This window comes from Lissotriton helveticus, chromosome 11, assembly GCF_964261635.1.
Source record: "Lissotriton helveticus chromosome 11, aLisHel1.1, whole genome shotgun sequence".
Taxonomy (NCBI): Eukaryota; Metazoa; Chordata; class Amphibia; order Caudata; family Salamandridae; genus Lissotriton; species Lissotriton helveticus.
In genome coordinates, this window is record NC_136072.1 from 418,746,668 (window position 1) to 418,890,846 (window position 144,179).

The window sequence follows — 144,179 nt, forward strand, 5'->3', positions numbered from 1 at the left end:
CCTCTAGGGAGGGCGACAGACCTTTACCGCCTGAAAGTCCTGTAAGTAACTTGTTGCACAGATGGGATGGATGGGGGGAAAGGGTGGGGAGGGGGAGGGCAGGTTTGGGGGTTTTTGCGAAGTTCAGTTGGGAGGGAGTTGGTTGAGGGGAGGGGGAGGCAATCATGTGAATGCAGTCGCACACTTCAGTGTTCTACACTACACTTATACACCGGAGACCGACCACATCGATCGATTTGTACCTCTGAATGGCGGGTGACAACGAAACACAATGTAGAGACCACAGGGGATTTAGTGTCCTGACTTGGAATGTAAATGGCTGGGTAATAAGATCAAGAGAGGGCTGGTTAACTCGTACATTAAAAGACAGAACCCAGATATAACTTTGCTGCAGGAAACCCATCTCAAAAGGACTAACTGCGCCTTTTTAGCCAGGGGTCACCACAAAGTATTAGCACATGCGGGATACACTACTGACTCGAGAGGGGTAGCTATCATTATAAAGAAGACCACCCCGTTCTGTATTACACGCACTTGGATAGACCCACTGGGGATTTATGTGGGGGTCAAAGGGACATGGAATAGACGCACATACATGATCATATCAGTATACGTTCCTCCGATGCTGCAGGCGAACATGCTCAAGAGAGTAGCTGGCATACTACTAGACACTGCTGACACCATTCAAATACTGGAGGGAGACTTCAATGACGTCATGGACATGGGGCAGGACCGGTCAGGAACGGCGTCCAGAGAGGGGGCCCCGGACCCCCCTGTCACAACTGATTGCCAATATAGGGCTTACAGATGTTTGGAGATGGTTGCACCCCAATCAAAAGGCCTACTCCTATTACTCGGGCGCGCATAAGGTATTCTCGAGATTAGACTATTTGTTCATGTCTAGACAATACTTGGCAGTAGACGACACCGTGGACTATAATGCGAGGGGGATTTCCGACCACTCCCCATTGCTGGCAAGAATGGGATTGGAACGGGGTAAGGATGGGGCTTCCTGGCGCCTGGCAGCATGGGACCTGCAAAATGCAAATGTTCTGAGAGGCCAGAGAGCAGATGTGGCAGTCTATATTACGGAGAATGAGGGAACGGTCGACTCGGGGGTGACCTTCTGGGAGGCATTAATGCCAGTAATGCGAGACAGGATACAAAACAGGCTGGCGGGGGAGCGGAGAAAACTCCATTCGGAGGTAGTTGAATTGGAGGCGACTATCCGGGGCCTGGAGAGGGACTACCAGACCTCAAGGAATACTGAGACTCTCAGACGACTAATTGATCGCCAGAAACACTATAGAGAACTAGTGACTGGTGAGGCTAAAACTCAAGCCCTGGCCACCCTCCATCGCCTATATGACGTGGGGGACAAGTCAGGCAAACTACTGGCGTGGCTAAGTAAGAAGGAGTGCGCAGCTAGGTGGGTGGAACACATCAGAGACTCAGATGGGACAATTGTTAGGTCTGACTCTCAAATCGCTGAGGCATTTGCCACACACTATGAACTCTTCTACACAGCCAGAGATATGGGGACACGCGAGGAAGCCCTACAATACATGGAGCAAGCGTACTTGCCAACCCTGTCTCCTGAGGCCTTTAAGACACTAGAGTCTGACATTACCTTAGATGATATCTCTGGAGCCCTAGCCAGATTGCGACCAGGTAAAACACCGGACCCAATGGTTTCCCGGCGGAGTTTTTCAAACGCACGGCGGACCTCCTGGTTCGCCATCTGAAAGGACTCTTCGAAGTGGCCTTTCAGGAAGGGAGACTCCCCCCAGACCTCTCCACGGCGACAATAATCCCAATATATAAGGAGGGAAAACCGCGGGAGGATTGCGAGTCCTATCGCCCCATCTCCCTCCTAAACACAGAGGTGAAACTCCTGGTCACTATCCTGGCACTACGACTACGGTCGGTGATACCGGACCTAATACACTTGGACCAGACGGGATTTCTGCCAGACAGGGCCACCAGATTGAATCTCAGACGTACCCACAACTGGCCACAGGAAGTGCAGGGATGAGAGGAACCACATTGGTTTCTTTCCCTCGATGCCGAGAAAGCCTTCGATGCTGTTCATTGGCCGTTTCTCGAGGGAGTCCTGCAAAGATTCGGATTTGGCCCTAAGTACCAGAAATGGGTCCAGCTCCTGTACACTGAACCTAGGGCCAGAGTAAGAGTGAAGGGGAGGATGTCACGGGAATTCCAGATCCAGAGGGGAACCCGACAGGGATGCCCACTGTCCCCCCTCCTCTTTGCACTCACTATTGAGGTACTGGCAGCTAGAATCCGACAAAATATAGACATCGGAGATTTTAGAAGGGCTGCGATAGACTCTGCACAAGAGAAAATATCCCTATACGCAGATGATATACTGTTGTATATTACAAATCCGGAGACGACTATACCGGAACTGTTCCAAGAACTAGAGCAGTACGGTAGGCACGCGGGATACCGAATCAACTGGCACAAATCGATCCTTTATGATCCCAGGGGGCAGGGCAACTGGGCGGCACTTCCAGGGCAATTACTGACAACAGTGGAGTGTTTCTAGTATCTTGGAGTATATATAACGCTTGATAGAAAACTGTCGTTCCAACGTAACCTAGAACAAATTATATTGAACTCCATCGCGGATATGGACCGCTGGAAGCAGCTCCCACTCACACTTCTAGGTCGAGCGGCAATGTATAAGATGATTATCCTACCCAAGTATTTATATGCCCTACAGAACGAGTACTACCCACTCCCTGAAAAGGTAATATCCAAAATAGACGCGGATCTGAGGTCTTTCCTCTGGTTGGGTAAACAACCTAGAGTGGCGCTGACTACTCTCCAGAGACACCAACACAGCGGGGGGATCTCACTTCCGAATCTGGAAGCCTACTATTGGGCAGAACACATTGCCCCGATCAATGACTGGTTACACGCTCAGGCAGAACATCCCACTTATGCCCTTGAAAGACATAAAATGTCATCACGAAACTCACTATACTATCTCTATGGGGGCGTTAGACGGGAGCAACTTCTCCCAGCAACGGTCATCACCGTACTTTCATGGAATAAAGCTACAAAACGCACGGGATGGGAGAAGAAGCCCACATGGCAGACGCCGATCTGGCACTGCAAGTGGTTAATGGAACTCAACAAACTGAAAGGCTTCCAAAGATGGGATGACAAAGGCATCTCCACCATAGGGGACGTGATCGCCAAGGGGGAACTGAAATCCTTTGTGGCCCTGGGGACGGAATTCAGATTACATCACTCACAGTTCTTCAAATACGCGCAGCTGCGACATGCTTGGCGGGCCCAAAACATCCAATTAAATGGGCTCCCAGAGTATGCACCATTAGAGGGACGGCTCCTACAAGAACAGATTCAGGGGAAAGCAGTCTCACTCACATATAAGACCTTAACAAATAACATGCTAGGCGATCTGGCGAAGCTTAGACGGACGTGGGAAACCGAGGTGGGAGACATGGACGATTTAGACTGGGACCTAGTATTAATGCATCCCAGGGAGGTAGCAATTAAGTCCAGGCTGCGCCTTATCCAATTTAATGTGCTCCACAGAACCTACTATGACAGGGTGCGACTCCATAGAATGGGGAAAACGGGCGACAAGAGATGCCTTAGAGGTAAACTGGAGGACGGAGACTTTTATCACCTTATGTGGACATGCGTTTTGATTCTAAACTACTGGACCCACATCTTTATGGAACTAAGTGAGGTCGTGGGGATCCCTCTCCAGCCAGAACCCAGGCTGGCCCTCCTAGGTATGACTAACAACGTGGACCTAGCGCGACCCCTACTAACCTTCCTGGTATTGGCACTTGTGGTGGCCAAAAGAGACATAGCGAAACACTGGGGATCACCGGAACCACCGGGACTAGAGGAATGGAGGAGAGGGCTGGACCTGTACATGGCCGCAGAGAGAGTGACTTACAAAGCTAGGGGGTGCCCGAAGAAGTTCCGTAGGGTTTGGACTAGATGGAGACACTATCATGGATTGGATGGGGGCTATGAGGGAGGTGGTGTGAGTAACAAATGGCACACCTACGTGAGCACACCCGAGAAGACTCTGCGTGTGATGCTACAAGACATTTGGACAATGATGTTATGGATATCAAGTCGGTTTGTAACGAACTTTGTCAGAAATGTACAACTCTGGGAAGGGTGGGTGGAGGATATGGGTGTGTGTACTGCTAATGACATGATTGTGAGGTTGAGTTCTAATAAAATGCAAATAAAAACATCTAAAAAAAAAAAGAATAGGCCCACATATTGAAAGTCTTAGAGACAAAAGGGGATAATTTAGGTTCAAGACTTATTTGATGGCTTGAATCATCTCTCTTTTCCTCAATTCCAATTCATTTTTAATGCCCTTGGTCATTTTGGTATAATTGTTTGATTCTTATGGAACTTATTTTAGCTATTGTATTGGCTTCCTTCAAATTCCATAACTCCCTTGTCTCGCAATTCGCTTCTAAAAAAATAATTACTCTTACTCCTAAAGCATCCCCTATTTATAGATACTTTTAAAGCCCAAATCCCTTTCACAATAAAACTAAGATAGAACTTTTGTGTGAAGCAAACTTGGGATGTGGCTGGACTATACTATTATGGAACAAAATTTGGTCCAGAATGTTCACAATTCTGAGAACTGCCTCTACAACTCACAACTTATTCTTTTTGTATCATAGGTTAAATCACACAGCTACCACTATAGCCAATTTTTCAAAGGGGACCAATACGTCTGGTTGGTCTTGTGACCATTCACATGGTGATTTATTACATCTCCTTTTTTTATGCCCTCCTACTGTTACTTTTTGTGAAAAAACGTGGTCTCAACTTTCAATAATTCTTAATCTGCATTGTTCTATGTCAACATCTTTGCTTTTTTTTAGGAAGTTTATCAGATGTACTTATGTTAAATCTTCATGATAAAGGTTTATTTGACCTTATGCTGGCCTGGGCATTTCAGAAAATTACAACTAACGGGAAGTATTCCACTAATATACCATTTTCTACTTAGTGGAATAATGTTTGTCACTGTCATGGGTTAGATAATGCTTTTACTTCTTCACTTAGACCACAGTTTAATAGAAATTTATACTGGATGTCATTAACAAATTATTTGAAGATTGATGCTATACAACATGTAAATCATACCAGTTCTGAGACTTTTAAACCTCTGTATAATGTTATCATCTCTGCTTTTGTTCTATTTATATTTTATAATACCTTGTTAGTCATGACTTTAGTTTTTTTTTCATTTTATTGCATGTCTATTCGATCTTCAATTTTGTATTGATATTACCATTTTCCCCCACTCTATCCCTCTTCTGTATTTTTCTCTCATTTCCTTTACAATATACAAAAGTGTAAACAGATTTATTTTATTTCATAATGTTAATATACATATATTCTTGTTAGAATTCTGTTATTATGTATGCTTACTTTCATGCAAATTTACTTTAATAAACCTGATTATTTTTTTTAAAAAAAGTATCAGAGGCAAAAGAGACAAGTTGGCGTGAGGAAGATGAAAATGGGTTAGAGGAGGTTGGGAAATAGATGACTTCTGTTTTCTATTTGAGTTGAGTATGAGGGTTTGTAGAACCATCTAGGGCCAGTACCAGAAAGCCAGTGAGGTCTGAGCATGTAAATTTCTCTTTTGCCTGTGGGAGAGCAGGTGAGGAAGAAGAACTTTAGAGAGTGAGGCTGGAGAATTGTGTTAATTAGGCTGAGGAGGAGAAGCCTGAGTGAGTCTTGACTCTGTCTGGCAATCCAAGGAGAGAGACTGGAGTCAGATCGGTGGTCACCCTGTTTGCTCCTCCTTGTCTTCAGATTGGATTGCTGCTCCTCACAGTTCGACATGTGTTATTCTAGGTCTTTCCATCAGGGAGAGTGCAACCTTGTACTTTTCCTAGTTATGCATAAGCCGTGGCTCAAATGTTGGGCATAAGGATGGTGGACATTGCGCATATGAGCCAGTGTTGTGCTAGTGTTGTTCTTTTTACCTATCGGGTCAGGTTTCACTTTATTTCCTACTTTTCTATTGAATAGATCTAATCAGTTTCACTCATCCCATGCCTGGTGGTTGGCACTTCCCCAAGGCATGCTCTGCCATTGGTCCACTCTCTTGGATCTTTTAGTTATGCGGTAATTTACCTGTAATGGTGAGAGGAAATCATGTTTTGGACATTGTTTCACATAAGCCCGCTGTTGTTGATCCAATGTGATGTGTTTGTGGTTGGAGAATATATTTGCATAAATACCTTATTTTGGTATATGTAATCCTGTGTATGTTGCAGGTGACTTCACTTGCCTTGTCACCCTATCCTTTAAAGCAAGACAATGGCACTTATTTGGTTTGTCAGTGATTATCCATAATACACGGTGTCAGGAATAATATCCATATACTAATCAGAGCACATTTTGCCCCTCGGCTAAAAGACAGGGGTGTCTCATCATTGAGAAGAAGTCCGTACCCCCTCTCCAATCACTAGAAAAGCCTATACAACTACAAGGGGAACGCACAGAGCTGATGTCTCATTCCAAAGCAGATCTCTCTTCCCACCATAAAAATCTAGGTAACTTGTGGATTGTAAAACCTTTTTGACATGTTTCAATTAACTTGAACCTGAGCTATATAGTTTTAGCTCTGTGTAATCCACAATTTTCTGGTTCTGTCTTCATAAAGAAAATTTGGGAGTGTAATGGTGGGGGAGTTGAATAGGAGGGTTGTTGTCAGTAAGGGGAAACGGGGTAGGTGAGGAGGGAGAATGTAAGTATACAAGTAACTTCTTTGTACAGAAAAAAGGAGTAAGGAGGGCTTAAGAATATCTTCAGCTACGTTACTCGTATCACAGATTTCCTTGCAACAGAGAGTTGCAGATACTGGTGAGGGGTCCTGTCAGATCTCGTCAGTTGTTTCAAGAGGTGGGGTCAGAACAACTTTGGATACTAAGCTAGCAGTCTGTGCAAGGACGCGGGAGAGAAAGGTGAGTTGCAGTGGTGTATTCACTCAGCTCTAATCAGCAGATCCTGTAGTGTGGGTGAAAAAGCCTCAATAAACAGCAGAAGCCGGACTGACAATACTGTGGTCTAAAAACATTGTCAAGGGTCACATTGACAACTATGGTCAGCCAACTGTAGTAGTGTATGTCAGACCAAGTGGAAATGTACTTAGTTCAACAGCCTGAGTAGGGCTTTCACTGGGGAGCAAGAAGTGGTTTTGAGAAACCCTTGCCTTCAGAAAAAGGAGTATCAGGCTGTGCCACCTGACCTTTCTATGGAGTGTTTTCCATTAGCTCGTACTGCTTTCGCCCCCAAAATCCTAATAGCACCAGTGGTGTGAAATTCAGATACGGTGCCCCTAAGGGAAGTTGAAAAAGTGAATACATTTTATTGAAAATTTCTGTACTGTACTGAGCTTCATGTTTTATATTAGCTGGACTGGCTCAAGTAACAACACCGTGGTGTCTGGGGAGAGTCAAGGGGGAGGAGCAAGATGGCGGATTGAAGCCGCCACGGAGCACAGCAGAGTGGTGATCCTCCCGTACACATGAAAAGAAACTGAAAAGATAGTGCTTTTTTACTTTTGCTTATTTTTCACTCGTTTAAAACTACTTGCTGATGTGGGTAATCTGACATTAGCGGCGCTGGCGAAACAAAGCTTGCTGCGAAACAGTGACGGGGTGTAGGTCCCAGCCCCAGGTGTGTACGGACGAGGAAGAGGATGTGGTGGGCCGGTAAGCGTTCGGTTGGCCGTGTCTGTTGGCGGTTTCTCCTACTGTGGTCCGGTTGTCATCGGGGGCAGATACTCAGTGCGGAGCTCAGACTGTACGGCGGTCTGCACTACAATATGGAATGCGCCGAAGAACCCGCCAATATCCACTCGCACTGGCAAGAATGCGGCAGTAGGAGAAGCTAGCGGCGAGGCGACGATAGTGCTGGAAAAAACAGGTCAGACCATCAATAAGGCGATAACCCGAATGTCACAATTGGTAAAAATTGCTGAGTTTGCTAGTAACAAAGTGGAGAGAGAGAAAGAGAAAGAAGTTAGCTGCAACAAAGTAACGGTGGTCTCACCTGCAATACCTGCAACAACCACGTACTGCAACATAGTTACTCGAGACAATGGGGGTCTTAGTGCTCTCGATTGTACTGCGGTCTTGGACACAGAAGCAGAAGAGGCAGCCGAGACTTTGGGTGGAGGCCTGGGGGCAATGAATGGTAATGAAATACTAGCACCAGTCATAGCAGGTACAGCAGGTACAGCTGTAGAATCGGTTAAAGAGCCGTTTAGACCTGCTGGCCTTTCTAATATGGCTAATGTATCGAAATGCTTGGGTTACTCTGGACGTGCTAGCTCCTGGGACACACTCTACCAATACTAATGCTGATTCAGTGGCAGATTTAGGGGCTAAGATGTGCGCAGCTATAGAGAGCATGATTAATGATACAGCTGTGTGTGAAGACTCGGGCTCTAATGAATAGTTTGAGGACTTAGAGGAGACAGCAAATAGAACCCCTAAGGACACAGATAAAGGCTCTTGGAGCAGGAAAAGTAGGGGGAAGTTTAAGAATAAAATAAAAAAGCCGCCTGGTGGGTAAAGTACTGTAACTGCCAGAGGGAAATCTAGTTCTGACAATAGTCCTTTGCAGAAGTGGATACAGGCAAAGGGAGGTGTTAAGACGATGGCACTGTGGCTTTCAGGTACTAGCCCCATGGAAGGGGATCTCACGAAGGGTCATATGCCTGCACCACCGGCGCTTGACAATTCCAAGTTGGACTCGCCTGAACAATCTATACTGTCAGTTGCATCACCTGATCCGGTTCCTTGCTCAGCTCATTCAGTGGAAGGCTCTAATCAGATTCAGTCGGCTACTCAGCTAAGACAGGGGACTGGGACCAGTAAGGATGATGCATCCCTTGGTCTGATATTACAGATGCTTAATGAGCAAAGGCATAAGGCACAACAGCACTATGTACAGATGCGGGAAGATAATGGTAGAATGCAACACTCTCTGCATGAGATGGTAGGAAAACTAGGTGGGCTGACGCAGGAGATGTCAGAATTACAACAAAGGGTTCTGGGCACTGAAGAACAGTCTTCTCGCACGGAAGATCTTGCAAACAAACATGAGACTAAGATTATAAATCTGCAGGCCAAGCTAGAAGATATGGAAAACTGGCAGCAGCGACAAAATCTCTGACTTTTTGGTATCCCACAGGTGGCTGAGGGTGGAGATCTAAGAGCGTATGTGTTTCAATTATTACAAAAAGCATTCCCCGATCTCTCGGACTGGGACACGCAGCTACAAAGGGTTCATAGACTGCCGCTAGTACAGAGGAACAAGGGAAGCCATTACCCTTGTCCCTTTCTGATCTATTTGGGAAACTTTTTGCTGAGACAGGCGGTGGCACTGAAGACTCGCCCTAATACTCCAGTTTCAACAGAATCTGTAACTTTTTTTGTTAGGTCGGACTTAAATAAAGTCACTATGGAAAACGCTGGAAAATGCGGCAATATACAGACCCAATCAAGGCTTTTGGAGGACAAGCTTTTCTACAAGAACCAGCACGACTTAAAGTAATTAAAAAGGGTCTTACATACTTCTTTACAGATGAGAAGGAAGCTGAAAAATGCTGGTCAAATGGCAAGGAGAAGCTACAGAAAAATAGCAGAATAAATGGCTCTTATTAGTGTTAGCAATTCTGGACATTGATCAGATATCATAAGATTGATGAGGGTCTGTAGGTGTACTGAGGGGAAGTTATTGAGGATATTTGATTTGAATCTCTTTTTTGTTTGCTGAATTCTTTTCCCTTTTTTTCTTTTCTTGGGCTTTCATCTCTTCTATGAGTGGGTTTAAGGATTACAAGTAGTGCTATCTAATGTATTTAAGTTTTGGGACTGTGTGGTGTGTGATCATCACGGCTGTGGCTCTTTTTGGCTGCCCAGACCAACGGCAGCTGGGTAGACAGAGGAGTCCTCCTCTTTAGAAAAAGGGGAGCAGGGTGGGAATGGGTTTGGGGGAGATAGCTGGGGTTGGGAGGGTGTATAGGGGGAAAACTTGGTAAAATAACATGAGGAAATTGTATCTTGAGAATGTTAATGGCAAGGTTAGTTTTTTTGTTAATGAATAAGGAAGAAGGGGGAAAATAGAAATTATCAGAATGGATCGAATGAGATGTTTAGCTTGGAATGTTGCAGGACTGAACAGTCGAAATAAACGAAGACTGGTTTTTGAAGAATTGAGGATGTATAATCCGCATTTAGTATTACTTTTGGAAACGCACATTTCTTATAAAGATCGGAACCTATTAAGACAGTTAGGCTATGACGTAGTTGTCAGTTCAGAGTTAAATGCTTCAATCCGAGGGGTTGCAATTCTGTAACATAAACTATTTAAAGCTGAGATCAGTAAGACATCCTCAGATAAAAATGGTAGATGGGCTATAGTTCAGATAATGGTCGAAGGTAGTAAATATACGCTGTGTGCCCTGTATGGATCAAATATGGATGATCCTACTGTTATTGATAGAGTTAATATGGAACTGCTGGGTTGGGAGGGTGAGCGGGTGGTAATGGGTAATTTTAATTGTATCATGAGCTCTGATGTTGATACTACCAGACGAGGGGCATTTCAGAGGATGTGTAAAACGCGAGCTGCAGTTAGAGAACTAGGACAAATACATGATATAAAAGATGCTTGGCGGGTATTATATCCTGATGTGGCTGGCTATGCTTTTTACTCAGCTGCGCATAAACTCTGCTCACGTATAGATTTGGCCTGGGTATCAGATAGAATTTTGGAGACAAGCCATATGGAGATCTACCCAAGGGTCACTTGTGACCACAACCCAATTCTTCTCTCTTTTAAAATTAGGACAGGTAAGCCGAGACCTCGGGCTTTCTTGTTTCCTAGAAATTTATTTTCAAATTTGGATTTTATGTCAAAACTTAAGGTACATATAAAGGAATTTCTGGAAATTAATATTGGCTCAGCCTCACATATTGTGGTTTGGGATTCCTGTAAAGCAAGTATTAGGGGCTTCACTCAACAGTTTATATTAAGACAGAATTATGAACGAAAAAAGGAGACAGATAAAACCATTGCATACTTTTAGCAGAAAAACAGTTGGCTGAAGCGCTTCTACAGGATTCAACGGAGGCAGAAGATTTGGGGTACATCATAGTCTTAAATCTGCTTTGAAAAATACACTTAGGGAAAAAAGCATTATCAAACTGAATAAATATAATTTATTCCAGTATGAGGGTGGTCAGAAAATAGGAAAAATATTAGCATACAAAGTGGCAGACGTAATGGCAAAAACTTTAGTTAAGGTCAATTTAGGGCCTAATAATGCGATCTATAAAAGCCCCCAGCAGATACTCGAACAATTTGCTAACTATTATAGGGACTTATATACTCTGGAGAATCGACCATCACCTGATTATATCCACACATACCTGCAAACTAGCCTCATGAATCATATTGAGGATGAACAATTAGATATGCTAACCCGCGATATTACACTGGCTGAAATTAAACTGGCAGTATCTGCCCTACCATCGGGCAGGGCGACCGGAGAGGATTCAATACCTCTGGAGTTGTATAAGAAATGCATTGACGAATTAGGCCCTCTATTTAGCATGGTAGCTGGGCATATAGGATCTGGAGGAAAAGCTCCTAAATCCTGGAATATCAAGCAGATTGTATTTAAAAAAAAAAGTAAACCATCTGATGAGTGTGGGTCATATAGACCCATATCTCTTATAAACACCGACGTGAAAATATTTGCTAAAATACTGGCAACTTGTCTTGCACCAATAATGCCTGGCCTGGTGTCTCCACAATAACATGGGTTCATTTTAGGTAGGGACACCACGACCCATGTAAATACGGCCGTGATAGCATTTGATGTAGCCAGAACTAAGTCAACCCCACTCGGTATGATATTATTCGATGCTGAAAAAGCATTTGACCGAGTGGGGTGGGACTATCTCTGGGCTACATTAAAAATAATTGGGATTAGAGGCCAGTTTCTACAGTGGATACAAGCCTTGTATGACCATCCTAGTGCAAGAATTAGCTATGCAGGATTGCAATCGACGATATTCTCTATACTGCGGGGTACTCGTCAAGGGTGCCCTTTGTCACCTTTCTTATTTGCCTTATCTATGGTGTCATTTTTAGTTTCTTTACAAAATCAATCACAAATAATCCCTTTTGTTTTAGGCATGAATTCTCTTAAAATAATGGTGTGCGTAGATGATATAGCCTTATATTCAGTAGATGTGGGAGAAGCTATGAAGGGGATAATTTTAGAGGCAAAAAGATTCAGGGCCGTTTCAGGCTATAGATTGAATACGAATAAAACCCAAGTAGTGGTGAACCACAAACATTCGACCCCGATACAAGGAGTTTGTAATACTGCTACTTATCTGGGGATTAAAATCTCTGCTAAGTTAGAAGAGATAGTCGCATTAAACTATGAAGTACTACTGAAAGAGACAGTTATTTCGTTAAAAAGATGGCATAAGGTTCCTCTGAGTATAAGTGGACGGATACATTTTATCAAAATGAAGATCCTCCTTAAATTTCTTTATTTGTTTCGGTCCATTCCTATGCGTATTAACAATTCATTTTTTAAACGCGTAGATGGTATATTTCGCAGTTTTATTTGGGGCTATAAAAAAGCACTTCACGCAATTGAATTATTGAAATTTCCATTTAGTCAGGGGTGTCTCAATTTTCCAGATTTCAAATTGTATTTTGAGTCAGCTTTTCTAGGACGTATGTGTAGTTTAGTAAGCCGTAGTAATAGTCTTTTTTATTATGTATTTATGTTGGGAGAATAATCTAATATGTTTTTATACAGAAATAATGATCCAAACTATTACAAACGGGACAAATTCAAAACTGCACAAGATATTGTATGTATCTGACGGGCTATTCTCAATAAACATAAATTATCGATCTACCACCCCAAATTTCCCTTATGGGATAATCCAGCTCTTCCGGGAATTTTCCATGATGGGGGTGGGAAACAATGGGCCAATTTGGGTATTGAAAGTCTAGGGGATCTGTATAATTTCTAAGGGTGGGCGTAGTGGGTGTAGTGGGGCTTTGCGAAGCTTCGTGAAGTGGGCAGGAAACTGCGCCCACCCACGCACTTCGCGTAGCCCCACTACGCGCATGCCGCCTCCCTCCCGCCCCACTCCTGCCCTCTTCTACATCCCTAATTTAGTTTTAAAATAGTATAAAAATAAAATACAAGCACTTACCTGATAAGCGGCGTCCCGGGGCTCCATCTTCTATTTCACGCTGACTTCTTCCAACCAAATGCGCATGCGCGGGCGCCCGCGCATGCGCATTTCTTGCGAGGAATGCGCATGCGCGGGCGCCTGCGCATGCGCATTTGGTTGGAAGAAGTCGGCGTGAAATAAAAGATGGAGCCCCGGGACGCCGCTTATCAGGTAAGTGCTTGTATTTTATTTTTATACTATTTTAAAACTAAATTAGGGATGTAGAAGAGGGCGGGAGGGAGGCGGGTGGCGGGCAACTTCGCTCCGTCCGCGGGTGTGCGTAGTGTTGCCTACTATGCCTACTTTGCGAATCGCGAAGTAGGCAACACTACGTGCACTCCGTGGGCGGAGCGAAGCACTCTGCCCAGGGTTAATAATTTCAACGGGTTCTCAACATTTGATAGACTGAAGCTCATATATAATCTTACAGAGAATATGCGATTAAAGTACTATCATATTCGTGATTATTTTATACGTAATATGAATATTACAGCAGTATTGGATTCTGATATATGGGATTGCATCTATCTGGCTAAAATAAATCATTGATTAGTGCTGGATACAAAAGTTTTAACTCTCATAAGGAAGATGACTGTGGGAGACTAGCAGCACGATGGAGTCAGAAAATGGGGACCAATATCTCTGCTAATATTGTCTCGTCTGCACTTAGTGGTATCTGTAAAGTGGTACATTCCTCCAACTTGAGATTACAGCAGTATAGAAGTATTTGCTCATTATATTATACTCCTGAACCGATAACAAAATGGGCATTAAATACTTTTGCTAGTGACCGGGCAAGGTGTCCAAAATGTGATTTACTTGCAGCTGATCTGCAACATATGTTTTTTCAATGCCCAGCACTAGGGAAGTTCTGGCAAGGGGTCGCTAAAAAATGTTCTCAAAAATTGGGTAGACCTATATTATTTACAGCACTGGATGTAATGTTGGGTGGACAGAATAGAGACTCTAACCAGAAAGATTTAATAAATATTCTATTGGCCTGTGCTAGATTCACTATAGCCCGGGTTTGGATCTCGCGGAGCCCACCGGTGGTGTTGGAGTGGTGGGGTCTTGTTAAAGAAATATATAATATGGAGCTCGCACTTGCAAAAGCCAAGGGGATGAAATCACTCTGTAAAGTGGAAAAAATCTGGGGAACATTTTTGTAAAGATTTGTTTTATTTCGTTATCTTCCTTCTTTTATGTTAAATGATTGTATTTATATTTCTTTTCTTTGTGGGATATTAACCCCTTTGGTGCTGATGATGGCTCCCGGTCGTCATCAGTTTTGGTGGGCGTGTGCTGATGACGGCCGGGAGCCGTCATGACCACGCCCGCGATCGGAATGTGCCGCACAGGCACAGAATTCCGGCAGCAGCCAGGGGGTTAAGATGCTATGTATTTGTTTATTGTTTATTGCTTATTAGTTTATTACTATGACCTCATGTGAATAATAAAAAAAGAGTTAAAATAAACAAATTAAGCACTGAACAAAGGGTGTGTTATCATCAATCAACAGTGGTTATCAGGTGTACAGAATAGGTGGGGACATGCAGTCCTCACCAGGGAGGTATAAGTACCTTTCTTTTTAATGTATGAATAAATTATATAGCCAAGATCAGATGCCTGGTCAATATCAGATTAGAGCCTACCTGGCACCCCATCACTGTAAAAGAGTCATCCTGTAACAACGGGAGATGGTTACTGCACCACTCAGTTGTGAAGACATGGCGACGGCAGTCAAGGACATGCAGAAGGCCAAGCCCCAGGAGGTGATGGTCTGTCAGTAGAATTCTATTAAAACTATACTGGCAACTAACAGAGAAAATGCTTGAGGTTTACAGCGAAGCATATGACAAAGGAGTGCTAGCTGAGTCTGAGGGAGGCACATATAGTCCTTATTCGTAAACTGATGGGGACCTAAAAGAATTGTCTGTGTATTGACTATTATCGACGTTGAACACTGACGCCAAAGTACTTAGCAAAGTATGTTCATTGGTTAACTGAAGTGATTAAGGGTTTGATCCACAACGATCACTGTGCATTTGTGCCACAGAGAAATACACTGCATCATCTCTGTAGTGTGTTGTATATTATGCAGGGGAAACGAAACAAGCTAGATGCAAGTATGCAAGATTTAGAAAAAAAAATCCTCTTCTTTTTCTTTTATCTTTGTCACTTTCTGTTCACATATTCATTTACAGCATGCTGCACAATGCACTCCCCTTTAGCATGCTCGTTGCGTGAACAGCTTTCTAATAGAAACAAAAGGTCTTAATGCATTAAGACTCACATGCAAAGAGACAAACTGCTGGGATGCGTTTCACCACAAAGTATGTTAGTACACAGTTTTTCTTTTGTTTACATATTCTAATTTTAGAATATGGATTTTAACATAGCACTTAAAAAAGCATGCTTCATTTTTTAATCCCTCAAACACATTGAAACTTAGTATCAAGAACGATTTTTGTTTAAACGTTCCTTATTGGATAAACATAATTCTTTCAGGACAAAAAAAATGGACATATGTGGCAGGGTATGCTCAGACGTGAGTCCCTTGCTCACTTTGCCACTGGATTCAAGCAAGCCGGGCTGAAGACTGCTGTAATGCCAGAAACCGGTCCTCGGAAGCTTGTTTCCGGTCCAGGGAAGGCATGGCTTGGCAGTTCGGGCTGGACTGTTCCCATGAGGCACAGGGTCAGACTGATTTGCATATAGCCATGTCTGAACTGGGGTGGCAGAGTGGGCTAAAGAACGGTGATGGATCAAACCCAGATCTTTTGACTGGTTGTGAGTGTTTGATTGGTTCAGATGCTCCGTCCATCACCACCCCCTTTTGTACCGCTTTGGCCGCCATAAGTGTGGCAGGGTATGCTCAGACGTGAGTCCCTTGCTCACTTGGCCACTGGATTCAAGATAGCCTGGCTGATGAGGATTATGAATCCGAAACCGGTCCCAGGATGCTTGTTTCCGGTCCAGGGAAGACATGACTTGGCAGTTCAGGCTGGACTGTTCCCATGAGGCACAGGGTCAGACTGATTTGCATATAGCCATGTCTGAACTGGGGTGGCCGAGTGAGCTAAAGAATGGTGATGGATTAAACCCAGATCAGTTGACTGGGGGTGAGTGTTTTAATTTGCTCAAACGCTCAGTCCATCATCCCCTTTTGTATCGATATGTGTTTATAAACATTGAGAGCGTTTTATTATATGTTCAATACAGAGAAAGTTGAGACGGTTTCCTGAGGAAGGCAACCTGCCGAAACGCGCATAGTTTACATCTACCGACGACCCTCCTTTCTGTCCAGGAACCATCTGGACCGTGTTTTAAATATATGATAAAGTGTTGTATTGCATATAAAACTGTACTGCATTGTATGAACTTTTCAAATATATAATCATGGCGTATATTTGATACATTGTTTGATTTATTGAAGATTTTACGGAAATTGAGAAATATTTTTTACATCAAATAAATGACAAAACATTATGAAAATAAAAAGATTTTTGATAATATTTATGCATAATGTTCTATGATTGATTATATGGTGTCCTGTTAGATTATTAGTTTTCTAAATGTTACATGCTTGCATCTAGCTTGTTTCTTTTCCCCTTCATATTGTTTTCCCTACAGCTAGGAAGTGGATTGGTTGCATGTAGGTGTCCCCATTTTTCCCAAACCGTTTGTTGCTTATTATCCATACATATTGTCCATATGGGGAGTACGGAGGAAGAATATGCATTGGCCTTGCTAGATTTTGGACAAGTGTTCAATTCCATCTGCTTACCTTACATGTGGGAGGTACTGCGAGCTATGGAACTGGGGCAGGGGTGTATTAAATGCTTCAAACTAATGTACATGAGGCCTTTGGCGAGAGTCCACATGGGAGGTCCAGCTTTGGAGTGACTCACAGTTGAGTTGATCACAAGACAAGGCTGTCCTCTGTCGGTGCTGCTATTTGCATTGGTGATGGAGCCGTTGGCCTGCAAGTTACAAGAAGTGCCGACCCTGGGGAATACAGATGGGGGCCATTTAGTTACACGCAGAAGATGCACTGGTTTATCTTAGACAACTACCATATTAAGCCCCAATATTATTACATGCATTATCTGAAGTTGGGGAGGTGTTGGGGCTGCACATTAATTGGAATGAATCCACGCTGTATATGTTGGGGTTCTCCAAGATCTAGCGATTGACTTCTAACCGAGGTTTGGTGTTACATGGATGACCACGGACTTTAGGTACTTGGGCATTCAGATCACACTAAATGAGGACGACAGTTACATGTGAAATATGGGAAGAGTGATAGAGGGGTTTTGATCCTCGATTAGGTTCTGGAACATATTGCACCTGTCAGTCATGGGCAGAAGGGCTCCAGTCAAAATGTTTTTCTGCTGCGGTGCTTATATGTGCTGAGGGAGCTACACATGGTATCCCACAAAGGGTTTTTAAGCACCTAGATAAAGTGCTGGTGAACTTGATATGGGCAAGCAGGAGAAGCTGGGTGAAACCCGCCACCCTGAAATGTGAATGGGAGAATGGAGTGTTGGAGGAGTCAGATATGGAGCAATAGTACAGGGTTGCTCAATTACAGCACACAGTGCATTGGCTGAATGAATGTGAGAACTGGAAAAAAGCCCTCTAGAGGGATGATATGGGGACCAACTTCTGCCAAACTTGCTCATGAAGGGCTAGGTTATACTAACTTATTTGCCCTATGTAATCAGACAGATCTGTATAATCTGTGATAGAGAGGTTAAAATAGTATTGAAGCTCCTGCCATTTGCACCCAACATGTCAATATGGAGTGTTCATGCTTTAAGTTAAATTACTATTTTATGTCAGTAGAGAGTTGGAAGCGGTGAGGTTTTTGGCACTGGCCAACATGTCCCCCGAGACAATGTCTGTGACATTTGAGGGGGAGCAGGCTAGTTTTTCTGTTGGTAGAGAGTCAGTTCCTTCAGAATGCCCGCATAGCCCTCACTGTGAGGGCTATATTTGCCACATTCCTGGAGGCATCTAAGTCCACATAAACAATGATAATGCTGCTAGCCCTGTCACGTTGTAGAAAACTGGTTTCTAATATTTATAGGGCATTTAGAATATATAGACCATCTGAAAGCCTATCAGTGAGGGAGAAATCACAGATGCATCCAGATGAGGAGCTTACTAGCAAGGAATGGTGGCAGCGTGTCAGAGTGTGAAAACCACATCAAGTACCACTCGCTTCAAATTAATTCAGTATAATTATGTCCAAATGATGTATACGACCCCTGAAAACTGAGTGCCATTTATTCGGGCAGGTGCTCTAGAATTCATAGATGTGATGCTGAGGGAGCCCAATAAAACAGGGGGTTTGGGTGGAGGTCACCTGCAGACTTGGAGGATGCGTGCAACTGCTCACAATGAAACAATGCTTGCTGGGAATAATGTCACAAAAGAAAAAGAAAAGATGGACGATGGGGCAAAAAAGTTATATATTGGGTGCACTATTGGCCAAGAGAAGAATTGTTATACATTGGTTGAGCCCTAGGCCGCTGACTATTGATAGCTGGGTTCAGGATATGATGGAATGGACTCTAGCAGAGAAAACTCTCATGAAGAAAGTGAGGAAGACCTGATGGAATGGGCTGAGTTGATCCGCTATTTATCTGACCCATCGGGAGCCAGACCTTCATGAATAAAGTTGGGGGAAATGCTTAAACCAATGGATGGTTAAAGGGAATGTTGGGGGAATATGACTCAGTCAAAGTAGAAGGTATTGAAATGGGGGAGTGCCCTGTTTAAGCGTGGGTGCATAATTACACATGGAACTGGGTCGATGTATATTATCATAAAAATGATGGGACATTACTGTCCAGCATACAAGCTCCAGAACAATAGTCTAAGACAAAGGGGATATGCATTTCCGATTAGGATTACTCAAGTCAGATAAGTTCTAAAGAGTCAGCGGGGAGCTGGACTCGTTAGGAACAAATTCCTTCACACACTTAGATAGGTGTCATGCTTCATCATTGGTCTTTTGCTCCATATCGGGCCGGCTCTGCAATGCCCGTTGGGCACCCTCAATGGGGGCTCTTTACCGGAGATCTTTTAATAATCCAGGAAACAGACCGAACTACCGACTGACCAGGTAGACTCCTGGTACCGCCCGATTACACTATTGTAACGCGCCTCTAACTCATCATGCCCGACTGTGGGCTATGCCACCGTCACTAGGGCACCAATCAATTGCCTGCACCGACCGGTCTAACTACCCCGGCATTTAGAGGCTTAAAAACGTTAAGGCATTTATTAAATGTCCTGATGATGGTCCCCGTGATTAAATAGTGGGACCGAAATGCAGTCGACCTGTCTTGAACCTTATACAAAACTTGATTGATATGTGATGTATATGTAATGGTGCTTTTTTGATATTTCTGTACACCTGAATCTTTAACAGAAAACGTTACTTTTGCCTTAAAAAGCCCTTTCCCTGTTCTCTGTCAACCTTCTGTATTTGATCTGATAGTGTCTGGGTACAGGCTTGTGCCCCACACTGGTGATTTGTTGAAGGTATTCCTTCTGTATGAATTAACTTTTCATTGAGTAAATTTGAAAACCTCTGTCCGGCTGGATATGTCGCTCCAAATATAGATTTGATTCTGTCTATATTTATTGTTTCGCATATAACTTGTATGCATGGGACCGTTGTTGTTCTAAAAATATGCTCCCCGAGGTCCTATGCTGACTGAATTGGGGTCCCTTGTTGTTCCTAATTTAAGATTATTTTAGTCATAAAAAGAATCCAGCAGTGATGAGTGGTGATTGGAGTAACGTTAAGTGAATTTCTCTGTGAACTCCCAATTACATGTGCCTCTCTGGGTCAATTTAAAAGTAGCTCTTGAAATTGACCATATTCTAGTGTGAATACCACTCCTCAAGTCATGCGTAGCGGCAAACCAGATTACATGAATGTCCTGTGTACACTGTCATCAGACTGCCTACCCTCGCCAAGCTGACTCGGATACACACCCCTTTGTCTAAAACTATCAATGTATATTATGACATACTATCAGTTTGATTTGTTGAACCTTGCATAGTCTATTCTGTGATCTGCCCTTAAGGCTGCTTACCATCAGAATAAGATGTTTGCATAGTACACTCTGGATATTATATGAATGGATATGAACAATGTAATTAAGGGAGTGGCTGGGGAGAAAAATGGTAAAGAGGAAACACAAAATGTGTTCTCAGTGCTGTGGGACTAAGGGAGTAATTGTTTTGCTTTATTTGAGACGGCACCTTACATAGTCTTGCGAATTTAGTACAATTGTGCTGTTGCACTATGTACATACTTGTGGGAGGGCAGGTTTGATAAACAGGCGTGGAGGCTGAATTAGGGGTTTAACAGAAAGTGGTTTATTGATAATTGGAAGGGTTGAAAATTGAGGGGAGGAGTGTCCTTGGTGTTCTTCTTCTTCTGACGTCTCTGGTGATGAGCTGGAGGGGGTAGATATGGGCAAAGGTGTGGTCTTGCTCTCTGGATCTTCTGGACCATGGCGGTCTCCCCGGAGGCTCATAGGAGGATAAAAGAAACAAAATAGTGGAACCGTAAGAATGAGGTTCTAGTAGTATGGATTCGTTCTCCCTTCACCACATCATTGTGCTCTATCCAGTACGTGTGTGCCACGTCTAGAAAGGATGGTGAACCAAGAGCCCAAAACGAGTTCCAGGTGAGAGGAAAGAGGGGTTTAAGAATTTAAGTGCCTAGGAGAGGTAATGGAAGGGTGCGCGCGGATCCAGCAGATGTCGATGACAAGTAATGCATGTATATATCCGGACCATAAACTGTCGTAGCTCCAAAAAGGAATCACAATACCAGTAACGCCCCGAGTCACACCCTGGGTTCCCTCCCGCTTCTTTCCCCCCTACTCCCAACAACCCCAGCCGTTAGTACTCACCGGCTCCGCCGAAACCTCCCTGAGTTACGGCCGCTCCCCAGCATCCTCCGGACACCACCAGTCCTCGTACCAGCTTTCCTCTCCTTCTTCTGGATTTCCTGGTGTTCTGGCATCCGGTAAGTTGGGTCCCGCGTCTTCTTCCTCGGGTCCCGCGTCTTCTCCGTTTCTTTCGGGTCCTGCGTCTTCTCCGTGTTCCTCGGGTCCCGCATCTTCTCTTCCGTCCTCTCCACTCCAGCGTTCTCCTGCTCCTTCTCTGATAAGCGTGGCTCAAATCCACCCGAGTGACTTACCACACTCACCTATGATTACCAAGTAATAAGTCAGCCGGACTGTGGAGAAGAATAAACAAGCTATTTTATTAGGCCACAAACTCCCATATGAGAGGGCCCTGTCCGACCTCACCCCTAAGAGTGCACCGAGAGGACTGACCCATCTCACCACAGCAATACATTATAACAGGATACATTGGGATAAAACACGCCCAGTCTGGAAAAGTACTGGACCCCTGAAAGAGCGAACAATGGCCTCACACAAGAGGCATCTGCACCCGCGATGGCAACATTTCTTATCTCGGCCCAAGGCCACGGAGCTAGGGCTCAGCGTCTCCAACACATGAGAACAGCAGTGATTAGAAGTTTGTTATAGTTTCAATCACAGTTAGCCAAGAAACGAAAACTGCTGCGCGTAGGGTTTTTCCTATTCCTACGGGGTGGGTGAGCGAGTGCGACTCGCACGCAGAGAGAAGCACTCCAAAATGGTGGCACTCAAGCTAAGCTAAGAAAACAGAATAATGTCACACGCAAAAATGAATATTGAAATGGAGAATATAAACGTAAATAGATGAATGAATATATCATTGGTTAGACACATTATGCTAACTCATAAGCGTATGTGTAAGTGGGCGGGGCATCGGAAAATGAAACTTATCAGACCCTCCTTTTAGCATGATGTGGCTAACATGAGTGCAGCCTTTATTAGCTAAAAGAAGGGCCTTTACATCAAATGCTAGGGGCGGACATCATATCAATTGAAAATGTCATCATCAATAAGCATTAACCGACGAATATCGTGAAGCTCTACATCATCTGAAACAGGATATAGGCGTGTTGGTCTCCGAGGAACTCGTAAATTGCTGGCACACATGGAGCAACAAGGGGGAAGGCAATAAACGCATAAACAGCAGGTCAGCAAGATACCCACAACTCCCACAACTCCCACAACCCCCATCAAAATCTTCCAACCCCAGGAGGAGAAAACACTCCACAACCATGTCCGTAATGACCAGGTACCCGTATCCTGATGGAGTTCAGCTGCCAATCTATGGAGCTTCTGTACAGCTAAGTTAACAGTCGGGCAGAGTCAGGAATATATACACAAAGAGACGTCCCGATGACGCGGCAGGCTCCACCCCTGTCTGCAAGGATGACGTCAAGCACCATCCTGTTCTGGATCGTGAATAATCTCATAGCCTGCATCTCAATGGACATATTGGCCGCAATATCTGCCTCCGTATTCACTACCTTTTCCATTACCCTTGACAGTCTCCTAATAGCTCTACTGTTAAAGATTGGACCCCAGAACGGCAGCAAACCCTTAGAGAAATCCGTCCATTGTTGCAAAGAAGTGTCAGTCTGATCTACATCCTCAACTTGGAGTGCCCTCCTTTTACGCTGTCCTGGCATTATAGCAAACCGCCGATGGGTCTTACGATAATCTGAGGGTGCTACATAAACAGGGGGAAGTAAATAAGCCAGATAGCAGACCCCACCCCAACCCTCAGGCAACCACAAATAACCATTGCCCCCGCATACAAAGTAAATATTCGGGGGAGTTATTAGAGAAGGACTAAGGGGCAGACGAATTGAAGCAGTCACATTGCAGGAGCTGTCCCCCACCTTAATAGGACCCCTCTCTAAGATACAGAAGAAAGGTGAAGGCCCAACAACTGCCAGGGGCACCAAGGAACGACCACTACTATTTGTCGTAGGAGGATGCCTATAGGCTAAGGAAGAGTTCAACTGAAGAAAACTTTCCCTCACTTTGTCAGTATCGTTGGGTGTCACAAATCGTTCTACCTTCTTCGAGCATGTCTCTAAAAATGTCTGATCAAAACGTCCGTCAGTAAACAACCGTCCAAGGGAGGAGGTGGGCATAGGGCGTACTCGCATTGTCAACGTCGATCCCGTACCAGGTGGTCGGGGGTCCAAAAAATCAGCCAATTTAACCATGCCAATTAGAGTGTACCAACCCACACAACTGTTCACTGGCGTTAAAGGGAGTACCAGCAATCTATCCTTTTTATAGGCAGCAGAGGGAAGCAACCCACAGACCCAACAATCTGTCACATTATACACAGCATGAGCATGATGTAGAGTCTTAATAAAAACATTATCTTGATAGCCCTTCCGCATGCATTGTTCGCCATAATCAACAATAATCATATTGTTTTCAGGCAAAGCAGACGGTGTAGGAACAAACTTATGGACAGGGTAAGCTTCATCAAGAAAAAACAGTATTCCAAGTACTATCAGAAATACGATGATCAATATCACTATGACCACCACCTTCCCTTTCCGTGATAGGGCAAGCCATGGGGAATCTGGTTCTGGTCTACGAGGAGCTGCAAAGGGTTGCTCCTCCTCAGGGATGGGGCGACCAAAGGGATACATATTTCCCTAACTAAAAGTCCAAAGCTAAACTACAAAATACTCAAATAGTCTCAGTCACTCCGAAGCCGGCTAGAGGGGTTCTTCACCCTCAGAAGGGATCTTCTCCCTGTGTCCGTTAAAGCCTCACAGGCAGACTTCTATTGTTCGTTCCCTAATCCCACGACGGAGTCGCACAGTCTTGCAACTCAGGAGCACTAAATCTGGGCCCAGGCGCAATCCTAATGTCTCATTCAACAGTGTCTCGATAGTGCACCAGGGCTCTTACCAACAGTCCATCCCTATCACTGGACTAACATGCAACACAGTCCGCATCTAATCCCTATCTCAGCCCTTCTTCCAGTGCTCAGTACCTTTTCTTCTCTTTTCTGGGCCACAAATTATACTGAGTGCTCCCTCGCACCTCTGGATCTGTGAACAGAATGGGGGGCTCAATGACAGAAGACGTATTCTCTGCTGTTTGCTCGCTGTGATCAGAAGAAGCCTCGTCACTTGCAACCAGAACTGGCCTCTTTGCTCTTTGATCTGGCTCCTCACCCCTCAACGAAGCATCCGAGAAGGGTATATACCGAGGAACCGCCTCACACTCCTGGTCCGCGACGCCGTCTGTCACCCATTCATCATATGGCAGCGGTAGGGGGACGCGTTTAACATGCGAGGCATGCATCCACGCCTTTCGACCCTGGATCCGAAGTGCGGTGCGGGTGGTCAGAAGCACCTGCCTCGGCTCTGACCACCTGGGTTCCAGACAGGACTTCCTCTGGTACTTCTTCACGACAACCCAGTCACCAGGTTGTATGGTATGGCCTGGCCCCTCCGGCAGCGGCTTCAGGGTGTCTGCTACCTGCTGATGAATAGAACGGAGATCTTTAGTCAAGGCATACAGGTAATCTATCAACAAAGGATATTCAATTTCGGAGAAACATTTTGGTCTAGGGACGCCCCACACGTTGGCCGGGCGGCCAAAAATAACCTCATGTGGTGAGACCCCTGTTTTAGAATTGACTGTCACTCTAGTAGAAAGTAAGGCTAGAGGAAGGGCATCTGGCCAACACAACCCCGTACTCTCTTGTATCTTGGCCATCTTCAATTTGAGGGTCCCATTGAACCTCTCTACCAAACCCGCAGCCAGAGGGTGCTGTGCTGCATGAAACTTCTGGGAGATTTGCAACCCCTTACATATCTGTTTCATCAATTCAGCATTAAAAGACGTGCCATTGTCGCTCCAGATCACCCGAGGCAATCCGTAGCGGGAGAAATACTCATTGATCAACATCTTAGCTGTGGAAATAGCTGTACAATCCTTAGTTGGGAAGGCCTCCACCCACCTACTAAAAGAGCATACCACCACAAGAACGTACTTGAGGTTCCTGACCCTCTCCATTTCAACATAATCCATCTGGATTACTACAAAAGGGAAAGAAGGAGGGGCAAAATTACCAACTGGAACAGGTGTTCCCTTTCCTGGATTGTGTTGTAAGCAAACCATACACTGCCGCACCAAATGGGTTGCTACCTTGGAAATGTTCTTATTGCTCCACACTGGGTCTAACAATTTGGATATCCCCTTTGCACTAATATGCGCTGGCCCATGAGCCATTGTCACCACTGGAAGGACATACGCATCCGGGAGTAACCATCGTCTTTTGTCTGTCACATCCGTCCATCACTCATCCGAGTCCAACCGCCCCCCACCATTCTTCCATGTCCTCAACTCATCGTCAGTTGCCTTTTCCTGTATGTTCCGCACACTTTGTACAGTGTTCGCAAACATATTAACATCCGGTACCCATCTAGCTGGCCCTGACACAAACATTTGTGGAAGTTTCACCCTAGCCGTCTCCTTGGCTGTCTGATCTGCAAATGCATTTCCCCATCCTACATCATCCACCACCACTTTGTGTGCACTACATTTGATCACTGCCAATCGTCTGGGAAGCGTCAATGCTGTCAATAGTCGTAGTATCAATGGGCCATTCTGAATCCTTTGTCCGTGTGATGTCAAAAATCCCCTCTCCGCCCACAGTCGCCCGCAACTATGAGCCACGCCAAAAGCGTATTGGCTGTCAGTGTAAATATTCATGTCCAGTCCTTCACTCAACTCGCACGCACGCATCAATGCTATTATTTCTTCAGCTTGAGCTGAGTGGTACGGGATCCTAGAAGTCTCCACCACTGTTTTCAAGGTTGTGACTGCATATGCTGCAGTTGAGGTACCATCCGCAAGTTTAAAACAGGAACCATCAACATACAGCTCCCCATCAGGATTATCAAGGGGGTTGTCTGTCAAATCTATCCTTCCCTTTGTCTCCTCCTCTGTCTGAAACAAACAATCATGGACTTCATCGTCCTTTTCATCTGGAGGGATGGGTATCAACGTGGCCGGGTTCAGAGTGGCACATCTTTTAATCGTCACATGGGGTGCAAATAACGTCATCTCATAACCAGTAAGACGAGCACTTGTTAAATGCTGCGTCTGCGTTCTGTTCAGTAGAATATCCACAGCGTGCGGTACCATCACTGTGAGTTCTGAACCCAACACGAGCCCTGCCGATTGTCTTATTGAGACCGCAGTAGCCGCTGTAGCCCTTAGACAGCTCGGCAACGCTCTCGCCACATTGTCAAGCATCGCAGAAAAGTAAGCGCACGGTCTCTGTTTCCCGCCAAAACATTGAGTTAGGACAGACAACGCGCAACCTTCCACCTCGTGTACATTAAGCACAAAAGGCTTCTGGTAATCAGGAGTTCCCAAAACAGGCGCAGAACACAAAGCAGTTTTTAGTAACTCAAACGCTTCTTGACATGCTGGAGTCCAGGGTAAGGGTTCGCGCACTTCTTTAGTAGTCAAATACAAAAGGGGTTTTGTTAGTAAAGCATAATTAGGTATCCACTGGCGACAATACGACGTTATACCCAGAAATGCGTGCACCTCTCGCTGCGTGTTAGGTACAGCCATGTTAGTTATCGCCTTAATGCGCTCTGGGGTCAACCTCCTCCCCTCCTTCGATAGGAGATGACCTAGGTAGGTAACCTCCTGTCGACAGTATTGGAATTTAGGAAGGGACACTTTATGTCCCTTGTGAGCCAAATGATGCAGTAATTTAACCGTTGTTTCTCGACACCCCTCCTCAGTGTCAGATGCGATAAGAAGATCATCTACATATTGCAAAATAACATTGCCTTTGGGAAGCTCTAAGTCATCTAATTGAGCTTTCAAAGCCTGACTGTAAATGCTGGGACTCTCAGTATAACCTTGGGGAATTCTACAGAATCTGAAACTTCGGCCAGCCAATGAGAATCCGAAAAGGAAACGGCTATCAGGATGCACCGGAATGCTAAAGAAAGCATTTTTTAAGTACAAAACAGAAAAATATTTGGCCGTGGGGGGTATCATTGTCAAAATGGTAGTAATATCAGAGACCACCGGGTATTGAGGCGCAACCACCTAATTAATGTGGCGTAAGTCAATCACAAATCGATAGACATTAGGTGCACCATCGGCAGTATCGGCAGAGTGTCGTTTAAGGATCGGGAGAATAGGACTATTACAACTGTTAGAGTCTGTCTCCTCCACTACACCTGACCATATCACATCCTGTATTAGCTGTAGCAAAGCCTTCTCTCCATCCTTAGATATCTTGTACTGGGGTATTCGTGGCAACCGGGCTCTCGCCTTAACCTTGATGGACACTGGAGCTATATCCATCTTCCCCACATCAGTATCACTACTGGCCCATAAAGTCTCTGGTATTCCCACAAACTCAGCCGGGAGAGGCTCGTCTTTCGAAAAACACTGCTGCGCATGCGCGACAGTAGGACCCAACGTAAGATACACACCGTCTGGAGAACAGTAAATCGTAGCATTCAACCTCTTCAATAAATCTAAACCCAACAAATTCTCGGCACAATTTGAAGTCAGAAAGAAAGGAGAGTCAACAGTAAAGGGACCAATCGTGAGAGCAAGAGGTTTCGAAATGGGGCTAATCACCGGAGTACCTGAGAATCCTACGGAGATATTATTCTTGCCAGACAGAGCCGCCCCTGGGACCTGGGAACGTGCCACAGAACTCTTCATAGCACCCGTATCCACCAAAATTTTCTGAGAAGACCCCAACAAATCCGCAGTCACATAGGGTCCTTGTTGATCAACATCTACAGAAACCGGTCCCATGCTCTGTCCTACGCTGTCCTAATTATGAGAGAACCCAGTCAAGTTGTCCATAGTATATGCGTCATTGTAGTACTGTTTGTCTCTACCGGCGTCACCCTCCGCTTGGAAATGTTGGCGATCCTTCTCTTTGTCAAAGTAATTCCATCCTGGTCTCCTGTCCTCATCAAACTGTCTGTCATCCCGACGAAATTCACCCCAACCTCTACCTCTGCCTGACCCAACATTGGTCCGGAGTTCCGGACAATCTCTCCACCAATGCCCCTCCTTTTTGCAGTTCGTACACTGGTTCTGCCCTAAACGCTCTCTCTTCTCTCCCCTTCCGTAACTACTCCCCCCTCGACCCGCTACCATGGGTGGGGCTCCACGTCCCGACCCTTCGACACCTGCTGCAGCAACACTCTCGTCTTCAAGTCTTTGGCTTTCTTTTCCTGTCTGTCTTTGTTCTCGTTCTCTCTATGCTCATAGTACTGAGCCATACTCAGAATACCAGAGGGGGTGGACGTCATCCACGTACTTTCTGACGCCTGCAACCTAGCCGATATTTCCGGTAACAAATTTGTTATGAATCTATTAACGAAAAGTCGCAAGCCTACATCCTGAGATAGATCCTGACCACTGAAGTCCATGAAAGCCTCCTCGAAACGAGTGAAAAAGTCTGAAACTGCTTCATCCTTTTTCTGCCTACATGCAGTCAACTTATCCCAATCGACTTTCTTTGGAGGAATAAGGGAGTGCATATATTTTATTATTCGTCCTGGTAATGCTAAAATCTCAGCCTTCGGCTTCTCTCTTGGCTTCCGCTCCTTGTCCCAATCCTTAATTTCCTCCCACGTACCGCCTAATTCCTCTGCATGATCCGTCCCCTTCACCTGTCTCCACACGTCCACCGGAACCAGTAACCCAAAGAACAAGTCTATGTCAGCTAAAGTCATAACCGTCGAGGAGGCTGCTTCCGTCAGCTCCTTGTAGTATGCAGTCGGATTCTTTCTTGAATCAGGCAACTGAGCCTTCAGGGCCATAACCTCGCTCCTTTTCCAAGGCGTGTATACCCACTGTTCTTGGAAATGAGCATCCACACGAGCCCTAGTAATATTCCGAGTTACTGGGTCTACCACTTCAGGCACTTCAGGATGGAAAATAGGGTGTACCTCACGCATTGGGTGTATCCCAGGAAAATGGGGCTCTCCTGCCGTCGGCAACTCATTTCTGTATTCTAACAAGGACCGCAGACTCTGCAACACATCCTTTATTCCAGTATTAGCCCTATAGGTTCTGTTCTTAATGTCATAAAGAACCACAGGTGCCGTTCCACCATAGCCCTGTTCCGCGCAACGCTATCAGTGTCGTTGACATATGCCATAAAGCATGTTGCTGCATCAGGGGTTCATAATCTTTCATCGTGGACCAAATGTCTTCAATTGAATAAATATTATTCCTAGCCCACTGACAAGCCTGATTAGCCACTACCGTCTTCTCGTCCAACCCAACAGCGGAACGCGTAAGCAGCTTTCGTACCTGAGTAAGTAGCCCACTTCCCGCACCTCGGGCCGGAGTCACCAGCCCACCCTGAGGGGTAGCGCTGGCAGAAACAGTAGGAAGTGCAGGAGAGGCCACAGATGGGGCCGGTGAGCCCGCCTCCCAAAAGAGAGGTTAGGGGCGCGGTCAATGAAGAAGTGACAGAAGACAAGGCTTGTTCAACATCTCTCAACAAAGTTGGGGCTGAAACAGGGGAGGTGGAGGTACCAGACAAGGGAGGGGCACCCGTTTGTGGAACCGAAACCACTGCGGAGGAAGCAGAACCCGTCAACACAGGGTATAACGGTTGCGGGGCATATGGGTGAGGGGGGCGATCATTTAAAATGTCCTCCATCTCATCTTGTTCTTCCTCTCTTACCACATAACTTTTATTGTCTTGTAACCTGTAAAGTCTGTCTGCGCGCTCAATCCGCTGCTCATTCTCTTTCTTAGTATGTTCTCTCGCCTTCTGCGCCATTGTCTGCGCCACCCTCTTCTGAGCTACCTTCTCCTCTCTTAGCTGTCGCTCCTTTACTTCCTTCTGCCACATCCTCAGGGAATCAAACATGCTCTGGCGACTACGCCTAACAAACAGTCTGTCTTGTAAATAATCTAATTTTGCCACATCGAAAGAACCAGTCAAAGGCCACTGCAAATCCACGTTTCCTTTCGTGTACCTGTGCCACAAAGTGTTAAACAAAATCGGAGTCAGTCCATGCTTGACATACATCTCGAAATTAGGGGAGCCCTCCACTGGGGCGGGTTGGCTCTCGGCCAATCTAGTGTCTGAGGTGCCCCGCAGCTTACTAAAACGCGGCATCTCCACTCACGCAATCTCACACCAACACAAAATTCTCACTCGTCCTCTCATGGACTCCCAGATCACACAATCGCAACAAAACACACACACATACGTAGTCACACTTCTTGTACGTTGAATCAACCCCTACCAAACACGTGTTACCAGAATGGGACAAGGCCCGTCGACCAAGTCCTGGGGAACCTGGACCCTACCGCAGACCGAACAGTGCACACACCGTTCCAAAATTGGGGAACACATCCGCCTCCCGAGCGGCACTACAGATCGCGGCACACTACACCACGTGAGATCCGGGACCCGTGCCCAACGAACCACACACCCTAGGGGTTCGGGTAAGTCCCAGAATCCGTCCGCAGTGAGCCGCACCTCGACCGCAGTACCATCCGGTTGGATGACAAAACAAACGTCCACCCAATCTCCACCAAGTCTGTCAGGGCGCCACTCGCACTCTGAGTTCCCCGGAGCACACTAGCCCCAGGAGCACGCCGGCTCCTCCAATCACCAGAGACGCACCGGTCTCAGAGACACACCGGTCTCATGGAGCATCCCAGCTCCCTCAATCGACAGTCGGACCACTCACCTTCTATATGCGGTACCGACCTCTACTGTTCTCCACCGCTGGCTGCTGGGACCAACACGGTCAGCTCCAAAGTTCCGCCTTCCGGACCCCGGTGCAGGATCACGAACCGGGAAATCCCCCGATCAGCAGGGTGGGGCAGCGCTGTGAGAACCAAGCTCGGCATCAAAGTGGGTACCCAGACCCACCGTGCCGACCAGAGGGTCCCCGGTGTAGGAGAGTAGGGTCTGCTATCCTATGGCACCCCAATTTTTGCTTTTTGCTTCACTGGTTTTCGACTTAATGTGGCTGTGGGCCTGCTAATCAGACCCACAGCCTGCTGTTGTCTCTCTAAATTCACAGACATGTACTATAGGTACATAACCAATTTGGTACTGGACACCTTGTCAGCCCCTATACAGTGCACTATAGGTGCCATGGACATAGGTGCATCCAAGGCCTACCAGGGGCTGCAGCATATCTTTTTCCACCCCTGGCTGGTACTTAAATCGACACAACTGGCTGTTCACACAGCTGGGGCAAGGTGGTGTAATCACCCCTTGCTTAGATATAGTATACCTATGTCTAAACCTATATCTGGACACATATATACCTATAAGTCACTCCTATGGCAGGCCTTAACAATCCTGGAGGCAGAGTGCTTGGTTTTATGTGAGATGGTGCTCTAGCATGAGCTGAGCCTGTCTGCAGCGTTCGGAACCATTTCCTTACTGCTGTTCCAGTGATACTGCCATACCATATAATCTTAAATGCATTATAATCCTCGCGGTTAATGCTAACTTTGGTTTGGCTTTATCAAAACATGTCGTGTTTGGTGTCATACATTTTGGAATACTACCCCCTCGCCAATTCTGGCGATGGGGGTAGCATTCCACCCTTCTAGAGGGAGAAGACATGATACTTACTGCAAATGCGGTTAATCCTAACCAGAGCCCCAGCATCACAAAATGGATGCTGCTGCCACAGACACGAGTCTGGCCTCCTGCTGCTGACCGAAACTCGACAGAGGAGGCTTGATCAAAGGACCTCCAGTCACAGGGAGGCGTTACACCACCCCAGACAGGAGATAGTGGATTGTAGCAGGGAGGGTTGAATGAAACTAGACACTGCCTGGGGCACACAAGGTGTCACTGGGCAGATTCCAGTCAAACCGGTTCTGGGGCACCCCAGCGCCAGTCTTGGTGGCAAACTGGACAAAGGAAAGGGGTGTAACCACCCCCTTCCTGGGTCCCACCCATAGGAGGGACCTAGCAGGTAATCCAGCCCCCAGATTTGGAATATAGGTGGGAGCAGTGCCAATGCACATCAGATTATCCTGACTGAAACTTATGAAACAAAACTCTGAACCCTTCAACATCCCACTCGACGTGGAAGACTGAAGAATCTCCCTTGTGGTCAAGGAGTGACCACCCTGTGCAAACAGGCACCATCCATCACCTCGATGTTTGCTTTGTTGCAGTTCCCGCCGGAACTCGAGCGACAGAGATCAACAAGAGCCAGCTTTCCTGCCTTCCAACAGCCCGATCCACAGTCCATGCAGAGCTGGGACCCGTGGAGGCAACCTGAAGCGTGGAAGCGGCCATCTTGAATAAACCACAAAGCGCTGACCGTGCAGCACCCGAGGCTCCCTCAAAGCTGTGCATTGGAGTCTGAGAAACTCCAGCCCCGAGCAGCTTGTGCACCAAAGCTCACCCCTCCACAATTGATGAGTGCTGTGTGGGGCCCTTTTGCATTTTCCTGCTCGACGCGTTGGTCCGGTTGCTTGCCCCTTGGCTAGTGGCCCCAGAACCGATGACCCTACAGATTTACACAGCTGATCTGTTTGCTCCAGAATGGCACTCGCTCCCCTGAAAAGGAGCACCCGCTCAGACCTTGCTGGTCCGAGTGTTAAGCCTTCTTCGAATACTACGTGGGTTGCCTTTGCCAAGGCTTGTTGATCCGGAAGCCGACACCGCCGACAGCGAGAACCTTTTTGGGACAGCTCGTGATCCACTCCAGGACATCCTCGGTGCCCCAGAGTCCACGTGGCAGCGGAGACAAGGCACCCGACATCAACCTGATTGCGCCCGACATCGCCTGGTTCCTTCCTGGTTCCTTCCTGGTCACTGGCTAGTGACCCAGACTCTGTCCCCTCTGCTTTCAGATACCCTTCAACTTCGATCCACCCTTGGATCGCACCGGACACTTCTCTTCTGGACGCCTGCAGCATCTTCATCCTCAGGCACCATCGAACTGCGTGATGAAACCCGACACAGGTTGGCACCTGTGCACCCGCGTCCTGTGGGTGAGGTAACTTACTAGCGCCGGTGTTCCCACACTGGTACACACCTCTAGTGCCTAAGTCTAAAGTTTGATAGTCCTAGTCCAGTCCGAAGACTCCTTTTGCAATAACATTGTTACTTTTACGCACCATTGACTTTACATTGGTGAAAGCCGTGCTTCCCGCACTGCACCCGAATCCCGCGGGCTACTCCCGCCCTAACTGCTGTTAGTGCATCATAGTCCCAGCGATTCCCAAGGCCCTAGGCCTTACCCCAGATCGATTAGTGATTGTTATACCACTTTTTTGATATATGGTTTGAGTGGCCACCGGCCTCATCCAAAAACGTGCAACTTGTCTATGTTTAACTGTGCTTTTATTTAAACGCTTGTGCTTCATTGCTCATAAAGAGTAGTGGGGATTATTCTAAGAATAAATACATATATTTTGATAATATATAACTTGTGTGGTGTCTTTTCATTTGATATTACAGGATTGTATATGGTAAAACAGCTGGCTTCACATGTCCTTTGGAGTTAAGCCTTTAAGGCTGCTTAGTCCATGCTACCCCTAGGATAGCTTGTCTATAAGGTTGACTTACAACTACCACCATAAGGGATTGTTTGGACTGATACAAGGTGCCCACAGAACTGTGGACATCATATACCAGGCCAACTTCTCACATTGGTGGCAGCGGTACGGATTTGAGCTTGCTGTTGTTTTACCTTTGCAATCTTTTTATCAAATTGAAAGATCACATTAAGTACCATAGGTACATATAAATAAAAGCTTAGCATATTTGAGTTCTACTGAACTTAGTGGTTGTAGGTAGAAGGGCTTAGCACACCCTGACTACAACTCACTAGTAAGGGACGGTAGGAAAACACTTAGTGTAGGTAGGTGCATCACTTACACCACACTAGAGTCATGTCTGGCACAGGTGAACCTACAGGGTCTCTACCTGTGAGGGTTGACCCTCCACAGGCAACCTCCAGCTATGACAAATTCAGCTATAAAGACTTGAGTGCCTTGTGCACTGCAAGGAAGCTGAGAAAGGGTCACAACCCTACTATTCCTATCATGATAGCCATCCTTGAAAAATATGACTTAGAGAGAGCTAAGGTAGTTCCCTCAGGATCAGGAGAAGGAGTAGATCCCCCAGAGACTGAGAACACCTCCCCAGAAGTAGAAAATGTGGAGGCAGACCCAGAATCTAATGGTGAAGATTTAGATTTGGATCAAGGGGATAACCAGGTCCCAGTGGCAAGGCTTAGCCAGGCCAACTTGGATCTACATGGAAATGGAGAGGGCCAGCACCTCCCCAGAGTACATAACAGGATTCTCCCAGGCAATAAGAGGGAGAGAAGCCCTTCCAGGGATTCTCACATTTCTAGTGCCTCAAGGGAATCACAGAGAGGAATGACTTCCCCTCAAAGAAGAGAGCATAAAGCCAGGATGAGAGCAGTTAATCTCCAGATAGAGAGAGAGGAATTAGCCCTGGCCCAAGCTAGACTTGCTCTTGCAAGAGAGCAGAGATTGAGTGGGGAGACTCCCACTGGTGGCAGCATTATCCCAAGAGATAAGGACAGGTCCTATGACAATAGAAACCTGAGTAAGATGGTGCCCCCCTACAAAGATGGGGATGATATCCACAAATGGATAACTGCTCTTGAGAGGGCCTGCATGGTACAGCATGTCCCTGAGGATTAGTGGTCAGCAATCTTGTGGCTCTCCTTTTCTGAGAAAGGGAGAGATACGCTCCTCACAGTTAGACCTGAGGATGCTAAAAACTACTCTGTTTTGAAGAGTGCTCTTATTGATGGGTTTGGCCTAACCACTGAGCAATACAGGTTGTTGTTCAGAGACACCCAAAAAGCACAGACTCAAGACTGGACTGATTTTGTTGATTGTGCCACTAAGGCTCTGGAGAGTTGGTTGCAGGGAAGTAAAGTCTCAGACTATACAGGATTGTACAATCTTATAATGAGAGAGCAGATCCTTAATAACTGTCAAAACCAGCTATTGCATCAACACCTTGTAGACTCTGATCTGACCTCTCCCCAAGAATTGGGAAAGAAGGCAGACAAATGGGTCAGAACAAGGGTTAAGCAGAAACCCCAGAACCAAGGAGGTGATCAGAAGAAAGCAGATCAGAAGGGTGGTAATCAGAAAGATAAAGACCAGAAGTCTTCTACAGGCCCCCAAACTAATAATAAGGAGGGTGGTTCCCAAAATGGAAAGAAGAAGAATGATGGCCCAAAGAAACCTTGGTGCAACTTTTGATTGGGGGAGTGAATGCACTAAGAGAAATCCAGTTGCTACTACTGCAGTCCCTAAGACACCTGCACCCCCTAGTACAGTTAGGCAGTTCTGATCTGTGAGGGGGACATAGCTATGTCCTCTACTGTGAGTCCTAGTAACCTGGGCAAGTACAGGCAGACACCTTTAATTAATGAGAAACTGGCTCAGGCCTACAGGGACACTTGTGCCAGTGTCACTATGGTGACACCTAACTTTGTGGACCCTGAACAGATGATACTAGGTGAGAATTGCCTAGTGACCAATGCTAGCAACACCACTACTACACATAGTGTGGCTGTTGTTAATTTCTACTGGGGAGGGGTAACTGGCCTCAAAAGAGTTGTTGTTAGTGCAGACCTACCAGTTAACTGTTTGTTGGGCAATGATCTGGAGGAATCATTTTGGTCAGAAGTGGAGTACAGGACTCATGTAGAAATGCTAGGGATTTCAGCACATGTGCTGGCTGTAACCAGGTCCAAGGCAAAGAAGTGCCTATCTGAACCTGTGGTGGATCTTGAAACTATAGACCAACCACAACCCAAGAGAAGGAGCAAGAGGGTCACGGCAGAGACTTCCCACTTGCCCCAGGTTGAGGATCAGACCTCACAGGAGGGTGATTCTGTGATCCAAGAGGAGACTGTCTCTGAAGAGCTTGCACCTGAACAGCTTGAGTTTCTGGGGACAGGGGGACCCTCAAGGGCAGACCTGGGGCAGGCTCAGTTGACTTGCTCTTCACTTGAACCCCTCAGACAGCAAGCTGCTGCTGAGGCTGCAGGGAATGCTCAAGGTACCCATTCAGTGTATTGGGATGATGGGCTCCTTTATTCAGAGGCTAGAGACCCCAAGCCTGGTGCAACCAGGAGGTTGGTCACAGCTTTGCAATTTAGGGGCTTCCTTCTAACCTTGGCCCATGATATTCCCCTTGCAGGACACTTAGGCCAGAACAAGACTTGGGACAGGCTTGTCCCTCACTTTCACTGGCCTCATATGTCAGAGGATAACAAGGAGTTTTGTCGCTCCTGTGTCACCTGCCAAGCCAGTGGCAAATCAGGTGGCACAACAAAGGCCCCCCTTATACCACTACCTGTGGTGGGGGTGCCCTTTGAGAGAGTTGGGATTGACATTGTTGGACCAATGGATCCCCAAACAGCATCCGGGCACAGATTTATACTGGTGGTAGTGGATCATGCCACCAGGTACCCAGAGGCAATTCCCCTGAGGACCACAACAGCTCCTGTTGTGGCAAGGGCCCTGCTTGGAGTTTTCTCCAGAGTGGGCTTTCCAAAGGGGGTACTTTCAGACAGAGGTACGAACTTTATGTCTGGATACTTAAAGGCAATGTGGAAGGAGTGTGGAGTGAACTACAAGTTCACCACACCCTATCACCCACAGTGCAATGGGCTTGTTGAAAGGTTCAACAAGACCCTCAAGGGAATGATAAAAGGATTACCTGAAAAGCTCAGGCGTATATGGGATATCCTTTTACCCTGCTTACTCTTTGCTTACAGAGAGGTCCCACAGAAGGGGGTTGGCTACAGCCCTTTTGAACTTTTGTTTGGCCACCCTGTGAGAGGTCCATTGTGTCTTGTGAGGGAAGCCAAAACTTGATATTGTGGACTATGTACTTGGTCTCTGCTCCAGGATGGCTGAGTACATGGAGAAAGCATCCAAAAACCTGGAGGCCAGCCAAGAATTACAGAAAGCTTGGCATGACCAAAAGGCTGTTCTGACTGAGTACCAGCCAGGACAGAAGGTGTGGGTGTTGGAGCCAGTGGCCCCAGCAGCACTCCAGGACAAATGGTCTGGACCCTACACCATAATGGAAAAGAAGGGGGAAGTCACCTACATGGTAAACTTTGAAACCCCTAGGAACCCCCACAGAGTGATCCATGTGAACAGACTGAAAGCATTTGTTGACAGGGAAAGCAAGGGCTTGCTCATGGCTACAGATGGGGAACAGGAGGAAGAGAGTGACCCTCTCCCAGACCTGCTTTCCCAAAACCCTGATGATGGCTCAGTTGATGGAGTAGCCTTGGCAGGCAACCTCACTGACCAGCAACAGATGGACTGCAGACAAGTTTTGCAAGCCCATAGACATATGTTTTCACTCACACCCAGTCAGACTACCTGGTGCACCCATGTGGTGGACACTGGTGATAGTCTACCTGTGAAGAACAACATTTACAGGCAACCTGACCATGTCAGAGATTGTATCAAGGCTGAGGTGCAGAAAATGTTAGAACTTGGAGTCATTGAGCCATCAGAGAGCCCCTGGGCCAGCCCAGTAGTCCTTGTGCCAAAACCTCATACCCAAGATGGAAAGAGAGAAATGAGATTTTGTGTGGACTATAGAGGTCTCAATGCTGTCACTAGGACAGATGCTCATCCCATTCCAAGGGCAGATGAGCTCATTGACAAATTGGCTTCTGCCAAGTTTCTGAGCACATTTGATCTGACAGCTGGCTATTGGCAAATCAGGTTAGCTGAAGAGTCAAAGGCCAAGACAGCATTCTCTACCCCCAGTGGGCATTATCAGTTTGTGGAGATGCCCTTTGGTTTGAAGAATGCACCTGCCACCTTCCAAAGGTTGGTGAATCAAGTCCTTTCTGGGTTGGATGACTTTTGTGCAGCATATCTAGATGATATTGCTGTCTTTAGCTCTACCTGGGAGGATCACCTGATCCACCTGAAGAAGGTTCTGGAGGCCCTGCAAAAGGCAGGCCTGACTATCAAGGCTACCAAGTGCCAGATAGGGCAGAGCAAGGTTGTGTACTTGGGCCACCTAGTAGGTGGGGGTCAAGTTTAACCATTGGAGAGCAAGATCCAGGCCATGCAGGACTGGGCTCCTCCAACTACCCAGACACAAGTCAGAGCCTTCTTGGGCCTGACTGGGTATTACAGAAAATTTGTAAAGAACTATGGGTCCATTGTGACACCATTAAATGACTTGACATCCAAGAAGATGCCCAAAAAGGTTCAGTGTACAGTTAGCTGCCAAAGGGCATTTGATGACCTGAAGAAGGCCATGTGCTCTGCACCAATCCTTAAGAGTCCTGACTACTCCAAACAGTTCATTGTTCAAACAGATGCTTCTGAGTTGGGGGTGGGAGCTGTGCTTTCACAACTTAATATAGATGGTCAAGACCAGCCCATTGCTTTCATTAGCAGAAGGCTGACCCCCAGAGAGAAACGTTGGTCAGCCATTGAGAGGGAGGCCTTTGCTGTGGTTTGGCCCTGAAGAAGCTGAGGCCATACTTGTTTGGTACTCACTTCCTATTTCAGACAGACCATAAGCCCCTCTTGTGGCTTAATCAGATGAAGGGTGAAAACCCCAAACCACTCAGGTGGTCCATTTCCCTACAGGGGATGGACTTTACAGTGGAGCACCGCCCAGGGACTGACCATGATAATGCAGATGGTCTCTCCAGGTACTTCCACTTAGAACATGAAGACATATCTGGTCAAAGTTAAGCTTAATGTCCCTGCGTTTGGGGGGGGGGTTGTGTAGGACAGTAGGGTCTGCTATCCTATGGTCACCCCAATTTTTGCTTTTTGCTTCACTGGTTTTCGACTTAATGTGGCTGTGGGCCTGCTAATCAGACCCACAGCCTGCTGTTCTCTCTCTAAATTCACAGACATGTACTATAGGTACATAACCAATTTGGTACTGGACACCTTGTCAGCCCCTATACAGTGCACTATAGGTGCCATGGACATAGGTGCATCCAAGGCCTACCAGGGGCTGCAGCATATCTTTTTCCACCCCTGGCTGGTACTTAAATCGACACAACTGGCTGTTCACACAGCTGGGGCAAGGTGGTGTAATCACCCCTTGCTTAGATATAGTAAACCTATGTCTAAACCTATATCTGGACACATATATACCTATAAGTCACTCCTATGGCAGGCCTTAACAATCCTGGAGGCAGAGTGCTTGGTTTTATGTGAGATGGTGCTCTAGCATGAGCTGAGCCTGTCTGCAGCGTTCGGAACCATTTCCTTACTGCTGTTCCAGTGAAACTGCCATACCATATACTCTTAAGTGCATTATAATCCTCGCGGTTAATGCTAACTTTGGTTTGGCTTTATCAAAACATGTCGTGTTTGGTGTCATACATTTTGGAATACTACCCCCTCGCCAATTCTGGCGACGGGAGTAGCATTCCACCCTTCTAGAGGGAGAAGACATGTTACTTACTGCAAATGCGGTTAATCCTAACCAGAGACCCAGCATCACAAAATAGATGCTGCTGCCACAGACACGAGTCTGGCCTCCTGCTGCTGACCGAAACTCGACAGAGGAGGCTTGATCAAAGGATCTCCTGTCACAGGGAGGCGTTACACCACCCCAGACAGGAGATAGTGGATTGTAGCAGGGAGGGTTGAATGAAACTAGACACTGCCTGGGGCACACAAGGCGTCACTGGGCAGATTCCAGTCAAACCGTTTCTGGGGCACTCCAGCCCCAGTCTTGGCGGCAAACTGAACAAAGGAAAGGGGTGTAACCACCCCCTTCCTGGGTCCCACCCATAGGAGGGACCTAGCAGGTAATCCAGCCCCTAGATTTGGAATATAGGTGGGAGCAGTGCCAGCAGTCCCTGACCAGGTGCCGCGAGCGTGAGGGGTAGGTGTCCCGCCGTACCAGCGCTTCATTGAAGGTGCATCTTACCTAAGAGCGCTGGCCTCACGGGAGTATGCTGCGAGGCCTTATTTCATTCCCTTCAGGGTCGCCTAAATAGAGCAGGACCCCGTGGCCCTCTTGTCCTCCAACCCAGAGAGGTTGTATTTGCCTTCATCATAGTGCATGAGCATTGAGTCCATATTTGTTTTTTATTTATTTTTTGTGTAGTACTTTATTGAGGTCCTGACGAATCGCCGGTTGGCGAGAAACATGTTGACCTCACTAGGGGGTTGAGTTAGTGTTCTGTATACCCATACGGCCTCTAGCTCCCCTCTCACCCCTTTTAACTAAGGAACCAGCCACGTTAATAAAATTGAGGGTGGACTGTTTACCTTTTTTAACCTTCACTCACATTTGCACTGACTACACTTTTCTTCATACTCACTCACACCCACCATCGGCAAGGAACTAAAAGAACCCCGTCAAAAGAGTACCTTTTGGTTACTCCGTCAGATATTGCAGCGCCGGTCTGACGAGGGGCAGTGAGTCGATGATGACACTGGACACCCTCCAGTAAGGGTGTGTTCCACACCTAATACTCTGGGTGTGTGAGGCTCTCTAAGTTCCGACTAGGGAACCCTTCCAGTCACGGTACTGACTTTACCAACTCCGCGCTCCACGTTGTCACACTCTTCCTGGGGAACTTTGTATTCTGCTGCCAGCAGTGCCAATGCACATCAGATTATCCTGACTGAAACTTATGAAATGAAACTCTGGACCCTTCGACATCCCACTCGACGTGGAAGACTGAAGAATCTCCCTTGTGGTCAAGGAGTGACCACCCTGTGCAAACAGGCACCATCCAGCACCTCGACATTTGCTTTGTTGCAGTTCCCGCCGGAACTCGAGCAACAGAGATCAACAAGAGCCAGCTTTCCTGCTTTCCAACAGCCCGATCCACAGTCCATGGAGAGCTGGGACCCGTGGAGGCAACCTGAAGCGTGGGAGCAGCCATCTTGAATAAACCATGAAGCGCTGACCGTGCAGCACCCGAGGCTCCCTTGAAGCTGTGCATTAGAGTCTGAGAAACTCCAGCCCCGAGCAGCTTGTGCACCGAAGCTCACCCCTCCACACTCGATGAGTGCTGCGTGGGTCCCTTTTGCATTTTCCTGCTTGACGCGTTGGTCCGGTCGCTTGCCTCTTGGCTAGTGGCCCCAGCACCGACGAACCTACAAATTTACACAGCTGATCTGGTTGATCCAGATTGGCACTCACTCCCCTGAAAAGGAGCACCCGCTCAGACCTTGCTGGTCCGAGTGTTAAGCCTTCTTTGAATCCTGCTTGGGTTGCCTTTGCCAAGGCTTGTTGACACCGATCTGGAAGCCGTCACCGCCTACAGCGAGAGCCTTTGTGGGACAGCTCGTGATCCACTCCAGGACATCCTGGGAGCCCCAGAGTCCACGTGGCAGCGGAGACAAGGCACCCAACATCAACCTGATTGCGCCCGACATCGCCTGGTTCCTTCCTGATCACTGGCTAGTGACCCAGACTCTGTCCCCTCTGCTTTCAGGTACCCTTCAACTTCGATCCACCCTTGGATCGCACCGTACACTTCTCTTCTGGACGCCTGCAGCATCTTCATCCTCAGGCACCATCGAACTGCGGGATGAAACCCGACACAGGTTGGCACCTGTGCACCCGCGTCCTGTGGTTGAGGTAACTTACTAGCGCCGGTGTTCCCACACTGGTACACACCTCTAGTGCCTAAGTCTAAAGTTTTATAGTCCTAGTCCAGTCGGAAGACTCCTTTTGCAATAACATTGTAACTTTTACACACCATTGACTTTACATTGGTGAAAGCCGTGCTTCCCGCACTGCACACGAATCCCGCGGGCTATTCCCGCCCTAACTGCTGTTAGTGCATCATAGTCCCAGCGATTCCCAAGGCCCTAGGCCTTACCCCAGATCGATTAGTGATTGTTATAACACTTTTTTGATATATGGTTGGAGTGGCCACCGGCCTCATCCAAAAACGTGCAACTTGTCTATGTTTAACTGTGCTTTTATTTAAACGCTTGTGCTTCATTGCTCATAAAGAGTAGTGGGGATTATTCTAAGAATAAATACGTATATTTTGATAATATATAACTTGTGTGGTGTCCTTTCATTTGATATTACAGGATTGTATATGGTAAAACAGCTGGCTTCACATGTCCTTTGGAGTTAAGCCTTTAAGGCTGCTTAGTCCATGCTACCCCTAGGATAGCTTGTCTATAAGGTTGACTTACAACCACCACCATAAGGGATTGTTTGGACTGATACAAGGTGCCCACAGAAATGTGGACATCATATACCAGGCCAACTTCTCACACCCGGCCTTCTGCTACCCACTTACGGGTGAGAAAGATCCTTATCGCGGGGTCCCTGTATGGGGCGCCATCTGTACCAGTAACGCCCCGAGTCACACCCTGGGTTCCCTCCCGCTTCTTTCCCCCCTACTCCCAACAACCCCAGCCGTTAGTACTCACCGGCTCCGCCGTAACTCTCCTGAGTTACGGCCGCTCCCCAGCATCCTCCGGACACCACCAGTCCTCGTACCAGCTTTCCTCTCCTTCTTCTGGATTTCCTGGTGTTCTGGCATCCGGTAAGTTGGGTCCCGCGTCTTCTTCCTCGGGTCCCGCGTCTTCTCCGTTTCTTTCGGGTCCTGCGTCTTCTCCGTGTTCCTCGGGTCCCGCGTGTTCTCTTCCGTCCTCTCCACTCCAGCGTTCTCCTGCTCCTTTCTCTGATAAGCGTGGCTCAAATCCACCCGAGTGACTTACCACACTCACCTATGATTACCAAGTAATAAGTCAGCCGGACAGTGGAGAAGAATAAACAAGCTATTTTATTAGGCCACAACTCCCATATGAGAGGGCCCAGTCCGACCTCACCCCTAAGAGTGCGCCGAGAGGACTGACCCATCTCACCACAGCAATACATTATAACAGGATACATTGGGATAAAACACGCCCAGTCTGGAAAAGTACTGGACCCCTGAAAGAGCGAACAATGGCCTCACACAAGAGGCATCTGCACCCGCGATGGCAACATTTCTTATCTCGGCCCAAGGCCACGGAGCTAGGGCTCAGCGTCTCCAACACATGAGAACAGCAGTGATTAGAAGTTTGTTATAGTTTCGATCACAGTTAGCCAAGAAACGAAAACTGCTGCGCGTAGGGTTTTTCCTATTCCTACGGGAGGGGTGAGCGAGTGCGACTCGCACGCAGAGAGAAGCACTCCAAAATGGTGGCACACAAGCTGAGCTAAGAAAACAGAATAATGTCACACGCAAAAATGAATATTGAAATGGAGAATATAAACGTAAATACATGAATGAATATATCATTGGTTAGACACATTATGCTAACTCATAAGCGTATGTGTAAGTGGGCGGGGCATCGGAAAATGAAACCTATTATCGCGCTAACACTCTCTGCCCTTCCTCTTTGAACCTGCCCGATTTTCATTGGTCCGTGTCCGTCTCTTCCGGTTTGCGGGGGCGGTACTTCCGGGTCATGCCGCTTGACGTATTCCTGTGGAAACACAGCAGCTGAGCATGGATTTTGTAGTCCATTATGGCGTCGCTGCGTTGACACCCGTGATTGTTGGTTCCCTGCTGGCGCTAATCCGGTAAGTGTCTCTCCCCTCACCGTGTCCTTCTCACAATACTAATGATAAAAATTCTAAGAAAAACATTTTTAAAAACTCACAGTGGTTATCTGATGTCTTCCACATTACGATACTGTCCTGTACTCATGTGATGTATTACCTAAACCCAGGGAAGGGATGTTTGGATATGCTTGTAAGCGTGGTCAATGCAGCATCTTAGACATCTTTAAGCACATATAGACCACCCAGGCCTGGGAAAACCGAAGCAGCATGCAATGGTTGCAGGCTGATGGTGCTGTTACCTCCTAATGAACAATGTGTGTGTTAAAGGCAGAATGAGCTACAGAAGCATGCAAACCATCTCACTTGTCTTTGCTCCATGGTTCAACTAGATCTAACATCAGTGGCCTCCCTGGTCCTAAAATAAAGTGACTGACAGGCAGAGGGCAGAGAGAAAGGGAGGGCTTCATTCCCCAGCTGTCCTTCTCCTGACGAGTCATCTTTTCACAACGCATCAAATAAAGATCAAGAAGGCCCCTGTAATCAGATATACCAGCAAGTTCAGGGGGTAAATACCAGTCAACAAAAACAGAACAAAACCTGCCCGGTAACAAAATCTACAGAATATATTTGATGATCTATATAAATGTGCAAAGCATCACAAAAACAGCCCAAATTACCAACTTATAATAAATCTTTTTTCCCTAGGACAGAGTTTGGCATTTTCTGTTATCATTCATTTTGTTTAGTAACTTAGTAGCCTGTAATCATATATTCGTTTTTATACAATTTACATAGAAAGAGAAACATTAACAAAGTACAATATAATCATTAATGTGCACACAGTTCTCAAGGAACCCACGGGAAGCATAATAACCCCTAAACCAACTCACTCAATCTCACATTCACTAGGAATATACAAGCCTGACCGACCTCACATAACAATCATTCTAACACTTCACACAATTGATAAAAAACCACAATAGTTACTTGCCAATGGACCAGAAAAAGACAATTGAGTGATAAAATATTCTTAGTAATCAAGAGTTGTCAGATAATACATGTCCAATAGTTCCTCCTTCCAATGGTACCCAACATACGACAAATATCCTGGTCCAAATAGTTCTGAATAAAGCGCCGACACGAGTTTCGGTAGAGACCTCTCTCCGAGGTCAACCTTCTTCAGGGCGCAGAGGAGCTAAATGAAACGAAGCCCTACAAAGGGTAAAAGCTTTTTATCCAGGGGTAGCCAGGGGATACAGTGATAAACACCCCTAAATAGTTCAGTCCTAATTCACAGAGTCACAAGCAAAAGCAGACCAAAGGATTTTTTTCAATTCATGAGCAAGGAAAAGACTCTCACAATGCCAATGGCAACTAGTGAATTATCTCCAAATAGTCTCAAAAATTGGGCCGGATCATCATGAAAAAGAGGATGTCTTGCTATGCATCTTGACAAAAAGAGGCACACTCGTGTGTCTGTTTTCGGGAGTGTCCAACTCCGACGCCTTGCAAATCTGTTGATCGGCGTCCTCACCCATCTCCTCTGAATGGTCAACTGCTTCTAAGCCCTTTGATAAAATCTGTCATAGTGCAAGACAATGCAAAAAGCTAGTTTAGTTATAACTTTGGGAGAATGTGTGGTAAACGTTCCTGGTGTGATTCTTGCTTCAATGCAAATCCTGTAATAACCTCGTAGATATTGTCAGTGAATGCACTCCTCTGGTTCCTGCATTGGCTAGCACAACTCCAACATGTTCCTCTCTGTTATAGGCTCTTGTGGACCAGCACAGGTTTCACTTTATTTCTCAGAAGTTCCCCAACAACAAGAAATGACAAAATGGTAACTGAAATATTTGTGAAAATTATCTCATTAACAGTAAACATAGAGTATCCCTTCCTAAGCATAATCACACCCAAGTAGGAAGTTCCACTGCAGTAACACAGCTACTAATGGAATATGTTGCTAATGGTCTAAGTGGCTCAAAAAAGTCTACTACGTAGACTTTACTCCTCTCAAGCCTCTGCTATTTCAAGACTCCCAGTGAGTTTGGAGCTGATTGCTTTGTTTTTTTAATTAATTTTTGGGTCTGGTAAATTCAGAATTCTTTGGATTGTTTTGACCTTTACAATGTTTCTAAACACTGCATCCACATTTTTTTTATCCAAACTTGGAATGTTTTAATTCACACTTTGAAGGATGATCACGCGAGAGATTACAATTAGAAATTCCAATAATCTCAAGAGGTCTGGTCTATCCAAAATTCAATGTAATGAACAGGATAGCTGTCATATATTTTTGCAATGAGCAGTTAAAAAATATATGTTTACTCTGGTCAAGAAATCACATTGTGTGAAATATGTTCTCTCATTGGATCAATTTGGACAGAGTATCATTGGTGGATACTGGATAGACTCATAAACTCAAGGAAAACGTCTTTACATTCCTGAAAATAAAGACAGTAATCATGTGGACACAAAGTAATATCTTAGTATGAGAGCAGTCAATAGGAAGGCTTAAACGTGCATACTAATAACTTTGCATATTCTCTTCTATTCTTTTTCTCTTAATGAATTTTTTTCCGAATGGTAAACAAGTCGGCTAGAGGAGCTTCTAGTCTAAGGTATAGTTGAGGTACCGTTTGATGCCCTCTAGAATGCTAAGGACAGTCTGGAGGATAAGGAATACAGGGACGGACACAATAATGTTTTCATTCTTGGGGTATTGGAGGGCTCTGAACAGTGTCCAGAGATGCAAACCATGGCGTCTTTGCTGAGGAGAATTAGACCATAAATGGTGTACAATGAGTTTTTCATTATTAAGAGCAAATTGAGCACTGGGGACAAAAAGTACTGTCTGGATCAGACCCGCCCGAACTTAGCCCGATTGTAGCCAAAGTCTTAAGTTAGAGGCATAGTGATCCAGTCTTCCGTCCTGCAGGAGGAGTATCAAATATTCTGATTGACAATCATTTTATCAGCTTTGACATTAGTGTTCATTTTAGAGCAGAACCTCGCCTCTTTCAATTCAGGAAAATCTTGAAAAGTGAAATTTTCAGACTTGAGTTTAAATAAAAGCCCCCCTCACCAAGGGATCAATTGAAGACTTCCAGACCATTAGATTTAACTTGCTGCGTCTTGTGTCTGTTTTGTGTCTAGCATATCTAGCTATAAAGTGCCATTGACGATTTTATGTGTTATATAAAATGCTTAAATAAAAAGAAAGGATGAAGTTTTACCAAAATGTTCTACTTTCTTTGGTTGTTATACGTTGTCATTTGGGGGTCCAAAAGTGCTTTGACACGGGATTTGTAGTATGTTTTTTGAAATTTGTTTAGAGCACATTTAAAACAATGAAAATTGGCAAAGAAGCAAGATTGGTCCTTTCCGAACCCCTCTTCATCAGGCTGCGAAATTGTCTCAAGTAGGGTCACTCTGGCATGGCCTACAACCTTGATATGCCAGTTTCAATGTCATCCATTTTGTCCGCTTTTGCCTGTTTCCGGTGAAGTATTCACATCTCCACGGAACGGGATTGCCTGGTTCCTGTCTCGCATCGCACAAAGGCAACATGAGGACATGAACAGGCCTCAGACTGCACACGCCCCATGTGGCAAGGGTTTTGTCTGATTTGTTTTACAGCTTTGTGTTTGTGTTGGAGGATGTTCTGCCCATCAAGACGTATTAGCGAGCGGCGTTATACAGTTAGCAGATGGTCCTTGGAGACAGCGCAGTTAGACCTGCCTGTTGAATCAAAGAGGAAATGATAATAGCAAATAACTGCTTCATTACCAATGGGCCGGCTTTCGGGTCTGCTGATGTACCATGTTCCTTACGTGGTTCTGGGTGTTGGCGCTTTTTTACCTCATCCCATAGTGTTCCAGCGACACCTTTCAGAATTATTTGATAATTATACGACGGAAATTACTCCCGTTTTCACGGGGAAACTGTTCTGCATCAGAAGTATGCTATTTTATAAAGTATGGTGGATACTGAACAGAGGCATTATGTGCTAGAGGGAATGCACAAGGCGAAGAAACAACAGGGCAGACCCTGCGAAGCCATATTCACTAGAAAATGCAATGACAGATCCATCTGGTCAGAGAGAGTCTCGAAATCTTTTTGTAATCATATACGAAAAGCAAAAATAACATAACGCGGAAGATCACGATTACACAGACTACAGCAGAGGCTCAAACCTTTTCTGCAATAAGAGCATGAATTCAATAAAAATCATCCTGAGCTGAGCTGCTACTATTATCAGTGTCATAAAGCAGCCACATAGACAAGAATATATCAGTGATCATGATACACAAGATTACAAGCAATGATTACTGCTGACAACCCTGCACCAAGGCGATGTAAAAAGGATTTGTCACTTTAGAATGCCTCAATGTGGGGAATACATTATCATCCATAGCTGCAGTGCCCTGGCACCAAGGTAATATTACCGGCAATAAGTCACCCCAAATGCTGCATGATTTATTACTCAAATATCAGCTTTAAATGTCTTTTGTAAATTCAATCATTTTTCTCCAAAGTTCAAACCACGAGTTCTGCTAGTACACACGTTTGTGTCTTGAATACATATTTTTCAGTTTTAATATACATACATAATTAAACCAAGCAAAAGATTGTACTTTATGAGAGCTACTTCCAAGAGGCTGGAGAGCTACCAGTAGCTTGCGAGCTACCATTTGGAGAAGCCGGGTCTACAGCAATTCACAGTGGGGACAAAGTACAGGGTAGGTGGATAGAGACATTTGCCTGACTGCATCCTAGTGCCTTAAAATCAATCCTGAAAAAAAACAAAAAACAAAAACAATGGATGCTAGCACCTACTTTACTGAACCATACTTTATTTGGAAGAGCTAAATTGTGTAAAAAGCATGTTTTGCAAGCACGCCCAACCAAAACCCCTCCAAAAAACAACAAACAATTCATTCTGTGAAAATGAATTAATATCCCAGTGCCTAAAAAACAAGAAAATGAAGGTATCCTTGTGTAATGTATTTGTTAAATTGAACAGTACCTTATGTTCGAGTTTGAACTATATAAAACTGCAAACACAACTAGATGATGGACGGAGTGCTGAAACCTTTCAATCACTCATCCCCAGTCATGAGATCTGGGTTTAGCCCATCATTCTTTCCCTCACTATGCCACTCCAGTTTTGATCCAGCCATATGCAAATCAGTCTCTACCCTGCTCAGTCCAGCCCGAACTGCCAGGCCAGGTCCTCCCTGGCCTGACAAAAGCACCATGGGACCGGATTCAGGGTATCACCCCATATCAGCCAGGCTAGCTTGAATCTAGTGGCTCAGCGAGCAAGGGACCCATGTCTGGGCATACCCTTGGTCACTTGAGTCAAACACAACAAGAAGATGGACAGAGTGCTGAAACTTTTTAACTCCTCACCATCAGTCAAACTAGCCTGGCTGATGAGGGGTGATACCTCGAAACCGGTCTCAGGAAGCTTGTTTCCAGTCCAGGGAGGACCTGGCCTGGCAGTTCGGGCTGGATTGTTCCCTGAGGAGCAGGGTCAAGACTGATTTGCATATATCTGGGTCCAAACTGGGGTGGCATAGTGAGCAAAAGATCTCTTGAATGGGGGTGAGTGGTTGAAAAGTTTCAGCACTCTGCCCACTTTGAGTCCTTGCTTTTGGGTCCTCAAAAAAAAAGTCCAAAAGACTTTCATTTTTCTTAATTATCATCTGTCCCTCTCACTGATTTTATTTTTTCCAGCCTGATCCAAGTGAGATCTCTTTCTAAATGGTTCTTCGCTATCCAATGTTCAACTAGTGATGCTCCAGGTTTTTTTATTGTAGATTTCATACTTATGCTCGCTGTATCTTACTCTAAATTTGCGACTGGTTTGGCCAACATATCCCAACCGGCAAGGTCATTGAATAAGATATATAACGTTTGATGTTCGTCATATTGGACATGGTAATTCTTCTTTGCCAAAACAAGACTGGAGGACTGGGGCTATATAAGCTCCAGCATCAATGCCCCTTCAATGAGCTTTGAAGATAAGAAGTATGCAGTTCCTGTGTGGAAGTCTAGGTCTACCAGTAGGGCCGGTCTGTGAGAGGGATCCTTTTAGGAGCAAAGGTACTCACACACCCCAAGGAGTGTCATGCTACATCATCGGGCATCTCCTCATTGGGCCGGTGCTGCAATGCCCAACGGGACCTCAGGATTATTGGTCCTTATGAAATGCCACGATCCTTCCGGACAGTACCAGGCATGAAACATATTGACCCTTGACTAACACTAACTGTAGCTAGAGTAGCCCACTATATCTACCTCTCACTCAACTCATGTTTTTAACCATGACAAATGAACCCAGTGCTTAAATGTGCCTTTGGGCCCCTTTAGTAATTTTTATTGCACATTTCTTTCCTATTCTACAAACATCTAAGCACCCACCCCACCTCATTCTCCACATCGACAAAAAGAAAAGAACTCCAGTAAAGAGCCATCCTGAGTTGCCCGTTGGGCATTGCAGTCCCGGCCCAACGAAAAGCTGCCTGATGATGAATAATGGCAACCCTCGGGGTGTGTGAGGGCCCTTGCTCCTAAAACGATCACTCCCACTGACCTGACCTACTGGTAGACCTGTACTCCAACACAGGAACTGCATACTTCTTGTCTTCATAATTCTTCTTTGTCCCCATTGTACAAAGTTGGCTGCCATAGCTCCTTCACAAGCATGGCAAGAGCCTAATTTGTGGTTTCCGTTACCGGTCTTTGTCCCGTTATAGATTTTTTAACAGAAATAATTCCTTTTGTTTATAAGGGATTTCATCTGGATATTCCTCAAGTTATGATTGTGCTTAAAAGCAAAAGTAGATTTGGGTAGCCTTCCTGTTGTGGGGTCCATATTGGGGATGTAGCATTGGGAGTTGACTGTCTGACCTTGTGGTCCAAATTGAAGTGTCGCACTACACATACCAATTTTTCTTTATTATTTCTAATTCTATTCTGAAACATAGTGTCCCTATCGTAGTAGCTTGCTCATTTTAAAGAGTCACCAACAAGACGTTTGGGGTATCCTCTGGACAATAGTTTGTTCTTCAAAATGTCTGCATGGTTAAGAAAATCCTGCATCGGGGAGGAGCTACGCCAGCAACCAAGATGGCCGCATAAGCCCCCGGCTCCGCCGACCTCCACCAGTTGCGCACAAATCCTGATTATCATCCTGATGTCTCACCGGACTCCCGTGCAGCTGAAGTGTGCCTGACTCTAAAGGTGCAATCCCGAACTTTCTAGCTGCTCAAATGACGAAGATACGCCGTGCTCCATTCTCGGCCTAACCCGGAGTTGAAGCCGGGGCCTCGAGTTCTAACCCAGTTGAAGTTGGAGTTGAACAACATCGGCCGCGGGACGTGGGTGGCGTCCGGTCACCCGAAGTGGAGTTTTTCTTGTCCATTTTGGATGGTGGTTCGGTGGCAGCTTTATCCCGCAGCTGCGGCGGTTTGACGTATCGATTGCTGTGGTCGGGGATCCACTGCCCGGAGGCCCAGTTGAGCTCCCGGGGTCGATGGGCTTGGTTCCTCGCTGGCGGCGACAGTGTTGAGTTCTTGCTTTTGGTAGTGCCCACAGTTGCCATCGGCATCGCCTGTGCCTGGGGCCCCGGAGTAGTCGACCTCCGGGGTTCAGAGACCGGCTCGGTCGCTTCGTGTGGGGCGATGGAGCGGGTTGAATGTACACCGTCGCTGCATACTATAATGGCCGCCATTGGGGAGCTCCATTCACAAGTCACCGCCATCGTCCAGAGGATGACTGTGACGGCTGATATCATCTGCCGGAGACCGGACTCCGACCCTTTGTTGGTTCTTGAACAAGATGCTCTACCCGCGGAGCAAGCTCCGACTGCTACAGAGGGCCCCGCGTGGAAGTCGGACTTTGTATTCTTTCTCGACTCCCAGACGGCAGCAAGCGAGCCAGAGAATATCAGAGGTGCATCCTGCCCTATGTCGATATTGCTCGAGATGGATGTGGATATTCCTATACTTCAGAGTGAGTACTCCAATGACTGTCGGATTGACACCTCGCCCTTTTTCTCCCGGATTGTTCAAAAACGCTCTGACGCCCTATTTCTGGTGGGCAGTGAACTTCGTTTGACTTTTGGATTTTGTACATGGCTATCCTGGTATCACTTCTTCTATGCTGACTTGGAAACTTTTCTATACTTTGATTCTCCTGTTGTGATGGCGGTTCGAATGGACAGGGCTCGCATGAAGATTCGTAGTGGCCAGGGTTGACTTTTACCGTATGGGTTTTGCAAAATGACTTCATTTGACACAGGATTTGTACCTCATGTTGGCTCGGGAGCGGGATGGTTCTTACAAGCTTCCCCCCTGTTGGACTTTACTTGTTGCATTCTATTATCCTGGAGATATATGTGGTGGGTTGCTGCTGGCAGGGGGTAAGGGAGACCGGGGGCCTGTTTGATATTCCCTCTTCCACTTTCTTCTTTCCTACTTTTAGGACCAGTTCTAGGGCGACAGGCACACTGCTAGTGGGGATGGGCCATAGCCATTGCAGAGGTGTAGGGTGGGGGGAACGGGGAGGGGTTTGTTATTTTACCTTCGTTTAGTTCTATGGCCTTTTTTTTTCTCTTTCCTTTCTTCTTTCACAAGAGATGGGTCGTCTATCCTGTATCGACTTTCTTATTTGTCGGGTGTCTAATTTGGTCTTTCTTATCCTGGTCTATGGGTGGGCTAACCTTGCAGGCTGTTGTTTTGTCAGATTGCTGATTGTCTCTCCTCCTTAATGTATGTATCGTTGCTACAGTTGCATTCTTCGGTAAATTGCGTCTTATGCATTGGTATACTTGCTCACCTATTGATATAATGTATTCTGTGTATGACACCCGATTCATGTAAATTCTCTTGTTTTCTTCAATAAAAACCTTAAAAAAAAATTTTTTTTTTAAAATCCTGCATGTTCGTGCAGTTCCTGTGCGTTCGTAGGAATTGGCTGAAAGAGATTCCTTGTTTCTGACATCGAGGATGGAAACTATCAAAATGTAACAGGGTATTTCTAGCCGTAGGTTTAGGGAAGAGAGAGACCTGGATCTGATGGTTCTGATACTGTAACCGTATGTCCATGAAACTCTACTTTTTCACTGCTCATTTTGGGAGTGAACTTTATATGGGGTGGTCACAAAGGTTAATCCATAACAGGTATTCCTAAAGTTGTTTTTCTTCTCCTTTCCAGATGAAAAAGATGTAATCTATATATCTGGCCCATTGTCGTACATTCTCATACAAAGGAGCTATTTCATTATGTATGAATTTCTCCTAAAAAATCCCCATATACAGATATTCCACACTTGGGGAACAGGCTACTCCCATACTTACTCCCTTGGCTTGCTGATACAAAGGCCCATCAAACTCAAAGAAGTTCTCACAGAGTGCGATGGCTAGGCATTGCATAACAAACTCATGGTGTTCATTCTCCCCTAGTTAATTAAGGGTCATTCTCATTGCTTCCAACGCTTATTGTTGTGGTAAGTTAGTATATAATGCCTCAATGTCCATCGCAACCAGTATCTCTGTCTGGGAGTCAAATTCCATGCCTTCCAATTTGGAGATCATGTGTCCTGAATCTTTAATGTACGCTGGTAAGGCACTCATCAAAGGTTTGAGGAATGTGTCCACATACTTCGAAAGAGGTTCTTTGGCCACCTCAATGGTGAATACGATGGGGCGTAATGGTGGAACCAATGTATTTTTATGGGTCTTTGGGACTCCACAAATTAATGGTAACCGAGTATTAGTACGGTTCAGAAATTCAAATTCTTGATTGCAAATAATTTCCTTTCCGGCAGTCTTTCCAGTGATGGTAAGAGTCCAGTTCTTGATTTTCTTCTCCTGGTCTCTTTTGATTTTGCAGTAATGGCTGGGGCGAGGTCAATGAAGACGGCCGGTAGGATGTGCTCCTAGGAAGCTCTGTCGCCCCACTGAATAATCCTGCATTTATCCTGCCTAATTCTGCGTGACTTGGGCTGTGCTGCACCTGAAGATGTAGTTGTAGGCATCTTGGTGCTTTCCGGAGGTGCCGTGCATAATTCAGGTGCTCAGTCTGCAGCCTCCACCGCTCTTGGAAGAGTCCCAGAGACCTTGTAGCATGGATCAACTAAGCAGAGGAGAAGTCTGTGTCCTGCAGGACTCTGTTCAGCTGGGTGAGGCACGCCTTCTAGCGGCCATAGGAGCCGGCTGAGCCTCAGCTGGCTGAGCCTCAGGACCTGGCTAAGCCAGAGCAGGCCCCGCATAGGAGAAGGAGATGTGCAGTGGGCTTCTCCTACTTGGCCCCCTCGAATAGCTGGTGCTTGTGCCATTGTCGGCCATGGATTGTTGTGTCTTCTCGTGCAGTCTAATACGCAGCCTGCGGCCCATACCCTGCCTGCGGCAACTGGACTTATTTGCCTCGTACTCTAATTGGAAGGGCTGCTGACATTGAGGGGCACGGGTGATATATGCGCTTAATAAATACCAATACAAAGACATAGACATAACTGGTGACCCCTCCCTAACCTGCGTCTTTCTTTGAGACATCCGCCACTTGGTCCGGTGTGCCATTGAACCTGCTTAGTGCAAGAGGTGTGTGCGGCCTACAAGCCCCTGCCCAGCTGGGTGGGGCCCATCATTGATCGGCTAGAGCTGTCGGTTGTCCTAGTGCTGCGTGTGCACTATTTCGGTGCCCAGGCTTGGTCACCGTTAGTGGCTGCCCGGGGGATTCATTTGTAGCCTGTGTGGGCTCGGCCTCCTCTGGACTGGTTGGCAAAGGAGAATATAGCTGATTCAATGGCCTCCCCTCCCCCCTATGAGGAGCTGCTATATGGCTAGGGACTGATTGGTAGGTCTCCTTCCCCTGGGTGACAGGTAGGGGGTGACCACAGTTTCCTGGGGCCTGAGAGTGTAGTTCCTCTCCCATGAACTGCCTCTCACCTGCAGAGGTCGGGGGATTTGCCTGAGCCTCCGTGCCCCCGTTACTCTCCTGCGGCTGTGCTCTCCAGCGACCGAGGGCTGGAATAGCTCTGGAGTCCCCCAAACTTGGATCAGGGACCCAATATTTATACTCCAAAATCCTTTGTTCTCTGGAGGCAGAGATGCCTCTGCCTAGTCCAAACCAGTTCCTGACCACTATGTTTACATGAATCTCTTCTTCCTTTCACTGTGCAGGGCAGAGACATCAGCCGCCCCACAGGAGGTGCAGCCAGCACAGGGGAGGAAAGATACAGCTCTGGAGCACTCTGTTGACATTCCTCCTCTCCTTTCACAATGCAGGGCAGAGACATCAGACAAGCCACAGGGGGTGGAGCCAGCATGTAGAGGGAAGGCCCAGCCCTATTCAGGTCCCAGGTGCAACTCCTCCCTCCCATCTAGATGCAGATCTCTCTATTCACCACAGGGCTGCCCCAGCCTGTCTCCTGGAATTCCCCAGCCCTGTCACTCACAAACCCAGACAAGTAATACACAACCCAGCAGAGGCAGGCTCAAATGGTTAGGCAAGCAAATACCAGCTATCTAAAAGTGGTATTTGCAAACACAGAATATTAAAATAAACTTTACTAAAAGATGTATTTTATTATTCTGTTCAGGCTCAGCTGGTTTAGATCTTTTCTGGCCGGCCGTCGACAAACGGTCTGGGCCTCTTGCATCTCTGCCGAGATGCCGCCACTGGGAGTCGGAGTCCCGCAGGGCTCTGTGCTGAGCCCGACTCTATTTAACATCTTTATGGCCCCTCTGTCGGCATTGGCTGAGTCTTTCGGGGCCCAGATCGTATCCTACGCCGATGATACCCAACTTCTCTTTACCTGTGGGAAAGGAGAGGAGTTTGACGGAGAGAGTATTCGGGAGTACCTTGGGGCTGTTTTTGAATGGCTTCAGCTGAACAGCCTCAAGTGCAACTCAGAGAAATCTGAGATACTCTTCTTCGGTTGTCAATCCGACCCTGATTGGCAGGTATGGTGGCCTGCAGATATGTCGCCTCCGATGCGATCGTCTCAGGTGGTCAAGAATTTGGGGGTCAAAATTGACAACAACTTGACCTTAAGATCTCAGATTCTTGCCCTGACCGGTACCTGTTTTGGACTCCTCAGGATGCTTCGGAAGTTTTTCCCTTTGCTATCCGAGGATCACAGGAGGACTACGGTTCAGGCCTTAATTGGTTCAAGATTGGACTACGCCAACGTCCTATATCTTGGCCTGCCGGAGTATCTCCTGCAATGGATGCAGGTGGTCCAGAATGCGGCGGCACGTGCCATTTTTGGCCTGCATAGGCGAGTCAGAGTCTCCGGCCTATTGCAGTCTCTGCATTGGCTGCCTATCCGGAAGCAGATAATTTTTAAAGCCCTGACTCTTGCACACAAGGCCCTTTATGCTTCGGGGGCTAAATACCTTCAAAGGAGGCTCGCCTTCTATCGTCCAACACGATCTCTGAGATCAGAGTCGTTGTTTCGTGTTACTGTTCCTCGTGTGAGGAAGGCCCGTATCGGAGGTCGCTCCTTTAGTTTGCGGGCTCCTCAGCTCTGGAACACTCTGCCTCTGACATTGCGCAGTACTTCAAACTTGTTGGCCTGCAGGAGGGGCTTGAAGACCTGGCTTTTTGCCTCTTATACCCCTTTTGCATTCTTCCTGTCTCTGTTTTAAAATTTTGTGTTGTGTTTGTCTCTTTAAGCGCCGGGACATTCCTTTCGAGTAGCCGCGCGCTATAAAAGACACAAATAACATAACATAACATAACATAACATACTAAGGGGTCGATTTGGATGGCGGACGGAAGGACGACCGCCGTCCTGGAGTATGCGGAAAAAGCCTTTTTTCCGTACGCCTGCCGCGGACACTCCGTCCGCCATATTAGGATGGGAAACACTGTCAAATTTCCGTACGTGGCGGGAGAGCACGAAGCGCCGCGGAACTACACCAGACTCCGCGGCGGACGTGACCAATCCAGACACACCACAAGCAGATCGCCGTCATGGACCCAGCGCTACACGCATTTCCGATACTCTTCGTGCTCCACCACCAGCAAGTCATGGACCATCATCGACGACGACGCAGGTTCGCCAACCCACCAATTGCTGTCGGAAGGGGAGTACCTGCCAGGGCTGTGACGTAGGGAGGGGGAGTGTCATGTCAGAGGAAACACATTGATGATCGCACCTAAGCATGGGCGTAAAATCCGCTCTGCTCGCGGATTTTTCGGATTTTCGGCAAATTCGCAATCCGCGAACTCTCGCGAATTAGTCGAAAATCCGTGAATCCGCTCGCGGCGGATTTTTTGCTTGGTTGCGGCGCGCGGCGTGGTGCACGGCGTTCACTTTCCGTCATTTAGCGTTTGCCGAGTTGTTTTTCTTTGCGAGTGCCGCGCCATTTTGGATCTTGCTGCGTGATCCCGCGGGAGTTTGGCGCCCGCGAATACGTAATCGCGGCTTGCCACCTTGCACAGCACACCTCGCGAGAGTTCGCAATTGCGAACACGTAGTTGCGGCGGAAAGGAACAATCTCGCACTCGCGAAATAGAGCTTTTGCAATTCTGCACAAGAAAATCACCAGCAAACAGGATAAACCTTCAGAAAATTATGATTTTTATCAGAATCACTCCTCAGGTTGACATTTGCATGGCCTTTTTTTTTGCAAGGAGTCCATTTTTGGGGGGGGGGGAGGAAGGAAGTGCCCCACAGTCTCCAACTTCCTGTTCCTGTCCAGCAGGCTCCTCCCAGTGCTTTGTCCATCTCCTGGTCACTTTCATTTGGATCTGGAGCTGGAAGGATTACTTTTTGTGGGTGCTGCTGGATATTTGGATTTGAGGCCTTTTTGACTGTCTTTGGATCACTTTTGGATTAGAAATCAACTTTCACAAGTAAGTTTGTTTGGGGCATTACAGTTGCTGCAAGTACAATTTTGGAACTTTTTCAGAACATTAAATAAATTATATTGTGGGTAGCCACAGTATCCAGTAGGACCAGGGTTGGTTAGGGGTGCATGATACAACTGTTTTGTTGAATTTAAACACCATTGAGGCCATGGATGGGTGGGGATTGTGCTGATTTTTGTCGTTTTTTTGGGCCTGCTGGTGTGGCCCTTTGCCCAGGGGTGGTGAGTGTTGCATGGGCCTAGTCTTTCTGTGGGGTGTCTTCTTGAATTTAAACATAATTGAGGCCATGGATGGGCTGGGATTGTGCTTATTTTATTGTTTTTTGTCGTTTTTTGGGGGCTGCTGGTGGGGCCCTTTGCCCAGGGGTAGTGGTGCATGGACTGAGTGTGCCTGTAGTGTGGTCTCACTCTCTTTAATGTAAACATCATGGATGGCATTGGATTGTGGTGATTTCTGGCTGTTTTTCTGTTTTTTGGGGGTGTACTGTTGATGTGGACTGGCCATGTGGGTGGTGGTGGTGGCCATCTTGAGTGCTGGCTGGTACAGGCAACATGTGCTTGGGGTGTAAGGGGCCATTTTGAGGAGAGGCAGTGTCTGAGGCCTGCACTTATTTTGCCTACTTTTCATCCATTATGCCCAGGGGTAGTGAGTGTTGCATGGGCCTAGTGTTTCTGAGGGGTGTCTTCTTGAATTTAAACACCATTGAGGCCATGGATGGGCTGGGATTGTGCTGATTTTATTGTTTTCTGTCGTTTTTTTGGGCCTGCTGGTGGGGCCCTTTGCCCAGGAGTGGTGGTGAGGTGAGTGTTGCATGGGCCTAGTCTTTCTGAGGGGTGTCTTCTTGAATTTAAACACCATTGAGGCCATGGATGGGCTGGGCTTGTGCTGATTTTATTGTTTTTGGTCGTTTTTTTGGGCCTGCTGGTGGGGCCCTTTGCTCAGGGGTGGTGAGTGTTGCATGGGCCTAGACTTTCTGTGGGGTGTCTTCTTGAATTTAAACATAATTGAGGCCATGGATGGGCTGGGATTGTGCTTATTTTATTGTTTTTTGTCGTTTTTTGGGGGCTGCTGGTGTGGCCTTTTGCCCAGGGGTGGTGGTGCATGGACTGAGTGTGCCTGTGGTGTGGTCTCACTCTCTTTAATGTAAACATCATGGATGGCATTGGATTGTGGTGATTTCTGGCTGTTTTTCTGTTTTTTGGGGGTGTACTGTTGATTTGGACTGGCCATGTGGGTGGTGGTGGTGGCCATCTTGAGTGCTGGCTGGTACAGGCAGCAACATGTGCTTGGGGTGTAAGGGGCCATTTTGAGGAGAGGCAGTGTCTGAGGCATGCACTTATTTTGCCTACTTTTCATCCATTATGCCCAGGGGTAGTGAGTGTTGCATGGGCCTAGTGTTTCTGAGGGGTGTCTTCTTGAATTTAAACACCATTGAGGCCATGGATGGGCTGGGATTGTGCTGTTTTTATTGTTTTTTGTCGTTTTTTTGGGCCTGCTGGTGGGGCCCTTTGCCCAGGGGTGGTGAGTGTTGCATGGGCCTAGTCTTTCTGAGGGGTGTCTTCTTGAATTTAAACACCATTGAGGCCATGGATGGGCTGGGCTTGTGCTGATTTTATTGTTTTTGGTCGTTTTTTTGGGCCTGCTGGTGGGGCCCTTTGCCCAGGGGTGGTGAGTGTTGCATGGGCCTAGTCTTTCTGTGGGGTGTCTTCTTGAATTTAAACATAAGTGAGGCCATGGATGGGCTGGGATTGTGCTTATTTTATTGTTTTTTGTCGTTTTTTGGGGGCTGCTGGTGTGGCCTTTTGCCCAGGGGTGGTGGTGCATGGACTGAGTGTGCCTGTGGTGTGGTCTCACTCTCTTTAATGTAAACATCATGGATGGCATTGGATTGTGGTGATTTCTGGCTGTTTTTCTGTTTTTGGGGGTGTACTGTTGATGTGGACTGGCCATGTGGGTGGTGGTGGTGGCCATCTTGAGTGCTGGCTGGTACAGGCAACATGTGCTTGGGGTGTAAGGGGCCATTTTGAAGAGAGGCAGTGTCTGAGGCATGCACTTATTTTGCCTACTTTTCATCCATTATGCCCAGGGGTAGTGAGTGTTGCATACTTGCATGTCCCTAGTCTTTCTGTGGGGTGTCTTCAATGTAAACATCATGGATGGCATGGGATTGTGCTCATTTTTCTGTGTTTTGTCGATTTTTTGGGGTGTATAACTGAACTGATGTTCCTCTGTCTTCCATTGCTTTTAGGTGCACAAGAAGACTCAAGAGAACCACCAGTGCCAGGAAGAAGTCCTGCAGCGGTGTGTGTGTGCAGCATAACGTCACGCGACGTCACGTCTGGACACAGAACCCTCTGCAACTCGTGCAACTGCTGCCTGCTGACCTGCTCTGAAGAAGATGGCCCCAAAAAAAGTAACCCGTAGCTCCTCTAGCAAGAAAGGTGCCAGTAAGGAGCAGAAGAAGCAAGTTACCAAGGACACTGGTGTGCCGCCCGCCCCTTTTTTTGGAGTAAAAAAAAAAGTATGCCTGCAGCAGCAGCGGGATCTGCTGGGGACCAAGCTGGCAGCAGCACCCCCACTCCATTGGGCTCAGTGCCACCACCACCACCAGGCCAACTTAAGTCCAAGGCCTTGAGTGCTGCAGAGGCAGCCAGTATAGTTCTTCAATCACCATCGACCAGTGATGTTGGCTCATCGCAAGAAAGCAGCAGCAATGTCCCTCAATCAACACAGGTTGTTGTAGCTCATCTGACGAGTGTTGAACAACCACAGCCGCAACAACAATCACATGTGCAAGTACAAGCCCAAGTACATGTGGAAGGAGAGGCAGCGCAAGGAGATGCGCAAGCAGAGGTGCATGGAGGGTCACAAGTGCCCACAATAGTTGTTCCTCCCGAAGTAGGGGCACATCAGGAAATCGACAATCAAGGCGAGGTATCATTTGAGGAAGCCACTCCTCCTGATGATCCTTCATTGTCTTCCACACCCCTAGCAAGGAAGAGATCAAGGGTGGTGTCTACATCTTCTTCAAGCACACCTCCTTCTGATGATACGGATCAAACTTGGGAACCAGCACCACAGCCGTCTGAGAGTGAGGCACACCATGATCCGACAAAGGTAGTTAAGCGTAAAAGGAAGCTCGTCCAAAGTCTCAGAGTTATGGAGTGTGATGAGGCTCAACAAGAAGTGGCGGATACTGCTGCTGATGAAGACTCTGCCAACGACGACCCAGTCATCATAAAGGTCACTGCAGCCCCAGCGGGCATGCAGCAAACAGACATTTTGACCCTAGCCCGAAGAGCTGCTGAGCGTGATGATGATGATGATGTTGTCGATGAGGAGGCAGTGGAAACACCACAATCATTGGAGTTAAGTAGTACACCAACTCGTCCCGCTTCCATATTTCTTTCTGGCAAGAAGAGACCTCCATCCACCTCGACCTTAATTAGTGGCGGTGAAAGTGCACAACGTACAAAAGTTGGGCAATCCAGATCCTCCACTTCATCTGGCATTAGCTTCATGACCACCACCACCAGTATCGCCGCCTCCTCCAGGTCCCACAGACACTTGAAGTCCCCAGTTTGGGACTTCTTTACTGTTTGTCAAAAAAATCCAAAGTTTGCCATTTGTACCCTTTGTAAGGTTGCAGTTAGTCGTGGTAAGCCAGGTACCAACTATGGTACCGGAGTCCAGAGAGGTCATCTTAGGAGACAGCACACTGTCAAATGGTTTGCGCACCTAGATGCGATCAAGAAAGGCCGAATTCAAGGAAACGTTGATGTTTCATCTGATGATGACGAGGAGGAAGAAGACGTGTCAAACACTTCCCTTACACCCAGTACCCCTGTCAGCAGCACACCCAATGTGAGGCACACTAAGAGTGTTGGAGCGAGTGAGACACCAACGCACAAAAGTTCACCAGCGAGCAAAATTGGGTCAACGAAGTCATTATCAGCCCGTAAATGCTTGGTCCAGGGCAACATTAGAACAATGCTTACTTCAGACGTGCCATATGAACGCAACCACCCACTGACGCGTCTGTATAACACTAAGCTGGCTAAAATGCTAGCTGTGGACCTTCTCCCTTTTTCTTTTGTAGAAGCGGTAGGTTTTCTAGAATTAGTGGCAACGCTCTGCCCTAAATGGAAGGTTCCTAGCCGGTTCTATTTTGCCAGAGTTGCGGTTCCAGCACTACATGAAGATGTGCTGGAGGCGATTGGGGCAGCTTTGCAGAAGAGTGCTGTTCACACAATACATCTGACAACAGACATGTGGACCAGTGGCGCAGGCGCTGATTACATGTGCATCACTGCACACTGGGTCTCTTTTTCAGGTGTTAAAGCAAAGCTAAATGCAGGTGTTGACCCGGACAAAGTTTTCAAAGCTGCTCGGAAACATGCAACACTAGCCATGTTTGGCTTGGAGAAAAGTCACACAGCAGAAAACATTTTGGAAGAGTTTGACAAAAAGGTCTTGAAAATGCTATCCCCCAAAAAACGCAAGATTGGTTATGTTTCCACGGATAATGGCGCCAATGTAGTTAAGGCCATGTCGCAGGGTGGCTATTTCAGAGTGCCATGTTTGGCGCACTGTATCAACCTGGTAGTTCAAAAATTCTTGAGTGATAGAGACAGTGCAGCGTTCGCGGTAATGGCCACCTGCCGCAAAATGTGCAACCATTTCAGCCATTCTTTTAAGGCCCGGAAGCATCTGAGGAGGCTGCTACTTCAAAGTCGAATACCAGTGAAAGCACTCATCCAGGAGGTGGCAACACGTTGGAACTCAACCTTCTACATGCTTGAGCGTCTGTATGAGCAGTATACGGTACTCGATCACTATTTCTTCACAGAGGGTACATCTCAGAAGGAGGACCTGCGGATGAGTGCGGCGCAATGGGACATAGTTAAAAGCCTGACAGACATGCTTCGTCCTTTTGAGTTCTTCACGCGTGCAGTCAGCCAGGAGGACTGTAATTTGGGAAAAGCTATCCCATTGTTGTGCATGCTGGAGCACCAACTGATGGCGGTGTCTTCTGAGTTTGAAAAAGATGTACAAAAAAAAGACCATTTTATTTTGTCTGAGAAATTATTAGAGCGCCTACGTGGTGATGAACGTCTTCAAAAGATCAAGTCAGAACAGCATTACATTTGTGCTACTATTCTGGATCCATGCTACAAAAAGGCGCTGGCAGGCGAAGCATTCTTTCCTTTTGCTGATGAAGATGTTCAAAATTACAAACATTGGCTAGCCTGGTCAGCCAAGAGGTTTGAAAAAGAACGGCAGGTTATTGAAGGAGAAGGCAGTACATCAGCATCAGCATCAGCAGGCCATCCCCAGTCACAAGAATCCACTTCTGCACCTGTGGCTGGGGCACAAGTGACCTCTCAGCCATTAAAGACACCGGCAAGTGGATCATCTGCACCACACACAACACTAACAGTGGCTGCTGTGGAGGATTGGCTAAGTTTGCTTGGGTATGGTTCTCGAAAAAATGTCACAGGCACAGCAAAAAGTAAGCAAAGTGGAGGAACCGTTGATGACCTTGAGTCGATGGTGCAGGACTATCTGAATGACTCAACAGAGGTCTTTCTTAATGATGAGCCATTGCAGTATTGGCATGGCAAAAAACAATTGTGGCCACAGCTCTCCAACCTGGCTATAAACTATTTGTCTTGCCCACTCGCAAGTGTGTCTTCAGAACGTGTTTTCAGTGCTGCTGGTGGCATTGTAACTCCCAAACGGAGCCGCCTCTCGCCCAAAAATGTGGAGCGGCTGACAATGATCAAGATGAATCAGCACCTCATACCACCAGATTACAAAGTACGAGAAAGCACGCCGCATGAAGACGAGGAGGACGGCAACGTAGATGAGGGGATTTGTTCTCTGTTCGGTGGCACTGACCTCATCCTGCCTGAATTCGCAGAGTATGATGACGAAATCTTCTTCTTATTCCCTGACACCGAGGCCTGAAAATGAGACAATGAATCAATAACTTTCTTTTTCGTCCTTATTCACTTTTATTCCTGTTTGTCTCTCTTTCTTTGTTTTGCACAGTTAATTTAATTCAAACTTTAATCACCTAATCCCAAAAACAAGACCATCACCAGAACTGTCTTCACTTGTTTGCTTATTGATTTGAAGGTGCCGTAGTCTACATTCCTCAGGTTCACAAGTTCTGAAGAACATGCTCCTCTATCCTCCTCCTCCAGACTGCGATTTCCCTCAAAGCAGAGTGCTGGATTACGCCCAATGAAGAAAGACTCAGCACTTGTGGGGGTGTTGTACTTCTTTGCGGGTGAGTTGACGGATTTGGGCCCATTGCTGTGAAGCTCTAATAATGGACAAAAGTGTTTTGGACCAAATATGAGGTGGAAATTTCCTGCCGTTTTTGCTGACTTGCTTGCCTTTGGGATGCTCTTTGGCGGGGTTCCGGGTGTTTGTGGGTGATTTTTGGTGTCTGGGAGCACTGCTGCGACAGTCTAATCTTGATTGCATTTGCTTTTCAGGAAATCCGTGGTGGAAAACAGGAGTTATGATGATTGATGATGATGACCTAGCTGCACAGCGCCGCGTTTGGACCGAAGGCCGAGAGATATTGTAAGTATGAGATTTAGCTTTTTCGCTGTTTGGGGGTGTTGTCGGGTGGTTTTTTCCGGGTGGGTTGGCGGGTCTTGCCTGGGGCATTCCTGGGAAGGTCTAATACCGGATAGAAGTGTTTTGGACAAAATCCTTAAGGAACAGACTTTTTTTTGCTATTTCTTCTGTCATCTTGCTCAATGTAGCGTTTTGGGGGGCTTCCTGCTGTTCGTGGGTGGGTTGCGGCCGGGGTCTCTGTCGAAGCACTGCTGCGACAATCTAATCTTGATTGCATTTGCTTTTCAGGAAATCCGTGCTGGAAAACAGGAGTTATGATGATTGATGATGAATGATGACCTAGCTGCACAGCGCCGCGTTTGGACCGAAGGCCGAGAGATATTGTAAGTATGAGATTTAGCTTTTTCGCTGTTTGGGGGTGTTGTCGGGTGGTTTTTTCCGGGTGGGTTGGCGGGTCTTGCCTGGGGCATTCCTGGGAAGGTCTAATACCGGATAGAAGTGTTTTGGACAAAATCCTTAAGGAACAGCCTTTTTTTTGCTATTTCTTCTGTCATCTTGCTCAATGTAGCGTTTTGGGGGGCTTCCTGCTGTTCGTGGGTGGGTTGCGGCCGGGGTCTCTGTCGAAGCACTGCTGCGACAATCTAATCTTGATTGCATTTGCTTTTCAGGAAATCCGTGCTGGAAAACAGGAGTTATGATGATTGATGATGAATGATGACCTAGCTGCACAGCGCCGCGTTTGGACCGAAGGCCGAGAGATATTGTAAGTATGAGATTTAGCTTTTTCGCTGTTTGGGGGTGTTGTCGGGTGGTTTTTTCCGGGTGGGTTGGCGGGTCTTGCCTGGGGCATTCCTGGGAAGGTCTAATACCGGATAGAAGTGTTTTGGACAGAATCCTTAAGGAACAGCCTTTTTTTTGCTATTTCTTCTGTCATCTTGCTCAATGTAGCATTTTGGGGGGCTTCCTGCTGTTCGTGGGTGGGTTGCGGCCGGGGTCTCTGTCGAAGCACTGCTGCGACAATCTAATCTTGATTGCATTTGCTTTTCAGGAAATCCGTGCTGGAAAACAGGAGTTATGATGATTGATGATGAATGATGACCTAGCTGCACAGCGCCGCGTTTGGACCGAAGGCCGAGAGATATTGTAAGTATGAGATTTAGCTTTTTCGCTGTTTGGGGGTGTTGTCGGGTGGTTTTTTCCGGGTGGGTTGGCGGGTCTTGCCTGGGGCATTCCTGGGAAGGTCTAATACCGGCTAGAAGTGTTTTGGACAAAATCCATAAGGAAACACCAGTTTTGGCACTTTTTGTAAGTTAGGGTTCGTTAGGGTTAGCCCTAGCAGCAGGATTGCATGTGTTTCGGGGGGTTCTATTGCAACGCAGTTCTGGTGTTTTAGAGCACTGTTGGAGCGATGCTGGCTATGGATACTTTTGCTTGCTTGCAAGTGGTTTGAATACAATCCACGGTCTGTATTTGGGCCTACTGTTACTTTCAAAGTACGTTTTGTCACCATTTTTCTGCTACATTTTTGCGACTGGCTTTAGTAAGGGTCTTGGTGGGAGCATTGCTGGGAAGGTCAAATTTTGTTCTAAAACACAGTTTACAGTACACCTACCTTGAGGGGAAAGATCCGCTATAATATTTTGGCCATACTTATTTATCCTTAAAAAGGTGACTCAGACAGAGCACGCAATTTCAAAAATATTGTACTGTCTATTAGGGAAATCAAAGTGTCACTTTTTGAACCACACAGCGTACATACCTTTTATTTATTTATCAGTGGTATTGTAATAGCACTTCCTGTTTTCCGTTCAATAATTACAGGCCGGGTTTCAGTCAACATCCGCCAGGCAGGCAGTGGACAGGGTGTCTTCTGTCAGTGGTCACCAACATTGATGGACGAAGCGTCAGCTGGAATGGAGGAGTGCCGCCAATAAGAGGAATTGTTTGCTGCATGCAACTTACTTACCAAATTCAACAGGACAACTCCAACAACATACGCAATACAGATACAGTATCCATTGTTTTATTCTATGAGTGTGACTGCATGTGCTTAGCCTTAGTTTGTACCCAAAAATTCTCTTTATCTTCAATTATTGTTTGTCCATGCTGTGCTTTTCTTTTTTTTTTTTTCTCAACAAAACCTACCCAAAAAGAAACCCCCATTCCCATCCATTTTCCAAACCCTAACCCTCTTCCCCCGGGCTGTGTTGTTTTGCTTGATGTCTGACTAAAATGACATCAATAATTCCACACACTTGCTGGGGAGGATAAGGTCATAGCAACAGGCTGGTGAAGGAATACGAGGATATCTTCTAGACTTACTCAGCTTCATTACTATATCTTCTAGTAGTAGGAGCCAATGTCAAATAAATTCAACGCAAGTACTAGTTATACTTGCAAGCAAATACTTTACCATTTGTTAGGCTACATTATGGCACTGTTCTAGTGTACTGTCACCTGCTATATTCTCGATCGTACCGTAACCGTTGTAATGCTACAGTAAGGACAAACCAGGTTTCGTTTTCTTTTCCATAGGCATGCAACTGCCACTGTGTCACACCACTAGTACCACCGCAATGAGGAAATTTCACCCGCCCAGGATTGCCAACGTTAATCCCCATTTCACGTGGAGCCAGCCCTGGGCCTAGCCCTAATTTCTAACACATATTACAGGTAAGATAAGCGTTTGGTGGGAGGTAGTATAATGGAGTATTATTTAGGAGTAGGTGAGAGATTGACGGTTGTACTACTAAAGTCCTACGACTGTTCAGGAAAACAAAGTTACTGTTACACCCCCGTCCCCCACCCACCAGACTGAAAAGCAGTAAAAAACAGGTATGGTCAGATAAAGTTTAAAAATGTATATTTATGTATCCCTAACAAAATAATCTCCCTCAAGACCCACCCTAACCCCAACGATTGTCTTTGAAACGTCCCAAAACGATCCCAACTCCCAAATCCCACCCCCCAAAAGTCTATAAAAAAGGGCAAGGGACACTCCACTACTGGAGGGTGCTGGTGCATTTTGCGGCATGGGCATCATACTCCTTGCGGAGGGTGGCAAGCTCGGAGCGGAGGCCCTTCACCAAGTTCTTATAGTTCTGGACCTCCTGCTCCAGGTAGGACATTCGGACTCCTAGGCGGCGTTGGCGTGCCTTGCAGCTCCTGTGGGGGGCAGCTGGTGTTTCTGTTGCTTGGCGGTGGCGGTTGGCTTTGTTAGCCCGGCTCGGTCCCGCTGGAGCACTGCGCATGCTGGCGTCCCGTGGGGTCATGGAGGAGGATGCAGCGGTCCCAGTCGAGGATGTTGTTGTTGCACCGGTCGACTGCGTGTCCTCCTCCTCCTCCAGGGCCACCAGCCGCCGATATTCGGCGACAGTGGCATCCAGCCTCCGTTGCCGGGCCATTCTAGCCTGCTCCCTCCGTGATGTTGATTTGGAAGGAGCAACTATATGAAGAAAGAAAGACATAGTCTGTAACCAATGCTCCTTAGCATTAATAACACAAAGTGATTGAGCCGAAAGTTGGGTCACAGTACAAGTAGCAAATTGAAAGCACAGTACATAACTATTGAGGACAGTATCTATGTAACCTCCCACTTCTGCATCCTTGCTCTAACATTAGTGGTAGTTTAATGAACAAATTCTACGACCACTATGGACTTCCATTACAGTCGACTATGACAGTACACCAGTCTTATTCTTCTTCTTCTCTCTTGTTTAGGAAAATTGGTACGTTATCTTATGCAAGCCGGCAGAATGACATTGACAGCACAGTGAACTTGCCCCGAGAAAAACAGTTGCACACCATGATGAGTGAGACAGACTTGCGTTACTGTACCGGTCCAGTACATGCAGGTGGTGAAGCTATTACTTTTCTATTACGGGTGGCACTGAGAATAATCTGTTACAAGGGCTACTGCTTAATTAATTTACCTTTCACCCTACAGTGCAAATGAGTACTAGAAAAGGAAAATGAAGAAGCTAACTAATTTGATTATCTATCACTTCACATGGGACGTATTTGATGACATATGGGATGACTTTAGGTGCTTTGCTTAATATTGAGTGAGCAGTGATACACCCACACATGAATGACGTACTACAAGTAAACTAAAGTTATTAAGAGAGGTACGGAGTGTCCACCGTAATAACCAGATATATGCTGTGATTGCAGTCGCAATACAAAGTACTGCTACTATTCATGGTAGTATTGGACACATTTACAATTTCTTTTCCTTGCCTTCCCTGCACTGGAACGGACGTGCGGGTGCGGTGGTACATGCTCTTCAAGGTAACACTTAGTTCATCCAGCGACCATCTACTCTCTCTAGATACACATGTGCTATCTAAGAGTCAGAGAATACCATGCTCCAGGCATCCATTCATTCAAAGTATACGCACACATACAGTTTCTGTTTCACCCACCCAGGCTGCTGTCCTTCCACCCATCCTTGCTTCATCATTGACCCAGCCATGCACCATACCATATTCTTTCCTTCCCAGCCACCTCGGGGGCCAAGCAAACACATATCGTTCTTCTTTGCCAGCCATCATACAATTTCACGTCCCACTTACTTACACCCTTCTTTCGCTTTTCGTTCATCCCATCCATCACGTTCGTCTAAGAACTTATTGGGATTCTTCTCACCAAAAACTTCACAGCTAAGTCGAAGTACATTTCGAGGAGGCTACTACCTGGTTGATTTGTAATACACCCGTGCAGAAAGCACACTATGCAGTCTTCAATCTCAATAAGTAAGGAATATATAGCTTACCTGTTTCCGCCACCACCGTTTGAACCCCCACAGGACCGTCCGCCGGCTCTTGCACCGCCTCCTCCCCAGAGTCCTCCGAGTCCTCGCCCAACACCGCCACCTCCGCGCTGGCCCCGTCACCAGATGTTACACCTACAAAGTACATTTAAGAATGTTAGAATACACCACTCACTACTATATAATATTTGGTCTAGGAGAAATGTTAAAAAAACAGAATACAATGTAATAATTTGTGACTGTCTACTCTAAAGTAAAAATGTCCCTTTTTCCAGGGAAGGCTGTTGTCTTGCTGCACTTTTATGCACAACTGATGAATGCTTGCTTTTTATTTTTAACACGCACCACTTTTTCTCCTAACAGACAGAAGCTTGACTCCTAAGAACACGACCAGGATCAAGTTCAAACCAGGTGAGAGCTCGGCTCGACCACAAGAAATGTGTCCAATTAATCGTCAGCACTAACCACTTTTCCGTTTTCAGTGAAATAGTTTTATGACAAAGTAGATTTTATTAAATGTGTTTACTTTTAATAAAGCTTTTAAACTTAAATAGACTCTGTGGTTTTTGGTCCTCCAGACTAGAGTGGATGAGCTAAAGGTTTTGGAATTTTTGCAAGCATGAGTAGTGCCTCTGACACTTCTTGACTGTGCTGTGACTCCGTACTCTCTTGTCCTGCGTACGATAATCTAGAGATCATTGGGGATCAATAATCGGTGACTTCGGGAGCTGAATGACTCTGCCACACTATCTAGTCAGTAAGGAGACAGTGCATAGAGCTATTGCTGAATAGAATGGGAGTCCAATGGAATTGCCAAATGTCCAATCTTAGTTAGCTACACAGACAGACTAATAAGAATAATCTAGTAATACCACAGGGAGTCATATTAGAGCCAGGATAAGAATTTATATCCAGTCTACAAGAAGATCAAAGACGATTTAGAAAAAATCGAATGAGGAACGCTAGGAAAAAATAGGTACTCTTTATTACAATAAAAACTTACTGGGGCCAGCAAAGGAGCCCTCGCCTGCCCGATCCTGGCCTGCATCCTGAACAGCACCCTCCTCCTCCTGTGTCCTCTTGCCCTTGGGGGGAGCTGATGTACAACATGAAAGAAAGAAAGACCAGAAAACATGGATGAGATTTGTCAACCAAATCAACCATTTCAAAAGAACAATAACAACATTTTTTGGAGAAATAGCAAATAGATAGACAACTATTCCACGGGATCTATCTCATGTGGTATACTACGTTATTCGTATTGCCTGATTTGCGGACCGTTGACTTAGAAAGTTCCTATGTAACTCAATAAACAGACTACTAAAGAGGTTTGCCTAGGCCTGGCACTGCAGGCAGCAGTCCGCAGCACGCGAAGTGACAGACAAAGTCCATCCTGCTTGCAGATCAGTGAATACTCAAACTATCAATCCACCCACCACCACCACTATTTCTTCTTATAGCCATGTGTCTAAAGGAAGGAGTGGACTTCAGTCTGTTGGGGCTGATTTAGAAGTCCCTTGCGGCTCATTTTCCTCCATTGTTGCGTGACTTTTGTGACGCAGCGGCAGAACAAAAGACTCGCCATGGTGTTGGTGCGGCGTATATATTAAAAAAAAAGAAATTATGGGCGATGCATCACGTTGTAAAGCCCTGCGCCATCAGGGGGCGTTCCGGCGCAAGGGAGGGCGTACCTGCGCAGGGATGAATCCTAAAAGTGGCTGAGGGAAATCTACAAGATGTCAATCAGTCACTTTTAAGACAATGATGCATGAGTCAAACCCTGCGCGCTTGAAGCCGACGTACGGCTTGATGCAGCATTGGGGAGATAGGGTACCCCAGAGCATTGCTGGAGCTGCGCCATCGTTGGCACGCAACTCCAGCAATGCGCCGCCTTTACGGCACAGATGCGTAAGGCTTCTGTGACGTTTTGGGCCAATGGGTGGTGGTGGCATGGCACACAATTACTGCCGCATCCCTGCTACTTTGCAGGGATGCGCCGGTAATTGAAAATATGACCCTTAGTGTCTAGCATTACGCAGTTCTTATCTTTACACTACACTCATACATAATTTCTCAGGCCAATGAAATGAACACAATGTACAAAACAAATAAGCATAGTAGCAAGCAAGGCTACTGAGAAGGAGAGCAGTGCACCTGAAATGCATAGAAGATTTTCAAATATAATTTACCTACAATGTAATCGGCAGCATTATTGCTCTTGGTAAAGAACAAAGATTTGCAAATAACAGAGCCGGATAAAACAGAGTAGTGATGAATAGCTACTACTACTCACCAAGCCCGGGGACCTCTACGCCGAGCGCGTCCAGCAAGTCCCGTTCCCGGTCCATGACATCGGTCCAGCGGTGGGTGGCCTGGTTATATGTGCGCCGGACCCCAGAGAGCTTATACATGGCCCGGCACACCTTCTCCCACCGCTTCCGGCGCTCCCGGATGCCATAGCCAGTTGCGATCTTGCCGCCTCCCAGGATCGTCTTGGGGAGGCGGCGCTGGACGTGGAAGATGAGTGCCGCCACTTCCTCCGCGCTGAAGATCTCCCGCGGCACCACTTGCTCCCCCCTCAAACGCCCGCACGGGAGCCGGGCACGGGGTGCGGGACCCTTCCCCTTCTCAGGGTGCTTCCCGGCTCCCTTTACCATGGTCTGGGCAGAAATAAACTTAAATGATAAAGAAGAAATAGAATAGTGAAGAAGAAAAGAAAAGAGTTTAAAAAAGTAGTTTAAAAGTTACTAAAAGTAGCAGAAAACACAAAAATATACAGCTAGAAAAATAGAGGGATAGATAATAAGTAAAATAGATTAAATAAACTTCAAACAAGCAAAGGATGGCAGAGATTCAGAGAGGATACAGAAAGCATGCCCAGAACCATAGCAATGAATGAGAAACAAGATGACCGCGCCCGTTCACGACCGCGTGGGTAAGTTCGCGCGAGATTTTCCTTGCGAGCACGCGCGAAATTGTACTAGTGAGCAGCACAGTTTGCGAGATTACACATAGCGGCCGGAAACGGAATTACGTCACGCAAACAAGATGGCCGCGCCCGTGTACGACCGCTAGGGTAACTTGGCAAACGTATAGCTACAAGCGCCTCGCGAACACGCGCAAAAGCACGCGAACATACACGTCGCAAAAAAAAAATACGTGTATTCGCAAGCATTCGCGGCTCCCGAAATCGATCTCGCACGGATTCGCGCCCCAAAAAACGCGCGAAATTGCAGAAAAAACTATTTTTGCTAAACTGAAAGCAATGAGCAGGTGCAAAAGTTCAAACTTAACATTTGTAACATTCACTGTAGTGCTTCCTGAGGGGCCCCTCCAGAGTTTGCAACTATTCTATGACCCTGCTATGACCCAAACAGCAGGCTCATAGAATAGCTACAAGTAGACCATAAAGGTCCTGTGAAAAAAAAATTCACTGCAACAGAAAGCAAATTACAGATAAGGAAGGAAGCAGGTGCCAGCCAGACTGGAACTTTCTAAATAACTGACACATTAATCAACCCCCAATTAATTCATGGCAGTTGAAGTAGGGGAGGTGTGCTTGCTTTTTTCACCCCCCATAAACTACAGTGATAAACAAACCTAATGGGTGGCAGTGAGGATGTACCAGAGGGTGGCATGGGTGTCCCAGAGGGTGGCAGTGGTGAAACAGAGGGTGCTGTGAACCTGTGATGATAAACCAGACGTAGAAACAACATAGTCGCGGCCGTTGCGTGCCGAAAAGTAAGTTCGCAATTGCGAAATTGTCCCAAAATCGGCGCGAACGCTCGCCAACACAAAAAACGGGAAAATCCGCAAATCTGCGAGAGTTCGCGTATCTTCGCGGATTGCGAATCCGTAAATCCGCAATTTCGCGTACGCGAGATCCGCTAGATCCGCCCATGCTTAATCGCACCAAAATATACACAATTGAATTACACAACCAGGAATGACAACGACAAACAACAAAACATGATTTATTAGCTTTATTCAACATAATAAGTGTATAATATCAGATTATCCAAGAGTATGGGCACTGGGTACAACAGATCATGTACATCACTGGCAGCACGTGAGAGGGCAGAATGCAGTATCAGAACAGCAACAGGGCCTTGTGGACAACAGAGCAGGTACATCAGAGGCAGCACGTGAGAGGGCAGAATGCAGTATCAGAACTGCAACAGGGCATTGTGGACAACAGAGCAGGTACAACAGAGGCAGCACATGAGAGGGCAGAATGCAGTATCAGAACAGCAACAGGGCATTGTGGACAACAGAGCAGGTACATCAGAGGCAGTAAATGAGAGGGGCTAAGTGCATCAACAGTCCATTGCACAGAAAAGCTACATCATTGGCAGCACATGAGAGGGCAGAATGCAGTATCACAACAGCAACAGGGCCTTGTGGCCAACAGAGCAGGTACATCAGAGGCAGCACATGAGAGGGCAGAATCCAGTATCAGAACTGCAACAGGGCCTTGTCGCCAACAGAGCAGGTACATCAGAGGCAGCACATGAGAGGGCAGAATGCAGTATTAGAACAGCAACAGGGCATTGTGGACAACAGAGCAGGTACATCAGAGGCAGTGAATGAGAGGGGCTAAGTGCATCAACAGTCCATTGCACAGAACAGCTACATCATTGGCAGCACATGAGAGGGCAGAATGCAGTATCACAACAGCAACAGGACATTGTGGACAACAGAGCAGGTACATCAGAGGCAGCATATGAGATGGGCTAAGTGCACAGCAGTCCATTGCACAGAACAGGTACATCTGAAGCAGCACATGAGAGGGGCTAAGTGCATCAACAGTCCATTACACAGAACAGGTACATCTAAAGCAGCACGTGAGAGGGCAGAATGCAGTATCACAACAGCAACAGGGCATTGTGGACAACAGAGCAGGTACATCAGAGGCAGTAAATGAGAGGGGCTAAGTGCATCAACAGTCCATATCACAGAACATCTACATCATTGGCAGCACATGAGAGGGCAGAATGCAGTATCACAACAGCAACAGGGCATTGTGGCGAACAGAGCAGGTACATCAGAGGCAACAAATGAGAGGGGCAATGTGCATCAACAGTCCATTGCTCTGAACAGGTACATCATTGGCAGCACATGAGAGGGGCAATGTGCATCAACAGTCCATTGCACAGAACAGGTACATCAGAGGCAGCACATGAGAGGGGCAATGTGCATCAACAGTCCATTGCTCTGAACAGGTACATCATTGGCAGCACATGAGAGGGGCAATGTGCATCAACAGTCCATTGCACAGAACAGGTACATCAGAGGCAGCACATGAGAGGGGCAATGTGAATCAACAGTCCATTGCACAGAACAGGTATATCATTGGCAGTACATGAGAGCGGCTAAGTGCATCAACAGTCCATTGCACTGAACAGGTACATCAGAGGCAGTAAATGAGAGGGGCTAAGTGCATCAACAGTCCATTGCACAGAACAGCTACATCATTGGCAGCACATGAGAGGGCAGCATGCAGTATCACAACAGCAACAGGGCATTGTGGACAACAGAGCAGGTACATCATTGGCAGCACATGAGAGGGGCAATGTGAATCAACAGTCCATTGCACAGAACAGGTACATCAGAGGCAGCACATGAGAGGGGCAATGTGAATCAACAGTTTATTGCACAGAACAGGTATATCATTGGCAGCACATGAGAGCGGCTAAGTGCATCAACAGTCCATTGCACTGAACAGGTACATCAGAGGCAGTAAATGAGAGGGGCTAAGTGCATCAACAGTCCATTGCACAGAACAGCTACATCATTGGCAGCACATGAGAGGTCAGCATGCAGTATCACAACAGCAACAGGGCATTGTGGACAACAGAGCAGGTACATCAGAGGCAGCACATGAGAGGGCAGAATGCAGTATCAGAACTGCAACAGGGCATTGTGGACAACAGAGCAGGTGCATCAGAGGCAGCACATCAGAGGGCACAATGCAGTATCAGAATAGCAACAGGGCATTGTGGACAACAGAGCAGGTACATCAGAGGCAGCAAATGAGAGGGGCAATGTGCATCAACAGTCCATTGCACTGAACAGGTACATCATTGGCAGCACATGAGAGGGTCAATGTGCATCAGCAGTCCATTGCACAGAACAGGTGCATCAGAGGCAGCAAATTAGATGGGCTAAGTGCATCAGCAGTCCATTGCACAGAACAGGTACATCAGAGGCAGCATATGAGATGGGCTAAGTGCATCAGCAGTCCATTGCACAGAACAGGTACATCAGAGGCAGCATATGAGATGGGCTAAGTGCATCAACAGTCCATTGCGCAGAACAGCTACATCATTGGCAGCACATGAGAGGGCAGAATGCAGTATCAGAACAGCAACACGGCATTGTGGACAACAGAGCAGGTACATCACTGGCTACCCAAGTACGTGTGTCAAGCGACCTGTGACAAGGACCATAATAATGTCTGGGTGGTTACATTCGTCAATCTACACACAAAGTAAAATGACATGTCAGTGATGGCAACTAAACCTCACACCACAGAATCTGGTGGACTGCTTGAACTACTCGCCTCGGACACACCGCCAGCACCAGCAACAGGAGTGTGAGACACAGCTACCGATCTACTGACTGACACATGAGCCATAGACCCAGACACACTGCCAGCACCAGCAACAAGAGTGTGAGACACAGCCACCGATCTACTGACTGACACATGAGCCATAGACCCAGACACTCCGCCAGCACCAGAAACAGGAGTGTGAGACACAGCCACAGCTGTAGTGACTGATACATGAGCCCTAGACCCAGACACACCGCCAGCATCAGAAACAGGAGTGTGAGACACAGCCACAGATCTACTGACTGACATATGAGCCATAGACCCAGACACACCGCCAGCACCAGAAACATGAGTGTGAGACACAGCCACCGATCTACTGACTGACACATGAGCCATAGACCCAGACACACCGCCAGCACCAGCAACAGGAGTGTGAGACACAGCCACCGATCTACTGACTGACACATGAGCCATAGACCCAGACACTCCGCCAGCACCAGAAACAGGAGTGTGAGACACAGCCATAGCTGTAGTGACTGATACATGAGCCCTAGACCCAGACACACCGCCAGCATCAGAAACAGGAGTGTGAGACACAGCCACAGATCTACTGACTGACACATGAGCCATAGACTCAGACACAGTGCCAGGACATGTCCCTGTAGACTGACCAACAAATACCATGCCTGCATCTGACACATGAGAGTGGCGGACAGACACAGTGCCAGTACCTGCAACAGGAGAGGGCACAACTGACACAGTGCTACTACATGATGCATGACAGCGTACAATAGACACAGTGCCCCTATCTGACAAATGAGAGTGAACTGCAGCTGACTCACTAGGACCACTGAAATGATGAACCACAGGGCTGTATAGGCCAGGAGGCAGTGTGGCCCTGGGAGCTGGGGAAAGCTGTACTGGAGCGATATCTGGGTGGTCATGTGTCACTGGTGTGTGCCTCCGTTTTTTTGTGAAATGTTGGGGCACCCCGGACATGACAGGACTGGTAAGTGGAGTGGCATCATCAGACATTAAAGGTGTATCATGTGCTTCTGGTGGTCTGCTCTCTGGGGACGTGCTGGACCCTGCCTGCCGTTTGCTGTGGGCCTGCCTTCTGCCCTCTGCATCATGTGTAATGGGGGATGCAACAACAGTGTACTCCTTCCTCTGCTTCTAAGGGGCGTGGTTGGGAGAAGAGGTATGGGGGGACTCCACCGCTGACACATGTGTTGCACGTTCCTTAAACATCATCCTCAGTGCAGCCAGGGGGGATATATGCCTGTCCTTGATGGTGCTCTTGTCCAAGGGAGAACCCTTGGCCATGGGATGTGCCTTGGACGTAGGAGGTTTCCTGTCCCTGGAATGTCCCTGCTCCCTTGCCGGTGCCCTGTCCCTGGGTGCAGACTTGTCCATTGTAGTGTCCCTCTCCTTGGAAGTGTCCATGCCCTTGAGAGTGTCCCTGCTCTTGGGAGGTGCCTTTTCCTTGGAAGTGTCCTTGTCCTTGGGAGTGTCCCTGCTCTTGGGAGGTGCCCTTTCCTTGGAAGTGTCCTTGTCCTTGGGAGTGTCCCTGCTCTTGGGAGGTGCCCTTTCCTTGGAAGTGTCCTTGTCCTTGGGAGTGTCCCTGCTCTTGGGAGGTGCCCTTTCCTTGGACGTGTCCTTGTCCTTGGGAGTGTCCCTGCTCTTGGGAGGTGCCCTTTCCTTGGAAGTGTCCTTGTCCTTGGGAGTGTCCCTGCTCTTGGGAGGTGCCCTTTCCTTTGTAGTGTCCTTGTCCTTGGGAGTGTCCCTGCTCTTGGGAGGTGCCCTTTCCTTTGTAGTGTCCTTGTCCTTGGGAGTGTCCCTGCTCTTGGGAGGTGCCCTTTCCTTTGTAGTGTCCTTGTCCTTGGGAGTGTCCCTGCTCTTGGGAGGTGCCCTTTCCTTTGTAGTGTCCTTGTCCTTGGGAGTGTCCCTGGACTTGGGCTGTGCCCTTGCCTTGGGAGTTCCTTTTGTGGGGGATGCCTGTGTAGCATGTGAAGCCATTTCCCCCAACACCCCTTGATGATCCTGTGTGTCAACTCCAGTGTAGCTCACGTCATCTTTGGAGAAAGATATCCCAGTCCTAGGGGATGGTGTCTGTGCCCTCCGTGCCCTGCTTTGCTGCCTGTGGCTGCTCCTAGTGAAATAACCTGAATAAGAGGCCTGGTCTGTTAAATGACTCTCCCCTGAAACATCAGGTGGTGTGGATGGTGGTACAGAAGTAGCACCCTGTCTATGCGACTGTACAATGGCTGAACACACAGTGTTTGCCAATGACTGAACTGTTCTGTGGAGACCAGCAACATCGCCATGCATCCCCTCCATGAATGCCACCACCTGCCCCAACTTCCTATCGTGGTCTTGGAATGCATTGATCATGTTGGTCTGCCCTACACACAGCTGTCGCAGCAGATCAACAGCCTCAGCACAAAGTGCACTTTGTGTCACAGGGGCAGGCTCTGCGGTGCCTGCACCGAAGGCAACTCTGCTCCCCCTCCTCTGGCGATCACGAGCAGTACATGTTGCAGTGGGTGGCAGTGTGGGCCCTGTGTGCTGTGTCCCGACTGAAGGTGTCGATTGCCCACTCCCTGTCTGTGACAACGGTTCTGACTCACCAACACTGTCTGAGGATGATGATGATGATGTCTCCACATGTGAGTCCTCAGGGACGGTTCTGTCCCCCTCTCCGTGGCTGCTCTCTTCAGTCTCAGTCTGCTTGTGTGTCATCTCGGATCCGGATGCATTGCCACCACTCATCTCAGTCGTCTGTGTCTCAGTGCCCTCGGCCAAAGCTGGAAGAGAGAGGGAAGAGATGTTAACCTAAGTGACACACTCACGTACTGAAGGTTTCAAAGTCACACCGTTTCTTACAGTCGATTGACATGTAGCACCCATCCTGTACACGAACCACCCCTACCACACATCCTCACATCATAGATCCGTCTGTGTCTGTGAAACCTGTAAATCATACAAACAGGGCAAGTGCATGCAGACCACCACACATTTCATGCCATGGGACCCCAGACCTCAACGGCATGTCCTGGAACCCTCAAATACAAATCAACTGGTATGTCCACCTGGCGGACATGGGTGCTACCGCTCACTCTGCTAATGACACCAACATGCAATATATGCAAAAGATACGCACCACGGATGTCACCACTGTGTCTGAGCATGGATACATGCCTTCACTCACAAGTTACAGACACATACAGTCCGCTTACCGCTAGTTTGCTGTTGATCCCCTCTCAGCCGGGCGGACAGGTCAGGATGCGTCACAGCAATTATGCGGTGCATTAGAGATGTCATGGTGCGTCGGGCAAGGCGGACTGTTCTCGGAATGATCCCCAGTGTCTTCTTCGCAACGTTCTTGCTGAGGCTGGATATGTCGTCCCAGCGCTTGTGGCAGTGTGTGTGTCGTCTATTGCACACCCCCACTGCCCGTACATCACATGCTGTGGTCCTCCACACAGCCTTGTGAAGGTGCAGCTTCACCTACCAGGATGGGAGACAAGAGGGTAACGTCAGTGGACTGTTTCACAATATTATACATTGCAGAAACACGTATCTTCATGCAGCCATGCGCAGTACAACACATGTGAAGGTCCCGCAGCACACCGCCAAGCTTGCAGAAGCAAGGAGACTGTGACCACCTCATGCCCACCAACTCATTAATATGATTGTGTATAATGTCTGAATTAATTGATCGCACATTGTGATTAATGAACAGTGTCTGCTTTATTAAATGTGATGAATTCTTTAACGGAAAATGTTTGGAATATTTAATTGTGTACGTTTGTGATACGTCTTTCTCTGGGACCCTTACATATGTACTATCTAGCACCCAGGTCCCAGCGACTTTTTGGGTATAACCCCCCTTTGGTATCATCACCAACATGTTACCCACTTCACTTACCACCTGTCCGGGGGCACTGTAGAGCCGTTCATAGTGGCTGAGCACACCGTCCATAAGGACATCCAGCTCCGCTGCGGTGAAGGGACGAGACCGGATCTATCACACTCTCGACATGGCAAGGTCCAGGACTGTGGCACTACAGAAGCAGTTGTTGGATAGCTCAGGAGCAGCAGGTGGAGGTGACGGTCACAGGCAGCAGTTGTTGGAAAGCTCAGGAGCAGCAGGTGGAGGTGACGGTCGCAGGCAGCAGTTGTTGGATAGCTCCGGAGCAGCAGGTGGAGGTGACGGTCGCAGGCAGCAGTGGCTGGAAGCAGTGAATGTGTGCAGGAAATCTTCACACATATATAGGGCCCTAAGCTCATATCAGTGGCACACATCTGCAGCAATTGGTTTACCCTGGATGCTTCATTCAAAAAGAGCCAATGACTCACATTGTTGTGGCATTGCACGTCTTCCGCAATTTTTGAATGGGCTTACGCGCAACGCGTAACCTGTTCCCATTGGCTACATGTGCACGGACCGTCACGTTCACACACCGGCTACCGCATGTGTGCGCTACCGCGACGGTGCATCATTTCAAAATATTCACTCACTGGCGCCGCTATGGTGGTGCACGCTTTCCGCGGGGGCGGTGCAGGCCAACACATACATTTGATGATGCAATCTGGAATGGCAGTTGAGAAACACCCTTACAGGGTTATTGTGGCACCCACCGCCAATCCAGGCCGGTCACCCGCCGCCAGTCCAGGCCGGTCACCCACCGCCAATCCAGACAGAGCACCCTCCGCCAGTCCAGGCCGGTCACATACCGCCAGTCCAGCCCGATCACCCACTGCCAGTCCAGGCCGGTCACCCACCGCCAGTCCAGGCCGGTCACCCACCGCCAATCCAGGCCGGTCACCCACTGCCAGTGCAGGCCGGTCACGTACCGCCAGTCCAGCCCGGTCACCCACCGCCAGTCCAGGCTGGTCACCCACCGCCAGTCCAGGCCGGTCACCCACCGCCAATCCAGGCAGGGCACCCTCCGCCAGGACTGGGCGGTGCAGAGCAGTTTGCTGGCCCATGATGTCCACAATTTGGCCTATGCGGGCATCAATTGACCGCAACAGATGACTGCTCTCTTGTGAGTCCTGGTGGGCCCGATCAGACTGTTCCTGCGCCCGCTGATAGGAGGCATTGACTCTTGCGATGGCTTCCAGGGTTTCGGCGGCAGGATGGGGTGGGTGTCCTTCCCCACCTCGACGGAGAACTGCACTCCTGGTTGTGTGCTGTGCCCTCACCTGTGTCCTCTCACGTCCACTCTCCCTGCTTGCCTGGGATGTTGATGGTTCATCATCGGCTGATGGATCAGGCAGCGTGGCACAGGCAGGAGTGGTGGTGGTGGTGGTGGTGGAGGTGTTGGTGGTGGTGGTGGCTGCACAGCTCACTATGGCAGGTGATGGTGTGGTGACACAGGCCGAGGTGGTGGAGGCAGTGATGTCCTGGGAGCCTGATGGCCCTGGAAGTCTGCTTGGTCCCGCATCGTCCTCTGCGTCTGAGCTGGCAATGGGCTTGTCCCCAGAGAGTCCGTGCTGTGAGGGGGGCGACTGGTGCTGCCAGTTCCTGCTTTCGCCAGTCAAGTTGCGATCACCTGAGGGACAAGATTATCATGATCAATGCTGTGGACATGACATGTTTTTGGTAAAAACATTACGAATCAATTACCTCTCTCACACAACCCACACACTCCCCACCCACCGCCCCCCTCCCTGTAGACATGGGGGCCTGTTGGGAGTTGTAGTGCTGGTCTCTCACACACCCCACACACCTCTCGCACTCCCTTCCACCCATCGCCATCCCTCCCTGTGGACATGGGTGCCTGTTGGGAATTGTAGTGCTGGTCTCTCACACACCCCACACACCTCTCGCACTCCCCCCCACCCACCGCCATCCCTCCCTGTGGACATGGGGGCCTGTTGGGAGTTGTAGTGCTGGTCTCTCACACCCACCACCCACCACCACCCTCCCTGTAGACATGGGGGCCTGTTGGGAGTTGTAGTTCTGGTCTCTCACACACCCCACACACCTCTCGCACTCCCCCCCACCGACCGCCATCCCTCCCTGTGGACATGGGGGCCTGTTGGGAGTTGCAGTGCTGGTCTCTCACACACCCCACACACCTCTCGCACTCCCCCCCACCCACCGCCATCCCTCCCTGTGGACATGGGGGCCTGTTGGGAGTTATAGTGCTGGTCTCTCACACCCCCCACCCACCACCACCCTCCCTGTAGACATGGGGGCCTGTTGGGCGTTGTAGTGCTGGTCTCTCACACACCCCACACACCTCTCGCACTCCCCCCCACCCACCGCTATCCCTCCCTGTGGACATGGGGGCCTGTTGGGAGTTGTAGTGCTGGTCTCTCACACCCCCCACCCACCACCACCCTCCCTGTAGACATGGGGGCCTGTTGGGAGTTGTAGTGCTGGTCTCTCACACACCCCACCCACCGCCATCCCTCCCTGTGGACATGGGGGCCTGTTGGGAGTTGTAGTGCTGGTCTCTCACACACCCCACACACCTTTCGCACTCCCCCCCACCCACCGCCATCTCTCCCTGTCGACATGGGGCCTGTTGGGTGTTGTAGTGCTGGTCTCTCAAACACCCCACCCACCGCCACCCTCCCTGTGGAAATGGGGGCCTGTTGGGAGTTGTAGTGCTGGTCTCTCACACACCCCACACACCTCTCGCACTCCCCCCCCAACCACCGCCATCCCTCCCTGTGGACACGGGGGCCTGTTGGGAGTTGTGGTACTGACTGCTTTGACAACATGCAAGCCTGGGAAAGTAGGAGGCAACATTTGTGTTTGGTCATGGTGGGTGCATTTGTGGCCAGGACTTCACATTTGGCTGACTGTGTGGTCCACATGCATGGATTGGGGCCAGGGAGATGTGTGTTGGCAGTTGTGCATGGCAGACCATGGCAGTGTGATCGTGGTCATTTGTTTGTACTTACCAGCCTCTTCTCCCTCCTCGATTCCTTCCAGGCTCTCAGGGTGCAGTATTCCCAGCACCTTCTCCTCCCATTCAGCAAATGGTAAGGGCTCCGGGGGAGTGCCGCCGCCAGTGTGGTGTGCCCGCAGGTGGTTCTTCGCCCTGATGCCTTACACCCTTGCCTTGAGGTCGTGCCACCGCCTCTGGATGTCGTGTTTGGTGCGTGGCACGGTCCCTGACGCATTCACTCTGGTCACTATCCTGTCCCACATGTGGTTTTTGGTTGCCAAGGTTGTCTGCTGGACTAGGTTGCCGAAGAGCTGTGGTTCGACACGGATGATTTCATCCACCATGACCTTCAGCTCAGTGTCAGTGAATTTTGGATTTTTCTTTGGTGCCATGGTGTGTGATGTGCAAGGTGTTGGTGTGTTGGGGTGGGATGTGCAGGTGTGTGGTGTGTAGGGATGGTGTTGTGTTGGTTTGTGTGGTGTGTGTGTTTGTGAACAGGTTGTATGTGTGTTTGTGTGTGTCTGCTGTTCGTGGTAATGTGGCTCTTGCTTGCAGCTATGCTGTGATGCAAAGGACTGTGGTAGTGGGAGGGATTCATTGTATACTCTGTGTGGTGGTGGTGTCCCAATGGTTGTTGGCAATCAGGTGTTCTGTGGGTGTGGTGATTTAGGTGCATTTTTCGGAGCTTGGGGGGGTGTCATTGGGGCGTGTAGTTGCTGGGGGTGGGTGTTTCAGGTGGTTGGGTGTTCTGTTTAATGTATTTTCTATTTACTTCCGTCTGCCATTTTGTAATCGGTTTGACGGCAGGGATGGTGATTGTGTGGTCCTTCCGCAGTCATGGTCCGTTTTCGGAGGTATTGTTTCCGCGGCGGTGGAGGACGGCGGTGGGTTCCGTTGGAATGGCGGCATTATCCTAATCGCGCGGACGGACCCTCCGCAGGTATGGCGGCGGTTGGGCCTGTTCCCGCGGTCATGTCCGTCCGCGGCGGTGGATGTTCTTTTGGTTCTGTCCGCCGCGGACGGTGTTAGATGTGTTCCGTCCGCCGCGGACGGTGTTTGATGTGATCCATCCGCCGCGGTCGGAGTTTTTTTACATGAATATCCTAATCGTAACCGCGGATTCTCCGCGGTGCGGGCGGGAGTGATTTTGCCGCGACCATGGCGGACGGTACCCGTTTCCATCCGTCATCCTAATGAGCCCCTAAATTCGAATTTCTACCATGTTCCCTGAGTCAGTTAGGATTATAAGAATGTAATAATCTAACTGCCCATTCTGGCCTTTGAGAACAGGTAGACTTCAATAGTGAAACACGAAAATTTGCTGTAATTCACTATTAGAACATGCTACACACATCAGAGCATGTCCTACCTTATACTTACAATGCACCCTGCCCTTGGGCCTACCATAGGGGTGTCTAATATGAAGCAAAGGGAAGGCTTAGGGACTGGCAAGTGGGTGCACTTGGCCAAGTCGTTATGGCAGTGCTAGACTGCACACAGGCCTTGCAATGGCAGGCCTGAGACACACTTTGCAAGCTGCTTCTGTGGGTGGCACAACCAGTGCTGCAAGCCCACCAGCAGCATTTGATTTACAAGCCGTGGGCACACATGGTGCACTGTACTAGGGGCTGACAGATAAATCAAATAACCCAATCATGGAATAACCAATTAGTACATCAATTTAACATAGGGAGCACTTGCGCTGTGGCACTGATTAGCAGTGGCACAGTGCCCAAAGCATAAAACCAGCAAAAACATATCAAAACAGAGGAGGCAATCCGTCAAAAATGGAAGTGAGTCTCACGCCAATGATTCCAGGTCTAACAATGCACAAAGCCAACTGCCAACTACACCAAGCCATGGGACTCAGGGCTAGGCTACAGGCACTAAATTGATAGGACAAGAAAATGTCAACTTTCGAAAAGTGGCATTTTCAGAATTATGACTTAAAACACGACTTTACCATTACAGATTTGAAAAGGCTACTTAAGTGGGTGGAACACTAAGTGCTGCAGGCCCACTAATAGCATTTAATTTACAAACATGGGTACATGTAGCACCACTTGACTAGGGACTTACAAGTAAATTAAATGTGCCTATTGGGTGTAAGCCAGTTTTACATCTTTAAAGGAGAGAGTACTTGCACTTTAGCACTGGTTATCAGTGTTAAAGTACACAGAGTCATAAGAGCCAACAAAAACTAGTTCAGAAAACAGGAGGGGGAAGCCAACAAGTTTGGGAGTGACCCTGCAGAGAGGGTCAGGTCCAACTGCTACAAACTACTTTTCCCAGAAAATTTCAGAATCGAGCATCAGTTTAAGTGATCTTGCACTGAAATCTCCGAAAACTATCATTCGAGTACCCTTATTTATAGCATAACGCAATCTCGTTTCAAGTATGGTGTGTTTGAGAATCCAAAATAGTACAATACTGTTTTTTATTTTGTCCAGGAGGCGAATAAACATTAAACATGTCCATGACTAGATTATTACTTGCCACAGAAACATGTTTTGGATGTTATTATATTTTACAGCAACTTTGAGACAAATGGAAATTGATATGGTTAAGCCACTCTTTGATCACCCCCTTTTGTTTTTAATGTCAGGAACACTATACTTAGGATATATCTGTACATTGAAATTTCTTCATGGGTTTTTATCCACTCCTTATCTTCAGCTTGCTGTTTCAAGCCCGCCATCTCACAACTTAAAACAGAAATCAGTCCTATAGGGTCATGCACCTCACTAAGGGCCACATGTACATAGACTTCCTTTTGCGATTTTTTCTGCTTCGTTATTAGGAAATCACAAACAGCTATGTACAACAGTATGTTTTACACGATTTGCTTTTCCCAGTGGATCTCAATTTACTTACCTCATTATTATTCATGAGGTAGGTCGCATTTTGCGGCCCATTAAGAATTGCTAAAAACACAGGGATGGTGGCCTGTTGTGGATAGCAGACCACCATGTTTGTGATTGTTTTTAAATAAAGCAACAGGTATTTTTTGGCAATTCAGTCCGTTTTTCTTCAAGGAAAACGGGATGTGTTTTAAAAATAGATTAAACGTTTTCTTTTAATTTTTTTAAGTGCAGGCAGGGGAAGAGGTCCCTTGGGGATCCCTTCCCATTTGCGAATAAGTTATCACCAACTTGAAGTTGGTGGTAAAATGCGAATGTTTTGCAACGCAGGTGGCTTGTTGTGGATAGCAGACCACCATGTTTGTTTTTAAATAAAGCAACAGGTTTTTTTGGGAAATGCAGTCCGTTTTCCTTCAAGGAAAATGGGATGTGTTCTAAAAATAGATGAAACGTTTTCTTTTCATTTTTGAAGAGCAGGCAGTTGTTCATGGGACCACTGCCTGCTCTTAAAAAGTGTTTTCGCATACATTCACAAAGGGGAAGAGGTCCTTTGTGGACCCCTTCCCAGTTATGAATTGGTTATCACCAACTTGAAGTTGGTTGCATAATGCAACTGTTTTGCGACCGCATTTCAGTCGCAAAACGTTCATGCATACCGTTGTGATTCGGTACTAGGACGCGACGCCCTTAACACACCCCTTCCTAATAAAGAATCTCAAACCCATTTGCGATTTGGTAATACCTTACAAATAATTTCACTGGTAAAATATTATTTGAGGTTACATTTGACACACCAGAAAGAGAGATATTTACTTTTAGCAGGTTATCTCTCTGAGGGATATCATGAGCTTCCCTTGATAAAATATAGTGGTTTAAAATATATAATGCCAGTTTGTTCATCTTCAACCTTTTTGTGTAAGTTGCATTTTACTGTGCACAATACTGCTTAATCACAAGCTTCTGTCCATGATGAATAATCAACCAGTTTCCTTAGTGCGCGTCTATTGTGACTAGTGTTGCTCTTTTGTGTTTGCCCTTTCTTTAGTTCCCCAGTTCTCACTGGTGTCTCCCTTTTGATTCTACTATGTTTTTTTGTGAGGGAGCATATTTACAACAAAGCATGTTTGAAGACTATTACGTTGTAAAAGTTGAGAATTCAGGCCACTAGTTTCAATTAGGTCTGTCACTAGCCTAGATGGAGCCAGTACATTTAGCTAAGGAAAGTCATTTTTCAGATGCAGTTTCCTCATCTGAAATTATCTTTGTAGGATCGGTACTGACCTCCAACCAGCTTAAAAGTCTTTGGTGGCTAAGAGTTTTAAAAATATTGTGTTCAATGTGATGGACCAGCGCTTATTCTTCGTCATCAGAATTTGACTCAGAGGAAGAGGGAGAAATGTGAAAAAGGGAGAAAAGAGGAAGAAAAGGTATGAAAAGAGAAATGAGAGAAACAAATATGAAAATGAACCTGTAAGAGTGAGATAAAGACACAGGAAGTGTAGGGCGGTGGACCAACAAGTCATAAGATGGAATCAAGGGTATACTCCCAGAATATTGTATCCTGAATATCATTTACAAAAATATTGCCACATTGGTGCAATAATAGAACATGTACACACAAAATTGGGTGATATTTCTGTAAACAATATTTAGGGTATAATATTTATGTTAGATGAAATTTAAGCATAACATTGTACGACATACAGCCGAATCGAGACTAGGCAATCTTGGTGTTCAGCAGCCTGGCATTCAGCTGTGCCCGCAGTGGGTTCTTCGCCCTGATGCCTTACACCCTTGCCTTGAGGTCGTGCCACCGCCTCTGGATGTCGTGTTTGGTGCGTGGCACGGTCCCTGACGCATTCACTCTGGTCACTATCCTGTCCCACATGTGGTTTTTGGTTGCCAAGGTTGTCTGCTGGACTAGGTTGCCGAAGAGCTGTGGTTCGACACGGATGATTTCATCCACCATGACCTTCAGCTCAGTGTCAGTGAATTTTGGATTTTTCTTTGGTGCCATGGTGTGTGATGTGCAAGGTGTTGGTGTGTTGGGGTGGGATGTGCAGGTGTGTGGTGTGTAGGGATGGTGTTGTGTTGGTTTGTGTGGTGTGTGTGTTTGTGAACAGGTTGTATGTGTGTTTGTGTGTGTCTGCTGTTCGTGGTAATGTGGCTCTTGCTTGCAGCTATGCTGTGATGCAAAGGACTGTGGTAGTGGGAGGGATTCATTGTATACTCTGTGTGGTGGTGGTGTCCCAATGGTTGTTGGCAATCAGGTGTTCTGTGGGTGTGGTGATTTAGGTGCATTTTTCGGAGCTTGGGGGGGTGTCATTGGGGCGTGTAGTTGCTGGGGGTGGGTGTTTCAGGTGGTTGGGTGTTCTGTTTAATGTATTTTCTATTTACTTCCGTCTGCCATTTTGTAATCGGTTTGACGGCAGGGATGGTGATTGTGTGGTCCTTCCGCAGTCATGGTCCGTTTTCGGAGGTATTGTTTCCGCGGCGGTGGAGGACGGCGGTGGGTTCCGTTGGAATGGCGGCATTATCCTAATCGCGCGGACGGACCCTCCGCAGGTATGGCGGCGGTTGGGCCTGTTCCCGCGGTCATGTCCGTCCGCGGCGGTGGATGTTCTTTTGGTTCTGTCCGCCGCGGACGGTGTTAGATGTGTTCCGTCCGCCGCGGACGGTGTTTGATGTGATCCATCCGCCGCGGTCGGAGTTTTTTTACATGAATATCCTAATCGTAACCGCGGATTCTCCGCGGTGCGGGCGGGAGTGATTTTGCCGCGACCATGGCGGACGGTACCCGTTTCCATCCGTCATCCTAATGAGCCCCTAAATTCGAATTTCTACCATGTTCCCTGAGTCAGTTAGGATTATAAGAATGTAATAATCTAACTGCCCATTCTGGCCTTTGAGAACAGGTAGACTTCAATAGTGAAACACGAAAATTTGCTGTAATTCACTATTAGAACATGCTACACACATCAGAGCATGTCCTACCTTATACTTACAATGCACCCTGCCCTTGGGCCTACCATAGGGGTGTCTAATATGAAGCAAAGGGAAGGCTTAGGGACTGGCAAGTGGGTGCACTTGGCCAAGTCGTTATGGCAGTGCTAGACTGCACACAGGCCTTGCAATGGCAGGCCTGAGACACACTTTGCAAGCTGCTTCTGTGGGTGGCACAACCAGTGCTGCAAGCCCACCAGCAGCATTTGATTTACAAGCCGTGGGCACACATGGTGCACTGTACTAGGGGCTGACAGATAAATCAAATAACCCAATCATGGAATAACCAATTAGTACATCAATTTAACATAGGGAGCACTTGCGCTGTGGCACTGATTAGCAGTGGCACAGTGCCCAAAGCATAAAACCAGCAAAAACATATCAAAACAGAGGAGGCAATCCGTCAAAAATGGAAGTGAGTCTCACGCCAATGATTCCAGGTCTAACAATGCACAAAGCCAACTGCCAACTACACCAAGCCATGGGACTCAGGGCTAGGCTACAGGCACTAAATTGATAGGACAAGAAAATGTCAACTTTCGAAAAGTGGCATTTTCAGAATTATGACTTAAAACACGACTTTACCATTACAGATTTGAAAAGGCTACTTAAGTGGGTGGAACACTAAGTGCTGCAGGCCCACTAATAGCATTTAATTTACAAACATGGGTACATGTAGCACCACTTGACTAGGGACTTACAAGTAAATTAAATGTGCCTATTGGGTGTAAGCCAGTTTTACATCTTTAAAGGAGAGAGTACTTGCACTTTAGCACTGGTTATCAGTGTTAAAGTACACAGAGTCATAAGAGCCAACAAAAACTAGTTCAGAAAACAGGAGGGGGAAGCCAACAAGTTTGGGAGTGACCCTGCAGAGAGGGTCAGGTCCAACTGCTACAAACTACTTTTCCCAGAAAATTTCAGAATCGAGCATCAGTTTAAGTGATCTTGCACTGAAATCTCCGAAAACTATCATTCGAGTACCCTTATTTATAGCATAACGCAATCTCGTTTCAAGTATGGTGTGTTTGAGAATCCAAAATAGTACAATACTGTTTTTTATTTTGTCCAGGAGGCGAATAAACATTAAACATGTCCATGACTAGATTATTACTTGCCACAGAAACATGTTTTGGATGTTATTATATTTTACAGCAACTTTGAGACAAATGGAAATTGATATGGTTAAGCCACTCTTTGATCACCCCCTTTTGTTTTTAATGTCAGGAACACTATACTTAGGATATATCTGTACATTGAAATTTCTTCATGGGTTTTTATCCACTCCTTATCTTCAGCTTGCTGTTTCAAGCCCGCCATCTCACAACTTAAAACAGAAATCAGTCCTATAGGGTCATGCACCTCACTAAGGGCCACATGTACATAGACTTCCTTTTGCGATTTTTTCTGCTTCGTTATTAGGAAATCACAAACAGCTATGTACAACAGTATGTTTTACACGATTTGCTTTTCCCAGTGGATCTCAATTTACTTACCTCATTATTATTCATGAGGTAGGTCGCATTTTGCGGCCCATTAAGAATTGCTAAAAACACAGGGATGGTGGCCTGTTGTGGATAGCAGACCACCATGTTTGTGATTGTTTTTAAATAAAGCAACAGGTATTTTTTGGCAATTCAGTCCGTTTTTCTTCAAGGAAAACGGGATGTGTTTTAAAAATAGATTAAACGTTTTCTTTTAATTTTTTTAAGTGCAGGCAGGGGAAGAGGTCCCTTGGGGATCCCTTCCCATTTGCGAATAAGTTATCACCAACTTGAAGTTGGTGGTAAAATGCGAATGTTTTGCAACGCAGGTGGCTTGTTGTGGATAGCAGACCACCATGTTTGTTTTTAAATAAAGCAACAGGTTTTTTTGGGAAATGCAGTCCGTTTTCCTTCAAGGAAAATGGGATGTGTTCTAAAAATAGATGAAACGTTTTCTTTTCATTTTTGAAGAGCAGGCAGTTGTTCATGGGACCACTGCCTGCTCTTAAAAAGTGTTTTCGCATACATTCACAAAGGGGAAGAGGTCCTTTGTGGACCCCTTCCCAGTTATGAATTGGTTATCACCAACTTGAAGTTGGTTGCATAATGCAACTGTTTTGCGACCGCATTTCAGTCGCAAAACGTTCATGCATACCGTTGTGATTCGGTACTAGGACGCGACGCCCTTAACACACCCCTTCCTAATAAAGAATCTCAAACCCATTTGCGATTTGGTAATACCTTACAAATAATTTCACTGGTAAAATATTATTTGAGGTTACATTTGACACACCAGAAAGAGAGATATTTACTTTTAGCAGGTTATCTCTCTGAGGGATATCATGAGCTTCCCTTGATAAAATATAGTGGTTTAAAATATATAATGCCAGTTTGTTCATCTTCAACCTTTTTGTGTAAGTTGCATTTTACTGTGCACAATACTGCTTAATCACAAGCTTCTGTCCATGATGAATAATCAACCAGTTTCCTTAGTGCGCGTCTATTGTGACTAGTGTTGCTCTTTTGTGTTTGCCCTTTCTTTAGTTCCCCAGTTCTCACTGGTGTCTCCCTTTTGATTCTACTATGTTTTTTTGTGAGGGAGCATATTTACAACAAAGCATGTTTGAAGACTATTACGTTGTAAAAGTTGAGAATTCAGGCCACTAGTTTCAATTAGGTCTGTCACTAGCCTAGATGGAGCCAGTACATTTAGCTAAGGAAAGTCATTTTTCAGATGCAGTTTCCTCATCTGAAATTATCTTTGTAGGATCGGTACTGACCTCCAACCAGCTTAAAAGTCTTTGGTGGCTAAGAGTTTTAAAAATATTGTGTTCAATGTGATGGACCAGCGCTTATTCTTCGTCATCAGAATTTGACTCAGAGGAAGAGGGAGAAATGTGAAAAAGGGAGAAAAGAGGAAGAAAAGGTATGAAAAGAGAAATGAGAGAAACAAATATGAAAATGAACCTGTAAGAGTGAGATAAAGACACAGGAAGTGTAGGGCGGTGGACCAACAAGTCATAAGATGGAATCAAGGGTATACTCCCAGAATATTGTATCCTGAATATCATTTACAAAAATATTGCCACATTGGTGCAATAATAGAACATGTACACACAAAATTGGGTGATATTTCTGTAAACAATATTTAGGGTATAATATTTATGTTAGATGAAATTTAAGCATAACATTGTACGACATACAGCCGAATCGAGACTAGGCAATCTTGGTGTTCAGCAGCCTGGCATTCAGCTGTGCCCGCAGTGGGTTCCACAGAAAACCTTTGGACCTCGGCAAATATTGAGTTTACAAATTAAGCACTGGATCCAATTTCTCCAGAAATGCCATAATCCAGGCCGAATAATCCTCCTGATTCAGGAAATTTCAATCCAATTTGTCCAAACCAGAACAACAGCTTGTAGAATGTATTATGTTTTTAATTGAAAACAAAGGAACAGAATATGGTGTTCCTGATTATAGGATGTCATCTGCTAACCTTATTTGTGCCATAATTATAACGATAAAATCACATGCCAATTGCTCCGACTTTCTGAACTCTTAGAGTTTGTTGGGCTGTGGTTCCAAGTGAATTTTTATTTGTTCATATCTGTAATAATTAAAGCAGTTTTACAAACATATGGAAGTCAAATACACAGTAATATGTTTTTAGGGAAAATACACAGGTCTTGGCCTCCAAAAAAGAGTCCAGATCTTTCGCATATGGTGTGCAATAGCAGGACCACAGATGGAATGCAGCAGGAGCTGCTTCCAAAGTGGAAAAATCCCTCCTGCAAAAAGGATGGAGACTGTGATTGATCGCCCCAGAAAACCAGCCTGCTTCTTAGGTCTCCTGCTAAGTTCTGTAATTAGAAAGTTGACTCTCTTTCCGAAGCCAGTATACTCCGCTGCCAGGAACTTCTGGGTAGCTTCCACGCGCTAGGTGAAAAAAGATGCTGGGAAGAGGCGCTGCTTTGCGTTCCCAAAGGTTTCATCTGCATGTTTTATTTATTAAACTGATGCTCCCAATCATTACTCAACTTAGCCAGTTCTGGTGGCTCAGTAGACTAATGCGCTGAGAGCTGAGAGCGCCAAGGGTTGCATAGAAAAACACTGTGGGACTCACTCAGCGCGCGACGCGCTTTTTGCACCACCTCACTCTCCGGAGGAGCCTTGAAGCAGCCCTGTTTGCCCACGTAGTCGGGAAGTGGAAGCCTGCTGCTCTCGCGCGGCCATTGCCGCTCGTGTTGCTGCAACCACTTTCAGCGTCCTAGGAGGGAGAGGACTGCAGCCCCCAGAAGCCTCCAGTCGCGCACTTCCAACGCGTCACTGAGAGCGCCAGGGGCTGCATAGAAAAACACTGTGGGACTCAGGCAGCGCGGGACGCTCGCGGGCGTGCCCGGTTGAAGCCCGGGCCAAGGGCGGGCCCGTCCGTGCCCGTCTAAGCCCGATTAAGACTGGACTGGGCCACCCCTCTTGAAAATTAAGTCACCGGTCTGTTCCTGATTTCCACAAAATCTAATGACCGGTAAGATAACTGATTTTCCATAACGTGTGATGGTTAACTATTGAAATGTATCGACGGCAATAGACTTTTGGACTTGAAAGTGAGCACTGTATGTTACGCGGTCCTGGATAAGTGGTGATTTCCATATTCGTACTCCGGGGACAAGTGTTACCATTTGCTTTGTACCTATCAGGTTAATTATTATGTCTAAATCCCTTTTCCATTGTGAATCCCAGTAGCCACAAGGGGTTGCGGGTTTTGTAGGGCTACTGGTATTCCAGCTAGCATTTTCCCCTAGAACAATAGTTGAGATGGGGAAAAGAAAAGCTGCAGATATAGCTACTGGTAGGGAAAAAATCTTGAGGTCTCAGAAACCATCAAAAACTGCAGCTGACAATTGTACATTGGCGGATATTGACAGCCTCATAGAAGAGAATATCCTAGCTGATGGTAAGGAGCATATGACTAAAGGTAGAAATAAAATTTCATCCTACTACAGGAAGAAGAATAAAACTTAACCCCGGAAGATGCCAGTAATAACATAGTCATGGTTCATCAGTGTAGGAGAGTAGGGTCTGCTATCCTATGGTCACCCCAAATTTTTGCTTTTTGCTTCACTGGTTTATGACTTAATGTGGCTGTGGGCCTGCTAATCAGACCCACAGCCTGCTGTTCTCTCTCTAAATTGTTACCCATGTACTTTAGGTGCATAACGAAATTGGAACTGGTTCACCTTATTGGCCCCTGTAACAGTGTACCCAGGTACCCAGGGCATGGGTGCTTCCAAGGCCTACCAGGGGCTGCAGCATGTATTGTGCCACCCCTGGCCTGGCCTCCATATTTGACACAACTGGCTGATCACTCAGCTGGGGTAAGTTGGTGTAACCACCCCTTACTCAGGTGTAGTATGCCTATACCTAACCTAAAATGGACACATATGTTCCTATCAGTCACTCCTATGGAAGTCCTCATCAATCCTGGAGGCAGAGTGCTTGGAAATATGTGAGATAGTGCTCTGGCATGAGCTGAGCCTGTCTACAGCTTTCGGAACCATGTCCTTTAGCTGTTTCATGATATTGCCATACCATATACTCTTAAGTGCATTATGAACCTCGCGGTTAAATGCTATCTTAGGTTTGGCTTTATCAAAACATGTCGAGTAAGGTGTCATACGAATTGGAATACTACCCCCTCGCCAGTTCTGGCGACGGGGGTAGCATTCCACCCTTCTAGAGGGACACGACATGTACCTAGCCTGAACCCCGGTTAAAGTTAAACAGAGCCTTAGCATCTCAAAATGGATGCTGCCACCACAGACACAAGTCTGACCTCCTGCTGCTGGGAGTCCTTCCAGCGAGGGCAGCTTGGACAAAGGGTTTCCTGCCTGGGGAGGTGCTAGCACCACTCCAGACAGGATTTTGTGTATTGGGTAGGACAGGGCTGAATAGAATCAGACATGCCTGGGGCACAAAAGGTGTCCCTGTGCATAGGCCAGTTCAAACCGGTGCTGGGGCTTTCCAGCCCCAGTCCTGGCGCGAAACTGGACAAAGGAAAGGGGGTGTAACCACCCCCCTTCCTGGTTCCACCCAGAGGAGGGACCTAGTAGGTGATCCGGCCCCCCAGATTCGAATAAGAGTGGGAGCTGTTTACTGAGACTTCAGATCATCCTGAATCAACTTGAAATACAGAAGAAGACTGGACTTCGACATTCTGCTGCACAGAAGACGGAAGAGAATCTCCCTTGTGGCCAAGGAGTGACCACCCTGTGAACACAGGCACCAACCAGCAACTCGACGTCTGCTTTGCCGCCGCCTCCTGCCGGAGCCCGAGCCCAGAGCCTGACAAGACCCAGACTCCCAGACTTCCCACCGCCCGATCCACAGTCCCTGCAAAGAAGGGACCCGTGGACACACCGAGAGACGTGGGACCGGACATCTTGGAAGACCCCCGAAACGCTGACTGCGCAGCATCAGAGGCACCCTCGATGCTGTGCTTTGGGGTTTGAGAAGCCCTAATCTTGAGCAGCCCTTGCACCAAAGATAAGCCCCCCAGCATTTCCATGATCTGCGTGGGGCCCTTTTGCACCGTGCCACTTGACGCGCCATCCCGGCCACTTGCCACGTGGCTAGCGGCCATCTTGGCGACGAAACCTACAACTTTCACTGCGGGTCTGGTTGCTCCAGACTTGCCCTTGCTCCTGTAAAAAGGAGTACATGCTCTGACCTTGCTGGTCCGAGTAAGGAGCCTTTTTTGATTCCTGCGTGGCTTGCATTAGCCAAGGCCTGTTTGCTTCAATCAAGTTGCCGACACCGCCAACAGCGAGAAGCCTGCGTGGGACAGCTCGTGACCGACTCCTGGACGTCTTCGACCCCTCGTGTCTACGTGGCTACAGAGAGAAGCTACACCTCGACGCCTGTTTGCACCCGACATCGCCTGGTTCCACTCTGGTTCCACGGTAGTCACTGGCTAGTGACTTTGAACATTGTCCCCTCTGCTTTCAGGTCTTCACCTCTTCAGATCCACCCTTGGATCCACCGGAACTCTTCACATCGAGCCGCCTGCAGCATTTTCTGCTCCAAGCACCATCGACCTGCGTGACGAAACCCGACACTACTTCGACCCTGTGCACCCGCTTCCTGTGGGTGAGGTAACTCAGCTCCGCCGGTGTTCCCACACTGGTACACACCTCTAGGGTCTGTGTCTAAAGTTTCATCCTTCTAGGTCACCTGGAAGGTTCCTTTTTAACTAACTTTGTAACTTTTACGCACCATTGACATTGCATTGGTAAAGCGTGCACTTTCCGCACTGCACCCGAGTCCCGCGGGCCTTTCCCGACTTCTTCACTGCTAGTCCCGAACAGCTCCAGCGATTCCCCAGGCCCTAGGCCTCTTCACTGTCCCCATAGTGGTTCTTATACCACTATTTTAGTATATGGTTTAGGTGGCCCCTAGGGCTCATCCATAATTGTGCAACTTTTGTGTATTTAAACTGTGTTTTGTTTTAACGCATTTGCTTCTGTGCTCATAAAGAGTATCAGGGATATTTGTAGAAATAAATCTATATATATTTTCAATATATATCTGTGTGGTGTCCTTTCATTTGGTATTCAAGGGATTGTGTATGGTAAAACAGCTTGCTTCACATGCCTTTACAGAGTTTAGCCTAAGACTGCTTAGTCCATGCTACCCCTAGGATAGCTTGTCTATAAGGTTGACTTTACAACCTGCACCATAAGGGTTGCTTGGCATGGTACAAGGTGATCACTAGAACTAGTGAGCATCATATACCAGGCCAACTTCTCACATTGGTGGCAGCGGTGGGATTTGAGCTTGCTGTTGTTTTACCATTACAATCTTTGAAAATATCATTTGAAAGATCATATAGGTACCTGATAGGTACACTAAAACAAGACTAGATATACTTAAGTTCTACTGAACTTAGTTGTTGTAGAGGATAGGGAGTAGCACACCCTGACTACAACTACTAGATAGGTTTTGTAGGAAAACACAAGTGTAGGTAGATTGCAACACATCCACCACACTAGAGCAATGTCTGGAGCAGAGGGATACACTGGAACCACCTCTGTTGAGAGTGACCCTCCAAGGGCACCATCCAAATTTGCTACCTTTCCATTTAAGGAACTGAGGCAACTGTGTTCCATGAGAGGAATCAAAACAGGTCCTACTCCTACAGCAGGACACCTCAGAGAGCTGTTAGACCAGTCTGAAGTTCTAAAGAACTCCAAGCCAGGCACCTCAGGGACTGGTGAGGAAGTTTCTCCCTCTGAAGATGATAACCCTGATGCCCCTACCCCTGTTGTCCAGATAGATGAGGAAGACCAGACCACTGGGAATACTCAGCCTGAGGAAGAAGAGGGGGGGGAGGTTGAAGAAAGTGAGTCTGATGATGATAGAGATAGCCAGGTGTTAGTCAGCAGGCTTAACCAGGCTAACCTAAGCTTATTTGGGACTGAAGGTGGGTCCAACCCATTCAGACCCCCAAATGGACTTAACCAGGAGCATAGGAGGAGGAGGAATCACTCAGGTGAATCCAATACTTCCCATGTTTCTAAAGGTTCTCATGGTAACTCCAGAAGGGAGTTCACTAGCCCTCAGAGAAGGGAACATGAGGCCAAAATGAGAGAGGCTGAACTTAGGATCCAGAGACAAGAATTAGAAGTTGCCCTGGCCAAAGAGAAACTTGCTAGAGCAAGGCAGCCTAGAGAGAGTGGATTAGATTCCACTGGTGGCAGCACTATCCCTAAGGATAAAGACAGGTCCTATGACAATAGAAACCTGAGTAAGATTGTGCCCCCCCTACAAAGTTGGGGATGATATCCACAAGTGGATGACTGCACTGGAGAGAGCTTGCAAAGTACAGCAGGTCCCTCGGGAGCAGTGGGCAGCAATCTTGTGGCTCTCCTTTGAAGGTAGAGGCCGAGACAGACTCCTCACAGTTAGTGATGGGGATTCTAGAAACTACCTGGTCCTGAAGAGTGCTCTGATTGATGGGTTAGGCTTAACCACTGAACAGTACAGGTTAATGTTCAGAGACACCCAGAAGACACAGACTCAGGACTGGTCTGAATTTGTTGAATGTGCCACTAAGGCTCTGGAGGGCTGGTTGCTGGGAAGTAAGGTTACAGACTATGAAGGATTGTACAATTTGCTTATGAGAGAACAGATTTTAAATAACTGTCAGAACCAGCAGTTGCATCAACATTTGGTTGACTCAGATCTAACCTCTCCCCAAGAATTGGGAAAGAGGGCAGACAAATGGGTTAGAACCAGAGTTAAGCAAAAGAACCAGAACCAGAACCAGGGTGGTGACCAAAAGAAAACAGACCAGAAGGGTGGGGAGCAGAAAGCTAAAGACCAGAAGTCTTCAACAGGGCCCCAAACTAATACTGAGGGCGGGTCCCGAACTTCCAAGAAGAAGAAGAAAGAAGGTCAAAGAAAACCCTGGCGTAGCTTTTGCAAAAACACCACTCACTGGACAAGTGATTGTAAAAAGAGTGGAGCCACCAACACTGCAGCCCCTAAGGCACCTGCACCCACTAGTACAGCTGGCAGTGTTGGACCACAGACTAAGGGGGTAGTGGGTATCACCTTGGGAACTGATGGAGATTCTGACCTAGTCAGAGTCCCCACACAGGCTGTTCTGATCTGTGATGGGGAGATTGATTTCTCCCCTACTGTCAGTCCCAATAATTTGGGCAAGTACAGACAGACACCTTTAATTAATGAAAAAGTGGCTCAAGCATACAGGGACACATGTGCCAGTGTCACTATGGTGACGCCTAGCTTTGTGGACCCTGGACAGTACATACCAGGTGATAATTACCTGGTGACCAATGCTAGCAATGTCACTACTACACATAGTGTGGCAATTGTTAACTTTTCCTGGGGAGGGGTAACTGGCCTAAAAAGAGTTGTGGTTAGTGCTGATCTCCCAGTAGAATGTTTGTTGGGCAATGACCTGGAGAGCTCTCTATGGTCAGAAGTTGAGTACAGGACTCATGCAGAGATGTTAGGGATATCATCACATGTCCTTGCTGTGACCAGGTCACAGGCCAAAAAGTGCCTCTCTGAACCTCAGGTCTTGGATCCTGGAACAATGGACCAAGTACCTCCCAAGACAAGGAACAGGAGGGCAAAGGCTGTGCCTTCCCAAATGCCTACAAGTGAGGATCAGCCTTCACAGGAAGATGATTCTGAGACCCCTGAAGGAACTGTCCCTATAGAGCTTGAACCTGATCAGGTTGAGTTTCTGGGGACAGGGGGACCTTCTAGGGCAGACTTGGGGCAGGCTCAGTTATCCTGTCCTTCTCTTGAACCCCTCAGACAGCAGGCTGCTGCTGAGGCTGCTGGGAATGCTCAAGGTACCCATAAGGTTTATTGGGATGATGGGCTCCTTTATTCAGAGGGTAGAGACCCCAAGCCTGGTACAACCAGGAGGTTGGTCATACCTCTGCAATTTAGGGGCTTCCTTCTTACCTTGGCACACGATATTCCCTTAGCAGGACACCTAGGCCAGAACAAAACATGGGACAGACTTGTCTGTCACTTTCACTGGCCTCACATGTCAGAGGATACCAAGGAGTTTTGTCGCTCCTGTGTAACCTGCCAAGCAAGTGGCAAAGCAGGTGGTACCACAAAGGCCCCCCTAATACCACTACCTGTGGTGGGGGTGCCCTTTGAAAGAGTGGGGATTGACATTGTTGGTCCAATGGATCCCCCTACAGCATCTGGGCACAGATTCATACTGGTGGTGGTGGACCATGCCACCAGGTACCCAGAGGCAATTCCACTTAGGACCACAACAGCTCCTGTTGTGGCCAGGGCCTTACTTGGAGTTTTCTCCAGAGTGGGGTTTCCTAAGGAGGTAGTATCTGATAGAGGTGCAAACTTCATGTCAGGTTACTTGACAGCTATGTGGAAGGAATGTGGTGTTAACTATAAGTTCACCACTCCCTATCATCCACAATGCAATGGGCTTGTTGAGAGATTCAACAAGACCCTAAAGGGCATGATCAAAGGATTACCTGAGAAGCTCAGGCGAAGATGGGATATCCTTCTGCCCTGCCTTCTGTTTGCTTACAGAGAGGTCCCACAAAAAGGAGTTGGCTTCAGCCCCTTTGAATTGTTGTTTGGACATCCTGTAAGAGGACCCCTATGTCTGGTGAGGGAAGGATGGGAGTTACCTCTCAAAAAGCCCAAGCAAGACATAGTGGACTATGTACTTGGTCTCCGCTCCAGGATGGCTGAGTATATGGAGAAGGCATCCAAAAACCTTGAGGCTAGCCAGGCCTTACAGAAAGCCTGGCATGACCAAAAGGCTGTCCTGACTGAGTACCAGCCTGGACAGAAGGTATGGGTGTTGGAGCCAGTGGCCCCAGTAGCACTCCAAGACAGATGGTATGGACCCCATACAATCATGGAGAAAAAGGGAGAGGTTACCTACTTGGTGGACCTAGGAACTCCCAAGAGCCCCCACAGGGTGCTCCATGTTAACAGGCTGAAAGCATATGTTGACAGGGCAGACATGGGCTTGCTCATGGCTACAGATGAGGGGCAGGAGGAAGAGAGTGACCCTCTCCCAGACCTGCTGACTCAGAACCCTGAAGATGGCTCAGTTGATGGTGTGGCCTTAGATGGCAGCCTCACTGAACATCAGCAACATGACTGTAGACAGGTTTTACAGTCATATCGACATCTGTTCTCCCTGACACCCAGTCAGACTAACTGGTGTACCCATGTGGTGGACACTGGTGATAGTCTTCCTGTAAAGAACACAATTTACAGGCAGCCTGACCATGTCAGAGACTGTATCAAGGCTGAGGTACAAAAGATGCTGGAGTTAGGTGTCATTGAGCCTTCAGAGAGCCCCTGAGCTAGCCCAGTGGTTCTGGTCCCCAAACCTCACACCAAAGATGGAAAGAGAGAGATGAGGTTCTGTGTGGATTACAGAGGACTCAATGCTGTCACCAGGACAGATGCACACCCAATTCCAAGGGCAGATGAGCTCATAGACAAATTGGCTTCTGCCAAGTATTTGAGCACATTTGACTTGACAGCTGGCTACTGGCAAATCAGGTTAGCTGAGGAGTCTAAAGCCAAGACAGCATTTTCTACCCCCAGTGGGCATTACCAGTTTGTGGTGATGCCCTTTGGTTTGAAAAATGCACCTGCCACCTTCCAAAGGTTGGTGAATCAAGTCCTTACTGGGTTGGATGACTTTTGTGCAGCATATCTGGACGATATTGCTGTCTTTAGCTCCACCTGGGAGGATCACCTGGTCCACCTGAAGGAAGTGCTAGAGGCTCTGCAAAAGGCAGGCCTCACTATCAAGGCAACCAAGTGCCAGATAGGGCAGAGTAAGGTTGTGTACTTGGGCCACCTTGTGGGTGGAGGCCAAGTTCAACCACTGGAGAGTAAGATTCAGACCATAAAGGACTGGACTCCTCCAACTACCCAGACTCAGGTCAGAGCTTTCTTGGGCCTGACTGGGTACTACAGGAAGTTTGTTAAGAACTATGGGTCCATTGTGACTCCTCTTAATGATCTGACATCCAAGAAGATGCCCAAAAAGGTTCAGTGGACAGAATACTGTCAAAAGGCATTTGATGACCTGAAGAAGGCCATGTGCTCTGCACCTATCCTGAAGAGTCCTGACTACTCAAGAGAGTTTATTGTCCAAACAGATGCTTCTGAGTTGGGAGTGGGAGCTGTGCTTTCACAACTTAATGTAGATGGTCAAGACCAGCCCATTGCTTTCATTAGCAGAAGGCTGACCTCCAGAGAGAAACGTTGGTCAGCCATTGAGAGGGAGGCCTTTGCTGTGGTGTGGGCCCTGAAGAAGTTGAGACCATACTTGTTTGGCACTCACTTCAAGATTCAGACCGACCATAAGCCCCTCTTATGGCTTAATCAGATGAAGGGTGAAAACCCCAAACTACTCAGGTGGTCCATTTCCCTACAGGGGATGGACTTTACAGTGGAGCACCGCCCAGGGACTGACCATGGTAATGCAGATGGTCTCTCCAGGTACTTCCACTTAGAACATGAAGACACAACTGGTCAAGGTTAGTCTAATGTCCCTGCGTTTGGGGGGGGTTGTGTAGGAGAGTAGGGTCTGCTATCCTATGGTCACCCCAAATTTTTGCTTTTTGCTTCACTGGTTTATGACTTAATGTGGCTGTGGGCCTGCTAATCAGACCCACAGCCTGCTGTTCTCTCTCTAAATTGTTACCCATGTACTTTAGGTGCATAACGAAATTGGAACTGGTTCACCTTATTGGCCCCTGTAACAGTGTACCCAGGTACCCAGGGCATAGGTGCTTCCAAGGCCTACCAGGGGCTGCAGCATGTATTGTGCCACCCCTGGCCTGGCCTCCATATTTGACACAACTGGCTGATCACTCAGCTGGGGTAAGTCGGTGTAACCACCCCTTACTCAGGTGTAGTATGCCTATACCTAACCTAAAATGGACACATATGTTCCTATCAGTCACTCCTATGGAAGGCCTCATCAATCCCGGAGGCAGAGTGCTTGGAAATATGTGAGATAGTGCTCTGGCATGAGCTGAGCCTGTCTACAGCTTTCGGAACCATGTCCTTTAGCTGTTTCATGATATTGCCATACCATATACTCTTAAGTGCATTATGAACCTCGCGGTTAAATGCTATCTTAGGTTTGGCTTTATCAAAACATGTCGAGTAAGGTGTCATACGAATTGGAATACTACCCCCTCGCCAGTTCTGGCGACGGGGGTAGCATTCCACCCTTCTAGAGGGACACAACATGTACCTAGCCTGAACCCCGGTTAAAGTTAAACAGAGCCTTAGCATCTCAAAATGGATGCTGCCACCACAGACACAAGTCTGACCTCCTGCTGCTGGGAGTCCTTCCAGCGAGGGCAGCTTGGACAAAGGGTTTCCTGCCTGGGGAGGTGCTAGCACCACTCCAGACAGGATTTTGTGTATTGGGTAGGACAGGGCTGAATAGAATCAGACATGCCTGGGGCACACAAGGTGTCCCTGTGCATAGGCCAGTTCAAACCGGTGCTGGGGCTTTCCAGCCCCAGTCCTGGCGCGAAACTGGACAAAGGAAAGGGGGTGTAACCACCCCTCTTCCTGGTTCCACCCAGAGGAGGGACCTAGTAGGTGATCCGGCCCCCCAGATTCGAATAAGAGTGGGAGCTGTGTCCTGAGACTTCAGATCATCCTGAATCAACTTGAAATACAGAAGAAGACTGGACTTCGACATTCTGCTGCACAGAAGACGGAAGAGAATCTCCCTTGTGGCCAAGGAGTGACCACCCTGTGAACACAGGCACCAACCAGCAACTCAACGTCTGCTTTGCCGCCGCCTCCTGCCGGAGCCCGAGCCCAGAGCCTGACAAGACCCAGACTCCCAGACTTCTCACTGCCCGATCCACAGTCCCTGCAAAGAAGGGACCCGTGGAGGCACCGAGAGACGTGGGACCGGACATCTTGGAAGACCCCCAAAACGCTGACTGCGCAGCATCAGAGGCACCCTCGATGCTGTGCTTTAGGGTTTGAGAAGCCCTAACCTCGAGCAGCCCGTGCACCAACGATCAGCACCCCAGCATCTCCACGTTCTGCGTGGGGCCCTTTTGCACCGTGCCACTCGATGCGCCATCCCGGCCACTTGCCACGTGGCTAGCGGCCATATTGGCGACGAAACCTACAACTTTCACTGCGGGTCTGGTTGCTCCAGACTTGCCCTTGCTCCTGTAAAAAGGAGTACATGCTCTGACCTTGCTGGTCCGAGTAACAAGCCTTTTTCGATTCCTGCGTGGCTTGCATTAGCCAAGGCCTGTTTACTTCAATCAAGTTGCCGACACCGCCAATAGCGAGAAGCCTGCGTGGGACAGCTCGTGACCGACTCCTGGACGTCTTCGACCCCTCGTGTCCACGTGGCTGCAGAGAGAAGCTACACCTCGACGCCTGTTTGCACCCGACATCGCCTGGTTCCACTCTGGTTCCACGGTAGTCACTGGCTAGTGACTTTGAACATTGTCCCCTCTGCTTTCAGGTCTTCACCTCTTCAGATCCACCCTTGGATCCACCGGAACTCTTCACATCGAGCCGCCTGCAGCATCTTCTGCTCCAAGCACCATCGACCTGCGTGACGAAACCCGACACTACTTCGACCCTGTGCACCCGCTTCCTGTGGGTGAGGTAACTCAGCTCCGCCGGTGTTCCCACACTGGTACACACCTCTAGGGTCTGTGTCTAAAGTTTCATCCTTCTAGGTCACTCGGAAGGTTCCTTTTTAACTAACTTTGTAACTTTTACGCACCATTGACATTGCATTGGTAAAGCGTGCACTTTCCGCACTGCACCCGAGTCCCGCGGGCCTTTCCCGACTTCTTCACTGCTAGTCCCGAACAGCTCCAGCGATTCCCCAGGCCCTAGTCCTCTTCACTTTCCCCATAGTGGTTCTTATACCACTATTTTAGTATATGGTTTAGGTGGCCCCTAGGGCTCATCCATAATTGTGCAACTTTTGTGTATTTAAACTGTGTTTTGTTTTAACGCATTTGCTTCTGTGCTCATAAAGAGTATCAGGGATATTTGTAGAAATAAATCTATATATATTTTCAATATATATCTGTGTGGTGTCCTTTCATTTGGTATTCAAGGGATTGTGTATGGTAAAACAGCTTGCTTCACATGCCTTTACAGAGTTTAGCCTAAGACTGCTTAGTCCATGCTACCCCTAGGATAGCTTGTCTATAAGGTTGACTTTACAACCTGCACCATAAGGGTTGCTTGGCATGGTACAAGGTGATCACTAGAACTAGTGAGCATCATATACCAGGCCAACTTCTCACAATCAGCAAGCAGAAAAAGATTCCCCTAGTGCAGCGCAAGCACTTCTAACCCAAGAGACATTGGTTCCAACATGTAAACCCGACGCTTTACACAGTGAACAAGCACATATCCAGTCCACAGACACTAATGTTCAAGACGTAATCGAAAGCATGGAATGTTCCAACAGATTCTCTGTTTTAGCTGAAGGCTCAAAGCCCTGCCTAGAACATCATCAAATCCCCAGTAGCAGTCCAAATAACTTTTATGGGCTATGCCCCCCACAGTGCCCTGATTTAACTGAACCCCACAGTTTGATGACTACATTGATGCTTAAACTAACTAAGGATGAAGAGGATGTTAGCACAATTAAAAAAATGATAGAAATCCTCGTTAACAACAGTCGATTGAGTGAGAGGGGCATCATTCCTGGTCACGACAAGATTAATCCGTGTGAGATGAATTCGGGATTGGTTGCCAGCAATCCGGTTGTGTGCCTCCAACAAGCAAATAATTCGGTCAGCCATCAGGCTCCCAGTACTTCTGGGCCCCGTAATGTTGATAGAGGTAGAGGCTGTCAGCAAAATCTGGGCTCACAAACATCGACCCAACAGGAACAATGCAAACCTTGGAGACAAGACTCAATCCCCCCACACATGAGAAGGCCTCTTGATAGCTTACCACCTGCTAGCTTGCGGGGGTTTGCACGAGTACCGGTGTGCCAGCAGAGAAAAGAGGCAACTGATGGTTCACCGCTTACTACTGCACGAGGGATTGGCCGAGATAGGACAAAAGCTCGGAGGAAAGATGTATCCCAGGAGATGCCCCATCAAGCATTAGCTAGGCGAATTCCTCATTCACCACATAAGGGTGCGATTCAACCCTTTATTTTTATTACTAATGCCCCGAGACTGAAGCTAGGAACCAGGGAGGATTCAGATTCCTTGATCAACAAGGTTATACACTGGTTGAGGACCAGGCGCCATTGCCTCTCTATAATTAAATCGGATACTAAACAAGCTGAACGCCAACACCAAGAAGGTGGGAACTTGGATGACATCAGGGTAACATTTTATTCAAAAGAAATAGCTGAAAACTTAATAGCCTTCAATTTGAGAACCCATGGTTTCTTTGAGTCTAAGATGGGGATTAGGCAAAACAAGACACTAGTGACTAATAGTGGTAACAAGACTAACACTACAGTGAATAGGGTTCCCCCACTGATCCTAAAACTGATAGGACTATTCAGAGTGATCTCGATTTAGTAGACTGACTAGCTGAATCCGTGAACCAGTCATTGTTTACTCATGGGGCGCAGAGAGATCACCTAGGACCCGAAGGGGAAATATCGCCTGCTAATGCAAACTACCATGAAGTACTTAGTGCGGGATGTACTGAAGTTCTCCCTGTTGACTCTAACACTTCGATTGAAATTGGGCATACTTTTCCAAATGCTAGTGCTCCTTCTACAGAAAGTTTTAATATCTTATCGTGGAACTTAGCAGGCTTAGCAAAAAAGTTAGTAGAACCAGATTGGCAAAATTTCACGCATACGTTTGACATATGCCTCTTTCAAGAGACATGGGCTCTGGAATCTAAATTTAAAGTGGGTTACCGAACATTTAGTATTGCAGCAACGCACTATAATAAAGGGAGACCGTCTGGTGGTATGTTAATCTGGATCAGGAATCAAATAGAGGCTAACATACACGTAATACAGACAGGTTCTAATGATATACAGGGTCTACTACTAAAAACCAACAATAAACCGACCTTACTACTTTTTAATTTATATATAAGACCTCGTGACTCTGCTAAGGAAACACCGTTAATTACCCAGTTGACTGGGATCAACGATTCTATTACAAATAACGGTCCGACCATAACCATAATCGGCGGTGATTTTAATTGTTGCTACGAACCCCTTCAGGGAATGCTCACTATAACCGAGGAAGAAGATTTTGCATTAGGTATTCCCCAGTTAAGTACTAATAAAACAATGAGGTGCACTGCTTCAGCCCTTCAGATCTTTAATTTCACCATAGAAAAAGGTTTGCGGGCATGTAACGACTGGAGCCCATCTGATACTTTAGCATGCAAACACCTTTATAAGGGGCCAAGCACTTACACCACAGCTTTCCAAACTTTCCACGTCGCTGACACACCTTTTCGACAATCTTCATCTTGTGACACGGTAATGCGAACGAGCGCAGCGAGCGAGCCAAACCTCCTACAGGGGGTTCTCTCTCCTCTCTGTCTCCCTCCTCTCCCTCTCTCGCTCCTCTCCCTCTCTCCCTCCTCTCTCACTCTCCCTCCTCTTCCTCTCGCTCTCCCTCTCCCACCTCTCCCTCTCCCTCCTCTCCCTCTTACTCCTCTTCCTCTCCCTCCTCTCCCTCTCCCTCTCTCCCTCCTCTCCTCACCCTCTCCTCCCTTCTCTCCCTCCTTCCTCTCCCTCTCTCTCCCTCTCACTCCTCTCCCTCTTCCTCTCCCTCCTCTCCCTCCTCTCCCTCTCCCTCCTCTCCTCCCTCCCCCTCCTCTCCCTCTCTCCCTCCTCTCCCTCCTCTCCCTCACCCTCCTCTCCCTCTCACTCCTCTCCCTCACCCTCCTCTCCCTCTCACTCCTCTTCCTCTCCCTCCTCTCCCTCCTCTCCCTCCTCTCCCTCTCCCTCTCTCTCCTTCTCTCCCTCTTCTTCCTCTCCCTCTCTCTCCCTCCTCTCCGTCTCACTCCTCTCCCTCTCCCTCCTCTCCCTCTTCCTCCTCTCCCTCTCTCTCCCTCCTCTCCGTCTCACTCCTCTCCCTCTTCCTCCTCTCCCTCTCCCTCCTCTCCCTCTTCCTCTCCCTCCTCTCCTCTCTCCTCTCTGTCTCCCTCCCTCTCACTCCTCTCCCTCTCCCCTCCTCTCCCTCTCTTCTCCATCTCACTCTCACTCCTCTCCCTCTCCCTCTCTCCCTCCTCTTCCTCTCTCCCTCCTCTTCCTCTCTCACTCCTCTCCCTTTCCGTCTCCGTCTCCCTCTCACGCTCACTCCTCTACCTCTCCCTCCTCTCCCTCTGTCTGCTCTCCCTCCCTCCCTCTCCCTCCTCTCCCTCTCTCCCTTCTCTCCCGCTCCCTCTCCCTCCTCTCCGTCTCACTCTCACTCCTCTTCCTCCCTCTCCTCTCCCTTCCTCTCCCTCCTCTCCCTCTCTCCCTCCTCTTCCTCTCTCCCTCTCTCCCTCCTCTCCCTCCTCTCCCTGCAGTCTCTCTCTCTCCCCCTCTCTTTCTCTCTCTCTCTCTCTGGCTCTCTCCCTCAGTATCTCTCTCACCCTCTCTCTCTCCATCCTTCAGTCTCTCTCCCCCTCTCTATCCCCCCTCTCTATCCCTCCTCTCTCTTTATCTCTCTTAATCTCTCTCTCTCCCTCCTCCCTCCTCTCCGTCTCCCTCCCCCTCCTCTCCGTCTCCCTCTCACTCCTCTTCCTCTCACTCCTCTACCTCTCCCTTCCTCTCCCTCCTCTCCCTCCTCTCCCTCCTCTCCCTCTCTCCCTCCTCTCCCTCTCCCTCCCTTCTGCCTCCTCTCCGTCTCACTCTCACTCCTCTTCCTCTCCCTCCTCTCCCTTCCTCTCCCTCTCCCTCCTCTCCCTCCCTCTCCCTCCTCTCCGTCTCACTCTCACTCCTCTTCCTCCCTCTCCTCTCCCTTCCTCTCCCTCCTCTCCCTCCTCTCTCTCTCCCTCCTCTCCCTCTCCCTCCTCTCCGTCTCCGTCTCACTCCTCTCACTCCTCTTCCTCTCCCTCCTCTCCCTCTCTCCCTCCTCTTCCTCTCCCTCTCTCCCTCCTCTCCCTCTCCCTGCAGTCTCTCTCTCTCCCCCTCTCTTTCTCTCTCTCTCTCTCTCTGGCTCTCTCCCTCAGTATCTCTCTCGCCCTCTCTCTCTCCATCCTTCAGTCTATCTCCCCCTCTCTATCCCCCCTCTCTATCCCTCCTCTCTTTATCTCTCTCTCTCCATACTTCAGTCTCTCGCACCCTCTCTCCATCCTTCAGTAGCTCTCTCTCTCTCTGTCTCTCCTCGCTCTCTCTCTCTCTCCCTCTCTATCACTCCCTCTATCTCTTCCCCCCCCCCCCCCCATATCTATGTGGCACCCTTTCGCCGTTCCCCTTCTCTCAGGAACTTCTTGCGTGAGCCGCCCCTGGAAAAGCATTGCCTCTGCTGTTTGTGCATTACAGGGAGCTGTTGGTTGTGATATTATTATTAAATGCAACTACTGAGAAATAAATTCAACAAAATAGACAAATACAATGGACAGAGTCCCCACCTCTCTGCTAATGCCTGAGTTTTCTAATTAATAGGATGCAGCGCCTTGAACCAGTGCGCCAAGCAGAGACTCCTTTCGAAACTGCTCGGAAGCTGCCACTGCCAGGTGTCCGACAAGGTCAAGGAGCAGGAATCATGTTCGTAGCAGCCGGTGCCCCTGGCTAAGGCTGGTGCTTGGCAGGCGAGACTGGTGCCTGCTGGGCCCAGGGTGGAGGGAGGCGCTACAGAGCAAATTAACAGCAGCAGACACCCCCTAGCGCAGAGGTGCAACTAGAGCCACATTTCAGGGGGGGGGAGGCTGAAACATTTAGCAGTAGGTAGGGTGGCGCTGCAGGGGCTCTTAGAAGGGGTGAAACATCAACAAAGCCTCTTTAACAAGCACACAGTCTTTTAATGACCTGTGAAGTGCTCGGATGCGGCTGTGTGTGTGCCCGGGAGCTGTCTAAGCCCGGGCTGCCACACACGAGGGGGTCATTGTCACGCGACACACCCACAGAGTGGAGGCGACACGGTAAGGTGTCGCGGCACACACTTTGGAAAGCTCTGACTTACACCAATAGACTACATTATGATAAGTGCTACACATTGGGGATATGTGATCGATTTTCGAGTGGAGGAAAGAAGGGAAAGCAATCACTTCCCCTTGTGTTTATCGTTAGATGCTAAACACTTTTACTCACAGATTTGTGTAAGCTTGCCGGTACCGCAACCAATGTTATGCAATAATAGAAGGGCCGTTAGATGGCCAGTAATTTTAGGAAACATTGATTCACTGACCACCATTTATAATATTTTTAGTGATTTCGTATATTCTTTTCTAATTAATGATGCCATAACTCCGATTTTAATTACTCAAATCCATTCCATGTTAGTGGCTAAAATTGAATCACTTCTTACCAGTGCAGCAACAGAGAAACCTTGCTCTAAGAACAAGTGGAAGTTAGCTAATCCCTGGTTTAATGAAACGTGTTCAATTGCGAAAAAGGGCTTAATCAGAATTTTACGCTCCAAAGAACCAGCCTTAATTAGACAAGCAAGGAATAGCTATAGTCGGACCCTAAAGACAGAGCGTAAACGGTGGGAGTACGAAGGTTGGTAAGATTTGCTAATTGCAGCAAGAGCAAGAAACCATTCATTATTTTGGCGAATTATTGCTAATGGTACTAAATATAGTAAGCCTGCTCAAGATTACCACCTAGCTCTTATTACCTGGTTCAAACACTTCGTTCAGTTATATGCTTCAGAGGAATTGCTTCCAAGGCAAAACACACATATAGTTAGTGATTTGCTGGAATCTAATGATATTCCATCACTTTCTTTTGCTTTCTGAGAGACCAAACAGGCAATAGCGTCTATCAAGGCATCGAAAGCCCCCGGACCTGACAACGTGCCGGGGGACCTTTTCAAACATGATCTAGATATATGGGCACCATACATGAATTTACTTTGTAATGCGATAAGCAGTGGTCAACCAATACCGGCCTCATGGAAGGGGGCGGTGATTGTCCCTATACACAAGATGGGGTGTAGGGACAATCCCGCCAACTATAGGCCAATCAGCCTGATAGACATTTCACAAAAAATTCATGCCAAACAGCTTCTGGAAAGGTTCAATGACTGGTTGTTAGAGAGTGATATATTATCTCCTTTTCAGGCTGGATTTAGGAAAAGAACCAGCACCATTGACCTGGTGTTTAGATTGTTAGTCCTTGCCTCGAAGTATACCAAACTTAGACCTGGCAATTTGTATGTGGCCTTTATTGATTTTAAGGCCGCTTTTGACCTAGTTCCGAGAGATCTGCTCTGGACAAATCTGCTAAAGCAAGGTGTCCCTAAAAACATTCTGGTGCAATTGATTAGACTCCATGAAAATAATTACGCTAAAGTTCGCTGGGGTGCAAGCGGGGAATTAACCAAGGAGATCCCTGTAAGGAGAAGAGTGCGCCAGGGATGCGTCCTGGTGCCAACTCTGTTCCTCCTCTACATCAATGCCATGGTAGACTCCTTATTGAAATCAAAACATGATTCCCCCAAACTAGATGGTTCTCATGTATGCGCTCTTACTTTTGCAGATGATACCATCTTGCTTTCCCAAACTCCGAGGGGGCTCCAAAACCTCCTCAACAAGTTGGAGGAGTACTGCATAGTAAAAAGTTTGGAAATCAATCCATCAAAAACGAAATATATGTGCATTAAGCCTCATAAAAGTTTCAAAAATACAATTGCACTTAACGGTACAGCAATAGAGCGGGTTGAACATTTTGTTTACCTAGGTATAACCCTAGATTCCAAGCTTTCATGGCGTCCCCATATTGAGAAATCCAGAATTATTCTAGCTCAGAACTCAGTGCCCATCCTTAAAAAACTCCATGCCACTCATACTAAATCGATCACCCTGGCATTGGAAGTATACAAATCAAAGGTTTAAAGTGCCGCCCTTTATGGGTCTGAATTGTGGGGTGGAGAAAAAATGACTACAATTACCACAGGGGAAAATAGGGTTCTACGAGCACTTATTCCTTTACCCCAAAACAACCCAATGATTCCGTACACATATGACCTAGGATTAAAGCGTATTGAGGATAGAGCAATTTTGATGACTCTATTGTTCTGGATTAGGCTATGGGCTACTGAAGAACTCTATACTAATAGAATGGCACTAAAAGAATTAATTGCACTGGATACACACTTAACATTCCCCTGGCTAGCTAATGTACATAGATGGTTAATAAACCTAGGGCTCAGTGAGTTCTGGTCCCATCAAGAAAATCTGACTCTTAACTCAAGAACAGATCTTAAGAGGGTTTATTGTAACCAGGCAATATTAAAAAATGCATTAAATAGCTGCACTGGCCCACTTACCAATGATTCTCTGATGTTTAAACCTGTCCCATGTTTTGAGGTTTTTCTTGACCAGATAGAACCCCAACTCGCCAAGATATTGTTTTTAAAACTGAGATACGGGACACTTTTAATCAGATCTTTCACAGCTGGGTGGAGAAGTGCTTGTAATGGAGAAGGAGATAGAAAGTGCATAATGTGCCAGTTGTCAGCAGAAGAAAACATAGCCCATGTCCTCTTATTTTGTCCAACTTGCATGAAAGCTAGACAAAAATGGATTGCACCGTTAGGAAGAAAATTTGGTGTAAGAAGATATATGGAAATGTTGCATATTTTAAAAACTGACAACACCCAACTTCTTGTTTTTGGAGTAGCAAGATTCTTGTTGGCTGCTAACTATATTAGAATGAAGAATGGTTTGAAATTTTAATTAGTATTTTTTTGTCACAATAGGTTCAAAATTACTAAGATTGTATTTTGACTAATTGTTTTTTTTTTACTTTTTAATGTTCATAGTATTTAAATGTTATTATAAAATACATAGTCTGTACCTGTTCTTTCCCGTGGAATACATTTTTAATTTTATGGTAGTCGGAACTTTTGGCATTGGCACTTTACTCCGGATTTTTGCGTATTTGCACAAATGATGCTCCTTACTAACTAGTAATTTACATTTGTGTAAATTCATATAATGGATTTCATGAATCTTTCGAGATAAGTATCAAATGGATCGTTACCCAAATTTTACGTATATTTATGCACAAATGCAATTTTGCACGTATAGTTACTTTATAATCACAAATGTATTTTAAATTGGAATTGTTGGATTATTGTAAGAACTGTTCTTTTATGATTCTCATAATTGAATAAACATATTTTGATGACTAATGCGCCCTCTATAGGGGGTTAGTGTTTGACTTCATGGTCACAGGTTCAAAGCCCAGTAGGTCTACTCATCCTTCCGATGTTGATAAGATAAGCACTGTTGGGTAACAATCAGGGCTTTAAGTGGGATGAGAAAACTGGGGGGTCTCTCAAAGGGGTGTGGCCAATGTAATAAAGGGCGTGGCTTAAAACCCTAAGCTAAACATCTTTGCTTAGTATAGTGTGCCACCCGACTTGTTTTCTGCTGTTTGTCATTGCATCCAGATATATGATACAACAAGTAACATCATACCTACAACAAGTCAGGACTATTGACTTTGTCAATGGTTGTTAGTTGCATAAGATAAATAAGCAGCAACTATGTCTTGTATTTAATATTGAAAATGTTTCGACTGAAAGCCCTGGTGAAACCACAACAATGTTGCTGCTCCTGAGTTTCAAAAAGAGAAGGGAAATCCAGAGAGAAAATTACTCTCTTTAAGGGATTCCCTTCCCCTGTAAGCTCACCTGCAATGATGTAATGCCGTAACTTCTCCACCAGTGAGAAGTGAGCAGTGTGAGCACGTGCACATCCATGTGCCTGCCGTCACTGCAGTCCGGAAAAAGCAGACCGCCTGTGCCAGGGCACAAAACAGAGCCTGATAGAGACCCGTTTTCAGCCCCCCTTTAAAAAACTGCCGGTGCTCGGCACCGGTGAGACTGGGCCGACTTAAAACCCTGCTAACAATAAACATCTGTTATTCAGCGCCAAGACCCGTAGTGGTGAACATGTGCTTTACAAATGCACGTTATGTTACTTAAGCGGTTTATGCCTCTCTCCAATTCAGAATAGAGAATACGTCAACACACCACATATGCCACACTGTGCACAGTTACATAACCCTATACTTCGTTGGGCTAGACCACCTCCGAAGTGACCAAGAGACTGAGGCTGATGTTGTATTTAGTGTTATTTTGTAATAACATTTCATTGGTCCGATTTGTGGGACTGCGCTTGCGATATAGAAGTGAAACAAATATACGCTTTTCCATTTTCTTGTAACGGGGTTTTAGTTTCTGGGGCGACAGGCATGCCTATAGGGGGGGGTGGGCCGTAGACTTCTGCTGGTATGCGGGGTGGGGGATGGGTTTCGTTTTTTCTTTTCCTTTGTTTCTATGGCCCTTGTTTTTCTCTTTTGTTTGTCTCTTTTTGTCCTTTCCGTACTGTGGTTTCAAGGGGGGGTCCATTTCTGTTTTTCTGGGGTGGGATCTGGTGGGATGTATTTGCATTTGTCTTATACCATCTGTTGATCCTGATGGGTGGGGCGTAGGGCTGGCTCGTAGCTCTCGGGCACTGTCATATTCTGATTTACGTGTAACTAGGATGGCTCTCCGTCCCGTCGATATAGAATGCGAATGTCCTATCTCATGACTTACTTCGTAATTGACTTGCTTGAATATATATTCTCGGATCCTTCCTCCCATATCATAAAAAGGAAACCTTTCATATCCTGATATTTGCGGCCGTGTTCACGTGTAACTCCTGTTCTTCCGATTTATTATGATCTCAGTGCTGGCTTTGTTGACCTATGTACTTTTATCCTGTATTGATTCTCGATTCTAACTTGTGGCCAGCCTGTTGGTTGTAGGCCCATATCTGTGTTGCATTGAAGTAAAATTCTGCTGTTTCCGAATAAAAAAAAAAAAAAAAAAAAAAAAATTAAAAACTAAAGGGGGCCGTGGCTTGGATGGCACAGCTTATGGCTGACTGACTCCGTCTCTCTGCCCAGCACGGAATGCAAAATGCTGCCTACTCTACGTGCATGAGACCTATCAACAAACCGAGAACCGGTTACACTTTCACCTGCTCTGGGGCATCTTTTATCACCTCCAAACGGCAATTCAGCGCAATACAGGGCAAGAATCCAACTTTCGTCAGCCCTGTTCGCTCCTCTATTCTCCGGCCACAAAATGGCAGCCGAACAAGTGACGCGGATCGGATCTACACCCTAACGAGCAGCAGACGTCTATACCTAGCAGCTGTTTTCCTCCAAGAGCCACCCCGGGAGTCCTCCTTGTGATCTTAAGGTACCACAAATACCTCTGGTCTCGGGGACAACGATCGCAACCAACTTGACACTGCCTGTCGTTGCCTGACCTTAATGTGGCGTGCTCCCTAAGGGTAGACCGGCCTTGATATTGTCTCTCAAAAAACAGCTTCCAGTCTTACTTCTCCAGCACAGCTTTGTGGAAAGCGCATTTCCTGTGTACCATAACCCCCCTCACTAGGTATTTTTGATTATATCTGTAGGGTTCGTATCTCAACTAGACCGTGATCTCCTGATCACTGCGATTACAAAATGGCGGTGGCCCTGCGCGACCTTTGTAAAAACCTAGTCTCTGAATCTTTCTCGCCTAATACCAGCCAAACTTAACTAAGCTATATACCGATACACTTTACCGAGGACTTACTGCTGCCTCACTATCCAAGCTTGCATCGTTTTAATCGTCTGTTTATCCCAACCAGCAACATGCGCCCATCTACATGCCTGACTTTAATATGGCGCTTATGCGAGCTATTAGTTAACTAAACAAGTTAACTAAGCAAGCCTACCAGTGACAAAAGCAACCACAAGACTCGCCATGAGGCTCATACAGTGGAGCACAGTGGGAGTCATCCAAGGATATTACCGATGCGCCAGAACTCAAAGGGGCGACTCAATGTACAACGGGCCTCGAAAACCCTTTGAACCCCTATGAACCCCAGACATCTACAGCACAGCAAGTATCCATAGCTAAAACCCAACAGTTCAGTGCCTCTTTCATTCAGTAATACATCTTATGCCGAAGCACTAAGCATCGTATTTAATTAACAAAAAAAGTACCACATTATATGCGGTGGTGCCATTTACAGGGATCTATGATATAATATCGACAGACTAAATATCTACATACAAAAATATAGACACAAAGATATCGAAATCAAAAATATTGGAGTTATATCTTTATATAGGTAAGTACAAAAATATCGAAAAATTAATATCGTAGTACAAAAATATCGAAATTAAAAAGATCTTTTTTTAAATGTATTAATTATAATGTAAAAATAATTTAAAAATACATATAACTTTACAAATATTAAATAAAAACATTAAAACATATTAAAAAAATTATAACTAATACATATACATTTAAAATAAATTAAAAACTCTACATATAAATTAATATATATACGTACTCCACATATTGCAACAGTAGGAAAATCGTTGGATAGCGTAGGGGTAAAAATTACTATTCCCACTCCAGAGGGTGCAACAGTAGGGAAAGTGTTGGATAGCGTAGGGGTTTAAATTACTATTCCCACTCCAGAGGGTGCAACAGTAGGGAAAGCGTTGGATAGCGTAGGGGTAAAAATTACTATTCCCACTCCAGAGGGTGCAACAGTATGGAAAGCGTTGGATAGCGTAGGGGTTTAAATTACTATTCCCACTCCAGATGGTGCAACAGTAGGGAAAGCGTTGGATAGCGTAGGGGTAAAAATGACTATTCCCACTCCAGAGGGTGCAACAGTAGGGAAAGCGTTGGATAGCATAGGGGTAAAAAATACTATTCCCACTCCAGAGAGTGCAACAGTAGGGAAAGCGTTGGATTGCGTAGGGGTAAAAATTACTATTCCCACTCCAGAGGGTGCAACAGTAGGGAAAGCGTTGGATAGCGTAGGGGTAAAATTTACTTTCCCACTCCAGAGAGTGCAACAGTAGGGAAAGCGTTGGATTGCGTAGGGGTAAAAATTACTATTCCCACTCCAGAGGGTGCAACAGTAGGGAAAGCGTTGGATAGCGTAGGGGTTTAAATTACTATTCCCACTCCAGAGGGTGCAACAGTAGGGAAAGCGTTGGATAGCGTAGGGGTAAAAATTACTATTCCCACTCCAGAGGGTGCAACAGTATGGAAAGCGTTGGATAGCGTAGGGGTTTAAATTACTATTCCCACTCCAGATGGTGCAACAGTAGGGAAAGCGTTGGATAGCGTAGGGGTAAAAAATACTATTCCCACTCCAGAGGGTGCAACAGTAGGGAAAGCGTTGGATAGCATAGGGGTAAAAAATACTATTTCCACTCCAGAGAGTGCAACAGTAGGGAAAGCGTTGGATTCCGTAGGGGTAAAAATTACTATTCCCACTCCAGAGGGTGCAACAGTAGGGAAAGCGTGGAGAAGTGTGGCTCACTGGTTAGAGGAGGCAGACCTGGAAGCAGAGGTCAGCCCGGGACCAGGGTTCAATTCCCGGCTCGGCGGGGTCTTGAGTCCTAAAACGTCCATGGACTCGACAATTCTCGCTCCGGTGCCTACTCGATTCACGGGCTCACACTCTGCGACTCTGGGCAATAGCTTGCTTAATCTCCACAACGGCCCCTCGCGGCGGGATGCCTGGCTTTCACCTTGCTGATACCCTGCCGGGGTTATCTCACAGGGGAATACCAGGATGGGTTCCCTAAGCAAGCGCTTAGAAACCGCTTGGTGATTTGCGCTATATAAATTCCTGTACATTTACATTTACAGCGTTGGATAGCGTAGGGGTAAAATTTACTTTCCCACTCCAGAGAGTGCAACAGTAGGGAAAGCGTTGGATAGCATAGGGGTAAAAATTACTATTCCCACTCCAGAGGGTGCAACAGTAGGGAAAGTGTTGGATAGCGTAGGGGTTTAAATTACTATTCCCACTCCAGAGTGTGCAACAGTAGGGAAAGCGTTGGATAGCGTAGTGGTAAAAATTACTATTCCCACTCCAGAGGGTGCAACAGTAGGGAAAGCGTTGGATAGCGTAGGGGTAAAAATTACTATTCCCACTCCAGAGGGTGCAACAGTAGGGAAAGCGTTGGATAGCGTAGGGGTAAAAATTACTATTCCCACTCCAGAGGGTGCAACAGTAGGGAAAGCGTTGGATAGCGTAGGGGTAAAATTTACTATTCCCACTCCAGAGAGTGCAACAGTAGGGAAAGCGTTGGATTGCATAGGGGTAAAAATTACAATTCCCACTCCAGAGGGTGCAATAGTAGGGAAAGCGTTGGATAGCGTAGGGGTAAAAATTACAATTCCCACTCCAGAGGGTGCAACGGTAGGGAAAGCGTTGGATAGCGTAGGGGTAAAAATGACTATTCCAGCTCCAGAGGGTGCAACAGTAGGGAAAGCGTTGGATAGCATAGGGGTAAAAAATACTATTCCCACTCCAGAGAGTGCAACAGTAGGGAAAGCGTTGGATTGCGTAGGGGTAAATATTACTATTCCCACTCCAGAGGGTGCAACAGTAGGGAAAGTGTTGGATAGCGTAGGGGTAAAAATTACTATTCCCACCCCAGAGGGTGCAACAGTAGGGAAAGCGTTGGATAGCGTAGGGGTAAAATGTACTATTCCCACTCCAGAGAGTGCAACAGTAGGGAAAGCGTTGGATTGCGTAGGGGTAAAAATGACTATTCCCACTCCAGAGGGTGCAACAGTAGGGAAAGCGTTGGATAGCGTAGGGGTAAAAATTACTATTCCCACTCCAGAGGGTGCAACAGTAGGAAAAGCGTTGGATAGCGTAGGGGTAAAAATTACTATTCCCACTCCAGAGGGTGCAACAGTAGGGAAAGCGTTGGATAGCATAGGGGTAAAATTTACTGTTCCCACTCCAAAGGGTGCAACAGTAGGGAAAGCGTTGGATAGCATAGGGGTAAAAATTATTATTCCCACTCCAAAGGGTGCAACAGTAGGGAAAGCGTTGGATAGCGTAGGGGTAAAAATTACTATTCCCACTCCAGAGAGTGCAACAGTAGGGAAAGCGTTGGATAGCGTAGGGGTTTCAATTACTATTCCCTCTCCAGAGGGTGCAACAGTAGGGAAAGCGTTGGATAGCATGGGGGTAAAAATTACTTCCCACACTACTCCCCCTTTAACACACAACACACTACACATACAAAAAAACACAATTAATATAAATTTCAATTAATCAATTAATAACAATTAATATTACTAAATTGATGTAATTATAAATGAACTAATTACCACATATTAATTACTAATTAATTAACAATAAATACCAATAAATATATACAATCTCTTTAATTAATTACATGTAATTATATCACACCCTATCCCCCTATAAACACACAACCCACTACACATAAATAAATCACATCATTTAATCACTTGAAAATTATTAATTACCAATTGATTATTAATTAACAATAACAAAACATTTAATATATTAGCACATTAACTCTAATTAATTTAATTTACTAATTAATATTATTTAATTACCAATTAATTAATTAACAATAACAATATATATATATATATTAAAACATTAACTCTAATTAATGTAATTAACTAATTATTATTAATTAATTACCAATTAATAATTAATTAAAAATATTTACTAAAATATATTAATTAATTAACTAAGTAATATTAATTAATTATCAATTAATTATTAATTAAAAATGTTTACAAACATATATTAATTAATTAACTAATTAATATTAATTAATTACCAATTAATTAATAATTAAAAATATTAACAAAAATATATTAATTATTTAGTTATTATTAAATTACTTCCCACCCTATTCCCCTATAAACCCACAACCCGCTCTGATACTAAAAAGCAAAATGTAAACAAAATTACTAATTTTCAAACATACATTACAAAACATATTTAACAAACATATAAACAACATAATAAAATACATAACACTAAACACAATTTCGATATTAGTACATTTCGATATTAGTAACATACATACCTTAAAAAAACGATATTCTGTCTGTAGATATTTTGGACATCGATATTCTATAACATCGAAATTAAAACATCGATATTATTGTATATCGATATTTTAATTTCGATATTTTGTCTCACTACCCATTTACAGTCCAATTCAATCAAGCCTCTACTGTTCAACATTATAGACATCATAAATATTCACGAAGGAAAGAAGGCTGTCGCCGACCGGATGAGAAACAGCCGACTGAAGCTGAACTCGGACAAGATAGAGGTCCTCATCCTCGGCTCCACCCCTTCAGCCTGGAACGACTCCTGGTGGCCGACAACTCTAGGAACAGCCCGACACCCACCGACCACGCACGCAACCTGGGAATCATCCTCGACTCCACCCTCTCCATGACTAAACAGGTCAACGCCATCTCCTTATCCTGCTTCAACACCCTCCAAATGCTCCGCAGCACCTTCAAATGGATCCCCACTGAAACAAGAAGAACAGTCACACAGGCCCTCGTCACCAGCAGGCTGGACTACGGAAACGCCCTCTACGCAGGACCTTCGGCCAAGCTCCTGAGACAAATGCAATGCATCCAGAACGCCTCGGCACATCTGATCCTCGACATCCCCCGCCGCAGCCACATCTCACCCCACCTGAGAGACCTGCACTGGCTCCCTATCAACAAGAGGATAACCTTCAAGCTCCTCATCCCCCACACAAAGCTCTCCACAACACCGGCCCAGCATACCTCAACAAATGACTCATCTTCTACACCCCCACCCGCCAGCTCCGCTCCACCGGCCTCGCCTTTGCCACAGTCCCCAGTATCTGAAGAACGACCGCCGGCGGCAGATCCTTCTCCCACCTCACCGCCAAAACCTGGAACACCCTCCCCACCAACCTACGGCAGACCCAAGACCTACTGGCCTTCAGAAGACTACTCAAGATCTGGCTCTTCAATCAGTAGCAGCGCCTCCTCAAGCACCTTGAGACCCTCACGGGTATGTAGTGTGCTTTACAAGTGTATTGATTGATTGATTGATTAGTCTCATCAGCTTCCAAAGCAATTCTGAGCCCTCCTGGGAATTTCACTCTGGGGTGTGCCGGAGGGGTTGGAGAATTCCGGCTGAATTCTCCAACCCCTCCGGCACACCGATAATTCAAATGTTGCTGCTTCTTTTGTGATCTTCAAGTTTGGCAATGTCTCTTTTCATACGACTGGTATCGGTTAGTAAGGATTTTATGTCTTTGCTGGAGCGTGTGGCAGAGTCTTCGACATCGCTAATTCTTTGTTCTTCTTGAGAAATTTTAGAATTGATTGTGTTGATGTTCGCCCGATGGCGGTCATTTCTAACTGCATAGTGTCTGTATTTTGTTTGGTTGATTTTGCCAGGTCATGTACATCCGCCAGCTTTTTGAGAATCATTTCCATTGTGCTGTTCATGTCAGCCTTAGTTTTGATGGGAGAGTCCGACGGAGATGGTTCAGCTTTTGAGCGCTTGTTGTGTGATTTGGATTCTTTTTCCACCATGGTGGAAGGAATTTAGTGGCAATGGTAGAGATTTAGATTAGAAGAGATTTATCTTGGAAGCATTTGGAAGCAATTGGTTTGGTTATTTGGTTGGTTTGGGTGATGGCCAAGCAGCAGGTAAGAGAAATCGCAGAGAACTGCAATACACAACTTAGTCCAAAACGTAGTACTCAGCACCCCCGCAGACTTGCATATCTTTCCTGGAAAACTGGATCCCACAAATTACCGGCATAAAATTCAATAAAGATATGGAATTATAACTAGCCCATAGAATACCAACCTTAAAGTCTTCGAAAAGGAATATGACACGGCTGATCATCTGTACGCCCCTGAGATTTCAACATGCGGAAGCAATCCTAACCTTTGCATGCAAAAATCGTCAGATTACATGGAATGGACATAAAATCACATTCAAACAAGACTACTCGAAACAAACTGTCAAAACCAGGAAAGGCTTCCTCGCACTCATAGACAGACTACGAGATATGAACATCTAATTTTCCTTTGCGGGTCCCGCCAAGTTTAAAATCACAGCAAATGGGAAACTACACATATTCACTGATCCTCCTGAATTGTCAAGCTTCCTAGACAACCTGAACTCGCAGGACATGGAGCACGCTAACTCATTTTCTAACAAAAGGGAATCATGATATCCTTTACTCTCTTATGCACGTATGCATCTTTGGCCCTCAGATTTTTCCAGTCAATGTTTGTCAAGTTAGTTAACGCCTGCTCACGCCAGTTAATGCTAGCTAAGGTCAGTTAATGCAAGTTAACAATAGTTAGGGCTAAGTAAGGCTAATTAACACTAGGTTATGCTAATTATATCTTCTCTCACAGATCGCAAGAAGGATATTGTTTATACTAGTCAATGCTAGTAAATGTTGATTAATCTCATCAATTCTTTCATGTTATTGCATGCTACATGTTAGTGCATAATATTTCTGTGAACTCACAACTCCTCTAAAATATCCTACAACTGTCATTAGGGTATAGAGTCCCCAAATGAATTTAGTCTGTACTCAGTCCGTATTCTCACAAGATATAACAAGATACAACTGAGTAGTATTTTCTACATTCCCGTAACCCCTATGCACACATTGCTACACCATTGTGGTCACAAACTTTATAAGCCCACTACATATCACTCTCTAACCAACATATGTCGATGCTCGCAGACTCCCATACACTCTTATACTCATAGTCTCATACTTTCATACTCTCATACTCTCATTTTAGCATAGTCACATAACTTTGTAATTACATTTATGCTATAAGATTCGTACCTCGTCAGCATCTACATCACATCCCCCTTACCTCAAACCAGCAGGTCGAACGTAGACTCCACTAATCTATGCACATGAATATTCCACTCATGTGTTAGTAGGCTGCACTAAGAACTAACCATATTTCACTCTGTTTTGGCAGACAGACGCTCCTGCCGTCGCACCTCTGACACTCTATGCCTTCAAAGATAGGGAAGTGCGGGAGGAAAGGAGGGTGGACGTTTTTGAGGTTTCTGTTCTCATAATTGTCATTTTGGTTATTATTAGTAGTATTATTATTGTTTTTGTTGCCATCTTCTTCTCCACAGTTTCTTGTCTACACCGTAATCATTCGCTACACCATTGCTCGAGCCCATATCTGCACAGTAAACACCCTCTATACCAATGTTCAGTCCATAATTTCCCGACGTTTAATCGGGTGGTTTAACCCTTTCACATTTAAAGAAATGACATTAAGATTGTCTGAAAATAAGAGGTATTGCGAATGCTCAATTATTGACCTTTGGAAAGTTAGGAAAATGTCCCCATTTAACGCCACTTTTCCCCGTGTGAATTTATTTCGGAGAATTGGTAGATATTTTTCACATTTTGGTAGATCAACCGTCTCTACTTACGAGCACTCCCATTTAACAGTGTTACTATACTAAACTTATGTTGAGCTGCAGCGTGCAGCCTGCTACACACTTCTGGATCGCACACAGTGCCTAAGCATAGTTTACCATATGCTAAACGTCATGAGGGGCATTATTTTCATATATGTTCGCTTTCTTTAAAATTATGATTAAGCATTTGTATTGTTGCAAAACAATATTTTCTTCATTGTTCATAGTCCAAATCAACATCCAAATTTGTTCATTTGCTGTCTCCTGAAAATTCAGTCTAAAAAAATCCAGCTTAAATGAGGATGTATTTTATTAAATCCTTGTTTTCATAAACCCCAATTCATTCTCCTCTGAGAACTAGAGCATGCATTGAAGTCTGCTCTAATGCTTTATGAATGGCACAGACAACATAGAGACCTTTCAGTTTTCAACACACTTTAGGGCTCATTACGATGTCGGGTGGAATCACTTCCGCCCGACACCGCATCGGTCATGGGACTGACCAACACCTGGTCAGCGGTCCCGACTGTCCCATTAGGATACAACGAACACTGTTCGGTCGCATTCCTGTATTTAATACGGGAGCATGCATTCCAGCCATAAACCAGACATAATGCAGGTTCCCATTGTAAAATGGGAGGTGCGGTTCATCCATGCACCCCATGGCAGGCACCTCTAGGTACCTGCCACAAGATGCAGGGATGAACAGTGGGGCACTATAGTTGCTCCATCGGCCTCCAAACGGAGGGCCCTGCTGGGGGCCCCCCAAAGACGCTTTCCGGCATGGTTTCCATGTCGGACAGACCGGCATGAAAACCATGTCGGAAACCGTCATCGTAATCTCAAGGGCGAAAGGCCTGCCCTTGAGATTACTTGCCGCATTCCGACTGCCGGATGGGATCTCCAAGCCTGTCGGAAGCAGCCGAATGACTGGTCGGATTCCTTTCTGACCGCCTCATTCAAAATGAGGCGATCGGAAAGGAATCAGACCGGCACATTACGATGTGGCTTGGAAGGCTCCGACCATTGGTCGGAGCCTTTCAAACCACATCATAATCGGCCCCTTAATTTACGTCCTCCTGAGGAACAGATCCTTCTGGCTCAAAATGCATTGCTGCCCACATTAAAGTTTGCTGATATATGCTATACTCTTTGTAGATGAGATAATTTCACTACACATTTACCATTCTCTGAGTTTTCCTGTGCACATTGGCAAATGGACGCAAAATCTTTCTCTGCAATTTTATCATTTGTAAGTTATGATGTTTCAAAATTTCTGATTTCTGTACAAATGTGGCAAAACACATGCTGCATCCCAAACTGCAAAATTCAAAGAATTTCTACTAAACTTTATTAACAGTACAAAAACATGTGCAGAAGAAACTGTGTACAAAAGTAGGATTGTGTGAAAAAGTGGGAGAAGATATGGCATCCATGGCGCCAATACAGAGGAAGGCTGCAGGATGAGTAGGACGCGTAGGTCATGTTCGGATATAAGAATGGTGGGAACTAGAGGATGGGCCATTTTGCCTTTGGTCTATTGCTATTGCTGATGGTTCATTTTTGTCTTTGAAGCCTTTGAAAGAATATGATTCCCTGCATACCTCTCATGTAATAGTGGAAATGTTAGAGCTGTACTATGTGAGACTATATGTAATTAATGTAAAGAATGGTCTTTTGGTTGAGCAATGTTAATCTCAATAAAAAGAATTAAAAAAGAAAAACAGTACAAAAGCACAAAACGTTTCTAATTCACTCACCCGCTCATGTTATATACTTATCTTGCAATTGATTTTCACAATAGTAACATAACAAAACTGAAATCAGCTATGAACGTGCTTATAAGCTCATGAACATTAAGTATATATATACCAACAAATACCTATAGATACAAAAAGACACTTCTAAAATGTACTTACGGATTCACTGAAAAAAGATACTTTTGATCATGGATATGTAAATAAGTTTGGAATGTGTAATTTTCATTGATATCACAGAGCGGAAAATTAGGCACGTTCTGAAAGGGAGATGCAAAAGAGAGGGAACTTTACACCAGCTGCTTCATATCGGGTTTGGGGATACCCAATCCCGTACAGGGGAAACAACCTTTACAACGCAACTTTTACAATGCACTACCATTGCAGCGAAACTTTTACAATGCAACATCCATTACATCGCATGTCATTACAACGCAACCATTACAACGCATGACACTACAACGCATACCACTACAACGCATGTCATTAAAACGCATACCATTACCATCCAACACTTACCCTACTGTTGCACCCCCTGGAGTTAGAATAGTAATTTTTACCCCTACACTATCCAACACTTTCCCTACTGTTGCACCCCCTGGAGTTAGAATAGTAATTTTTACCCCTACACTATCCAATACTTACCATACATGCAATGTAATGTTATGCGTTGTAATGGTATGCGTTGTAAAGGTAGTATGTGTTGTAATGGAATGCGTTGTAAAGGTAGTTTTTAAAAATTTGTTGTAATGCCATGCGTTGTAATTGAATGTGTTGTAATGGATGTTGCGTTGTAAAAAATGCAATGTAAAGGTATGCATTGTAAAAGTATGTGTTGTAACGTCATACAACCCCGTACAGGACAGCAGTGGACTGCAAAGGAAACAATTAAAACAGATTGGGAACTGATGGCTAAGTATTGTCCAAATATGATGTAATACCTAGCTCCTCATCTCATTCTGGTTTTAGGTCTCCCCTACAGACAGCTGCAGATCTTTTGCATTCACTGTAGACTTAGAGTGGGCTTTGTGTTCAACCCTTGCTTATGAATGAATTACTGGGTTTCTTGTGTGCCTCACTTCTCTGCTTCTGAGGAGTCAGTGGTTTTCCTCTTGTTTCTTGTGTTTGTCCCACCCAAGGAACATTTGGGTCACACTGTGTTTTGAATGGATGAATAAATCCTTCCACTATTTACGTCAGACCTTGCACTGCATGAGGGACTATTTGCTCTTCCTTTAAACCAGTGCTTATCCAAAAGTTACAATGCCTCATAAAGATTCCTTTAACTTTTGTTTTTATCTTGTTCCATTTTCTATGCTTTCAGAGAGAAAGGTCAAATGCCAGTCCATTTATTCTAACAAATTACTGCTTATTCTTTATACATGTAGATTGGTGTTTTCTTTTTCTGACAGCAAAGTTAGAGGATTGTGTAAAGTGAACTATCTCACAATCTTGGTGAGGTACAGGGAGTGTGAAAGGAAAGGGTGTAGGATGCCAGTTTTTTTCAACACAGAACAGCAAACCTATAGATTAACTGTACAATATTTCAAAACATCTCAGCAGTTATGAAAACACAAATGAAGCATATTGGTGTAATTCTGAAGTGTGATGGGAAAAAAGATTTTAATAAAAACAAAGCAAATCAATGCAATCATTAGAAATACAATTATACTACTTGATAATGTGCCAATATTATAAATATATATTTATTGAAACCCGATTTGCTCACATCGTTTGTGCACTCTGTAGTTTTATCTGCATAACTGCATGTCAATGCGAATTTTGCTGCAATTTCTAAGGAAAATGATCTGTTAGTAAATGACAGTGCGCTACCACACCATACGTAAGTAATATAATTGCGAAGGAGTGCCCCAAAATGCACCGCCGCCTACATCCCACATCCTTACCACTCTCCTTCTGAATTGGCATGGCTCATTTGCTATACTTGTTCTTTGTGTGAGGACTTGACTTTTTACAATCCCTATAACTTCCATGAGGTCACACTATTCAATTCAATTAATCTTTATTTGGGTACAAAAAGTATCCACAAAAGTTCAGACATAGGCAATAAAAAAACATTAAAAGTGGGCAATAAAACATATAAATTACTTAGACAGTTCGTAAAATACATAAATAATTACTATGTCATATAAACCATAGAAGTAATATTACTACATGATTTTATATTCAGATCCAGAAATAAGGGCTCGGACAGCAGTTCTCAAAAAAGCACCTGTATGAGCGATTGACTCATCTTCATTAAGTTGAAGTAGCATACTAAATGCTGCCCTCAAGTTTGTAATAATGTGCCTCTTTATAAGGGGAGAGAGGGGTTGGCCTAACAGATAGGGCAGTCGACCTCAAAAATGGGTGGGGAACTGTGTTCGAGTCTCGGCAACGGCGCTGTGATTCTGGGCAAATCACTTAATCTCCCCGTGCATAACAAAAATGACTGAAAAAATAAACTTTTGAACATGGATATTTCATGCAACTGGTTCTATGTAAGGTGCTCTGAGGGCCAAGTTAGCGCTAGATAACACTCTGTAAAAAAACAAAATTAAAAAAATCAGGGGGAGCCAAAAGAGCTTTTGTGTACATAGAATTAAAAGCACAAAAGAAACGAAAGTGCAATGTGGATTAACCTGAGCTCCTATTACATGGGCAGGGCAGGGCAGGGAGTCATGGTTTGTTTGAAAGCCTGAGGGCAAGCATAACAAATAATTGACGGTGCCAGTGATGTAACACTAATGGCAGAACCCCCACTCCGAAAATTGTTCTAGCACCAATAGCATGTGTTTTTAATATTGTGAAAGAAGGCAGATCTATAAAGAAGGGATGGGAAAAAAATTAAAAAGTGCATGAAGCATAAAACGTATAACTGTAGACTTTCTGAATATGTCAGACGAAGGTAAGATTGTCATCAGCCTGAGGTTGCCCTAAAGTGCCTAATGTTATTTAGGGCTGGTGACTGGCATCTTGGACATGGCCCAAGTGGCTAAAAGGGGACCCTGCCACTCATTGCTCCAGAAAGTTATTTGATAGAAACACTTTGAAATAGATTTCCCTCAGGCACAGTTCTTGCAGTCTTGGACAGCTTGTTCCAAAATAAACATTGTTGGCTACAAAGCTTGCACTACACTTAAACATTTGGTAAGAGTTGACTCGGGGTTCCTTTTATGGTATTCCATCCTTGTGACATGATTTATTGAGGCTCTTCAGAAGTTTGTTTGTATTATTTTTGTTGGCTAAACTCTGATATTGACTTGTCTGCATTTGGTAATAATAAAGAGTGTTGAACTGGAAGGATGTATCCGCATTTAACCTCACACGTTAAAATGTATTCTCAATCCCATGTTCAATATCCAGGTGGTAAGTATCAATGGTGTAGCTCTTTTGGGTGCCCTTTGGGGTGTAGCTCAGAACTTGCTTTTCAACACGATGCTATCATAGGAAATGACATCAAATGACCTTTTGATCCATAATTTCATGATGTGGACGGCAATTATCGAAGTTGACAGAAAAAGTGGATTCAATAATATTACACTGGCATGGTCATCTAGCACTAATGGCTGACCTATTGATAGGTTTCATTTCTCCATGCCCCGCCCACTGCATACATTACGCTTATGAGTTAGCAGAATGTGTCTAACTAATGATATATTCATTTATGCATTTAATATTCATATTCTTTTTATATCATTCATGCGTGTGACGTTATTTCAGTTTTCTTAGCTTAGCCTGTGTTCCACCATTTTGAAGCATTTCTCCCTGCGTGCGAGTTGCACTTGCTCATTCCCCCTCCCGTAGGAATAGGAATATTCCATATGTCAGCGGTTTTTGCTTCTTGGCTTACTGTAGCTGAAACTGTTAGCGAAACCCCTTATCACACTGTTCTCATGTACTGGAGATGCTAAGGCCTGGCTCCGCGTCCTTGGGACGAGATAACAGAAATGTTGCTATTACAGGTGCAGATGCCTCTTGTATGAGGCTATTGTTCACCCTCTCCGGGGTCCAGTACTTTTCCACTATGGGCGTGTTTTACTCTGCTTTTCGTATTATAATGTGTTACTGTGATGATATGAGTCAGTCCTCTCGGCGCACTCTTAGGGGTGAGGTCGGACAGGGCCCTCTCATATGGGAGTTTGTGGCTTAATAAATTTGCTTGTTTATTCTTCTCCACTGTCCGGCTGACTTATTATTGGGTAATTATAGGTGAGTGCGGTAAGTCACTCAGGTGGATTTGAGCCACGCTTATCACTATCACATACCTGGTTACAGCTCACAATACCAGTTACTGTCATAGATGTCTACCTGAAGCATTGCATGACCAGGAGGAGCCTGAAACACTTAGGTGCCATCTCAAAAGACCAGGCATATCCATTATATGTTCAGGCAAAGCATCAAGTGTTGAACTGTTGCTTTAAATATCCAGTCCTGGCTATGTACTCCTAGTGCACCCTCAACTGTACAACTGTAGTCCAGTATGCTCAGCTTTAGACCCATGTGCTCTGTGTAACTTCTAGACTGAAATTTCAAGGATACCACAAGGAGTTAAAAAGAGGGATCCATTGCTAGCAGCGGCTACCCTCGTCAAAGTAGAAGGCAAACTGACTGAACAGAAGCCTGCGTTGAATAGGTCACCATATTGAAGAGCATGGGTGTAAGAGCAGAGGACCCCATTTGCTAAATATCTCTTTCCTATCCCATGTAGCGGCTGGGATAATGCAGCACCCTTTGGAAGAGGAACCATTTCCATGTTAAAGAAAGAAAAAACTCCTGTTCTCATTGTTCTAAATGGGAGACCCTTTTACGTGTTAATGAACATTATGCTGAAGTAAACTTCCCAAAATGTAATTTAAAAAAAAGAATCATGAAAGTGATAATGAGCATTTACCAATAACCCAGGCACTCCTGTTTCTCTTTTCCTTAAATGATTTGACCAAAATGCTTGGCTGGAGTTAGAAGGTTTTAGTTTATTGTTCATTTTTTGTTTCCCACTAGCAGATGGGTAAATTGTAATGCAAGACATTCAATCAGATTAGTTTATTTATATATGCATAAATGAGAATTTAGGGCCTTATTTATGGGGATTGGACGTAGGGCAGCACAGCGGCATCTTGCTGTGCTGCCCTACGTCAAAGTGGAAGTTCAGGAATGCATCTTATTAATCTAATAGGGTGCATTCCTGTCCTTTCCCCCTGGAGAACCTTTCTACATAGAACGAGGAAAACAAATTTGGAGAAATAAAGTTAGTTCTCCTCGTTGGGCCTCCCCTGGGAGGCGTAAGGTTTTGTCGAAACCCCAAGTTTACATGGTTGTGTAAATCTGGAGAAGTGTCAAAATCCATGGGTATTGTGTGGGAACACCCACCGCTGCGCCCATGGAATGCCTCCCCAGCGCAGAGTAAGGCAACGCAGCGATTTGCGCTGCCTTGCCTTACTCCATATCTATGTGGCAATTCAAAGTCACGCAAAGTGGCTTTCCGTGACCTCATAAATATGATTTTGTAGTTTGCGCTGCCGGAGGGTCACAAAAAGTGACGCTACAGTGGTGCAAGGGGCTCATAAATATGCCCCCTACACCTTGCTTCCTTGCTTTCCCGTGGCGGGTGACTGTGTGTTGTGTTTAGGCTTAACTCACTACCTTCGCAAATATCCTGCCGGCTAGCACCACCTTTTGGCCACAAGTGCAGGTTCCGCACTGTGGGTACGACTAATAAAACTTCCAGTTTACCCGCTCTCTGCCATTTGGCATCCCAAAGTTCACAGGAAGGGATCATGTTCCACCTGATGGTTGATGTGATTGATAGTGTGGGGGTGGGTATGAGCACTCTTGTTACCACCACCCTGCTAAGGGGGTTCCCATCCCTTCTGTAGCTCTGTCCTTTCAGACCCTCTTTGCTCCTGATCATGACCATCCTGCTAACTCCACCATCCCCATGATGTTTAGGATGAACACATCAGTCACCAGATAAGTGAACATTCTCTACCACATAGTGTGTCAGCATTCATACATTTATCAACCTGTGCCTTATGAAATACCATCCATACTTTTTCAGAACTTGCACATTCCTATATTGAGTTTCCTGCAGGCTTTCTCCACGCTGCTGTGTGCTCAGGCTCCCCACCACTCAAATCCTTTTGATCCATGTTATCTTTGTGGAACCAAGGGGTATATTATCAAGGGGGTTTATCTCCGCTTTTTTGGCCTTAAAAGCCAAGAAAGCGGAGATAAAATTATCTCCCTATTACCTAGCTGTCGCTAACACCAGTTAGCGACCGCTAGTAGGAGATAGCGACCATCTTGTGCCCCACTTTGCATGTCAGTGATATTTATCACTAATGACATGCAAAGTGGGCGTGCCAAGATGTTAGCGACTGGAAATAGTCGCTAACATCGCTATCTCCTATTACCAACTTTTGGAGATATTCGCGCTAAGCGCGAATATCTCCAAAAACTAACACCTGCCCTGACCAGTTCTTAGCCATGTTATCCAATGGGAGTTGGATAACATGGCTAAGAGCATTAGCTCGGTAATGCATGAATATCGCTGACTTTTCAGCGATATTCATGCATTGCGGCCGTTTTTTATCGCATTTGCGATAAACCTTGATAATAGCAAGGTTTATCTGCGATAATTTCTGACGATGCTTAGCGGTAAAAAATTTGTTGCTAAGCATCGTTAGCGATAAATATCGCTTAACGTTGGTAATATGCCCCCAAGTATCTTGTTACTGCCATTACATACCTCCTCTTGTCATTCAGTCAGGGATGCAAAACTGACCCCTACCCTTCAGGCCCCCACCAGTCAGTCCAAGGTTTTTGAATATCTGTAAGATACATGAGTCTTTCCCGTCTGGTGCAATGTGCACCACTTCATCTCTAGTCTGCCAGGCCACCTCACATTTGTCTTAAATAGGAATAGGACTTTAACGCGTACCATGGTCGGACAGGCCTTTTATTCCATTGGTCATTTCCTAGTGGGCTGAAACCCTTGGAGGTTTGTTCGGAAAACTCTAAGCTGTGCCTCTGTCATTTTCCACAGCTCCCCAAGGTTAGTTGCAGCAGGCACAGGGAGGCTTCAAAAGAGAGAGAGAAAGCTGGAAGGAGAGAAAAGGCAGAGAGAAGCGAGCAGTGAGGGAAAATAGAGATGGAGAGAAAGAAGATGAATTGAAAGAGATGGTGCAAGGAGACAAAAGGAGTGGGGCTGGTTTATAAATGTTTACTAGGACTGCTATTAGCTCCCGGTTCAACCATGAACCTTACCCTCTTTTCTGCTCTGCACTGAGTCATGGCAGCGTATGAATGTCCGATGACCCAGACATCTTTCTTGTTGTCTTCTCTTCCAACTGGAGTTAAGAGAAAGCATTGAGGGAGATAGTGGCATGCGGTGATCAATACCTGGGGGCCTGTTTATGGGGAAGACACGCGGTGTGGTGCAGCAAGTCCCTTGCTGAGCTGCACTGCGTGACAGGGAAAGGTCAGAAATTCGGCGTATTTGAGGCAATACAGTGCATTCCTGTCCTTTCCCCTGTGCTGGCACCATTTTGGCTGCCCAGTGCCAACACAGACATCCTTGCAGCATGGTGCAAGGGGTCGTGCATTGCAGGCAGGATTTGTTTGTGCAGAACGGGGCACCATCATTCACAAAACAATCCTGGGAGGCATATTCCTCTTTCTATGTGTGCTACAGAATGCAACATCCATTGAAAGGGGATGAGACAAGGAGAAATAGAGATATTTCTCCTCGTTACTCCTTCCCTGGGAAGGTGTAAGATTTTGGCCCATTCCCAGTTTTACAAGGCCTTGTAAATCTGTGAAAGCGTCATAAACCATGGGAGTTGCATGGAAACACACAGACAAATGCCCATGGAATGCCTTCCCTGGGCAGAGCAATGCCAATAGCAATTTGCACTGCACTGCGTTACTGTTTGCGTCACTCTTAGTGCAAGAGCAATGCAAAAGGCCTTACAAACAGGCCCCTCCTGCCTAATGTAGGTTATGTATGCCTTTGATTCCCACCAGCCTAATATCTTTATTTCCCCTGGTTACTGCCTCTTTCTATGTGTGCTGCTTATTGCAGCTCACATAGAAAGAGGAAAGCGACTCTCAGGATTGTTTGCACCGTGGTGCAAGGGTGTATGCGTTGGCGCTAGGCTGCCAAAAGGGCACCAGCTCATGGGAAAGACATGGATGCACCATAGAGCCTTAAATAAGGCGCATTCCTGCCATTTCCTTGTCACGCAGTGCAAGCTCAGCAAGATGACTTGCGATTCACTGCTGACATTCTCATAAATAGGCGCCATACCCCCAGATTCATCATTGTCCACTTTTGCGAGTCCTTAATAGCGATTATTAAGGAATCGCTATTAAAGACTCGCAAAACGGGATGCATGTAGAAATCGCAATTAATTTTGCGATTTCTACTGCTTCCTTATTTGCGATTAGCTAATTGCTAATCGCAAATAAGGAATAGCTTTCCCATTCATTCCTATGGGCCTCAAGGCCCATAGGAATGAATGGCGAGTCATTCCTTATTTGCGATTAGCAATTAGCTAATCACAAATAAGGAAGCGATTTCAAGGGTGCCAGGGTGTCCAAAGGACACCTTGTAGCACCCCTGAAATGCAAATGTACACACGTGTTGCGCACACACATGTCCAAAGGACATGTGTGTGTGTAACATACAACTTAGAAAAATGCACTAAAGTGCATTTTTCTAAGTTTTCGCTATTTACCACGAAGTTACACTTCGCGGTAAATAGCGGCCCCATATTGCGAATTCGCAATTTTAAAAAGTTTCATGAATAGCATATAAGGAATCTGTAATTGAGATTCCTTAAATGCGATTCTTCGCAATTTAGCGATTTATGTAATTGCGATTTTTGCATTTGGGATGATGAATCACAAATGCAAAAATAGCGCTCGCAAAGGGCCGGATTCTCAGAATCTGGCCCTTTGCGAGCCGATTTTACTTTGATGAATCTGGCCGTAAGTGTCGGGCTACAAGTTCCTCCCGTGAAAGGAGTTGGGCAGCGCTTGCTTGCTGGTATAGCAGCTGCGTCACGGGGTTAGAAGTTCAGGGCCTCGGTGCTGACAACATTGGATGGCAGGCATTCATGCAGATGGCAAGCGATTCCGCCCAAAACAGATGTCCATCAGGCAGGCGTAAATGACTGGAGGAGGCAGGGGCTGTTACACTTCAGAGGAACAGAGTCCTCGCAGCAGTCAGCTGCGCCAGCTAATAAAGAGCGGCCCCGACCAGACAACCGAGGCAATATGTAAAAGTTTAATTTAATTGTGCGCACTCCTCTGTAATATGTTTATATTTTGCGTTCTGTTTCCTGAACATTTCCAGATGTCGGCAGATGTGAAACCGCTCTCTAATTCCTTGGAGTGGCGTGAACAGAAGGATATATTTTAATGGCCAGTTTTTCTGCCTCGTTGCACTGTGGCGTTCTTGGAATAATATTGGAGGCTGCCGTTTTAATAACCTCCTTCAAAGCTTAATTGAATTCAAGTGTTGGTAACTACACTATTGTGTGCTAACCAGTGTCATGACACACAACATAACTTGCATGAAGGAATACTTATTCTGCCGGCTGACTTTTGTTTGGGGGGGTTTATATATCGCGAACTCGAACCGAAGGTATTAGAGCGCTTTACATGAGCACCAGGGGGCAGATTTACTACAAAGTAACGCAGTACTGTGCAGCAAGTCATTTTGCTGCGCAGTGCTGCGTTAGTTTGGAAAGCACAGAGATGCGACATATTTACAAGAATATGTTGCATCTCTGTGCTTCCCCTGCGATGGCGCACAAACTGCAGCCATGCGCCGGCGCAGGCACCCTTGCACCATGGTGCAAGGATGCCTGCGTCTTGGGGAGATTGTTTTAGTGCAGGAAGGGGCACCTTCCTCCACAAAAAGAATCACAAGAGGCTTTTTCCTCTTTCAATGCGTGCTGTAGAATGCAGCACGCATTGATAGAGGAAAAAACGAGGAGAAATGAAAACATTTCTCCTCGTTGCGCCTCGCTACGCCACCTCTAGGGTGGCATAGCATTCAGACGCATCCCCAGATTTACGATTTCTCGTAAATCTGGAGATGTGTCTTGTTCCATGGGTGTTGCATGGGAACACCCACATCAACACCCATGGAACGCCCCTTCAACGCACAGTGCTGCGTGTGCAGGGGCCATATTTACGAGGAGAGAAAATTCACGCAGGGTGGCTTTTCCTCTCCTTGTAAATATGGGGGAGCCCCCTGCACCACCAGTACGTCCCGAAAAGTGATGTAGTGGTGGCGCAGGGGGCTTGTAAATCTGTCCCACGTGCGTTACAGAAGGACACATTAATTTTGTTAGGCACGGGGAGATTAAATGATTGGCCGAGAATCGCAGGATGTTGCGCGTCCCTACCGAGACTCGAGCCCGATACTATTGACCTCTTAAGATTGTAAGAAGAGGCCTTCCTCAGCCCCATTTTCCAATCTGTGCTACGGCAGTGAACGTGAATGTTTGTATTTTTTCTCTGGAGACGCACACAAATAATAATTTTTGATGCCGCAAAACATCAAACCCTTAACAAAACGAACCAGAGCAACTTAGTATAACCTCACAATATATTAATTGGTGCTTTAGAGAGCCAGGTGCAAATTATCACCATATGAATAAATTTAGGAACCCAGGATCCTGGTTGTTGCTGTTCATAATTCGTGCACCTGCTTGGCACACTTGAAGACTTGTCTCATCCGGACCCTAGGCACTAATTGCAGGTATTAACTTTTATCCACCTTGATGGTACACATGTTAATAACCTGGAAAAGATTACAGGATGATTGTACCCATAACACTCAAATCACTCCATTGGAAGCATTGTTCCTATCATACTGGGCTCAGGTGGTAGCTGAGCTTTAACTTTTAACCAAAAGGGTGACTCTTCATTACACCCCTTAGCATGTGGCTTGTAAAAACAAACCCTGGCAAAGCCAATAGACCTTGCCTACAAGAGGTATTAGCTATGTCAATGTTTTTTAGCCATATTCTACAGCACCACGGCTGCTGTACAGCAAGACAAATTAAAAAAGAAAATAAAGTGCTATAACGCGGCCAGTCGGAGGGGGGGCAACAAAAACAATGGAGGGAGGGCAGGTGGAGTTCAACACTGCCAATGGAGGCAGAGTGGTTGAGGTGGGCAACATGCTTAACAGACGGGAACACGGACAATGGAATGTGGTTGGGGTAGCTGGGGCAAACAGATGGACAATGGAAGGTTGGCGAGAGGGGCAGGGAGCTAGCACATTGACAACAGAGGGTAGGAGGGAGGTGCTGGGGCAAGCAGATGGACAAAAGATATGGGAGGCAGGTGCTGGGGTAAGGCAGAGAGGTACGGGGAGGTTCAGCAGGCGGGTCTAAGACACAGGGAAGAAGTACACGAGGGAGACAGCTGAAAAACATGGCAAGCTTGCGGAGTGCCTAAACACAAAAGAATGTAGCACTGAAAAAACGAGCAGTCGAAGAAGACAGATAATGCATCCATGCTCCAGGGGTACGTCAAACACACAAAGAGGAATTAAGAAATGGCCTCTTTTTATATAGTCACCCCTATTTTTTCTGGGCTAATGCTGCTGTTTTTTGGATTCAGCACAGTGGGGCCCTGTTATCCATGCCCTAGTACATGTGCTCTGATCCCGTAAACATGTTGAAATTGGCTACAATCTCGATTGGAATCTTTAACTTAACTATAAGTCCCTAGTATATGGTACAACAATTATTCAGGGTCTGTAAGTTGAATGTCACTAGTGGACTGCAGCACATATTCTGCCACCATTAAAGTGACAATGGAAACACGTTACCTACTGCAGGGTGCATGGTATTTAAAAAGTGGGCCATGTGCACTTTTGTTTTACATGTCCTGGCAGTGAAAACCCTCTAAGTCATTTATCACTGCATCAAGGCTAACCCTGCTGTAGGAAAATACTGGGTTACATTATAACACCCTATAAGGTTTATTTTCAGTTTGGGACTAGCTAGAAAAAGGTTCAAATCTAATTTTAACTGTAATTTAAAATTCAACTTAATACTCAAGTTAGATATTATTTTACCATTGTTTATATGACACTTTTAGAAAGTTGGCATTTTCCTGCCTCAGACAAATGTGCCTTTCTGCCAGTGTTCTGTGTCACCTGACTGTTAATGGCTCCCCTGTTGTGAAATATGCATTGCTTCCAAACAGCAGACAACAGGTTTGTTGTGGGGAGGTGATTTCTCCCTGACAGAATAGCCATCTGGGCTGTGCCCATGAACTTAATTAACTTCAAAGTGTACCTAAAATATCACAGGCAGATGTATCTCACACCTGTCTATTGTTCTGCTAGTCAGACAGGCACACATTCCAGTGGGAGAGGGATCCCTCCAGAAACACCAGGTAGGGTTTGCCATTATCATAGCAACACCTCTGGGTGAGCACAGGTAGGTTTGTACAGGGGAAGAAAGTTTCTGCAATTTTGCTTAGGTACAGAGGGGCATCGTCGGATAGTTTACAATACAACACAAAGGACATGCTGCAAAAGTGGGTAAGGTAACCCTTTGAAGCCTTTACCCCATTGGTTAGGAAGTGGCCAGGAGGTTCCCCCACACAAGGCTGTCCCTGGGCATAAATATAGCACCACCTGTTACCCTCTTTAGAACACTTTTCGATATGTGGAAGACAGAAGAATTTGCACCTGTTGTTGTGACCTGAGAGGAGTATCCAATGGGCCTGACCTTCTCCCATCTATACTCAGGACTCATAAGTGGACTGCAAGGGCCAGTTGACTAAATCCCTGTTTACAGGGACACAAAAGCTGCAAGAAGCCCACTTTCCTGAAGAGCCTAGCTGGCCATTTTCAAGTGGACCTGCCTTGGGCCCTGATGGTGGCGTCTTTTGGAGTGAGTCCAGACCCTTAAGATCCTTAGATAAGTGTCAGACTGTACTCCTCCTGCCCAAACTGCAATAGCTGGGACTTAGAAACCTTTTGCCACTTTTCATCTAAAGAACTGGCGGGAGACCGATACATCAGTCGAGTCAAAGCCATTGAAGTCGGAAGGTTTCTAAGTCTGAAAGCAGAAGGCTTGCCCTAGAGAGACACCAAGCCAAAACAGATCAACATTGAAACCTTCCTGGGCGGAGACACCGGACTTCGCATGCTAGGAGCTTTCCTGCCATTGTCGGGGACTGCACCAAGACCCAGTCTTCAGTGACCCACTATCGTTTAACCCTGACTCAGATCCAGCAGCATTTTGCCCCACTGACGACTCATCGACAACCATCTTTTCTCCAGAATTGTTTAAAGGACAAAGGTAACTCCTAGACTGGGACCTACCTGGACCTTGTATCCGACCTGCGTTGCATCTTGGTCACCCTCAAACCTTACCTTTGTCCAGTGCAACCAATTGCCCTCATATATCTGGTTTCCTCGATTGGATTTTTGTTGTTCTGATTTCTTTTTATTCATTAAAATATTTTCTATTTTTATAAATTGGAGTGGGATTCTTCCTGTGTTGTGTGTTTGGCTACTTAGCTTTTCAGGAACTTCTAAATGCTATACACATTTCGTGAGTTAAGCCTTTCTGTTCTGTGCCAAACCTTAGGTTTAAAATACTGAAACCTTTAATGGAACTGACAAAAATTGTGACTTTATTATATGTGGTGAACTATTATTTTACCAACTAATAATCCACTTTCTCATAAGGAAGCCTGTGGCAGCTGAGCAATGAGAAGCAAGCAAATGAGAGTAATAATGAAGTCAACCAGTGGTATGGTGAGAAATGGGTAATCTCTAAGCCCACCTTTAGAAAACAAAAGGTCTTACAAAAGACAGCACATGCACTGTCTTAGGCGAGATCTAAAACGGCTACCTATAAAGAACAAAACATGGTAGGAAGGAGTTATGGTGTGCAATGTGCATCGCAGATCATAAATGACAAATTATGTTGTCATATTCATGTTTGCTGAACCATAACTGACCTTTAAATGTGTTGTTTCAGTGAAATATATATATATAGGGACATTTATACAGTGAAATATAGATAGTAAAATATAAAACCTTATATAGCCACTGAAAAGCAAATGTTAAAGGAACATTATACTTAGGTGAAAATGTCAGTTAAAACTTACCACTTTAAATGAACAAAACCACTAAAACCTCTGAAATTCACCAGTTATAGTTATTTCAAGTAACTATACCTCATGCTCTAAAGTAACTATAGCTCGCACCCACACCCGTGCACAGTGTTGTCATCAATGATCTCATTTCAGATGCTTCAGTGGTATTATGAATGATTTTATAAAACATGTCATGAGAGTTGTAATATGTGAGGAAATTAGCAGTACATGGCTGGGGAGCTAGTTATAGTTACTTTAGAGCATGAGTTAGAGTTGTCCGAGGTAACTTGTGAATTTCAGTGGTTTGTTTGCTTAATATGGTATGTTTTAACTGTTTTAACTGACATCGCCACCTAACTATGACGCCACTTTAAACTCTGTTTTTTTTGCTGAATTTCGAATGCAAAGTAATATATTATTAGCACACCTAACTATAATATCACTTTAACAATTTTTTCTGTGCATTTCTAGTTTTTTTGTATGTTAATTGATATTTTATTACCATATTTAATGCCAACCCCGCGCACGGCCTCTCGCCGTGCTTAGCATGGAGTTGATCGCAGGGCCTAGTCGACTACCAAGCCTTACATCCAATCGCCTGGGGCAGTCAAATTCACACCAGGCCTTGTGCCCAACCCCCACGCTAGTGCCCAACCCCTGCTGCTCATGAGCAGTGTACAGTGGGGGATTGTGTGCAGGGCCTGCCACCCAAACCCCGCAGGCACGCACAACTGAACATAAAGGGTGTCAAGGCAGACCTAATGACTTTGTCAGAGGGGCAGAACATCAAAATAGAATATGTGATCCTATTTGCTTTATGAAGGGGTCAGGATGTCAGCATATATAAAGTATATGTATTGTCCTTGTCATAAAATCATCAATAATTATAATAAATTGTAAATTTCATTAATTCACACAGTGCACTGTTTAAGTAAAGTGATTTTCATAATAAAAAATGTAATAACTTTTTATTAAAAAAGCATCAATATGCATTTAAGTCTTTTATTACTATTTTTCGAGCAATAAAGCGCGGCCATGGAACCAACCACAAGGGGGCTCTGCAATCCAGCTAAGGAGCATTAAGTTCCAGCTAGGAGTGATTTATAACATATGGTAAGCTCTCCAGGGGTCATGGATTTAATGACCTAGATAGCGCACTGTGTTTTGTTTAATGTTCCTGGGGTTCTGTTGTTACATTCCCTCCAGCTCCCCAACACATTAAAAAAATGATTGGTGGTGCCCTGAGCCTTATAGATTTAAAACCAAAAGAGGGTTTGGGCTCAATGCAGTAAGGTCAAGCCTCACTTAGCTATATCACAAAACAATTACCAGTACTGCAATTTTACTCAAGGATAATTAGATCAACATAGTGAAACAAAACACCATATTAACAAGACTTCTTTTTCTGTCTGATAGAAATCTTTATATTTTTGTTTTTTGTTTTTCAAAAACACATTTTTATTATTTTCATAACATCACCACATTTATATACATTTCTTGATGTTTGCTCTTCAAATACAATTTACAAAAGTTACAAAAAAATCAAAAACAACATTTATTCTCACCTTTCACACCCACCAAACAAACATTCATCCAGACTCACTAGAGTCTCTCACACATCCTATTTACACAATATACATTTTTCATCATTTATACGAACAAATTTGCTTTGTGCTTAAAAGCAACCTTGGGATAATTTTAAATTTTAGAACATTTAACACTTTATGAAGGTTCCTAAGGCTGCATGAAGGGCTGATTTATATCAGACAGAAAAAGAAGTCTTGTTAATATGGTGTTTTGTTTCACTATGTTGATCTAATTATCTTTGAGTAAAATTGCAGTACTGGTAATTGTTTTGTGATATAGCTGAGCCTTATAGAAGCACCACCAGCAACCGCACATTTTATAAATAGCCCTTGCAGGGCATTATGGGGAGCTCCTTGTCTGGAACAGAGAATAACAAATGAGCTTCTCCTGCTGCTCATTTATTATTGTTTTAAGAAAAAAACATTTTGTGTGTCATTTGAGATGTCACCAGTGATGTCACTGACCATGTCATGAGTGAGGTAATATGTGATGTCATCAGCAGTACATTGCAGGAGTGCGAGTTATAGTTAGCTCAGCTATCTACAATGGCTGAATTTGGTTTTGTACTAGTGAAATGTCAGCCTAACTATAATGTCCCGGTAACCTTTGTTTTTTTCTTTGAATTTCTAAAGTTTTTAAATGCTAATTTTGAACTATGACATCCCTGAAGCCTGTGGTTATATATATATATATATATATATATATATATATATATATATATGTAATCCAAGTTTGCACCACACGCTGACTGGATGCTGAGCGCCTCACGTCGCAAAACTGTACACAGACCCACAGGTTAGTGCTTCAGACTGTTTTTTTTCCTCAAGTGTCAAAGACGCGTTTCGCAGCCCAACAGCCGCTTGCTCACTCGACAATGTAATGTTGCTCATATATATATATATATACCACCAAACAGGAAACCCAATTGAGGAACTTCGCCACACAAAGATTAAATGAGCTCACTTTATTCGGTATGCACCCTGCCAGCAGGAACATTCAAGGAGCAGCAAAGTGAAATTGATCCAAGCCAGACGCGTTTCAGGAATCACCCTTTCATCAGTGGCTTTGCCCGATACTGCAAGCGCTGCGAGGGATGCACTTTTATTTCCATCACCTGTTCATGTAGGAGGGGCCATCTGCACGGCCTTGTGGGTGATGTAGTCTACCCCTAGCTAATCCCAAGTGGGTGCGTTCGCCGCAGTTCGAAATGTCAAAAATATATTCACACATAACACCAAGGCTGGACCTGCCTTGCTTTGTGGCTGCATACCGTGGCTTTGAACAGCTGGTTACACCCTGTAAAGTCCCCAGCTTTCTTCGTTCCATCACATTGAACACTTAGTGGTGCCACTATATATATATTACCTACTGGCGGTCGCCAGTAGGTAGTTATAGTTAGGATTGTTTTCCATAGGGAAATCGCAACATTCTATTGGGAATAACTTTGGCGCCGGTTCAGGAATCTGCCTGAAATTGTCCTCAAATTTCCCTCGCGGCTCTCCGCTCCTTCCCTGAAAGTTTGGGGGGGATTCGTCAATCGGGGGCCGAGATAAAAGGGGGGTCCCAAAACATGTTTTCCCCATGTTAATTTCCATAGGGCGGTTGGACTCACTTTTAGCTCGAACGGCTGAATGGATTTTCACCAAACTTGGCAAAATTGTAGGGACTGGTAGCCCGATGTGCCTTTGCTATGTCTCAAGATATGTGCTCCAGTGGTTTTTACGAAAATTAACTTTGAAAAAATATATATTGGGCTACATTGAGCTATATATATGTTAGAGCCCAATGTAGCCCAATGTAGCCCAAAGATGGCCACCAGAGACAAAAAAAAACAAATGTAGCCCAAATATCAGCCAGATGTAGCCCAACTATAGCCCAATGACAGAATGTCCCAGAGTGTTCTAAAGAACTACTAGAGCGCTAACAGTCTTACTTATGACGAAAGTATGGCACACCTGAAGTCATCTTGATTGGAATAAAGTGTTAACACTTAATACATTTAATTTGAAAAGGAACAAAATGAGGGGTTTCATTTTGACATAGAAATTTTATATATATATATATATATATATATATATATATTCATTGAAAAAACCATAGGTTACACACCAGTTATAGTTAGGAATTAGCATTTAAAAAACCTTTGAAATTCACTGAAAAAACCATAGGTTTCACACCAGTTATAGTTAGGAATTAGCATTTAAAAAACCTATTAAATTCACTGAAAAAATCATAGGTTTCACACCAGTTATAGTTAGCTGGAGGTTTTACTCGCATAAAACCATTGAAATTCCCACGTTACAGTTAGTTGGACTCACTATAACTTGCGCGTGCAATGTACTGCTGATGACGTCACATATTACATCACTCATGACATGGTCAGTGACATCACTCATATATAATATGTTCAGAAGTACCTCTCCAACACCGAGAAGTAAAGAGGCCACACGGGGGAAATGCTGTCAGGAGCCTTTATTGTGGACACAGGGCATGATGCATTTCGGCGACCCTTCGCCTCGTCAGATGCCTCCACACACGGAACAGTACTCCATCTCCAGTTTAAAAAGTCTCCTCCAGTTCTCTGATTGGTCGCAGAGCTCGGCCCACTGCGGATTAAGTGCACGCCTTCTGTAGTCTGACATCATGACTACATATCCCAGAGTTCACCCGAATGGGAAGGTAATGCACGGGGCATTGAATGAACGATTGTCCTCGGGGAGGAACGATGGCTGTTATGATGTTATTTGGCCCCGTGTAGGATGGGTGTCCCATGGCTCCCTCGGTTCCCCACTGATGTCCCAGCCCCTCCTGTGTACACTGGGCGGGCTTCGAGTCGGGATACAATGATTCCCGGCTCCTCACATAGTATCGAGCTGCTCCTGGCAACAGCCCTGTCCCAGTAACAACAATCAGAGGCGGGCCTGGAGCTACCAATACCATGGTGAGTCTGCGAGTGTGCCAGCAATGCTCCAGCCTCAAAACGGGACGGGGCCTCTTAGTCACGCTGCTGGCCAGCGCGAAAAACATGTCCAGAAGTACCTCTCCAACACCGAGAAGTAAAGAGGCCACACGGGGGAAATCCTGTCAGGAGCCTTTATTGTGGACTCAGGGCATGGTGCATTTCGGCGACCCTTCGCCTCGTCAGATGCCTCCACACACGGAACAGTACCCCATCTCCACATATATATATATATATATATATATATATATCTATATATATGTATATATCTATATATATATTCACTGAAAAAACCATAGGTTATAGACTATATATAGTTAGGAATTAGCATTTACAAAACCTTATTTTACTCACACAAAACCATTGAAATTCCATATATAGTTAGTTGCACTAACTATATATCGCGCACCCGCAATCCACTGCTGATCATGTCACATATTACATCATTCATGACATGGTCAGTGACATCACTGATGACATCACTGATGACATCTCAAATGACATCACTGATGACATCACTGATGACAACATCCAGTGACTGTATGTTTCTGTAAAGTTAAAATATGTCTTACATATTGAAGAATGAGTGGATGTATAAGTGTCTGGATGAAGGATTTAGTAGGTGCATGACTGACTGTATAAGTGAGTGAATAAATGTGTCGTACTAAATGCATGGGTTAGTGACTAAACTGTCTGAATATGTGCATCAGTATGTCTGTTGTGATGTAAACTGCTGCATGTGTTGATCATTAGCTATACGAGAGGTTATATGTGTTATTGATTGGTTGCCCAAGTATTTGTATGGGAGATTGAGTTTGTGTGGGGGTGGCTGGGAGGTGTGTGACTCTGTGCATAGATGTGTGAGCAGTTGATTCACTAGGTGTATGAGTTCAAGAGTGCATGTGGAAACAGCTACATGGGCGGTTGACTGTGTGCATGAGTGTATTGGTGAGTGAATGGATATCTCAGTGCTACATGTCATAGTAAGTACATATGTAAAACACAGTACATGTGATAGTTGACATATATAAATAACTGGAATTGTATAACAAAGTAAATATGTGTTATTATATGTTTCAATAAGTAAGGTGTGTTTAACTATATAGTTGAGGAAATGGAGGTGTGATTGATTCTTTGCAAGACTGACTAGGTGTGTGAGTAACTCCATGGATGAGTGACAGTCTGTGAGTGTCTGTTTACACTGAGTGTATCTAAGGTTATATTAGAGTCTGAAGAGGTTCATCGTATCATCACATGAATGATGTCATCAGTGATGTGATCAGTAATGTCAAATGAGATG